General features: G+C 41.1%; 2 protein-coding genes and 1 pseudogene across 2 annotated transcripts; all 3 read right to left on the bottom strand.

Moving 5' to 3' along the window:
• Positions 1–7,395: 7,395 nt before the first annotated feature.
• LOC134318303 (cytosolic sulfotransferase 3-like) lies at positions 7,396–46,584 on the bottom strand. The gene is made up of 8 exons (XM_062999157.1): positions 46,507–46,584; positions 44,739–44,880; positions 33,796–33,924; positions 31,300–31,400; positions 29,034–29,160; positions 27,053–27,150; positions 8,591–8,765; positions 7,396–8,498 (listed from the first exon to the last, which is right to left on the bottom strand). Exons 2-8 carry the CDS (start codon positions 44,872–44,874, stop codon positions 8,386–8,388), a joined length of 879 nt encoding a protein of 292 aa, XP_062855227.1. The 5' UTR covers positions 44,875–44,880; positions 46,507–46,584; the 3' UTR covers positions 7,396–8,385.
• A 3,680-nt stretch (positions 46,585–50,264) lies between these two features.
• LOC134318022 (cytosolic sulfotransferase 3-like) lies at positions 50,265–67,387 on the bottom strand (annotated as a pseudogene).
• A 3,525-nt stretch (positions 67,388–70,912) lies between these two features.
• On the bottom strand, positions 70,913–91,632 carry LOC134318023 (cytosolic sulfotransferase 3-like). Its single transcript, XM_062998762.1, has 8 exons — positions 91,609–91,632; positions 83,871–84,009; positions 80,648–80,776; positions 77,882–77,982; positions 75,179–75,305; positions 74,993–75,090; positions 72,886–73,060; positions 70,913–71,331 (listed from the first exon to the last, which is right to left on the bottom strand). Exons 1-8 carry the CDS (start codon positions 91,630–91,632, stop codon positions 71,219–71,221), a joined length of 906 nt encoding a protein of 301 aa, XP_062854832.1. The 3' UTR covers positions 70,913–71,218.
• Positions 91,633–113,008: the final 21,376 nt, after the last annotated feature.

Below are 113,008 nucleotides of genomic sequence, written 5' to 3' on the forward strand. Positions count from 1 at the left end.
ACTTTTGTAATGTTGCCATTCCTTTTCACCACACTTAAAAGACATTTTAACACAGAGGATAGCAAGTGATTTAGTGTTTCAGCTTTTATTTTGTCTCATTCTTCCTGCAAACACGTCTTAAGATGTGCAAAAGTACAGGGTCGTCTCAAAATTCTCCACACATTCTCTATTGGGGACAGGTCAGGACTGCAGGCAGGCCAGTCCAGTACCTGTATCCTCTTCTTCCACAGCCATGCCTTTGTAATGTGTGCAGCATGCGTTTTTGCATCGTCTTGTTGAAAAAATGCATGGATGTCCCTGGAAAAGATGACGTCAGACCCCGGCTTTTGAACTTGTTGCTGATAACAGTCTGGATGGTCCTTTTCACATGTTTCCACTGTGTGATGGTCCATCCTAGATGCCTCCGAGCCCAGAGAAGTCGACGCCGCTTCTGGACATGGTTAACATAAGGCTTCTTTTTTGCACAGTAAAGATTTAAGTGGCATTTGTGCATGTAACTCTGTATTGTAGTGCTCGACAAAGGTTTGCCAAAGTAATCCCTCACCCATGTGGTTATATCAGCTATTGTTGAGTGGCGGTTCTTGATGCAGTGCCGTCTGAGGGATGGAAGATCACTGGCGTTCAGCTTAAGCTTTACGCACTGAAATTCCTCCCGATTCCTTAAATTGTTTAATATTATGCACTGTAGAGGGAGAAATATGCAAATCCCTTCCAATTTTCTTTAAGGTTCATTGTACAAGTAAATGTAAAGAACACTGCATTTTTATTTTATTAGCATTTTCCATACTGTCCCAACTTTTTTCTGATTTGGGGTTGTAACGTAATGAAATGGTTTATCCAGGCACTTAAATCTTTATGTAGGAATTTGAAATGGCCATTTTAACCATTTTGCTTTTTAAATACCCACATTATTTAACGTATCACACCATTCATGACATTACATTAGTATACAAAAAATAAGTCTTGTACAATTAACAATCATTTATTTAACAAATTTGTTATTGTAACAAATTTATGTACATTCCATATATCTTTCATTCCAAAGGTCCAAAATTCCAATGGTGGACAGTAAAATTATTACATTTGGAAGATGCAGATATTCATATTTAGAATAACATTACCCATTCATTAATGTGAGGGTGTCTGGCTCCACTGGGAAACACTGGGCGGAAAAAAGGAATACCTTGGACAGGGCAGCAATCCATTGCAGGGCTTTGATCACACCCCAGCTCTCCCAAGCAATGACCAATCATGTCTTTGTAGATGCACACCGACCAGTAGCACCACTGAAATTCGAAACCAGATCTCAGCATTGGTGGGCTAGCATATTAGACTTCTTCAATCTCCACTTCTGACTGAGCAGAGCAAGACTGACACACGCCCCCTCCAACACGTGTACAGTAGCCCACTGCATTTTTTCATCTGCACTGGGTGAGTTCATATGCGGATCAGCTTTGTGCATGGAGAGCCACACCCTGATCAGCATTATTCCTCTACCCTGTGCAGGCGCCATCAATCAGCCAGCAGAGGTCGTAATTGCATTAGTTATAAGGTCCCCTCCGGCTCCCACCCTATATGAACAACTGCCAATTTTTGTTCATATAGGCGCCCACCCCAACTGGATGGCAGAGCTGAGTTTCAAACCGCTTCACCACCTAAATTAAAATTAGGGTTGCCTTTAAGGATGGAAGGGAAGGAAATGATAGTTCCTGAGTAGACCTGAGTCTAGGGCCTGAGTAGGTTTTACATACATGACAATTTGATTCATTGATTCACTGATTCACCGATTCATTGATTGATTCATTCATTCATTCAATGTCTGTTTTACCTGTGCTCCGTCCTGACCAGGGTTGTGGTGGGTCTGATTTACCAGGCAAGAGGCAGAAAACACCCCAGACAGGTCACCAGTAGTAGCACCAGTTTTAGTAGCTCTACTTAGCCTGACTGCCTGTTTTTGGACTGTGGGAGGACACCGGAGCACCCGGAGGAAACCCACACATATAAAGGAAGAACATGCAAACTCCACACTAAAAGGACCCTGGCCATCCGGCTGGGGATCAACCCCAGGTCCTTCTTGCTGTAAGGCAACAGCTCTACCCACTGCGCCACCATGGAAGTGGAGCACCACCCCCACATATACCAGTAAAGGGTTCAATTACAAACCATTACAGCAAGATATGACGTATAATATATGAATGTTTATTGTGTTTATTAAAAATCTATATGATATTTTTTAAACAAACGGCACGTGACAATGCATATTGTCTTTGGCTGTTTGACGTTACTGCATATATGTTGAAACGTCGTTACTGCATCTGGATGTTTTTATAATGCACACAATACAGTTTAGCATGAGAGAATATATGAAACGTGCCAAATACAGATGCAGAATTGTGCTTTTAATAGTGTTTTAGGACAAAATTGGTTTGGACAGCAAGTGTAGCGTTGAATTGAACTGTAAGATCTGTCTGAAAATGTAGTAGGCTCTCTACATAGACAGCATTTTACGGCACCTTACACACACTCCTGTCTCAATTCTTAGATGCCCTAAAATGATGCCTACTGAGATGCCTTATTCTGAGCGATGTTCTGACTGAATAACCAGGAAACATCTAATGCGTCCTGATCTGCAAAGGCAAACACAGCATTCAGTGCAGCACAACTTTTCTTACAAAAAATGCCAGTGAGCGAAGTTGTTTTCAAATGTAAATAAATTCTCATAGATTTTGTTTATGCATTTTCTCCCCTTTTTCTCCCTTTTAGCTCGTCCAGTTGCCCGATTTTGTCATGCTTCTTCTCCACCAATGCCGATCCCCGCTCCGATTGAGGAGAACGAAGCGTGGGCATCATGCCGTATGCATCTTGTCACCTACACTTTGACGAGTGCAGTGCAGCTCAGCACTGTATACGGAGAGACACACCACCGCACCGTCAATCAGCCAGCAGAGGTCGTAATTGCATTAGTTATGAGAGAGACCCTATCCGGCTTAATCCCACCCCTATCTGAACAACAGGCCAATCATTGTGGCCGCTCAGCCAAGCCGGCATGAATACATCTCGATACGATGTATTCGAGAGCCCAGCTCTGGTTCCAGCGTGTGTTTTAGCTTGTCTGTTAGCTAATCTGTGTCCTAGTAGTGCATCTAAATAATCTGCCTTATAAGTTCAATGTTTTATTAGAATCCTCTCTAAGGCACTAGGCAGCAAGGCAGCTCACTAGGTTTTCGGACAGACCCATACATTTGATTAACTTATAGTATGGGTTCTTTGGTGTACAGAAATTATTGCAAACATACACTACTAACCAAAAATATGGAAACAAGCAGTGTTTGTTTGTTTGTTTATTAGGGTTTTAACGTCATGTTTTACACTTTGGTTACATTCATGTCAGGAACGGTAGTTACTCATTACACGAGTATAAACAAGATTAATCAGTTCTCAAGTTTATATCCAACACAGTCATGGACAGTTTAGTATCTCCAATTCACCTCACTTGCATGTCTTTGGACTGTGGAAGGAAACTGGAGCAGGACCGGACCGCCCCACCTGGGGATGGAACCCAGGACCTTCTTGCTGTGAGGCGACAGTGCTACCCACTTAGCCACCGTGCCACCCCCGAAGGCGTCTGTGTAGGAGATGGAACAATGGATAGTAGTGCATTAGTGCATGACTATAAAATATTTCTCTCTGTGAGACCTGAAGTTGGGAGTTTGCAGCAGCGGAGGAAAATACAACTGGGGAATTGAATAGGACTAGATTGTGTTTTCTAAAATGAACTACATTTCTTTCCACAGTGAAATGGGGCAATCTTGTAATGTAAGTCCTGGCATTTGTCCTATGAGGTCAAAGTTTTTTGCAGGAAGGGGGGGTGTAAAACAACCATAGCATTGCAATTCAAGATGAAATGGAATAAAGAAAGATGGATGGAATAAAGAAATGGATTGGTGGCTGTTGGAAAAGCAAACTTCCACGTTTCTACCAAAATCATGTGATGGTTTAACTGCTAGATTCAGAGCTTGTTTTGCTTTGAGTTTGTTTGAGTTTGATCATGTTTTACCATTTTACTGTGCTTGGTATTTAACCTGGGGCGGCACGGTGACTCAGTGGGTAGCACTGTCGCCTCACAGCAAGAAGGTCCTGGGTTCGATCCCCAGGTGGGGTGGTCCGGGTCCTTTCTGTGCGGAGTTTGCATGTTCTCCCTGTGTCTGCGTGGGTTTCCTCCGGGAGCTCCGGTTTCCTCCCACAGTCCAAAGACATGCAAGTGAGGTGAATTGGAAATACAAAATTGTCTATGACTGTGTTTGACATGGGTGGCATGGTGGCTCGGTGGGTAGCACTGTCGCCTTACAGCAAAAAGGTCCTGGGTTTGATCCCCAGGCGGGGTGGTTCAGGTCCTTTCTGTGTGGAGTTTGCATGTTCTCCCCGTGTCTGTGTGGGTTTTCTCCGGGAGCTCCGGTTTCCTCCCACAGTCCAAAAACATGCAGTCAGGTTAACTGGAGACACTGAATTGCCCTATAGGTGAATGGGTGTATTTGTGTACATGTGTGTCTTCCCTGCGATGGACTGGCGCCCCGTCCAGGATGTGACTGTGTGCCTTGCGACCCATTGAAAGGCTGGGATAGGCTCCAGCACACCCCAAATGACCGTAATTGGATAAGCGGTTAAGAAAGTGAGTGTGTTTGACATGGGTGGCATGGTGGCTCGGTGGGTAGCACTGTCGCCTCACAGCAAGAAGGTCCTGGGTTCGATCCCCACATGGGGTGGTTCAGGTCCTTTCTGTGTGGAGTTTGCATGTTCTCCCCATGTCTGTGTGGGTTTCCTCCTGTTTACTCCCACAGTCCAGTTAATAGTCACCTAAAATGTCAATCAAAATGCTTGATATTCATGCCATATGGACGACTGGCCTAAATCTGATTCCGTCTGTTTTATAAATGCCGCTCGTGGCATAATTCGACTTAAAATTTTATTTAAATTTAAAAAAAATAAACAACACAACACTGCTGCACTTGCTGTCCAGGAAAATATGTGCTCGGGCAATACATAGGAGTATTGTTAGTATAAAATAAATGTAAATACTGCTATTTTTCTTGTATGTAAATAGGAATATGCCATGTTCACAATAACCTGAAATGTATTTACTGTGAATGACAATCCTGCATATTGCAAGAGTCTGAGGACTGGCATTAAAGAAACACTTATTTTTTTACATATGTAAAAGAAATAAATAATTTTAGAAATAATTTTAGAAATATTGGACTACATGGTTTTACTAGTGGGGCTATTTCAAACAACAAGAGCACTAATAATAGAGGGATTTTATGAGGATATTTACTGATGGTAAACTATTTTGCCCTTCATTCATGCACCTTACACCTAAACATGTAAGCTTACTCTGGTAAAACTCCTCTAGAATATCAGTACTGTGAAAATTGTGTGAGTTTCCACACTTTGTTAAGTACGTTACTGTGTATCTAAATGTGTTTGTTCATTCTAATTCTATTATTTGTGCTGATAGAACGACGTGCCATTAAACCCATCGATCCCGCTCTAGTACTGGACTGCGTTCTTCCCCTCTATTGACGGCATTTTGTAGTGATTGTTAGAATTTCGATGCCCCAGTGCAGTAATCATATATTCATTGTCGGCATGCTTACGAGGCCTATTTGAGTCCGTCGTTTCTCATGATCAAACAGAAATGTTTCTTTTTCTCCTCTATGCTGATGTATTTTTGTGCTGAGATCTTGTTTTGATTAAAATTAAGAACAACCATATTTTGTCAGTTGTATTTTTTCCACAGACCATATACCCATCACTACTACAAACAGCTACAAAAATGTTTATTTATATGAAATGCTTTACTCACCGCTTATCCAGGGTCGCGGGGGTGCTGGGAGCCCATCCCAGCCTTTCAATGGGCGCAAGGCGCACAGTAACACCCTGGACGGGGCGCTAGTTCATCGCAGGGTAGATGCATATATACACATACACACATCCATTTACTTATAGGGCAATTCAGTGTCTCCAATTCACCTCACTTGCATGTTTTTGGACTGTGGGAGCTCCCGGAGGAAACCCATGCAGACATGGGGAGAACATGCAAACTCCACACAGAAAGGACCCGTACCACCCCACCTGGGGATCGAACTCAGGACCTTCTTGCTGTGAGGCGACAGCGCTACCCACTGAGTCACCGTGCCGCCCTTGAAATGCTTTATTAAAATATTATTATTAATTATATTATAATTATTAGTACTATTACTGTTGTTATTATTATAATTATTATCATTGTCATTATTAGTACTATTATTATTATTATTTGTTTTTTATTATCATTATTATTAGTATTATTAGTATTATTTTTGTTGGAATTATTGGTATTATCATTATTATTAGTATCAGTATTATTATTACTAATGTTATTGTTGTAAATTATTATTATTATTGTTAGAATTATTGGTATTATTATTGTAATAATGATAACAATTACAATAATTCTAATTATAATAACAATTATTATTATTTTACAATTTACAGAGTAGTTTTTAATCAGTCAGTATTATTATTATTATTACTATTGTTAAAATTATTGGTATTATTATTGTTTATTATTTCTATTATAATTATTGGTACTATTACTATTATTATTACGGTTATTATTAGTATTATTATCATTAGTATTAGTATTATTACTACTATTATAATTATTGTTATTATCATTATTATTAGTATAAGTTTTTATTTCTTATAGTTTTATGTTTTTATTTTTGTTAGAGTTTTTTGTATTATCATCGTTATTATTCTTAGTATCAGTATTATTTTTACTAATGTTATTGTTGTAAATTATTACTATTGTTAAAATTATTGGTAATATTATTATTGTAATAATAACAATTAAAATACTTATACTAATAATTATTATTTTACAGTTTTACAGAGTAGTTTTAAATCAATCAGTATTATTATTACTAATTATTAAAATTATTAAAATTATTATTATTGTTGTTATTTCTATTATAATTATTATTACTATTACTATTATTATTACTATTCATTATTAGTATTATTATTATTACTACTATTAAAATTGTTATCATAATTATTAGTATAGTTTTTATATTTTATTTTGTTAGAGTTATTAGTATTATCATTGTTATTATTATTAGTATCAGTATTATTATTACTAAAATTATTGTTGTAAATTATTAAAGCAATAAGCCACGAGAGGCAGTGCGTTACTGTGATTTTAGCACGGGGATGACGTTTTTGGCACGACGCGAAGCGGAGTGCCTAAAACTTCTTTCCCGTGCTAAAATCATAACAGTAATGCACGGTCTCGAGTGGCTTATTGCTTTTATAAAACGGCGGTCAACATAAAATACAATAAATACAACAATGTTCAATTTATAAATGTTTTTATTGTGTATAAACTTACAATAAAGCATTCTTCCGCGACGCCAGGTAGTTCGATTAACATTGTTGCTAGGCAACATGAGGGCGAAAATAACATTAAATTTTTATTTTCAGTGGCGTATTAATATGGAATGATGTGAGGTGGTCCTAGGTGTGAGTTTATCGGGGATTTTACAACGGCTTCGAACGCAGCTCAGCCAATTAGATTTTAGGACCGGAACTATCCGTTTTATAATATTATTGTTAGAATTATTGGTATTATTATTATTATTTTACAGTTTTACAAAGTGGTTTTAAATCAATCAGTATTATTATAAATACTATTATTGTTGTAAATTATTAGTATCATTGGTAGAATTATTGGTATTCATATTATTGTAATAATAACAATAATAATAATAATTATTTTCCAGTTTTACAGAGTATTTTTAAATCAATAAGAGTAGAAGTACAATGTAGCCTGCAGGCCTATCCTGCTAATTAAATCAATTAAATAAAATATGCTTTTAACATTGTGGCAACAGTTTAGAGAAGGCACAAGGTTCCAGCATGACAGTGCTTCTGCACAAACCGAGGTACAGTACAAGAAGACATGATTTCATGAGGTAGGGAACATGAGGACATCTAGTGGCCTGCACAGAGCCCTGACCTCAACCCCATTAAATACATCTGGGACAAATTGGAATGGAACGATTTTTAGCAAAGTGGCGAATCTTTATCCATCCTTGATTGTTAACAGCTAAGATTTTTTTTTGTCAATGCTCCTTTTATCCCCAATTATGACATAACACAATTTTGACTTATTATTTATTATTATTAGTTAGAGATTTATGAATGAAGTATGTTGATGTTAAAGCAATAATTCAGAGTTGGTTATGGTACATTTTACACTAAACAGCAAATATTAAAACAATAACAATTAAAAGTAATTCACATGTCATTCACCATTTTAATAGCTTTTGTTCAGAAGCAACTCTAGATCTGTGTTCGGAACTGTAAAGTTGTGTTCTTCATCTTCTGCTTATAGTCTTCATCAAACTGTTCATTCTGAGCCACAGTAAAGTGATTCCTCCAATCACCGACTTTACCTGGAATGTATCAGATTCAGCACACAGTTGATCAGGACTAAATTCGGATCATATTTTATAGCAGTTTTACACACCACTTGTTTTAATCTTACCTTTCCGAAGAAACTGAGAGACGCTGAAGTCTAGCGATGGATCGTCGCTTTGGTTTGTCATTGGATTTGCTTTCATGATATCAAAGTGAACGGATCTGATGATGTTCGCCTTCTCTTCCTTCGATTTTGACAAACCCAGAAAGGAGCAGAGGCGCTCGATCTCACGGCCTGTGTTCTAAAGGACGGTAATATATAGTGATACATGTTGACAGATCTTGCTGTCACTTGACTAACTGGTGATGAAGTCAATCTGGTGATAGTGTTTAATTGTCCAATACCAAAAACAAAAAGATTATCATCATCATCATACAGACAGACAGACAGATAGATAAATTGACAGACAGACAGAAAGTTAGGCAGATAGATAGATAGACAGATAGACATATAGTTGATAGATAGATAGATAGATAGATAGATAGATAGATAGATAGATAGATAGATAGATAGACAGACGGACAGACAGATTGGTGGACAGACAGACAGACGGGCAGACAAACAGACAGACAGACAGACTGATATATATATATAGATAGATAGATAGATAGATAGATAGATAGATAGATAGATAGATAGATAGAGAGATAGACAGACAGACAGACAGACAGACATATACGTATATATATATATATATATATACGGTATATATATATATATATATATATATATATATATATATATATATACAGTGTATCACAAAAGTGAGTACACCCCTCACATTTCTGCAGATATTGAAGTATATCTTTTCATGGGACAACACTGACAAAATGACACTTTGACACAATGAAAAGTAGTCTGTGTGCAGCTTATATAACAGTGTAAATTTATTCTTCCCTCAAAATAACTCAATATACAGCCATTAATGTCTAAACCACCGGCAACAAAAGTGAGTACACCCCTAAGAGACTACACCCCTAAATGTCCAAATTGAGCACTGCTTGTCATTTTCCCTCCAAAATGTCATGTGATTTGTTAGTGTTACTAGGTCTCAGGTGTGCATAGGGAGCAGGTGTGTTCAATTTAGTAGTACAGCTCTCACACTCTCTCATACTGGTCACTGAAAGTTCCAACATGGCACCTCATGGCAAAGAACTCTCTGAGGATCTTAAAAGACGAATTGTTGCGCTACATGAAGATGGCCAAGGCTACAAGAAGATGCCAACACCCTGAAACTGAGCTGCAGCACAGTGGCCAAGATCATCCAGCGTTTTAAAAGAGCAGGGTCCACTCAGAACAGACCTCGCGTTGGTCGTCCAAAGAAGCTGAGTGCACGTGCTCAGCGTCACATCCAACTGCTGTCTTTGAAAGAAAGGCGCAGGAGTGCTGTCAGCATTGCTGCAGAGATTGAAAAGGTGGGGGGTCAGCCTGTCAGTGCTCAGACCATACGCCGCACACTACATCAAATTGGTCTGCATGGCTGTCACCCCAGAAGGAAGCCTCTTCTGAAGTCTCTACACAAGAAAGCCCACAAACAGTTTGCTGAAGACATGTCAACAAAGGACATGGTTTACTGGAACCATGTCCTATGGTCTGATGAGACCAAGATTAATTTGTTTGGTTCAGATGGTCTCAAGCATGTGTGGCGGCAATCAGGTGAGGAGTACAAAGATAAGTGTGTCATGCCTACAGTCAAGCATGGTGGTGGGAATGCCATGGTCTGGGGCTGCATGAGTGCAGCAGGTGTTGGGGAGTTACATTTCATTGAGGGACACATGAACTCCAATATGTACTGTGAAATACTGAAGCAGAGCATGATCCCCTCCCTCCGGAAACTGGGTCACTGCCCAGCATGATAATGACCCCAAACACACCTCTAAGACGACCACTGCTTTATTGAAGAGGCTGAGGGTAAAGGTGATGGACTGGCCAAGCATGTCTCCAGACCTAAACCCAATAGAACATCTTTGGGGCATCCTCAAGCAGAAGGTGGAGGAGCGCAAAGTCTCGAATATCCGCCAGCTCCGTGATGTCGTCATGGAGGAGTGGAAAAGCATTCCAGTGGCAACCTGTGAAGCTCTGGTAAACTCCATGCCCAGGAGAGTTAAGGCAGTTCTGGGAAATAATGGTGGCCACACAAAATATTGACACTTCAGGAACTTTCACTAAGGGGTGTACTCACTTTTGTTGCCGGTGGTTTAGACATTAATGGCTGTATATTGAGTTATTTTAAGGGAAGAATAAATTTACACTGTTATATAAGCTGCACACAGACTACTTTTCATTGTGTCAAAATGTCATTTTGTCAGTGTTGTCCCATGAAAAGATATACTTAAATATCTGCAGAAATGTGAGGGGTGTACTCACTTTTGTGATACACTGTATATATATACAGTATATACAGTATATATACAGAGTATCACAAAAGTGAGTACACCCCTCACATTTCTGCAAATATTTCATTATATCTTTTCATGGGACAACACTATAGACATGAAACTTGGATATAACTTAGAGTAGTCAGTGTACAGCTTGTATAGCAGTGTAGATTTACTGTCTTCTGAAAATAACTCAACACACAGCCATTAATGTTTAAATAGCTGGCAACATAAGTGAGTACACCCCACAGTGAACATGTCCAAATTGTGCCCAAATGTGTCGTTGTCCCTCCCTGGTGTCATGTGTCAAGGTCCCAGGTGTAAATGGGGAGCAGGGCTGTTAAATTTGGTGTTTTGGGTACAATTCTCTCATACTGGCCACTGGATATTCAACATGGCACCTCATGGCAAAGAACTCTCCGAGGATGTGAGAAATAGAATTGTTGCTCTCCACAAAGATGGCCTGGGCTATAAGAAGATTGCTAACACCCTGAAACTGAGCTACAGCATGGTGGCCAAGGTCATACAGCGGTTTTCCAGGACAGGTTCCACTCGGAACAGGCTTCGCCAGGGTCGACCAAAATAGACACATGAGTGCTGCCAGCATTGCTGCAGAGGTTGAAGACGTGGGAGGTCAGCCTGTCAGTGCTCAGACCATACGCCGCACACTGCATCAACTCAGTCTGCATGGTCGTCATCCCAGAAGGAAGCTGACGCACAAGAAAGCCCGCAAACAGTTTGCTGAAGACAAGCAGTCCAAGAACATGGATTACTGGAATGCCCTGTGGTCTGACGAGACCAAGATGAACTTTTTTGGCTCAGATGGTGTCCAGCATGTGTGGCGGCGCCCTGGTGAGAAGTACCAAGACAACTGTATCTTGCCTACAGTCAAGCATGGTGGTGGTAGCATCATGGTCTTGGGCTGCATGAGTGTTGCTGGCACTGGGGAGCTGCAGTTCATTGAGGGAAACATGAATTCCAACATGTACTGTGACATTCTGAAACAGAGCATGATCCCCTCCCTTCGAAAACTGGGCCTCATGGCAGTTTTCCAACAGGATAACGACCCCAAACACAACCTCCAAGATGACAACTGCCTTGCTGAGGAAGCTGAAGGTAAAGGTGATGGACTAAACCCAATTGAGCACCTGTGGCGCATCCTCAAGTGGAAGGTGGAGGAGTTCAAGGTGTCTAACATCCACCAGCTCCGTGATGTCATCATGGAGGAGTGTAAGAGGATTCCAGTAGCAACCTGTGCAGCTCTGGTGAATTCCATGCCCAGGAGGGTTAAGGCAGTGCTGGATAATAATGGTGGTCACACAAAATATTGACACTTTGGGCACAATTTGGACATGTTCACTGTGGGGTGTACTCACTTATGTTGCCAGCTATTTAGACATTAATGGCTGTGTGTTGAGTTATTTTCAGAAGACAGTAAATCTACACTGCTATACAAGTTATACACTGACTACTCTAAGTTATATCCAAGTTTTATTACTATAGTGTTGTCCCATGAAAAGATATAATAAAATATTTGCAGAAATGTGAGGGGTGTACTCACTTTTGTGATACACTGTATATATACAGTATATATATATATATATATATATATATATATATATATATACTGTATAGATAGATAGATACATAGGGAGATAGATAGATAGATAGATAGATAGATAGATAGATAGATAGATAGATAGATAGATAGATAGATAGATAGATAGGACAGACAGACTGATATATATATATATATATATATATATATATATATATATATATATATATATATATATATATATATATATATATATAGATAGATAGATAGATAGATAGATAGATAGATAGATAGATAGATAGATAGATAGATAGATAGGACAGACAGACTGATATATATATAGATAGATAGATAGATAGATAGATAGATAGATAGATAGACTGATATATATATATATATATATATATATATATATATATATATATATAGATAGATAGATAGATAGATAGATAGATAGATAGATAGATAGATAGATAGATAGATAGATAGATAGATAGATAGATTACGAGAATACAGGCTGATGGTTTGCCTGCTGGGCATTTCTGCCTGACGCACCTCCACCGGTGCCTTTAGTGCAGGTGCCTTTGGACACCTCTCTGGGCATGACCGGGTCATCAGCTGGGGACCACCAGTCATGGATGTTTCGCTCTTTTAACCCCAGTACATCTCCTGGTGGTGGAGCGATGACAGTGATCTCTCACTGCCACCCCCTGCTGATGCCCTAGATGTTATTTGGCCCCCAACTTGTCTGCCTCCTCCTTAGCCACAGCCAAAAGCTGCCCTCAAAAGCTGCCCTTCTCTGCCTCCTCAGCCAATTCTTTAACTGCTTTTGCTCTGCTCCCGTGCATCCCATGTCGCGGAGCAGGCGAACAGTTGAAGACCCGACAAAGCCCCTACATCCCACCTCGACGGGGCACATAATGGCCTTCCAGCCAGCCTCCCTGCAGTCTTCAGCAAGGTCTGCATACTTGTAACGCTTCCGCTCGTTGGCAGCCTCCATACCCTCCTCCCACGGAACTGTGAGCTCTGCCAACAGGATGGTCTTTTGTGGCTCAGACCACATAATCAGGTCTGGCCGGAGTGATGTTTCTACAATCTCCCTGGGGAACTGGAGCTGCCTCCCCAGGTCGACCCTCATGGTCCACTCACCACCAGCTGTGAGGATTCTAGATGTTACCCGCTGGCGAGAGAGGTTGACGTTCTCTCCAGCCCTTGCAAACAGAATTGGATGTTTTCCTGGAGCAGCAGATCTGCTATTAGCCTTCTGTCTGCATGATTCTGCCACCTCTGCCAGCTTCCTCAACACCAGGTCATGTCTCCACCTATAGCGGCCTTTGGACAATGCAGTCTTGCAGCCTGACAGGATATGCTGGAGGGATGCGTTGCTGGTACTGCAGAGGGGACAGACCTCTTCTGTGCCGAACCACTGATGGAGGTTTCTGGGACAAGGAAGGGTGTCGTAGGTGGCCCTAATCAGGAAGCTGAGCCTGGCTTGGGGGATCTTCCACAGATCCGACCATGACAGAGACCTGTCTGTTATGCCTTCCCATGACAACCATCCCCCCTGCCGGCTCTGAGACACCGCTTTGATTTTAAGGCGCTCCTGCTCTGTTCTTGTCACTTCTGCCACCACCATAGCTCTCTGTTCTTCCCTGGATGCCTTTGACCAGAAGAGGGGGGTCTCGCTCCTTCCAAGTCCTGCTCGACCCTCCTGGACTCGGCCGACTATCTCGCGGTGTTTTAGCCTGCTGATAGCCTTATCAACCTCTTCCTGGGCTTTCCATTTCCTCCCTGTTTGTACCTGGGATCCAGCTGCTCTCACCAGTTGGTCCGTGGATTCCCTCAGCTCCAGCACCATCCGCGCCTTCTCCTGCTTATATCCCGCGTTCCTGCCAAACAGGCCTACCTCTGATAGGCATCTCGGCAGTCCCAGCCACTTTCTGATAAATGAATTGGCCAATCTATCCATCTTGTCTGCCACCGAGGAGGGGACTTCGCTTATCTTCAGAGGCCACATTACCCTTGGGTATAGTATGAACTGGTAGCTCCATACTTTATACTTTCCAGGGAGCTGGCTCTGATTGATCCTAGCCAGACCATCTGCGAGTTGCTTCCTCACTGCTTCCCCCATCTGACTGTCAGAGAGGTCTGCTGTGTAGGTACGACCCAAACTACGGACGGGCTGGCTTGAGAGCAATGGGATCTCTTCACTGCCTGCAAAAAAGATGGTATGGTCACTTCTGACCCCTTTCCTAAGGGACAGGCTGCGCGATTTGGCAGGTTTGATCTTCATCCTCGCCCACCCTAGAAGCTCGTCGATCCTCTTTAGCAGTCTCGATGTACATGCTGCTGTTTGAAGAATGGTGGTGATGTCATCCATATAGCTTCTCACTGGTGGTAGCTTTTGGCCTGATGGTAGCTTTATTCCTCCGACCATCTTCCTTGCCCCCATTAGGATGATCTCAAAGGCTACAACAAACAGGATGGGCGAGATTGAGCATCCCATGGCAATGCCTACTTCCAGCTGTTGCCAGCCTGTGGTGAGGTCCTGATGGGTGCAACACATCCTGAGGTCTTCGAAGTACTTGGCTACCAGGGCACGAATGCAGACAGGGATATAAAAGAAGTCCAAAGCATAATCGATTTGTTGGTGGGGAACAGACCCATACGCATTGGCAAGGTCTAGCCACACCACATGTAGGTCACCTTTCTCTCTTTTTGCTCTTTGGATCTGCTCCCATATGACTGCAGAGTGTTCCACGCACCCTGGGAAGCCTGGCACGCCTGCCTTCTGGCAGCTGGTGTCAATGTACCCATTGCTTGTAAGATAGGTAGTCAACCTCTTGGCCAAGATGGAGAAGAAGATCTTCCCTTCGACATTCAGGAGCGCGATACTCCTGAACTGGCTAATGGTGGTGGAGTTCGCCTCCTTTGGGATGAAAACTGACACCGCTCGTTGCCACTCTGAAGGGATGATTTGGTTCTTCCAGGCCACTCTCAAAAGGTTCCACAGATGTCTCTGGACCCCTGGGCAGTACTTGTACAGTTTGTAAGGTATCCCATTGGGGCCTGGGGCTGAGGCTGCTCTCGCTTTCCGGATGACTTCTGCTACCTCACTGAGTTTTGGGAGAGCCGCATTGAACAGAAAGAATGGGGGGGCTGGGCGAGGAACATAACCTGGTGAACCCAGAGGAGTTGACTTTGCTGGATCACTGTACTGCTCTTTGATGTAACTCTCTAGCTCCGGCTGCGTGATTTCCAACTTCCCGCTTCTCTTTGTCCTCCAGGAGCTGTCTCGCATGCTTGAAGGGATCTTTGTAGAAGCTGCTCCTCTCCTTCTCTTTCCGCCTTCTGCGTTTTCTGATGCGCTCTGCCCTCCGCAGGCTGGCAAGGTTCTTTTTCACCCCTTCCCACAGTGGCTTTAGGCCCTCCTTCTCCTCATGACTTGCCTTCCTCCACTGCTTTCGAAGCTGGTGCCGCCTCTTTACCAATTCCTCGATCTCTCTCTCCCTCCTTCCCTTCTGCTTTGGGCCCCTGCTCTGTTTTGCTGGCACTACTCCGAACCTGCCTCTGCACTCCTCGTACAGGATGTCTCCCATGCGGTTTAGCTTGGTTTCCACCTGGCCACGCAGAGCATGCTCTAATATGATGCTGAGTTCCTTGTCAAGCTGCTGCCAAAATGCCACCTCGTTTGCTTTAGGCCATTTGACTGGCTGCTTCCGCCCAGGTTCTTTCCTATCTGTCCTTTGGCCTGGCTCTTGACAGCTTGGGTTGGAAGATCTTCCAGGGGTGCTCTCCTCTGCGACACCCTCTATTGGATAAGTGTCCACCACGGGCCCTCCTATGTCCTCCGCCTGCCTTCCCTTGGCAACGTTGGAACCCTCAGCACTGTGGTTAGCGACCTGGCTTTGGGCTCCTCTTGTCTGACCTGCAGTTGCAGTGCAATGTAGATAGATAGATAGATAGATAGATAGATAGATAGATAGATAGATAGATAGATAGATAGATAGATAGATAGATAGATAGATAGATAGATAGATAGATAGATAGATAGATAGATAGATAGATAGATAGATAGATAGATAGATAGATAGATAGATAGATAGATAGATAGATAGATAGATAGATAGAACAGACAGACTGATATATATATATATATATATAGATAGATAGATAGATAGATAGATAGATAGATAGATAGATAGATAGATAGACAGATAGATAGATAGATAGAACAGACAGACTGATATATATATATATATATATATATATATATATAGATAGATAGATAGATAGATAGATAGATAGATAGATAGATAGATAGATAGATAGATAGATAGATAGATAGATAGGACAGACAGACTGATATATATATATATATAGATAGATAGATAGATAGATAGATAGATAGATAGGACAGACAGACTGATATACAGTATATATATATATATATACAGTGTATCACAAAAGTGAGTACACCCCTCACATTTCTGCAGATATTTAAGTATATCTTTTCATGGGACAACACTGACAAAATGACACTTTGACACAATGAAAAGTAGTCTGTGTGCAGCTTATATAACAGTGTAAATTTATTCTTCCCTCAAAATAACTCAATATACAGCCATTAATGTCTAAACCACCGGCAACAAAAGTGAGTACACCCCTAAGAGACTACACCTCTAAATGTCCAAATTGAGCACTGCTTGTCATTTTCCCTCCAAAATGTCATGTGACTCGTTAGTGTTACTAGGTCTCAGGTGTGCATAGGGAGCAGGTGTGTTCAATTTAGTAGTACAGCTCTCACACTCTCTCATACTGGTCACTGAAAGTTCCAACATGGCACCTCATGGCAAAGAACTCTCTGAGGATCCTAAAAGACGAACTGTTGCGCTACATGAAGATGGCCAAGGCTACAAGAAGATTGCCAACACCCTGAAACTGAGCTGCAGCACAGTGGCCAAGATCATCCAGCGTTTTTAAAGAGCAGGGTCCACTCAGAACAGACCTCGCGTTGGTCGTCCAAAGAAGCTGAGTGCACGTGCTCAGCGTCACATCCAACTGCTGTCTTTGAAAGATAGGCGCAGGAGTGCTGTCAGCATTGCTGCAGAGATTGAAAAGGTGGGGGGTCAGCCTGTCAGTGCTCAGACCATACGCCGCACACTACATCAAATTGGTCTGCATGGCTGTCACCCCAGAAGGAAGCCTCTTCTGAAGTCTCTACACAAGAAAGCCTGCAAACAGTTTGCTGAAGACATGTCAACAAAGGACATGGATTACTGGAACCATGTCCTATGGTCTGATGAGACCAAGATTAATTTGTTTGGTTCAGATGGTCTCAAGCATGTGTGGCGGCAATCAGGTGAGGAGTACAAAGATAAGTGTGTCATGCCTACAGTCAAGCATGGTGGTGGGAATGCCATGGTCTGGGGCTGCATGAGTGCAGCAGGTGTTGGGGAGTTACATTTCATTGAGGGACACATGAACTCCAATATGTACTGTGAAATACTGAAGCAGAGCATGATCCCCTCCCTCCGGAAACTGGGTCGCAGGGCAGTGTTCCAGCATGATAATGACCCCAAACACACCTCTAAGACGACCACTGCTTTATTGAAGAGGCTGAGGGTAAAGGTGATGGACTGGCCAAGCATGTCTCCAGACCTAAACCCAATAGAACATCTTTGGGGCATCCTCAAGCGGAAGGTGGAGGAGCGCAAAGTCTCGAATATCCGCCAGCTCCGTGATGTCGTCATGGAGGAGTGGAAAAGCATTTCAGTGGCAACCTGTGAAGCTCTGGTAAACTCCATGCCCAGGAGAGTTAAGGCAGTTCTGGGAAATAATGATGGCCACACAAAATATTGACACTTCAGGAACTTTCACTAAGGGGTGTACTCACTTTTGTTGCCGGTGGTTTAGACATTAATGGCTGTATATTGAGTTATTTTGAGGGAAGAATAAATTTACACTGTTATATAAGCTGCACACAGACTACTTTTCATTGTGTCAAAGTGTCATTTTGTCAGTGTTGTCCCATGAAAAGATATACTTAAATATCTGCAGAAATGTGAGGGGTGTACTCACTTTTGTGATACACTGTATATATATATATATATATATATATATATATATATAGTATATATATTAGGGCTGTCACACAATTACAATTTTTAATCGAGATTAATCGCGATTAAAGAACAAAATTAATCGAGATTATAATATATATGTATTCATCTCAATTAATCGCAAACTAATAATTAAGCAAAATTTGAACAGTTATTCACATTGTTATTGCAAGAACGTGTTTACCAATAAAACATTCATAAAATATGATAAAATTATTAAATCTAAATTCATTGTAGAAAGCACGTTATCCGACAAAAGTGAGGATCTTTTCCTGTTCATGACCCTGACACTGAAAACAGGTGCACCAACCATAATGTTTTGATCTAATATAAGGCATCAATAAAGCATCAAAACACAGATATGATTATTTCATAGATCTATTAAGAAAACCCTTTAATACTGTGTTTGTGCAGAAAGAATACTGGGAAATACTGTTCTAAATTACCATTTAAACACCTATAAATACCTGAAACAGTCAAGTTAGCAGACATTATCAATAAGTAATTGACTGTAGCTATATAAAAAAGTGTTAATTAAAACAGTCCATGTAAACGCTTAGTCCATATAAATATCAGATACGAATGTGTTTTTAGAAAACTACAAACATCACAAATATAAATCATGTTTATAACCATGTGATAAAATAAGCTAAATAAACTGTAGAGAAGAGAAGAACTGTAGAAGAGTTTCACTTCTTACCGGAGGGGAAAGAGGCGGAGCTACACGGTTTTGATGGACAGGTCTAGCAGCCAATGGAAATACTCGTTACAAAGCTTGCGTGATTTCATTCATCTTTTCATCAACACGTAAAAAAAGTGAAAACCGCTAAAAGTAGTTTATCATCAGACAGTTCATGTGCTTTACATCCTAATTCATCTGAAATACAGTTAATTACCACAGAGACAGACATGTATGTGGCACAAACAGCCAAATAAAAATAGTTAGATTAAAAATTTTAATCTTGATTAATTTTTTTAATCGCGATTAAAATTTTAACGCGTTAATCGCGTTAATTAACGCGATTAACGACAGCCCTAATATATATATATATATATATATATATACAGTGTATCACAAAAGTGAGTACACCACTCACATTTCTGCAAATATTTCATTATATCTTTTCATGGGACAACACTATAGACATGAAACTTGGATATAACTTAGAGTAGTCAGTGTACAACTTGTATAGCAGTGTAGATTTACTGTCTTCTGAAAATAACTCAACACACAGCCATTAATGTCTAAATGGCTGGCAACATAAGTGAGTACACCCCACAGTGAACATGTCCAAATTGTGCCCAAAGTGTCAATATTTTGTGTGACCACCATTATTATCCAGCACTGCCTTAACCCTCCTGGGCATGGAATTCACCAGAGCTGCACAGGTTGCTACTGGAATCCTCTTACACTCCTCCATGATGACATCACGGAGCTGGTGGATGTTAGACACCTTGAACTCCACCTTCCACTTGAGGATGCGCCACAGGTGCTCAATTGGGTTTAGTCCATCACCTTTACCTTCAGCTTCCTCAGCAAGGCAGTTGTCATCTTGGAGGTTGTGTTTGAGGTCGTTATCCTGTTGGAAAACTGCCATGAGGCCCAGTTTTCGAAGGGAGGGGATCATGCTCTGTTTCAGAATGTCACAGTACATGTTGGAATTCATGTTTCCCTCAATGAACTGCAGCTCCCCAGTGCCAGCAACACTCATGCAGCCCAAGACCATGATACTACCACCACCATGCTTGATTGTAGGCAAGATACAGTTGTCTTGGTACTTCTCACCAGGGCGCCGCCACACATGCTGGACACCATCTGAGCCAAACAAGTTTATCTTGGTCTCGTCAGACCACAGGGCATTCCAGTAATCCATGTTCTTGGACTGCTTGTCTTCAGGAAACTGTTTGCGGGCTTTCTTGTGCGTCAGCTTCCTTCTGGGATGACGACCATGCAGCCCGAGTTGATGCAGTGTGCGGCGTATGGTCTGAGCACTGACAGGCTGACCTCCCACGTCTTCAACCTCTGCAGCAATGCTGGCAGCACTCATGTGTCTATTTTTTAAAGCCAACCTCTGGATATGACGCCGAACACGTGGACTCAACTTCTTTGGTCGACCCTGGCGAAGCCTGTTCCGAGTGGAACCTGTCCTGGAAAACCGCTGTATGACCTTGGCCACCATGCTGTAGCTCAGTTTCAGGGTGTTAGCAATCTTCTTATAGCCCAGGCCATCTTTGTGGAGAGCAACAATTCTATTTCTCACATCCTCAGAGAGTTCTTTGCCATGAGGTGCCATGTTGAATATCCAGTGGCCAGTATGAGAGAATTGTACCCAAAACACCAAATTTAACAGCCCTGCTCCCCATTTACACCTGGGACCTTGACACATGACACCAGGGAGGGACAACGACACATTTGGGCACAATTTGGACATGTTCACTGTGGGGTGTACTCACTTATGTTGCCAGCTATTTAGACATTAATGGCTGTGTGTTGAGTTATTTTCAGAAGACAGTAAATCTACACTGCTATACAAGCTGTACACTGACTACTCTAAGTTATATCCAAGTTTCATGTCTATAGTGTTGTCCCATGAAAAGATATAATGAAATATTTGCAGAAATGTGAGGGGTGTACTCACTTTTGTGATACACTGTATATATATACTATAGATATATAGATAGATAGACAGACAGGTAGTGTTAGGAGTTCCTCTTGGGCTGTTGTTCCTTAGACTCCCTTTGTGAGCGGTTTGGCTACATCTGGTGGTGGCTGGAGGTACTTCATCTCCATTTTCCAGCCAATAGATCTCTCCCCTGCCTAATGAAGCACACCTGTTACCAATCTACTCCTCATCAGCCTACTGTTTTAAGCCCTTGGTTTCTTCCCAGTCACCACCAGATTGTCAGTTGCTGTTTGCTCTGTACTCTGCCTGGTTCCCTTTACTCCGGCTCTCTGTTCCTGAGTTCCAGCCTTCTCTGCCTGGTCCCTGGATCCCTGTCGGCTCTCTGTTCCTGAGTTCCAGCCTTCTCTGCCTGGTCCCTGGATCCCCGTCGGCTCTCTGTTCCTGAGTTCCAGCCTTCTCTGCCTGGTTCCTGGATCCCCGTCTGCTCTCTGTTCCTGTGTACCTGCCGTTCCTGCCTGGTTCCTGGATCCCCGTCTGCTCTCTGTTCCTGTGTACCTGCCGTTCCTGCCTGGTTCCTGGTTCTCCCATTCACTTGCCTCCTGCTGTTCCCGTCAGCCTCCTAGCCCCAAGCGCTGCCGCTGATTCCCTCGCTTTTCCCCGTTCCCTGGTTCTCTGGCTGGACTGTGGTTCTTAATAAACCATTTAAACCCTGCTTCTGTGTCTGTGGTTGTGTTCGCATCGTGGTTCCAAATCTAAACCTCTTAACAGTACAATCTGGTCATCACTATGGAACCCGCGAACCCTTCCACAGATGGGCAAGGGTCCATGGAGTCCCTGCTGTGCCACCAAGCCACTCAGCTGGATCAGCACGACCAATTGCTCAGGTCTCTCATCGAGAGCAACCGCCAGCTTGTGCAGCAATTAGGACAGGTCTCCCGGCAAGTTGCAGCCCTTACCTCCGCCCAACCTTTCTCGTCCCCGAACCCCAGCGCCGCGCCACATGTTCCTGTTTCCGAGTTCGGTTCCCCAGCCCCAGACTTACCACCCATCCGGAACCTTACCATGGCGAGTTGGAGAAATGCCGGGGTTTCCTGTACCAGTGCGGCCTGGTCTTTAGCCAACGACCCATCTCCTTCACCACCGACGCTAGCAAGATTGCCTATGTGATTGGACTCCTCAGGGGAAGAGCCCTAACTTGGGCCGAGGCCGCCCAGTCGTCTGTGGGTCCACATGTGGGGTCATATGAAGACTTCCTCTGCCGGTTTGAGGCAGTGTTCGATCACCCTAATCATGCCGGGGATGCGGCCAGTCGACTTTTGGGGCTACACCAGGGCTCCCGGTCTGTTGCTGATTACGCCGTGGAGTTCTGGACGCTTGCGGCTGATGCCGGCTGGAATGACGTCGCCCTCCGGGGAGCTTTCCGCCGTGGCCTAGAAGAGCGCCTTAAAGATGAGTTGGCAGCCCGGGATGAGCCTTCTAGACTTCAGGGTCTCATCGACCTTGTTATCCGTCTGGACGGCCGGCTCCGGGAGCGCCGCCGAGAGCGGTCGTCACGTCCAGCCCTGACCCAGAGGTCAGTTCTTCCCAGATCCTCTCTTCCTGTAACGCCTCTTCCGTTTCCAGCTTCCCCCACTGCTGAGGGCGCCGAACCCATGCAGCTTGGACGAGCCCGGCTGGCCCCAGAGGAACATCTGAGAAGATTGCGTTCGGGCGAATGCCTTTATTGTGGTCAAACCGGGCACCTCCTCGCTTCGTGCCCCATACGCCCAAAAGGGGGAGCTCGTCAGTAGGAGTGGGGACTCTGACGAGCTCAAGACCCACAACCCCAACTCTCCGTCCTCGCCTCCAGGTCCCAGCTACCCTATGCTTCCCCGGGAATTCTGTGTCCCTCCTTGCTCTCATCGATTCTGGGTCAGAAGACAATCTCATTGATGAGTGTCTTGCCACCCAGAAAGGGTGCGTCTTGGAGGCTCTCGACACCCCAGTAACCGCTTTTGCTTTGGATGGGCGCATGCTTGCTCTCATTACTCACCGCACGGCTGCGGTGACCCTCGTCCTTTCTGGCAATCATCGCGAGTCCCTCCGCTTCTCGGTAGTCAAGACCCCTAAGTCCCCTCTGGTTTTGGGTTTCCCATGGCTCTCCACCCATAATCCCCATCTTGATTGGCAGCAGGGAAAGATCACTGCTTGGAGCGATCTCTGCCACTCCAGGTGTTTACAGTCTGCGGTCCATCCTTCTAGCCCTCGTACCGACCCTACTCCTTCCACCGACTCTGCGGACCTCTCCCAAGTCCCCTCCGAGTATCATGATCTCCGGGAAGTATTTAGTAAGGACCTAGCTCGAGCTCTTCCTCCCCACCGGCCCTACGACTGTGCTATTAATCTCCTCCCCGGGGCCGCACTTCCCACCAGCCGTCTCTACCATCTGTCTCGTCCTGAGCGGGAAGCCATGGAGAATTATATCTCTGAGTGTCTGGAAACTGGTCTCATTCGTCCTTCCTCCTCTCCCCTCGGTGCAGGGTTCTTCTTTGTGGAAAAGAAGGATAAGTCCTTGAGGCCCTGCATAGACTACCGAGCGCTGAAACAGATCACAGTCAGGAACAAGTATCCACTTCCCCTCTCGTCTTCAGTGTTCGAGTCCTTGCAAGGTGCTTCCATCTTTAGCAAGCTTGACCTCCGCAATGCCTACCACCTGGTGCGTATCCGTGAAGGCGATGAGTGGAAGACGGCCTTCAACACTCCCCTCGGTCATTTCGAATATCAGGTGATGCCCTTTGGCCTGACCAACGCCCCCGCCGTCTTCCAGGCCCTGGCTAACGATGTCCTACGAGATTTCCTTTACCGTTTCGTTTTTGTTTACCTGGATGACATCCTGATCTTTTCCCGGTCTCCTGAGGAGCATGTTGTTCACGTCCGGCGGGTCCTTACCCGCCTATTGGAGAACCGACTATTTGTAAAGGCCGAGAAATGTGAGTTCATTACTCACACCATCGCCTTTCTCGGTTTCATCATCCAGCCCGGACAAATTAGGGCCGACTCTGAGAAGCTCCGAGCGGTGAAGGAGTGGCCGACCCCTTCCTGCTGTAAGGCATTACAGCGCTTCCTGGGGTTTGCTAACTTCTACAGGAGATTCATCCGCGACTACAGCAAGGTAGCGGCCCCCCTTACCAGTCTGACGTCCACCAAGGTCCCCTTCTCTTGGTCTCCAGAGGCTCAAGCCGCTTTCGACCGTCTTAAGGTGCTATTCACCTCGGCACCAGTCCTCTCCCAACCAGACCCCTCGAGGCAGTTCTTCGTGGAGGTGGATGCATCTTCTATTGGAGTCGGAGCGGTCCTCTCCCAACGCTCCAGCTCTGACAACCGGCTCCATCCCTGTGCCTTTTTCTCCCGACGGCTCACCCCCTCGGAAGCTAATTATGACGTAGGTAATCGAGAGCTCTTGGCTGTCAAAATGGCCCTCGAGGAGTGGAGGCACTGGCTGGAGGGCGCTAGACAACCATTTGTGGTATGGACAGATCACAAGAATCGTTCCTATGTCCAGACGGCTAAACGGCTGAATTCCCGCCAGGCCAGATGGGCCTTATTCTTCAGCCGATTCGACTTCACGCTGACGTACCGCCCAGGCACCCGTAACACCAAACCTGATGCGCTTTCGCGCCAGTTCATTCCCGAGGATTCCCCACCCTCCTCTGATTCCATCTTGCCCTCCAATTGTGTCCTAGCTGGAGTCACCTGGGAGATCCAGAAAGTGATACGAGACGCCCAAGAACAGGAACCTGACCCTGGGGATGGACCCCCCAACCGCCTGTTCGTCCCTACTGCTGTGAGGCCCGCTGTCCTCAGGTGGTCCCACAGTTCCAATTTTGCCGGTCACCCCGGAGCGAACCGCACCGAATCCCTCCTTAGACGTCATTTTTGGTGGCCATCCCTCGAGGCAGACACGAGGGAGTTTGTGGCTGCCTGCACCACCTGTACCCGTAATAAGGCCAACCACGCGCCTTCGGCTGGCCTGCTACAGCCCCTGTCCGTCCCTGGTCGTCCCTGGTCCCACATCGCCCTAGACTTCATCACCGGCCTTCCAGAATCTCAGGGGATGACTGTCATCCTTACGGTTGTGGACCGTTTTTCCAAGGCTGTACGGCTAATTGCTCTACCCAAGTTGCCCTCAGCCCTTGAGACGGCACAACTTTTATTCGACCAGGTCTTCAAGACCCACGGAATTCCCTTGGACATTGTCTCCGACCGCGGTCCCCAGTTTGTGTCTCGGGTCTGGCGTGCCTTTTGTAAGGCCTTGGGAGCTACCGTCAGCCTTTCGTCCGGGTTCCACCCCCAGTCCAACGGGCAAGCTGAAAGAGCAAATCAAGAGGTGGAGGCTGCCCTGCGCTGTATGACGGCCAAAGACACCTCCCTCTGGAGCGCTCACCTCGCCTGGGCGGAATACGCTCACAATACCCTCACCTACTCGGCTACTGGTCGATCCCCATTTGAGGCCTCCCTAGGATACCAACCACCACTGTTGTCTGAACTAGAGGTTGAGGTGGCAGTGCCCTCAGTCATCTGGCCTGGCGGGAGAGTTACGGCCCAGAGGAACGGTCCTGGGTTCCCCGCTCTGCCATTTTGGACCCCCACCTCATCCAGGAGTTCCACCGGGACAACCCTGACAAGCCGGGTAGGTCGCCTAGAGGCGCCCGTTAAAAGGTGGGGTACTGTTAGGAGTTCCTCTTGGGCTGTTGTTCCTTAGACTCCCTTTGTGAGCGGTTTGGCTACATCTGGTGGTGGCTGGAGGTACTTCATCTCCATTTTCCAGCCAATAGATCTCTCCCCTGCCTAATGAAGCACACCTGTTACCAATCTACTCCTCATCAGCCTACTGTTTTAAGCCCTTGGTTTCTTCCCAGTCACCACCAGATTGTCAGTTGCTGTTTGCTCTGTACTCTGCCTGGTTCCCTTTACTCCGGCTCTCTGTTCCTGAGTTCCAGCCTTCTCTGCCTGGTCCCTGGATCCCTGTCGGCTCTCTGTTTCTGAGTTCCAGCCTTCTCTGCCTGGTCCCTGGATCCCCGTCGGCTCTCTGTTCCTGAGTTCCAGCCTTCTCTGCCTGGTTCCTGGATCCCCGTCTGCTCTCTGTTCCTGTGTACCTGCCGTTCCTGCCTGGTTCCTGGATCCCCGTCTGCTCTCTGTTCCTGTGTACCTGCCGTTCCTGCCTGGTTCCTGGTTCTCCCATTCACTTGCCTCCTGCTGTTCCCGTCAGCCTCCTAGCCCCAAGCGCTGCCGCTGATTCCCTCGCTTTTCCCCGTTCCCTGGTTCTCTGGCTGGACTGTGGTTCTTAATAAACCATTTAAACCCTGCTTCTGTGTCTGTGGTTGTGTTCGCATCGTGGTTCCAAATCTAAACCTCTTAACAGGTAGATAGATAGATAGATAGATAGATAGATAGATAGATAGATAGATAGATAGATAGATAGATAGATAGATAGATAGATAGATCTAAGTCTACAAACTTTTAGCTTCATCATGTACATATAAGTTAATATATATCTTGGTTGTTGGTTGCAGGCTGTTTGAAGAGTGTGGTAAGGACTTTATATTAATGCCCATGCTATTTTATAACAGAATGTCCACCAAGGACAGGTGTCCACATACTTTTGGTCATATAATCTGATGTCAACCCCAGTTCCTGATCCAAAGTTAACTATGCTTCAGGTCTGGTTATAGTCCTGTTTTTGTTCCCAGAACTTGGTCCATCAATATTTTGGAGTCCTCTTGCTTAAATTAAATTACATTAGTTCCTTAACACGTCTTCAGTCTGGGTCTCTTATCAATAAGTAACTACTGAAGAGAATTACTCACCTCCACCAGATCCTCGTAGAACATGTAGTGGATTTTGGAGTTTGTCTGTTTCTTCTCCCACCATCCGCACACATGGTCATACCAGGATCCATACAGCACTGTCCATAAAACACAGTGAATAGTAGTGATGAAGTAGTAATGACACAATCTTTTGTGAAAGTAGCACATTTTATTAATAAATTAAGTCAGTGGTTCTCACTGTTCTACTGTGGTACTAGTACCACTGGTGGGACCTAAAGCTCTCCAAGGTGGTACTCCATATGACCTTGGAAAATGCCATGACTTAAAAACAAAGCATTTTTCTTAATAGCATGATGGTTTTGTTCATATTTAAACTTCTGTTTTGCCATTTTTGGCTATCAGAGGGGGCACACAGGCACAGATAATTAATGTGTCTCTTTCAATTGTCAGTTACCTGCAGGTTTTGAGCGTTAATTCGTTCTTGGTGGGAGTTTTTCTGTTCAGAACGGTTTCTACCTCTCAGACTTGCCAGCTCCTTTGTTGGCAAACTTGCTTTTCTCTGAAGCCGTGATACCGGGCAGCATGGTCCAGTTCATTTTATTTATATGGTCCAGTTCATTTTATATCCCTGATTGCAGTCAAGATGGGTACATTGCTGCTCACGCCTCCTCCGACCCGTGTGCAGCCCTTAGCGGAACCCTTTTTAACCCATGCACTCTGCACAGGCTCCTCTATATCTGCTAATCAGGGTCCTTACTAGGGATGCATCGATACCATTTTTTCCCAACCGAGTACGAGTACAAGTACATGTATTTTTGTACTCGCCGATACCGATACCTATTTAGAATGATGCAATCTGGAGCATTATGGAATAGTGTAGTTTTTAGTGTAAAATAGTGCAGTGGAACAGTTGCTTGGGTTGCCATCACTAATTGTAAAAAAAAAAAAAACACCGCACAGACATAATTGAGAAAGCTTCTGACAAGCTAACGTTAACATTCATTAATAAACGCACGTAATTAACGTTGTGCACATCATACATGCGATGCGATTCTGCTGATTGAAATATTTACTTTAAAAGGATAATACAGTCCGATCCCATCTGAGCCGATTCTATCAGCACATAGTAAACGACTCTGAGTCAGCTCCCGCTTTGTGGTAATAACCAGTATAATTAAGCCTGAGCTTTATAATGTAAGCGAGTCACACAAAATGTTCTGTAGTAGTTGGTGTTTATTTACAACCGCATCATTCATTATAACAGTAAACACGGAGAGATGACTGAGAAAAGAAGCTTAAAATGAGTCGACTCCTGAATCACTTGTATCGACACTGTGAACAGAGTATTAAAGACACACACATGTCTTATAACAGCGGTCGCTGCTTTTGTAACCGGTTATCTTCGCTGTTAGCTCTATTTTGAAGGTTTTTCTTTTTTTTTCAAACGGAACTAAATAACATTAAACGTGCGTGTGAGCGTGGTCAGTGAGAATAATTCAATCTGTCTCCCGTGGGTGAAAAATGAATTGCTTTAGTTTTAGAAGTAAAAAAATCTTGCAATGTCACGCGCCCCGGGTCAGGCACTCGCGCCCCACAGGTTGAAAATCCCTGCGTTAACGCAGCAACGTGCACTAGGCACAAGGTATCGCATGTTTAGTATCGGAGCCTCGTTTGCGAGTGCGAGTACGAGTTAATGAGCGCGGTATCGGGCTAATACCCGATACTAGGATCGGTACTCATGCATCTCTAGTCCTTACACAGCAATTGAAGACCCCACCCACATAGTCTGGTCACCCCACCCACATAGTCTGGTCATCCCGCCCTGCAGACACTGCCATTTATGCCCGATAGATGCTGCCCAGCCGACCGGTGGCAACGCCGAGTTTCAAACCGAGGAGTTCAGAATTTAGGTGCTGGTGTGCTAGCGGTATATCCAAATACTTTTGTTCATATAGTGTATTAATTGTTAGTATACTAAGTATTTGTAGTATTTGTTAACATTTCTCAATCACAGACTCACTCTTTCCTTCTTTAAATCGTTCTAAATAACTGCTCCAGTCTCCAGGCTCAGGTTGCAACTTCTCCATTTGGTCAAAGTGGAAGAAGGAAACAACGTTGTCTTTAGCATTGCGAGCAACATAAACAATCTGTAGACAAAAACAAGACAGTGAAGAAGGTTAGTTACATACAACCATTTACAAATACAGTGTATCACAAAAGTGAGTACACCCCTCACATTTCTGCAAATATTTTATTATATCTTTTCATGGGACAACACTATAGAACTAAAACTTGGATATAACTTAGAGTAGTCAGTGTACAACTTGTATAGCAGTGTAGATTTACTGTCTTCTGAAAATAACTCAACACACAGCCATTAATGTCTAAATGGCTGGCAACATAAGTGAGTACACCCCACAGTGAACATGTCCAAATTGTGCCCAAAGTGTCAATATTTTGTGTGACCACCATTATTATCCAGCACTGCCTTAACCCTCTTGGGCATGGAATTCACCAGAGCTGCACAGGTTGCTACTGGAATCCTCTTCCACTCCTCTATGATGACATCACGGAGCTGGTGGATGTTAGACACCTTGAACTCCTCCACCTTCCACTTGAGGATGCGCCACAGGTGCTCAATTGGGTTTAGTCCATCACCTTTACCTTCAGCTTCCTCAGCAAGGCAGTTGTCATCTTGGAGGTTGTGTTTGGGGTCGTTATCCTGTTGGAAAACTGCCATGAGGCCAGTTTTCGAAGGGAGGGGATCATGTTCTGTTTCAGAATGTCACAGTACATGTTGGAATTCATGTTTCCCTCAATGAACTGCAGCTCCCCAGTGCCAGCAACACTCATGCAGCCCAAGACCATGATGCTACCACCACCATGCTTGACTGTAGGCAATATACAGTTGTCTTGGTACTTCTCACCAGGGCGCCGTTACACATGCTGGACACCATCTGAGCCAAACAAGTTTATCTTGGTCTCGTCAGACCACAGGGCATTCCAGTAATCCATGTTCTTGGACTACTTGTCTTCAGCAAACTGTTTGCTGGCTTTCTTGTGCGTCAGCTTCCTTCTGGGATGACGACCATGCAGACCGAGTTGATGCAGTGTGCGGCGTATGGTCTGAGCACTGACAGGCTGACCTCCCACGTCTTCAACCTCTGCAGCAATGCTGGCAGCACTCATGTGTCTATTTTTTAAAGCCAACCTCTGGATATGACGCCGAACACGTGGACTCAACTTCTTTGGTCGACCCTGGCGAAGCCTGTTCCGAGTGGAACCTGTCCTGGAAAACCGCTGTATGACCTTGGCCACCATGCTGTAGCTCAGTTTCAGGGTGTTAGCAATCTTCTTATAGCCCAGGCCATCTTTGTGGAAAGCAACAATTCTATTTCTCACATCCTCAGAGAGTTCTTTGCCATGAGGTGCCATGTTGAATATCCAGTGGCCAGTATGAGAGAATTGTACCCAAAACACCAAATTTAACAGCCCTGCTCCCCATTTACACCTGGGACCTTGACACATGACACCAGGGAGGGACAACGACACATTTGGGCACAATTTGGACATGTTCACTGTGGGGTGTACTCACTTATGTTGCCAGCTATTTAGACATTAATGGCTGTGTGTTGAGTTATTTTCAGAAGACAGTAAATCTACACTGCTATACAAGCTGTACACTGACTACTCTAAGTTATATCCAAGTTTCATGTCTATAGTGTTGTCCCATGAAAAGATATAATGAAATATTTGCAGAAATGTGAGGGGTGTACTCACTTTTGTGATACACTGTATGTATTTATTTATGTATGCTATGTGGCCAAAGGTATGCTATTCCGAACCTACAACAGCCACCATTCTTTCAGAAGATTTAAGAAAGTTGCTTTGTGAGAATCTGACCACATTTAGTCAAAATAATATTTATATTCGGGCAAGAAGGCTTGGCTTACAAATGACGTTCCAATAGATTTTGCCCTACCACAGCTAAAACACCTGCTCCTTGCAATCCACAATTGTTATCGCAATTGTTAGCAAGTTATCACCTTTTATTTCCTTTTTTTCTAAGCTACCCCCAGTAGTCATAGTTGATATAAAAATTGTTAGCTAAACTTTAATAATTTAATCACTTCAACTGGGTAAAAATAAGTGCAAAAATTTAAAAAATTGTCTTCATTATTTTCTAAAGAAACAATAAGTGCACATGTATACTAAGAAGATTTCAGGATTTTAATAATAATTATATTTTAGTTCAGTCTGATAGGAAGTCTCAGCAGATACTGTACCCTGCAGTTCTGTTCCCAGAAGGACTTGGGTATAAACTGAACCGGCAAATGAGTTTTGATGATGCGAGGAAAAGTTTGCAACGAATCTGTTTTCTCTGTTCCTGTGTAAATAAAACAGTAAATACAACAAATTTGACACACCTTGACATAATCAGAACAGAAAATATGTATAAAGTTATTATGCAAAACCTTACACTGACTTCTAATACATGAATAAAGAGAAGATGCAATGTAATATAAATAGAAATACACCTAATTACACAATGGAATTACAATTTATGGAACTTCTCAGCTAAGTATATAACATAGTCATGTGTGGAAATACAGTGTACAACATAACAGGTATAACAGGTGATGGGAGGTTATATACAGTATATTCATTGCAGACAGTATGAACCCAAGACATTTCATGTTTTGTCTGGTCAGCTGCATTTCATTTATTAATAAACATCCATTCCTGCATTTCAGGTCTGCAACACATTCCAAAAAAAGTTGGGACAGTAAAGCCTTTACCACTTTGTAATGTTGCTATTCCTTTTCACCACACTTAAAAGACGTTTTGGCACTGATGATACCAAGTAATTTAATGTTTCAGCTTTTATTTTGTCTCATTCTTCCTGCAAACACGTCTTAAGATGTACAACAGTTTTTTCCGTTTCAAAATTCTCCACACATTCTCTATTAAGGACAGGTCAGTACCCGTACCCTCTTCTTCCACACCCATGCCTTTGTAATGTGTGCAGCATGTGGTTTTGCATTGTCTTGTTGAAAAATGCATGGACATCCCTGGAGAAGATGACGTCTTGAGGGCAGCACATGTTGCTCTAAGATCTCAATGTACTTTTGTCATACCATGACAGACCCTGGCTTTTGGACTTCTAGCTGATTACAGTCTGGATGATCCTTTTCATCTTTGGTCCGGAGCACATGGCGTCCATTTTCCCCAAAAAATAGCTGGAATGCTGATTCGTTTCCACTGTGTGATGGTCAGTCTTAGATGCCTTAGAGCACAGAGAAGTCAACGCCGCTTCTGGACATGGTTAACATAAGGCTTCATTTTTGCACAGTAAAGTTTTAAGTGGCATTTGTGTATGTAACTCTGTATTGTAGTGCTTGACAAAGGTTTGCCAAAATAATCCCTCACCCATGTGGTTATATCAGCTATTGTTGTGTGGAGGTTCTTGATGCAGTGTCGTCTAAGGAATCAAAGATCACAGGCGTTCAGCTTAAGCTGCACCCTTGGCCTTTACACACTGAAATTTCCTTGAATGGTTTAATGATATTATGCACTGTAGAGGGAGAAATATGCAAATCCCTTCCAATATTTCTTTGAGGTTCATGTAAACATTTCAATCATTTTCTCACACATTTGTTGACAAACTGTCATGGGCGGATCTACTGGGGTGGCATAGGGTGGCAAATGCCACCCTAAAAGAAAGCCTTGCCACCCCTGCTGCCACCCGAGTTGGCAGCAACAAATTAAAAGAAAAGTTATTGCCAATTTGCAACGCTGCCACTCTGACACAGTCAAAAACTGTTTGCTTTCCCTCTCCCACATCTGCCACTCATCACCTGTGTCTTACCTTAATGCCTTTCCTTTGATAATGCCCCACCTACAGTAGTGTTACCATACTTCTATCTCCTATTAATGAGATCACATTGTATGGTCACTTATTCCTAATATGAACTGTTTCACATGAAACCTTAAATGCAAGACATTGATTGCATGAGATTAAGTTTGTCTGTATGAGTTTGTAAATGGCAGCCCGTGCCCTTTTGTAGTGTGTACATACTATTTCTCATCAAACTGTGATAACTGTGATTACATTCAGTATAAATACGTCTGCCATATGTTGCCACCCCTCAAAAATACCTGCCGCCCTCTCGCCACCCCATAAATATTTTTCTATATCTATTTTTCTAGATCCGCCCCTGCAAACTGGAGATCCTCTGATCATCTTTGCTTATGAAAGACTCAGCCTTTCCTGGATGCTGCTTTTGTTCCAAACCATGATTACAATCACCTGTTGACATCACCTGTTTGGAATCACATCATTATTTAGTTTTTTCACCTCATTACTAGCCCTAAATTGCCCCGGTCACAACTTTTTTTGGAATGTGTTGCAGGCCTGAAATGCAGGAATGAAGGTATATTAACTAATGAAATGAAGCAGATAAAACATGAAATATTTTCGGTTCAGACTGTCTGCAATCAAATAAAAGTCAAAGTAAATGTAAGAAACTCTGCATTTTTATTTTATTTGCATTTTCCATACTGTCCCAACTTTTTCTGATTTGGGGTTGTACAAATGTAAGTCAATATCTCTAAAAATGTTTTTTAACTAGTTCTCATATCATAATTTAATGTCTTGTTTTGTTTCATTATCTGAAATAATTTTGCGTAGAAAAAAATATACAATAACAGGACCATTCAGAAAGGGTGCAATTACTTATATATAACACTGTAAAAATATAAAGGTCACTTTATTTTCAGACCTGAAGGTTCGGGTGGGCAGCTGAACTCCAAAAATGGCACTCTGTCAGAAACAGGGATGGACTTTTCACGCTCTGGACATGTCTCCCGGAAACAAATCAGATCAAGAATGTAGCTGACCCAAGTGGTACCTTAATAAAATAAAAAAAATGAGGATAATAAACCAGGCATTTGTTTTCACTATCAGCTTTACCCTAATCAGTGTTGTAATAAAGTCCTGGACTGCCTAGAAGCACTCCAGCAATACACCTAGCAATACACTCTCACATATTCACTCACACACTCTTCTCTGGGGGCAATCAACCCTGTACCCATATTTGATTATTAAACTCAGGCCCTCAAAATCCATGTTGTTGTGAAGCACCCTCTCTACCAGCTGCATCATCATGTGACCCTCTTTTTAAATCTTACTGAAGCACAAAGGCTTTTTTTTTAATACTTAGCAAGTGTTTGGGTGTTTGGGTGGCCCAGTAGTGCAGCCCAGGCCCAGTAAGAACCTTGGAACCTTGGTTTGATCCTTATATTCTTCCCTAGGGTTCCTTCTAGTAGGAGGAACCCCCCCCCCCCCCCCCATTCAATTGAACAAGTGAATTTGAATAAGTATGTGATATGGTTGCTTAGTGGTTAAGGTACTGGACTAGTAACCAGAAGATTGCAGGTTCAAGCCCCACCACTGATAAGTTGCTACTGCAGGGCCCCTGAGCAAAGCCCTTAATCTTGAAGTGTAAGTTGCTTTGGATAGAAGTGTCTAGGGATGTCCCGATCATCGGGGCCGATCAAGGCATTTTTTAATTGATCGGAATCGGCTTTATTAAACCCGATCTTAATCCCGATCTTTTGTTTTACGTCAGCATGTTTAATTGATCGGAATCGGCTTTATTAAACCCGATCTTAATCCCGATCTTTTGTTTTACGTCAGCATGTCCGCATGTGTCAGCATGTGTGGAAATAGTTTAAACTGGAAGGTAAAACAAGTCCAACAGTGAAGTGTAACGTCTGCACTGCGAGCGTTTCACGAGGCGGTGGGAGCAGAGCTGCGTTCATTACTGTAGAATTTTACTGTTTATATGGTGTGTGAGTCAAGGATCACACCGGTTTACGAAACAACGTAGTGATGCATGTAGTTTAATAAAGAAATAAATACACGGTATATTCACATATTGTCGGGAGCAGAACACTTTATTAACTTCTGTTACAGTACCGAACACCGGACAGCTGAGTCAAGCACGCTGTTTCATGTTCTATGGAAGGCCTAAAGGGTCAAAACACACTCACTTCGTGTACAAACGTCCATCAAACCACTGTCACAATACAAGCACTTTAAGAACTGGCTTTCCTTCATAACAAAAGAGCCTTTCCATTTCAGGTTTTACTGTAATGCTTTCAAGTAACTTATTTTCTTATATTGAAGTTAAGCTACGAGGCTGAACTTTATATTTTACCGACATAAATCAACTAAATGAAGACGTGAACATAATTTTTTTGGCTGATTCTCATCGTGATATTGTCAATGTAAAAATGTGATTCAAATATAATTAAAATATTTACTTTGTAAAATATTTTTTCAATTCATTCTTTCAGGCTGCATTTCCACTGTAAGGAAAATCTATTTTTATTCAGAAGCATACTGGTGGCGTAATTCATGTCGGGCCAGACAAATAACGAATCCATTATACAGAACTGGTCCCTCTTTGTAAGAAAAAGTTGATTTTAGGCTGGCCCAAGTTCATTTTATACCTAAAATCTATAGCCAACATGGCACACTCAGCAATAGTGCACATGAAAATTGATTCAAAGGGGCAATTTCAGAAGCATACTGGTGGCATAATTCAAGTCGGGCCAGACAAATAACAAATCCATTATACAGAACTGGTCCCTCTTTGTAAGAAAAAGTTGATTTTAGGCTGGCCCAAGTTCATTTTATACCTAAAATCTATAGCCAACATGGCACACTCAGCAATAGTGCACATGAAAATTGATTCAAATGGGCAATTTCAGAAGCATACTGGTGGCATAATTCAAGTCGGGCCAGACAAATAACAAATCCATTATACAGAACTGGTCCCTCTCTGTAAGAAAAAGTTGAGTTTAGACTGGCCCAAGTTCATTTTATACCTAAAATCTATAGCCAACATGGCACACTCAGCAATAGTGCACATGAAAATTGATTCAAAGGGGCAATTTCAGAAGCATACTGGTGGCATAATTCAAGTCGGGCCAGACAAATAACAAATTCATAATACAGAACTGGTCCCTCTCTGTAAGAAAAAGTTGATTTTAGACTGGCCCAAGTTCATTTTATACCTAAAATCTAAAGCCAACATGGCACACTCAGCAATGGTGCACATGAAAATTGATTCAATGGGGCAATTTCAGAAGCATACTGGTGGCATAATTCATGTCGGGTCGGACAAATAACAAATTCATAATACAGAACTGGTCCCTCTCTGTAAGAAAAAGTTGATTTTAGACTGGCCCAAGTTCATTTTATACCTAAAATCTAAAGCCAACATGGCACACTCAGCAATGGTGCACATGAAAATTGATTCAATGGGGCAATTTCAGAAGCATACTGGTGGCATAATTCATGTCGGGTCGGACAAATAACAAATCCATTATACAGAACTGGTCCCTCTCTGTAAGAAAAAGTTGATTTTAGACTGGCCCAAGTTCATTTTATACCTAAAATCTATAGCCAAAATGGCACACTCAGCAATGGTGCACATGAAAATTGATTCAAAGGGGCAATTTCAGAAGCATACTGGTGGCATAATTCAAGTCAAACCAGACAAATAACAAATCCATCATACAGAACTGGTCCCTCTCTGTAAGAAAAAGTTGATTTTAGACTGGCCCAGGTTTATTCTATACCTAAAATCTAACTGCCAACATGGCACACTCAGCAATGGTGCACATGAAAATTGATTAAAAGGGGAAATTTCAGAAGCATACTGGTGGCATAATTCAAGTCGGGCCAGACAAATAACAAATCCATTATACAGAACTGGTCCCTCTCTGTAAGAAAAAGTTTATTTTAGGCTGGCCCAAGTTCATTTTATACCTAAAATCTATAGCCAACATGGCACACTCAGCAATAGTGCACATGAAAATTGATTCAATGGGGCAATTTCAGAAGCATACTGGTGGCATAATTCATGTCGGGCCGGACAAATAACAAATCCATTATACAGAACTGGTCCCTCTCTGTAAGAAAAAGTTGATTTTAGACTGGCCCAAGTTCATTTTATACCTAAAATCTATAGCCAAAATGGCACACTCAGCAATGGTGCACATGAAAATTGATTCAAAGGGGCAATTTCAGAAGCATACTGGTGGCATAATTCAAGTCGGGCCAGACAAATAACAAATCCATTATACAGAACTGGTCCCTCTCTGTAAGAAAAAGTTGATTTTAGACTGGCCCAAGTTCATTTTATACCTAAAATCTATAGCCAACATGGCACACTCAGCAATGGTGCACATGAAAATTGATTCAAAGGGGCAATTTCAGAAGCATACTGGTGGCATAATTCAAGTCGGGCCAGACAAATAACAAATCCATCATACAGAACTGGTCCCTCTCTGTAAGAAAAAGTTGATTTTAGACTGGCCCAGGTTTATTCTATACCTAAAATCTAACTGCCAACATGGCACACTCAGCAATGGTGCACATGAAAATTGATTCAAAGGGGCAATTTCAGAGGCATACTGGTGGCATAATTCAAGTCGGGCAAGACAAATAACAAATCCATCATACAGAACTGGTCCCATTCTGTAAGAAAAAGTTGATTTTAGACTGGCCCAAGTTTATTCTATACCTAAAATCTAACTGCCAACATGGCACACTCAGCAATGGTGCACATGAAAATTGATTAAAAGGGGAAATTTCAGAAGCATACTGGTGGCATAATTCAAGTCGGGTCAGACAAATAACAAATCCATCATACAGAACTGGTCCCTCTTTGTAAGAAAAAGTTCATTTTAGACTGGCCCAGGATCATTTTCTAACTAAAATCGAACTGGCAACATGGCACACTTAGCAATGGTGCACATGTAAATTTATTTAAAGAGAAAACAAATTAGACAACCAAGTTAACCAAAAAGAAGAATTCTCTCCCTGTAAGCAATTTTTTAAATTTTATTACTTGAGAGAACATGGCAATCATATTAAGAAGTTGCAATCTTTGCCACTGTCTCCTGGGGGCCCTTCACTGTATACAGCCTACTTGTTCATGTGACGAACGCAAGTCGCATATGCGTTAAACAGCTTTTAATGAGCAGAACCACGAACAAATATGGACTAGTGAACACTGACTAGCAGTAATTTAAAAATAGGCACAAATGTAGACCACAACAATAACCAGTACAAACAAACACAAACGGAAACCACCACAGTAAGTAGCAAAAGAAAAAACAGGATAGAGGAGTAGGCCTATTTGGACACACAGGTAAAGTGAAGAGCGCAAACAACGGGGCGTGGCAGCACACAGCACACGGTGACATACTGGCAGAAGAAAGCAAAAATATAAAGTCTTGTGCACTTTTAGACATGTTGCCAGTAAGTTACTGTAGTTCAAATTTACAGTACCATAACTGTATTTTACTTTTTCAGTAACTTGATCTTACTGTAATTGCATTTTACAGTAACATCACAGTTAAAACTTAGGTTAACTGTACAGTACTGTAATTATTTGTTAAATTCTTATTATTTAATTCAAATTTTAGAAACTGTAAATTATACTTATTTTAATTATATCTTACACAATACTACTATTTAATCCACACAGACACAATTGTTGCAAGATATCAAATAGTTAATTTAAAGCACTGCAAATGCTTAAAGCACTTCAACAAAAATGCGCAAAAATACAGAATTTCCTTAAAAATATTCTTACTTTAATCCATGCAACTTTCAAAATGCATTTAAAACACATTTAAAATAACACAATGTTCATTACTTAACATGTACAAAATTCATGTTAATTCATACATTTCAAATAATGTCAGCACAAATTTGTATTTTAAACAGTACTGTAGAATTTATAGAACAGAATATATTGTTCAATGTCATATATTGACATTGTTCAGACACTATATATTTTTTGTAAGTAAAATTACTAGCATAGTATTACTATTAAATGATTGTACTGATTTTCAGTGAATGAAACTTGTTTATGTTTTATGTATTACAGTGGGGTCAAAAAGTATTTAGTCAGCCACTGATTGTGCAAGTTCTCCTACTTAGAAAGATGAGAGAGGTCTGTAATTTTCATCATAGGTACACTTCAACTATGAGACACAAAATGAGAAAAAAAAATCCAGGAAATCACATTGTAGGATTTTTAAAGAATTTATTTGTAAATTATGGTGGAAAATAAGTATTTGGTCAATAACAAAAGTTCAACTCAATACTTTGTAACATAACCTTTGTTGGCAATGACAGAGGTCAAACGTTTCCTGTAAGTCTTCACCAGGTTTGCACACACTGTAGCTGGTATTTTGGCCCATTCCTCCATGCAGATCTCCTCTAGAGCAGTGATGTTTTGGGGCTGTCGCTGGGCAACACGGACTCCACAAATTTTCTATGGGGTTGAGGTCTGGAGACTGGCTAGGCCACTCCAGGACCTTGAAATGCTTTTTACGGAGCCACTCCTTCGTTGCCCGAGCAGTGTGTTTGGGATCATTGTCATGCTGGAAGACCCAGCCATGTTCCATCTTCAATGCTCTCACTGATGGAAGGAGGTTTTGGCTTAAAATCTCACGATACACGGATCAGTCGCCCTGTCCCCTTTGCAGAAAAACAGCCCCAAAGCATGATGTTTCCACCCCCATGCTTCACAGTAGGTATGGTGTTCTTGGGTTCTTCTTCTTCCTCCAAATACGACGAGTTGAGTTTTTACCAAAAAAGTTCCATTTTGGTTTCATCTGACCATACGATATTCTCCCAATCCTCTTCTGGATCATCCATATGCTCTCTGGCAAACTTTAGATGGGCCTGGACATGTACTGGCTTAAGCAGGGGGACACGCCTGGCACTGCAGGATTTGAGTCCCTCTCGGCGTAGTGCGTTACTGATGGTAGCCTTTGTTACTTTGGTCCCAGCTCTCTGCAGGTCATTCATCAGGTCCCTCCGTGTAGTTCTGGGATTTTTGCTCACCGTTCTCATGATAATTTTGACCCCACGGGATGAGATCTTGACCCCAAGGGAGATTATCAACGGTCTTGTATGTCTTCCATTTTTTTACAATTGCTCCCACAGTTGATTTATTCACACCAACCTGCTTGCCTATTGTAGATTCACTCTTCCCAGCCTGGTGCAGGTCTACAATTTTCTTCCTGGTGTCCTTCGACAGCTCTTTGGTCTTGGCCATGGTTGAGTTTGGAGTCTGACTGTTTGAGGCTGTGGACAGGTGTCTTTTATACAGATAACGAGGTCAAACAGGTGCCATTAATACAGGTAACGAGTGGAGGACAGAAGAGCTTCTTAAAGAAGAAGTTACAGGTCTGTGAGAGCCAGAAATCTTGCTTGTTTGTTATTGACCAAATACTTATTTTCCACCATAATTTACAAATAAATTCTTTAAAAATCCTACAATGTGATAACCTGGATCTTTTTTTCTCATTTTGTCTCTCATAGTTGAAGTGTACCTATGACGAAAATTACAGACCTCTCTCATCTTTCTAAGTAGGAGAACTTGCACAATCAGTGGCTGACTAAATACTTTTTGACCCCACTGTATGTATAGTGATGTTCTTATATGTTAATTTCAAGCATGTCTATGGTTTAAGTTTAAGTCTATTAAGTCTCTTACATTAGTTCAGAACTGTTCAAGTCAGGTCACAAAGGTCACAGGTTGTCATGACAACTATGGTTGGTAACACCCCTTTGAGTAAGATGAAGGAGATCTCACCTCCTTTCAGGGGGGCCTCCAGAGTGTGTTTTAATCTTTTTTAACTAAATATACAGTATATACACATAAAAATATATAATTTATTTTCATTTTCATTCTTTTTTTTTAACTTCCATTCACGACTTACAGTAACTTAATATATATATTTAAAAAAATCTCAAATCGGGAGATGTTACCCTAATGTTTGGTTCAGTCCATGTGTATAGGGTCATCAACAGATGAACTCTTTTAGGACTCTTCCACATGCTGGCCTGAAGCATCACATCTTTAATTTCTTCTATTTATATTTATAATAATAAACCTGTAATAACCGTGTCCAAAACATAAACCAGTCGAACCATACGTACCATGGATCGAAAAGAGAAAAAAAGGTGAGTTATGCCTCTTTGTACAGTATTGACAGTTAATACTTTTATTTACGGGTTTTTTTACCAACAGTGTATATTTTAGAATTAGAAATTTAAAAATGATTGCTGATAAACAGTTAAAGTATACTGTTGTCTTGCTGTACCCTAAATATTCTTATTCAGTAGTTATATATATATATGTAGACCGATATACAAAACATAATCTAAGCTAACAAATTATGCAAAACATTTACATTACAAAAATTGTACCTCTGTAATTTTACTGTGATTTTAAACTTTTTTTCCCTTCACTGTGTAGCACCTGTGACCTTTGTGACCTGACTTGAACAGTTCTGAACTAATGTAAGAGACTTAATAGACTTAAACTTAAACCATAGACATGCTTGAAATTAACATATAAGAACATCACTATACATGTTAAGTAATGTACATTGTGTTTTTTTAAATATGTTTTAAATGCATTTTGAAAGTTGCATGGATTAAAGTAAGAATATTTTTAAGGAAATTCTGTGCTTTAAGCATTTGCAGTGCTTTAAATTAACAATTTGATATCTTGCAACAATTGTGTCTGTGTGGATTAAATAGTAGTATTGTGTAAGATATAATTAAAATAAGTATAATTTACAGTTTCTAAAATTTGAATTAAATAATAAGAATTTAACAAATAATTACAGTACTGTACAGTTAACCTACGTTTTTACTGTGATGTTACTGTAAAATGCAATTACAGTAAGATCAAGTTACTGAAAAAGTAAAATACAGTTATGGTACTGTAAATTTGAACTACAGTAACTTACTGGCAACATGTCTAAAAGTGCACAAGACTTTATATTTTTGCTTTCTTCTGCCAGTATGTCACCGTGTGCTGTGTGCTGCCACGCCCCGTTGTTTGCGCTCTTCACTTTACCTGTGTTTCCAAATAGGCCTACTCCTCTATCCTGTTTTTTCTTTTGCTACTTACTGTGGTGGTTTCCGTTTGTGTTTGTTTGTACTGGTTATTGTTGTGGTCTACATTTGTGCCTATTTTTAAATTACTGCTAGTCAGTGTTCACTAGTCCATGTTTGTTCGTGGTTCTGCTCATTAAAAGCTGTTTAACGCATATGCGACTTGCGTTCGTCACATGAACAAGTAGGCTGTATACAGTGAAGGGCCCCCAGGAGACAGTGGCAAAGATTGCAACTTCTTAATATGATTGCCATGTTCTCTCAAGTAATACAATTTAAAAAATTGCTTACAGGGAGAGAATTCTTCTTTTTGGTTAACTTGGTTGTCTAATTTGTTTTCTCTTTGAATAAATTTACATGTGCACCATTGCTGAGTGTGCCATGTTGGCAGTTAGATTTTAGGTATAGAATAAACTTGGGCCAGTCTAAAATCAACTTTTTCTTACAGAGAGGGACCAGTTCTGTATAATGGATTTGTTATTTGTCTGGCCTGACTTGAATTATGCCACCAGTATGCTTCTGAAATTGCCCCTTTGAATCAATTTTCAAGTGCACCATTGCTGAGTGTGCCATGTTGGCAGTTAGATTTTAGGTATAGAATGAACTTGGGCCAGTCTAAAAACAACTTTTTCTTACAGAGAGGGACCAGTTCTGTATAATGGATTTGTTATTTGTCTGGCCTGACTTGAATTATGCCACCAGTATGCTTCTGAAATTGCCCCTTTGAATCAATTTTCATGTGCACTATTGCTGAGTGTGCCATGTTGGCTATAGATTTTAGGTATAAAATGAACTTGGGCCAGTCTAAAATCGACTTTTTCTTACAGAGAGGGACCAGTTCTGTATAATGGATTTGTTATTTGTCTGGCCTGACTTGAATTATGCCACCAGTATGCTTCTGAAATTGCCCCTTTGAATCAATTTTCAAGTGCACCATTGCTGAGTGTGCCATGTTGGCAGTTAGATTTTAGGTATAGAATGAACTTGGGCCAGTCTAAAATCAACTTTTTCTTACAGAGAGGGACCAGTTCTGTATAATGGATTTGTTATTTGTCTGGCCCGACTTGAATTATGCCACCAGTATGCTTCTGAAATTGCCCCTTTGAATCAATTGTCATGTGCACCATTGCTGAGTGTGCCATGTTGGCAGTTAGATTTTAGGTATAGAATGAACTTGGGCCAGTCTAAAATAAACTTTTTCTTACAGAGAGGGACCAGTTCTGTATAATGGATTTGTTATTTGTCTTGCCCGACTTGAATTATGCCACCAGTATGCTTCTGAAATTGCCCCTTTGAATCAATTTTCATGTGCACTATTGCTGAGTGTGCCATGTTGGCTATAGATTTTAGGTATAAAATGAACTTTGGCCAGTCTAAAATCAACTTTTACTTACAGAGAGGGACCAGTTTTGTATAATGGATTTGTTATTTTTCTGGCCCGACTTGAATTATGCCACCAGTATGCTTCTGAAATTGCCCCTTTGAATCAATTTTCATGTGCACCATTGCTGAGTGTGCCATTTTGGCTATAGATTTTAGGTATAAAATGAACTTGGGCCAGTCTAAAATCAACTTTTTCTTACGAGAGGGACCAGTTCTGTATAATGGATTTGTTATTTGTCTGGCCCGACTTGAATTATGCCACCAGTATGCTTCTGAAATTGCCCCTTTGAATCAATTTTCATGTGCACATTGCTGAGTGTGCCATGTTGGCAGTTAGATTTTAGGTATAAAATGAACTTGGGCCAGTCTAAAATCAACTTTTTCTTACAGAGAGGGACCAGTTCTGTATAATGGATTTGTTATTTGTCTGGCCCGACATGAATTATGCCACCAGTATGCTTCTGAATAACAATAGATTTTCCTTACAGTGAAAATGCAGCCTGAAAGAATGAATTGAAAAAATATTTTACAAAGTAAATATTTTCATTATATTTGAATCACATTTTTACATTGACAATATCACGATGAGAATCAGCCAAAAAAATTATGTTCACGTCTTCATTTAGTTGATTTATGTCGGTAAAATATAAAGTGTGCAGCAAATATCCATGGCGAACGCTCCCTTTGTGAATAAGGAACCAACTTCAGTCGCTAAATAAGAAGCTGCGAATAAGTAACCAAACGAATCGGAAGCCGCGAATAAGTAACTAACTTCAGCCTCGTAGTTAAGCTGCTACACAGATTTCTGTTCATTTTTAGTGCATCACTGCATTAAACAGATTTTTTTTCTTCGAATGTAAAGTTTAAAGTAAAACTGTAATTATCTCACTTATTTTGATTGATTTTGTAAAAATACAAAAACATTAAGCAATAGCTTGGATGCAGCATTTTTCCCTACAGCACTGCAGAGCTATTTAGTTGTTAAACATATACATTGCATTAATGTGAATAACTGTAATGTACTTGAAGTGTGCACTGTGTGAACAGTATTATCCAGTTCTTATCTAGACAATATCTACAAAATACAAGTATCGGTTTGAGACTCGGTATCGGATCGGGATCAAAATTAATAATCGGGATCGGTATCGGGAACAAAAAAACGTGATCGGGACATCCCTAGAAGTGTCGGCTAAATGCTCTGAGATAAACTGGTGACCAGTCCAGGATGCATTCCTGCTTTGCTTTCAGTGCTTCTTGGTGCCAACAGACCCACCATGACCCTGATCAATTGAAAACTAATAAATAAAGGATCAACTAAGATCTACTTGTGCAAAATACCTGCTTTGGGGTACGTAGCGATAAGAATGTCATCTGGTCTTGCTTTGAAGTTCTGAACCTCCTCCCAGTTGTTGGTAAAATAATGTGTCATATACACGCCGTGGAATTCGAAGAGCTTGGGGCGAGGCAGATCCATTTGAAACTGAAAAGAAAAATTCTGGATTATTATTATGGAGTTTTAAACTACAACCCCAAATCAGAAAAAGTTGGGACAGTATGAAAAATGCAAATAAAATAGATATGCAGTGTTCCTTACATTTACTTTTATTTGATTGCAGACAGTTTGAACCTGAGATATTTCATGTTTTATCTGCTCAACTTCATTTCATTTGTTAATAAACATCCATTCCTGCATTTCAGGACTGCAACATATTCCAAAAAAAGTCGGGACGGTGGCAATTTAGGGCTGGTAATGAGGTGAAAAACTAAACAATGATGTGATTCCAAACAGGTGATGTCAACAGGTGATTGTAATCATGGTTCGGTACAAAAGCAGCATCCAGGACAGACTGAGTCTTTGATGAGCAAAGATGATCAGAGAATCTTCAGTTTGTCAACAAATGTGTGAGAAAATTATTTAAATGTTTAAAAACAATGTACCTCAAAGAAAGATTGGAAGGGATTTGCATATTTCTCCCTCTACAGTGCATAATATCATTACACAATTCAAGGAATCAAAAGGAATTTCAGTGCCAATGGCGCAAGTGCTCTGGACCAAAGACGAAAAGGACCGTCCAGACTGTTATCAGCAACAAGTCCAAAAGCCAGGGTCTGTCATGGTATGGAGCTGTGTCAGTGCCCTTGGCAAAGCTAATTTCCACTTCTGTGATGGCAGCATTAATGCAGAAAAGTACATTGAGATCTTAGAGCAACATGTGCTGCCTTCAAGACGTCATCTTTACCAGGGACGTTCATGCATTTTACAACAAGACAATGCAAAACCACATGCTGCACACATTACAAAGGCATGGGTGCAGAAGAAGAGGGTACGGGTACTGGACTGGCCTGCCTGCAGTCCTGACCTGTCCCCAATAGAGAATGTGTGGAGAATTGTGAAATGAAAAATGCGACAACAACGACCCCGTACTGTTGTACATCTTAAGACGTGTTTGCAGGAAGAATGGGACAAAATAAAAGCTGAAACACTAAATCACTTGGTCTCCTCTGTGCCAAAATGTCTTTTAAGTGTGGTGAAAAGGAATAGCAACATTACACAGTGGTAGTAAATGCTTTACTGAAATGTGTTGCAGGCCTGAAATGCAGGAATGGATGTTTATTAATAAATGAAATGAAGTCGAGCAGATAAAACATGAAATACATTCATCCTGTCTGCAATCAAATACATGTCAAAGTAAATGTAAGAAACTCTGTGTTTTTTTATTATTTGCATTTTCCATGCTGTCTCAACTTTATCTGATTTGGGGTTGTACATGGATTTGAAATGGATTGTTCAACAAGCTAATTCGTAAGTTTCCACAAATGTTTGGACATATAATTTATTAACTGAAGCGTCATAATTCGTTTCGTTCTGACTATGAACAGCTAATCCAAACACCAACAGCTAAGTTTGTTTAGATAACTGATCTCAGCTAAAGAACATAGATGTACTGCCAGCAAAAAGGTTCCCAAACTAAAGGATCAGTAATAATCGGGACTTTTAACAGTAAACTTTATTTCAAAAAGATAGGTAGCTACCCTAACGTATGCACATCTGTAACATGCATGTGCTGCCATATCAATAATCATGTATTTAAATGGTCCGACTCACCCTTTAAAAGTATTAGATGGCAATCCCTCTTGCTGCTGTTTGCTCAACGTTCAGACTTCATGTGTTTGCTTTTTATCTCCACCCTCTCGTAATAGTACTTATGCTGACAGTCCTCGGTCAGAGTGCAAAGGTAGTCATGCACATTCCATCATACATTCCATGTACAGTGTATCACAAAAGTGAGTACACCCCTCACATTTCTGCAAATATTTTATTATATCTTTTCATGGGACAACACTATAGAAATAAAACTTGGATATAACTTAGAGTAGTCAGTGTACAACTTGTATAGCAGTGTAGATATTCTGTCTTCTGAAAATAACTCAACACACAGCCATTAATGTCTAAATAGCTGGCAACATAAGTGAGTACACCCCACAGTGAACATGTCCAAATTGTGCCCAAAGTGTCAATATTTTGTGTGACCACCATTATTATCCAGCACTGCCTTAACCCTCCTGGGCATGGAATTCACAGGTTGCTACTGGAATCCTCTTCCACTCCTCCATGTTGACATCACGGAGCTGGTGGATGTTAGACACCTTGAACTCCTCCACCTTCCACTTGAGGATGCGCCACAGGTGCTCAATTGGGTTTAGTCCATCACCTTTACCTTCAGCTTCCTCAGCAAGGCAGTTGTCATCTTGGAGGTTGTGTTTGGGGTCGTTATCCTGTTGGAAAACTGCCATGAGGCCCAGTTTTCGAAGGGAGGGGATCATGCTCTGTTTCAGAATGTCACAGTACATGTTGGAATTCATGTTTCCCTCAATGAACTGCAGCTCCCCAGTGCCAGCAACACTCATGCAGCCCAAGACCATGATGCTACCACCACCATGCTTGACTGTAGGCAAGATACAGTTGTCTTGGTACTTCTCACCAGGGCGCCGCCACACATGCTGGACACCATCTGAGCCAAACAAGTTTATCTTGGTCTCGTCAGACCACAGGGCATTCCAGTAATCCATGTTCTTGGACTGCTTGTTTTCAGCAAACTGTTTGCGGGCTTTCTTGTGCGTCAGCTTCCTTCTGGGATGACGACCATGCAGACCGAGTTGATGCAGTGTGCGGCGTATGGTCTGAGCACTGACAGGCTGACCTCCCACGTCTTCAACCTCTGCAGCAATGCTGGCAGCACTCATGTGTCTATTTTTTAAAGCCAACCTCTGGATATGACGCCGAACACGTGGACTCAACTTCTTTGGTCGACCCTGGCGAAGCCTGTTCCGAGTGGAACCTGTCCTGGAAAACCGCTGTATGACCTTGGCCACCATGCTGTAGCTCAGTTTCAGGGTGTTAGCAATCTTCTTATAGCCCAGGCCATCTTTGTGGAGAGCAACAATTCTATTTCTCACATCCTCAGAGAGTTCTTTGCCATGAGGTGCCATGTTGAATATCCAGTGGCCAGTATGAGAGAATTGTACCCAAAACACCAAATTTAACAGCCCTGCTCCCCATTTACAACTGGGACCTTGACACATGACACCAGGGAGGGACAACGACACATTTGGGCACAATTTGGACATGTTCACTGTGGGGTGTACTCACTTATGTTGCCAGCTATTTAGACATTAATGGCTGTGTGTTGAGTTATTTTCAGAAGACAGTAAATCTACACTGCTATACAAGCTGTACACTGACTACTCTAAGTTATATCCTCTAAGTTTATATACTCCAAGTTTCATGTCTATAGTGTTGTCCCATGAAAAGATATAATGAAATATTTGCAGAAATGTGAGGGGTGTACTCACTTTTGTGATACACTGTATCTACTTTCTTTTAACTCCTTCTCATTTCCGTTTGGTAGTATTTTTGTAAAATAAGACAAAATATTCAGTGTTTTTGTGAACACTTTTGCAGAGTAAAAATTTGCAGAACACATTACTATTTTCAACACTGGACTTGTTACCTTCAAGTACCATAAACTTTATGGGTTAATTGGTTTAGAGTGGAAGAACACTGGCAGAAAGAGACATTTTCTTCTAAGGGGCATATTGTGTGTTAACTGTGCCTAGTAACACATAGTAGATATTAAGACAAACCATAAAACCACCTCCTTGTTTCTACACTCACTGTCCATTTGATCAGTTCCACTTACCATATAAAAGCACTTTGTAGTTCTACAATTACTGACTGTAGTCCATCTGTTTCTCTGCATGCTTTGTTAGCCCCCTTTCATGCTGTTCTTCAATGGTCAGGACACCCACAGAGCAGGTATTATTTGGGTGGTGGATCATTCTCAGCACTGCAGTGACACTGACATGGTGGTGGTGTGTTAGTGTGTGTTGTGCTGGTATGAGCGGATAAGACACAGCAGCGCTGATGGAGTTTTTAAACACCACACTGCCACTGCTGGACTGCCAATAGTCCACCAACCAAAAATATCCAGCCAACAGCACCCTGTGGGCAGCATCCTGTGACCACTGATGAAGGTCTAGAAGATGACCAACTCAAACAGCAGCAATAGATGAGCGGTCGTCTCTGATTTTACATCTACAAGGTGGACCAACTAGGTAGGAGTGTCTAATAGAGTGGACAGTGAGTGGACACAGTATTTAAAAACTCCAGCAGCGCTGCTGTGTCTGATCCACTCATACCAGCACAACACGCACTAACACACCACCACCATGTCAGTGTCACTGCAGTGCTGAGAATGATCCACCACCCAAATAATACCTCCTCTGTAGTGGTCCTGATCATTGAAGACCAGAGTGAAAGCAGTCTACAAAAAGTGTGTGGATAAACAGATATATATATATTATATATATATATACAGGGTGTCAAAAGTCTCAGGACACTCTTTTATTTCAGAAACGAAAGGGAAAATGACATATATGAATACCCCAGCAAGTAATGGGTGAGGGGGCCTATCTTTAAGGCTATGTCCGGAACATGGCCGCCATCTTGAAAGCCGCCATATTGGATCAAGGGCAAGTTTTTCCAATGGGAAGGTGGTCATGTAGCATATCAAAGAAGACCAGAATATTCTCAGAAATCGATTGCCGCAATCAGATTTGCAATATCTCTTGTTGCAACAACAACCAGGAACGTTCCCTGTGCAAATCTGATTGCGGCAATCGATTTCTGTATATATATATATATATATATATACTGACTACAGTCAGTAATTGTAGAACTACAAAGTGCTTCTATATGGTAAGTGGAGCTGGTAAAATGGACAGTGAGTGTAGAAACAAGGAGGTTATGGCTGAAAACTGTATAGTTATAATAAAAAGATTTTAACTTGTATTATATCAAAAGTCTTATGACTGGTGACCTGTCCGGGGTGTATCCTGCCTCTCGCCCAGTGATCTGACCCACCGCTAGTCCATGATTATTTCAGAAAGACACTGCCAGGCCTCATTTTGTTCGCTCTACAACAGTGTGGCTGCATAGACAAATGAATGCGCATGCTTGACTGGCCTGCCTGCGGTCCAGATCTGTCTCATATTGAAAATAGACTGTTGTGCAGTCTCATTATTAGGAATGCTGATGAAACACAGGGGTAAACATGAGACTGTCCTAATGTTCTTTGAGTGTGTTGCATCAAAGCATCAAATATATATAACATGACCGAGTTAGTTTTATTAAAAAATTTAATAGCCTGCTGTGATAGTAATATGCACATTAAAATGCAATACCACTAAAGGAATATGAAAACATTATAACCATAAATTGCATAAAACAGTCTCAATTTATCATATTTACTAGATAATATGCAGTTTACATGTAAACAGAACTGACCCTGACAAAACTGTGAATTACAATTCTTCTGTTTGCAAGTTTTCATCAAACTGCTCATTCTGAGCCACAGTGAAGTGATTCTTCCAGTGCCCAACTTTACCTAAATAAACAAATGTGAAAAGACACACACACAAAAACTATTTGTAGACAATAGAAACCTATTTTAATTACAAATGTATAATGTTACACTCCAGGAAATAGGCTACTGAATGCTAGTGCAGGCATTCACAATTCAGAATACAATACTATATAAAAAAATACCACCACCAGAGACTAGAACTAACGAGCATGTTGAGCTAATGCTAATAACAAACCCCAAAGTGACAGCTAAGTGATAATGCTAATATGTAAACAAAGTGTACACTACACTGATCAGCCATAACATTAAAACCACCTCCTCGTTTCTACACTCGCTGTCCATTTCATCAGCTCCACTTACCATATAGAAGCACTTTGTAGTTCTACAATTACTGACTGTAGTCCATCTATTTCTCTACGTACTTTTTTTTAGCCTGCTTTCACCCTACTTTGTTCTTCAATGGTCAGTGGTGTGTTAGTGTGTGTTGAGCTGGTATGAGTGGATAAGACACAGAAGCTGATGGAGTTTTTAAATACCGTGTCCACTCACTGTCCACTCTATTAGACACTCCTACCTTGTTGGTCCACCTTGTAGATGTAAAGTCAGAAACGATCGCTCATCTATTGCTGCTTTTTGAGTTGGTTATCTTCTAGACTTTCATCTGTGGTCACAGGACGCTGCCGACAGGGCGCTGTTGGCTGGGTATTTTTGGTTGGTGGACTATTCTCAGTCCAGTGTCTTATCCACTCATACCAGCACAACACACTATCAATACTAACACACCACCACCATGTTAGTGTCACTGCAGTACTGAGAATGACCCACCACCCAAATAATACCTGCTATGTAGTGGTCCTGGGAGAGTCCTGACCATTGAAGAACAGCATGAAAGGGGGCTAACAAAGCATGCAGAGAAACAGATGGACTACAGTCAGTAATTGTAGAACTACAAAGTGCTTCTATATGGTGAGTGGAGCTGATAAAATGGACAGTGAGTGTAGAAGCAAGGAGGTGGTTTTAATGTTATGGCAAGAAAGAGGCGTGCAAGAGCCCAATGCGATTATGTGCAGAGCTGGTTTTTATCATTAGGGATAATTAGGTATGGCACAATTGATGGCTGAGCATGTTAGACAGTTACTGGGACATTTTACTTAAATTATAGTACTTGTAAAGTTGGTATGGCTATCAGTTCATGAATGGCTGATTCCAATTGTATAGATTGGTAGTTTTCACATGAACTTTAATGTAAAATTAGTAGTATTTTTTGTGCTTTGTGTATAATAGAAGCTGTTTTACTACAGTTGTGTTCTTTGGTAAAGGCAAGCACAAGCAGAGCATTAAAGCAGAGCATTAAAAACAAGTAATGGTTACTTAGTCACAAGCTGATACAATACTGTACACAGTAAACTGCTGTTTCCAGCCTGTCCACATGACATTTGGAATCATTTCTTTCTTAATTTAAATTATTTTAGCAAAACAATGTGTCAAGAGCCATGATGTAAACCATAAATTATGTGAGAAGACTAAAGGCTAATGCTAACCACTCTCATTTTACAGTTTTTCTCAATCGCTAAAACACTAAATCCCATTCTTGGAACACAACTGTCAACTGCCAAAACTTGTCTATTGAATGACTCACTCATTTCACAAAACCTTAAACCATTTTCTCTTAGTTTGACACAGTTTCACGTCTGATTCAACCTTTTTGCAAAACTCTAAACACATTCTCACTGACTAACACACATTTCTCATTGTAGCGCACTTTGATGCAAAATGGCACACACAGGCCACAAAAGTTAAACACAACAAACACACTATTGTCATTGTTAACACACTACAGGGAAAAACTGTGCACACATGTGTCATATCAGTAAAAAGGGTTCAAATGATTGGGTGAACAGAATAAAAGTTATTTCAGATGCATGTGGCATTTCTGAGCTGTATTGTGACTAGCAATAAAGGGCAACAATAGAAGAAGAAGAGAAGGGCGTGTCAGAGGTGGTGGACGAGGAGGAAGATGCACATTTATACAACAACATGAGGTCTGTCATGATGTGTCACATTTAAACTAAAACCCCGGAGAATGTTTACATTTGAACAAAGCTGGATTTATTCTTACAAAGAGGTGGAGAAGAGGTCCCAACATAGCTGATCAACATGCAGTTATAGAAATGCCTGATCATCGTGGTGGCAATGTGACCATGTAGCCTAGCAGTTAAGGTACTGGACTAGTAAAACCACTGCAAGGTTGCCACTGTTGGACCTTTGAGCATGACCCGTAACCCTCAGTTGCTTAGACTGTATACTGTAAGTTGTCTGGATAAAAGTGTCTGCATGTTGCTGAACATGTAAAATGTATGTGCGGAGATTAAACACAACAAACGCACTATTGTCATCGTTAACACACTACAGGTAAAAACTGTGCACACGTGTCATATCAGTAAAAAGGGTTCAAATGATTAGGTAAACAGAATAAAAGTCATTTCAGATGCATGTGGCATTTCTGAGCTGTATTGTGACTAGCAATAAAGGGCAACAATAGAAGAAGAAGAGAAGGGCGTGTCAGAGGTGGTGGACTCTGCATGAATTTTTTTTGCATTGTCTAGGTAGGGAGAATATTGCCTGTGATGTATATGAAGTCCTGTGGCCTGAGATACCCTAAGATATGATCCTGAGGCAGAAAAAATTATTGACTTTGCAAACTGTAAAGTTAATCATTGCAAACTTTGCAAACTGTAAAGTTTATTATAAATAAATATCTTGCAGTTTATATACTGTATTTCTTTGTTTGTTATCTAGTATTTAAATATGTAAACACTTCAGTAAATATGTTTTTATGTCAACAAAAAACATTTCAGAATTCTTGAATAAAGATATTTGGTTTTGCTATTATAAAAGCACAGTGTTTTGTAATGTTTTATGTAGTGTGTAATAACTGCTGTGTAGTGTTCATGCATTGGCTGGATTTGTGTGTATTTTGACGGCAGTGTTTGGTTTTGAGTAAAGATAAAATAGTTTTGAGTTGATGGTTTGATTTTGCAAGACAAGTCAGAGGTTTTGTGAAAGTAGCTTACACATTTTGGGTTTTGTGTTTACTGTTTTGAGAAAAGGAGAGGAGGTTTCGGGAAAGGTGTTTTAGCAACTCAGAAAAACTGTAATAACACCTTTATGTTTATCTTGATGCATGCTCAATAATCCAGGTACACATATCCACAAAGTTGAATCAGTTCATCTGGACACAAATTTGTTGTAGAGATACGTTTCGTCACTCATCCAAGTGACTTCTTCAGTCTGAGCTGGTGGTGAATAACCCCAACCTTATATGCAGACAATTTGCATAACGACCGATCCCCGACCACTGCATAACAATGGAACTGGTGATCAGGTCCATACGCAAGTCATAATGACCATTAATTACCATGGCCATGTGTGCCTTTCGCACATGATTGGGGTATAGCTCCTATTACGGCGTTGTAAGATGGTGAGAGATGTACTCTCAGGCCCCCTCCCCGGTTCAGGGATGGTCGTTTACCAGCTCAGACTGAAGAAGACAACAAACTTGTGTCCAGATGAACTGATTCAACTTTGTGGAAACCTCTATGTTTACCACTGAGCAAAAGGCTTACCTTCAGAGACTGAAGGCTAATGCTAACCACTTTAATTTTAATGTGTAACCTGTAACTATCTGTCCTGTCATGAAAGTAGTTTTTGTGTAAAACATGATGTTAAAATACTAATAAATAAATAAATAACTATCCACCGTGACCTTTGTGCCAAACTGTAGTATGTGTAGTGCACAGTGCATCAGTTACAAGTACAAGTGTGATGGTTTTAAAACCATTGATAGACTTTGTTTGAAAAATGTAAGTCTGTAAGTACTAAAGCATGAGAAATATATTTCTATAATCTATAGCCTTGAGTATCTGAAGAAAATACCATAACCCCATAATAAAAAGGTGTGATAAGTTAAAAAGCTTATCGAGATTTATGGCATATTAACCTTTGCGCATAAAATGTGAGACCTCGAAATCCATGAAGTGGATAGTGGAGTGATTGGTTATCTTGCTCTGCTTCATGGTATCAAAGTGAACATTTTTGGTAATTTTTGCCCTCTCTTCTGTTGGTATAGACAAACCAAGGAAGGAGCACAAACGCTCCACTTCACGCCCAGTGTCCTAGACAAACAAAGTAGAAATGTTCAAAGATCAGACCATGAACCCACACCAATGTGATTAATAGTACAATTGCAATTAATAGTTATTTTGTGAAATTATTCTCTTTTTGGGGTTTACCAACAGCCCTCTTTCATGCTGTTCTTCAATGGTTTGGACTCTCCCAGGACCACTACAGATTGGGTATTATTTGGGTGGTGGATCATTCTCAGCACTGCAGTGACACTGACATGGTGGTGGTGTGTTAGTGTGTGTTGTGCTGGTATGAGTGGATCAGACACAGCAGCGCTGCTGGAGTTTTTAAACACCTCACTGTCACTGCTGGACTGAGAAAAGTCCACCAACCAAAAATATCCAGCTAACATCGCCCCATGGGCAGCGTCCTGAGACCACTAATGAAGGTCTAGAAGATGACCAACTCAAACAGCAGCAATAGATGAGCGATCGTCTCTGACTTTACATCTACAAGGTGGACCAACTAGGTAGGAGTGTCTAATAGAGTGGACAGTGAGTGGACACGGTATTTAAAAACTCCAGCAGCGCTGCTGTGTTGGTCCTGTGGGGGTCCTGACCATTGAAGAACAGGGTGAAAGCAGGCTAAAACAGTATGCAGAGAAATAGATGGACTACAGTAAGTAATTGTAGAACTACAAAGTGCTTTGAACATTTCCAAGTCTAAAGCTCGAAATGTTCATGTGGTGGGCTGATGCATTAGACTGCTGTACCAACCCAGCATTAAAGTATTTAAGTATGACAAACCCTAAAAGTTAGGACATTTGTTAATTTTCTTAAATTTTTAAGAAGTAGAAAGTGATGCTTGCAACACACTCAGAACAGGTTGAATTGGTAGCAAATGAGGGTGATATGATTGGGTAGACAAGAAGCATCCACCAAAGCAAAGATTCAGACTTAACAAGCAAAGATGGGTCATGGCTTATTACTTTTATGATTATTTAAAATATAAAAAAATATTATTTATTTTTCAAATTACATCATCTACTGTACATAATATTGTGGAAAGATTCAGCGAATGTGGAGGAACCTATGTGGGGGACAAAACCAGAAACCACTGTTAAATGTGCTTGCCCATTAAGCTTTCAGGCGGCTTTGTATGAGAAACCATCATGCTATTGGTGTAAATACAGCCACATACATAGGCTTGGGAGTACTCTGGAAAAGTCATCAATTCTATGCAGAAATGCTGAAGAGCTCTCTGGGCTTGAGCTAAACTCCCGATGGACCGAAAAACAGTAAAAGCGTGTGGTCAGCATGTTTTAGGAAAAAACAGACATCAAGTTATTCATGACTGTTATCAACAAAGATCCAAAAGCAAACATTCATCATGGTATGCAGGTACATCAGTGCCCATGACATGGATGACTTGCACATATGTGAAAACACCACTGATGCAGAGGAATATTTTGGGATTTACAGGGACACATGCCGCCATCAAGACGACGTCTTCTCACGCATTATTTCAGCAAGACAACATCAGGCCTCATTCTGCTGCTACAGATGTGACTTTATAGATACAGAGTGTGTGTTCTTGACTGGCCCATCTGCAGTCAAGATCTGTCTCATATTGTTTTGTGCATTATGAAGAGGAGAATCAGACTGCTGAGCAGCTGAAGTCTTTTATCAAGCAAGAATGGGTGAAAATTCCACTTGCAAAACTGCAACAATTAGTGTCCTCAATCCCTAATTAATAGAAAAGGTGATGTAACACTGGTAAAACATTTAAAAAAATTTAAATGTATTGCAGGCATCAAATCCTAAATTTGTTTATATTTACAAATTACAATAGTTGGTTGGTAAATACAAACAATTTAAATAAGTAAATAAAAAAATAAAGACATATTAAGTCAGTAATTGTAGAACTACAAAGTGCTCCTATATGGTAAGTAAAGCTGATAAAATGGACAGTGAGTGTAGAAACAAGGAGGTGGTTTTAATGTTATCTCCTTACCTCCACCATATCCTCAAAGAACATGTAGTGAAGATTTTAGTATGTCTGTTTCTTCTTCCAGTATCCACACACATGGTCATACCATGGTCCAAACACAACTGTAAGGTCAAATGGATGGTATTACATTGCTGGTATTTAAAATAATATATAGAGTTTTATATTTAAAGTACTTATAGCTCTTCCTGACCTTTTCCATCCATAAACCTCTGTAGAAAAGTGTTCCAGTCTCCTGGATGAGGTTGTATTCCGTTCATACAGTCAAAATGAAAGTAGGAAACAGCATTGTCTTTGGCATTGCGAGCGACATAGACAACCTAGGAAAAAAATGTAATCTATTAATGCCATGTCTATGGTTTTAGCCCTAGCAGTTGTCATCCAACATTCAGTCAGTTATCTCCTACACGGAGAGGGTTTTACAGATTATCAGAGTGAAAACAGGGTCCCACAAAGGTATTTTGGGGATGGGGTTATTTTATTTATTTATTTTTTTTAATGCATTTTCTCCCCTTTTTCTTCCTTTTTAGCACGTCCAACTGCCCCATTGCATCATACTTCCTCTGCACCAATGCCGATCTCTGCTCTAATTGAGGAGAACGAAGCTAACCCATGCCCCCTCCGACACGTTGCCAGCATGCCGTATGCATCTTATCACCTACACTTTGACGAGTGCAGTGCAGCTTAGCTGCACGTACGGAGGGACACACCCTAAGAGCACCCTTTTTTTTCATCTCTGTGCAGGCGCCATCAATCAGCCAGCAGAGGTCGTAATTGCACCAGTCATGAGAGAGCGAGACCCCATCTGGCTTAGTCCCGCCCATATGAACAACAGGCCAATCGTTGTTCATGTGGCCGCTCAGCCTCAGCCGACAGGCAGAGCTGAGATTTGATACGATGTATTCGAGATCCCAGCTCTGGTTTCAGAGTGTCTTTTTACTGCTGCGCCACCTGAGCGGCTAGCACCGAGATTTTTAACTCCTCGGTTTGAAACTCGGTGTTGTCACCGGTCGACTGAGTGCCATCTAGCGGGCATAATTGTCAGTGCCTGCAGCAGCTATATATATATACACCACACCTGCTATAGAAATAAATGGCACATACTTTACCTTGCAGTTCTGTTCCCAGAAGGACTTGGGGACCAAATGAACAGGTAGATGAGTTTTGATGAGCCTTTGGAGTAGTGGGCATATTATCGGCTAGTTCAACCCCTGTTAAAAAATCTACATTGTTACCCTGTCTTGCTGGTAATTAATCCATTTTTCATTACAAATTGTACAAAAGTAATCATGCACACTGACCTGTAGGTATTTCAGGAATGACCGCCTCAAGGAACGGAACTTTCATATAGATTGGCAATGAGGTTTCACGTTCAGGTGCTGTTTTGCCAAAGTAGAGCAGATCCAAGATATAGGACACCCATGTGGTTCCTATCAAAGAAGAGTATGAAAAAAAAGATTGTATTTATTGTTATCTAGTAAAAAACATCTATATTTTGTTTGATATTTAGTGGTCGAACAATGCCAGTGTTTCTCAGCTACTCTAAGCACCTTCATCGCTTTATACTGGCGGTTTTATTAGAATGTACACATGTACAGTACAATGAAACTCTTTTTCCACATATCCCAGCTTGTTTGGAAGCTGGAGTCAGAGTGGAGGGTCAGCCATTGTACGGCACCCTTGGAGCCCAAAAGTAGCCTGATGGCAGAGCTGGTCTTCATGAGCTTGTTGGATATCCAGTGCCAAAACAATGGGCATTAATATAAAGCTGCATACAAACACCTCCCCGTCCCAAATCATCTTGTGGTTCACTATTGAGGGTAGCTTTATACAAGATTCTGGAGTGTGTCTGTGGGAATTTGGTCATATTCAGTCATGCACTCAGTATTCCACTAATGTAGGCACCTCAACCAGACTTACTGTTGGAGTTACTGTTGCAGCAGCAATGAGCCAGAAATGGCCAACTGTGTCTGTTGAGCACCTGACCAGGCCAGTAGCACCACAGATACCTAGTTTGAATACACTGATCAGCCATAACATTAAAACCACCTCCTTATTTCTACACTCACTGTCCATTTTATCAGCTCCACTTACCATATAGAAGCACTTTGTAGTTCTACAATTACTGACTGTAGTCCATCTGTTTCTCTACATACCTTTTTAGCCTGCTTTCACCCTGTTCTTCAATGTTCAGGACCCCCACAGGACCACCACAGAGCAGGTATTATTTAGGTGGTGGATCATTCTCAGCACTGCAGTGACACTGACATGGTGGTGGTGTGTTAGTGTGTGTTGTGCTGGTATGAGTGGATCAGACACAGCAGCGCTGCTGGAGTTTTTAAACACCTCACTGTCACTGCTGGACTGAGAAAAGTCCACCAACCAAAAATATCCAGCTAACATCGCCCCATGGGCAGCGTCCTGAGACCACTAATGAAGGTCTAGAAGATGACCAACTCAAACAGCAGCAATAGATGAGCGATCGTCTCTGACTTTACATCTACAAGGTGGACCAACTAGGTAGGAGTGTCTAATAGAGTGGACAGTGAGTGGACACGGTATTTAAAAACTCCAGCAGCGCTGCTGTGTTGGTCCTGTGGGGGTCCTGACCATTGAAGAACAGGGTGAAAGCAGGCTAAAACAGTATGCAGAGAAATAGATGGACTACAGTAAGTAATTGTAGAACTACAAAGTGCTTTGAACATTTCCAAGTCTAAAGCTCGAAATGTTCATGTGGTGGGCTGATGCATTAGACTGCTGTACCAACCCAGCATTAAAGTATTTAAGTATGACAAACCCTAAAAGTTAGGACATTTGTTAATTTTCTTAAATTTTTAAGAAGTAGAAAGTGATGCTTGCAACACACTCAGAACAGGTTGAATTGGTAGCAAATGAGGGTGATATGATTGGGTAGACAAGAAGCATCCACCAAAGCAAAGATTCAGACTTAACAAGCAAAGATGGGTCATGGCTTATTACTTTTATGATTATTTAAAATATAAAAAAATATTATTTATTTTTCAAATTACATCATCTACTGTACATAATATTGTGGAAAGATTCAGCGAATGTGGAGGAACCTATGTGGGGGACAAAACCAGAAACCACTGTTAAATGTGCTTGCCCATTAAGCTTTCAGGCGGCTTTGTATGAGAAACCATCATGCTATTGGTGTAAATACAGCCACATACATAGGCTTGGGAGTACTCTGGAAAAGTCATCAATTCTATGCAGAAATGCTGAAGAGCTCTCTGGGCTTGAGCTAAACTCCCGATGGACCGAAAAACAGTAAAAGCGTGTGGTCAGCATGTTTTAGGAAAAAACAGACATCAAGTTATTCATGACTGTTATCAACAAAGATCCAAAAGCAAACATTCATCATGGTATGCAGGTACATCAGTGCCCATGACATGGATGACTTGCACATATGTGAAAACACCACTGATGCAGAGGAATATTTTGGGATTTACAGGGACACATGCCGCCATCAAGACGACGTCTTCTCACGCATTATTTCAGCAAGACAACATCAGGCCTCATTCTGCTGCTACAGATGTGACTTTATAGATACAGAGTGTGTGTTCTTGACTGGCCCATCTGCAGTCAAGATCTGTCTCATATTGTTTTGTGCATTATGAAGAGGAGAATCAGACTGCTGAGCAGCTGAAGTCTTTTATCAAGCAAGAATGGGTGAAAATTCCACTTGCAAAACTGCAACAATTAGTGTCCTCAATCCCTAATTAATAGAAAAGGTGATGTAACACTGGTAAAACATTTAAAAAAATTTAAATGTATTGCAGGCATCAAATCCTAAATTTGTTTATATTTACAAATTACAATAGTTGGTTGGTAAATACAAACAATTTAAATAAGTAAATAAAAAAATAAAGACATATTAAGTCAGTAATTGTAGAACTACAAAGTGCTCCTATATGGTAAGTAAAGCTGATAAAATGGACAGTGAGTGTAGAAACAAGGAGGTGGTTTTAATGTTATCTCCTTACCTCCACCATATCCTCAAAGAACATGTAGTGAAGATTTTAGTATGTCTGTTTCTTCTTCCAGTATCCACACACATGGTCATACCATGGTCCAAACACAACTGTAAGGTCAAATGGATGGTATTACATTGCTGGTATTTAAAATAATATATAGAGTTTTATATTTAAAGTACTTATAGCTCTTCCTGACCTTTTCCATCCATAAACCTCTGTAGAAAAGTGTTCCAGTCTCCTGGATGAGGTTGTATTCCGTTCATACAGTCAAAATGAAAGTAGGAAACAGCATTGTCTTTGGCATTGCGAGCGACATAGACAACCTAGGAAAAAAATGTAATCTATTAATGCCATGTCTATGGTTTTAGCCCTAGCAGTTGTCATCCAACATTCAGTCAGTTATCTCCTACACGGAGAGGGTTTTACAGATTATCAGAGTGAAAACAGGGTCCCACAAAGGTATTTTGGGGATGGGGTTATTTTATTTATTTATTTTTTTTAATGCATTTTCTCCCCTTTTTCTTCCTTTTTAGCACGTCCAACTGCCCCATTGCATCATACTTCCTCTGCACCAATGCCGATCTCTGCTCTAATTGAGGAGAACGAAGCTAACCCATGCCCCCTCCGACACGTTGCCAGCATGCCGTATGCATCTTATCACCTACACTTTGACGAGTGCAGTGCAGCTTAGCTGCACGTACGGAGGGACACACCCTAAGAGCACCCTTTTTTTTCATCTCTGTGCAGGCGCCATCAATCAGCCAGCAGAGGTCGTAATTGCACCAGTCATGAGAGAGCGAGACCCCATCTGGCTTAGTCCCGCCCATATGAACAACAGGCCAATCGTTGTTCATGTGGCCGCTCAGCCTCAGCCGACAGGCAGAGCTGAGATTTGATACGATGTATTCGAGATCCCAGCTCTGGTTTCAGAGTGTCTTTTTACTGCTGCGCCACCTGAGCGGCTAGCACCGAGATTTTTAACTCCTCGGTTTGAAACTCGGTGTTGTCACCGGTCGACTGAGTGCCATCTAGCGGGCATAATTGTCAGTGCCTGCAGCAGCTATATATATATACACCACACCTGCTATAGAAATAAATGGCACATACTTTACCTTGCAGTTCTGTTCCCAGAAGGACTTGGGGACCAAATGAACAGGTAGATGAGTTTTGATGAGCCTTTGGAGTAGTGGGCATATTATCGGCTAGTTCAACCCCTGTTAAAAAATCTACATTGTTACCCTGTCTTGCTGGTAATTAATCCATTTTTCATTACAAATTGTACAAAAGTAATCATGCACACTGACCTGTAGGTATTTCAGGAATGACCGCCTCAAGGAACGGAACTTTCATATAGATTGGCAATGAGGTTTCACGTTCAGGTGCTGTTTTGCCAAAGTAGAGCAGATCCAAGATATAGGACACCCATGTGGTTCCTATCAAAGAAGAGTATGAAAAAAAAGATTGTATTTATTGTTATCTAGTAAAAAACATCTATATTTTGTTTGATATTTAGTGGTCGAACAATGCCAGTGTTTCTCAGCTACTCTAAGCACCTTCATCGCTTTATACTGGCGGTTTTATTAGAATGTACACATGTACAGTACAATGAAACTCTTTTTCCACATATCCCAGCTTGTTTGGAAGCTGGAGTCAGAGTGGAGGGTCAGCCATTGTACGGCACCCTTGGAGCCCAAAAGTAGCCTGATGGCAGAGCTGGTCTTCATGAGCTTGTTGGATATCCAGTGCCAAAACAATGGGCATTAATATAAAGCTGCATACAAACACCTCCCCGTCCCAAATCATCTTGTGGTTCACTATTGAGGGTAGCTTTATACAAGATTCTGGAGTGTGTCTGTGGGAATTTGGTCATATTCAGTCATGCACTCAGTATTCCACTAATGTAGGCACCTCAACCAGACTTACTGTTGGAGTTACTGTTGCAGCAGCAATGAGCCAGAAATGGCCAACTGTGTCTGTTGAGCACCTGACCAGGCCAGTAGCACCACAGATACCTAGTTTGAATACACTGATCAGCCATAACATTAAAACCACCTCCTTATTTCTACACTCACTGTCCATTTTATCAGCTCCACTTACCATATAGAAGCACTTTGTAGTTCTACAATTACTGACTGTAGTCCATCTGTTTCTCTACATACCTTTTTAGCCTGCTTTCACCCTGTTCTTCAATGTTCAGGACCCCCACAGGACCACCACAGAGCAGGTATTATTTAGGTGGTGGATCATTCTCAGCACTGCAGTGACACTGACATGGTGGTGGTGTGTTAGTGTGTGTTGTGCTGGTATGAGTAGATCAGACACAGCAGCGCTGCTGGAAATTTTAAATACCGTGTCCACTCACTGTCCACTCTATTAGACACTCCTACCTAGTTGGTCCACCTTGTAGATGTAAAGTCTGAGACGATCCCTCATCTATTGCTGCTGTTGGTCATCTTCTAGACCTTCATCAGTGGTCACAGGACGCTGCCCATGGGGCACTGTTTGTAAGGGGTGGTCTTGGGTCTAGGCAGACTCCAGCCGTTAGGGGTCAACAGCGAGCCGGCAATCAGGCCTAATGCCCAGCACCTGTGCACAGGTCTATAAAGAGACAGAGAAGCAGCCAGAACTTGCTGGTTCTTTGTCTCATGCGAGCAAACACACTCAGCCGGTAATCTTGGTAGAGGATTGAAAGTTTTCACTCTCTCACCTCATTTCTCTCTAGTCTCAAGTTGTTCTCTCTCTCTAGTAAAAGAAAAGAAAAGAAAGAAAAGAAAAAAAAGAAAGGAGAAAAGAAAAAGAATAGAAAAAGAAAAGAAAAGAAAAAGAAAAGAAAAAGAAAAGATATATATATATATATATATATATATATATATATATATATATATATATATATATATATATATATTAGTTAGTGAATATTAAAATATTAGTTCAGTCATTCTCTCTGGTAATTTATTATTATAGTTCTATATTTTCTGTTGGGAAAGCCTTGTTTTATTTACCCCTTTTTCTCATAACTCTTGAGGTGGCCATTGTTCCCCTGGCAGTCCTTTGTTCTTCATTTTTTCCGCTCAAACTTTTCCCCAAAATAGGTGGTGTTTGTATTTTCTTTTGCACCTGTTCAAGCACATTAATTTTGAACCCACCTGAGTTGACACACTTGCTCAGTGTTCTGACGACCTGGGTTCAAATCCCACTCAGAGAATCTTTTGTTTGCTAGTTAAATTGCCTATTTCACAGATTACTAAGCACTTGGGTCCAATTCCCAATTGATCTGGTAGCTCACCTAGTTAAAGACACCTGCGTGGTACGCAGGGGTTTGGTGTTCAGACCCACCACTGGGTGAGTGCCATTACACTGTTGGCTGGAATTTTTTGTTGGTGGACTATTCTCAGTCCAGCAGTGACAACCAAATTCTTTCTTTACATATCCCAGCTTGTTTGGAAGCTGGGGTCAGAGCGCAGGGTCAGCCACTGCACAGCGCCCCTAGAGCAGAGAGGGTTAAGGGCCTTGCTCAAGGGCCCAACAGTGGCTACATGGTTGAACTCTCTTGAAAGTTTGAACTCTCAACCTTTTAATTGATAGCCCAAAGCTCTACCCACTAAGCTACCACCATCTCTACAGATTTGTGCAGAACCCATATAAAAGTTCTATATCCAATAAATGTAGCAAGGAGAAACTTTCACACTACAGGATCACACATCTGGAGTAGCACATCTTAACTATATGGTAAGCAAAGTAATAAACAATGAAAACAATACAATTATAGTTTGATAATTTGCCAGACAGCAGTCTTGGTTAAAAATGCCTTTAAAATGTTCATATTATGCCGCTCAGGTGGCGCAGCGGTAAAAACACACAGTGGAACCAGAGCTGGGATCTCGAATAAATTGTATCGAGTCTCAGCTCTTCCTGCCAGCTGGGCTGAGTGGCCACATGAACAACAATTGGCCTGTTGTTCAGATAGGGGTGGAATATAAAAAAAAGCCGGATAGGGACTCTCTCATAACTAATGCAATTACCACCTCTGCTGGCTGATTGACAGCGCCTGTGTAGCAGATGTGAAAATAAATTAGATTTATGTTGCTCATATTTAACTTAAAATCCTCGTTTAACTCATTATATGTTGCTGTAGTGAATAAGCCTTATTTTTATGTACATTTTGTTTGTTAATTTCATAATTACATTTTCATTTACATCATTTAGCAGACGCTTTTATCCAAAGCAACTTACACAATGACCTGAACACGATGAGCAATTGAGGGTTAAGGGCCTTGCTCAGGGACCCAACAGTGGCAACTTGGTGGTGGCGGGGCTTGAACCGGCAACCTTCTGCTTACTAGCCCAGTACCTTAACCACTGAACTATCACTGGCCACTATAATGTGCTTTGTATTTTAGCCGATTTATGTAAAGAGCTTTTATTTTGAATTTTACGCCCGTTGTGGCGAGTTATATTGGTGTTGAGCGATTCACTGTCCTCAGTTCGCGCTGGAAGCGCTAGAGGAAGGTATGTGTTTATAGTGCTCTGTATAAAAAAGTTTGTTAAAGTTGTTTAAAATGTGTTTTTCATGTATTAATCGCTTGGTTATTATGTTTAATGTAATTTTTGAGTAAGATGGCCTATATGTTACATGTATTTCGTATATGAGAGATTTATTGTATGCAGCAATTTTCCATCAGTGAATGAATTGCCGCCAGTTGGGTTGTAATGGCGCCTTTTCTTTTTTTCCTCACACAGTGTGCTGTGCATGTGAGGGAATTCATTGTATGCTGTTAATTCCATACATAGTGCTGATCCGCATTGCACTCGTCAAGGTGTAGGTGACAAGACGCATACGGCATGCTGCCCACGTGTCGGAGATGGCGTGAGTTAGCTTCGTTCTCCTCAATAATAGCGGAGATCGGCATTGGTGGAGAGAAAGAATGATGCAATCGGGCAATTGGACGTGAGAAAAATGCATAAACAAATGTTCAGATTATGAGAACACTTCAGTGGAACAGCAGTCTAATGCGCTAGCCCACCATTGCTGAGATCTAGAGGACTCAAGTTTGGATTCCAGGGGGTGTTACTGACAAGACCGGTCGTCCAAACAGGCACTGTTGGCTGTGCCTGAGGGAGGAGAGACGAATAGGTTTCATTGACTTGATACACCTGCACTTATGGCGGGGTTTTTGTGTAACTCTGTGTGACATGCAACTGTAAGAGTGCCAGAAGTGGTGTGTAATATTCATGGGCCAGTGTAGGGGTGGTACAAATGGCAAGAGAATTGCATTATTATTAAAAACATACCAAAAAAAAGTTCAGATTACCTGCTTTAGGATAAGTGGCAATAAGAATGTCATCTGGTTTTGCCTGGAAGTTCTGAACATTTTCCCAGTTGTCAGTGAAGTAGCTGCTCATAGAGATGCCTTCAAATTCAAACAGTTCTGGTCGGTCCACTGATGTCTTCTGCAAGATTTGAAGATGGTTAATATAAAGAAGCTGGCGCTAGCTGATGCTAACATAACTTGTGTTTTGTGCCATTAAAAAGGAGTCATTGGGTTCATTGACTTTTTTAAATTGTTTTGGGGCACTCAGGTGGCGCAGCGGTAAACCACGCTAGCACACAAGCTGGCATATCAAATTTGTGAGCTTAAATCTCAGCTCTACACGGACAATGATTGGCGCCAAATGATTAGCCAAAGCGTTGTTCTACATTAGTTCTACATTTTCATTCTTGCATTCCGCCCCATTACAATAACAATAAACACTAAAAATGACCGTGTCTGAACTGCTGGATGGCCTGACACACTCTCACAACATCTAAGCGGTATCGCAGCTGTAAAACATGCGAGCACACCAGAGCTGGGATTTCAAATACATCATATTGACTCTCAGCTCTGCCATCCGGCTGGGCTGGGCACCTGCATGAACAGCGATTGGCTGTTGTTCACATGGTAGGACAAGCCGGATAAGGACTCCTCATAACTGAGCGAATTACGACCTCTGCTGGCTGGTTGATGGCGTCTGCACAGAGTCGAGGATGAACGTGTTTAGGGTGTGGCTCTCCATACACAAAGCTGATCAGCATATGAACTTGCCTCGTGCAGGTGAAAAGATGCAGTCGGATACTGCGCACAGGTCGGAGTCTTGCTCTCCTCAATCCGGGTTGGGTTCAGCTCCAGAAGAGAGGAAGCATAATGCAATTGGGTATAAACTGGACGCTACCCACTGAGCCACCGTGCCGCCCCAGTAAACATATAAAAGAACAAACCCCTAAGAGGCTTTCTAGAAAAAGTAGTATTTGTTCCAATCTGCATGTATAATTAAAATCCAAAGACTGTTGTGCAAGTATCTTTTTGACATAAACTGTACATTATTTCAGGTTGAGTAGATGATAAATTAACACTTGGTTAGTTAATAACATTCTCGCATGGTTTGCAAAACTTACAGATGTGTGCAATCCATTAATTCCTGCATTTACATTTGCAGAATTTAGCAGATGCTTTTATCCAATGCAACTTACTATTATCACTGAATACAAAGCATTGAGGCTCTTGCTCAGGGGTCCAACAGTGGCAACTTGGTGATGCTGGAGCTTAAATTGGCATTCTTAAGATTACTAGTTCTGATACTACCACTACAATGAGCCACACTGGAGTCATGTTAGTTTTTTGTTTATTTTTTATAGTTTTTTATACACCACAGATTTCTCCCTTACAGACTTGCCAGCTCCTCTGTTGGCAAACCTGCTATTTCTCTGAAGCTGTGACACCGGGCTGCTTAGTCCGGTCTGGTTTTCCGAAAGTGTGCGATGTCTTCATACTTCATACTGGTAACCACTGAGCTACCACTGCCCTTGCACTGTGACTGTTCATCAACTGTTTATCAACAATAGCAGCAATATCAGAAAAAAATGTTGACTTACCGAAGAAAATTCCAGTCCTTCCATGATGAAATGTGTTTCTTTTTAAAAGCATCCCCTCTCCTTTCCCTTTTCACCTACAGTATTTGCACTCTTCGCTGATTTGTTCTCGTTTTCTATCACCATTACTAATACAGATACTGATATTGTGTCCTTTAACAGCATCAATCAGCGTAAAGCTGTGTGTACTTGGAATCCTCTCAGTTCTGAATGAACGTTATAACCTCACAAGTCCAAAGTACAACAAATCTGACATGTATGTCCTGCACCACATACTGTTTAGCTTAGCTGTTTGCTTATACATTTTTTCAATGCATTTTTTCTATTCCTTTTGTTTTCAACCTTATTAGTTGGGCGGCACGGTGGCTCAGTGGGTAGCACTGTCGCACACTGTCACAGCAAGAAGGTCCTGGGTTCGGTCCCCAGATGGGGCGGTCCGGGTCCTTTCTCTGTGGAGTTTGCATGTTGTCGTGTGAGTTTCCCCCGGGTGCTCTGGTTTCCTCCCACAGTCCAAAGACATGCAAGTGAGGTGAATTGGAGACACTGAATTGTCCATGACTGTGTTTGATGTAACCTAAATCTTGTGTAATGAGTAACTACCGTTTCTGTCATGAATGTAACCAAAGTGTAAAACATAATGTTAAAATCTTAATAAAGTAACAAACAAACTTTATTAGTTTTCTAGTACTTTTGCTACCACTAGATGGCAGACAAAAGTGTCCACTAATGGGGACAATCGGTCTAAGTTTAGCAGGTCAAGGAATAAGGCATAACAAAGCCAAAATGTAATGTCCTCATATGTGACCGCAGGGTCTCAAGAGGTTAAATGCAAATAAAATAGAACAAAACAGTGATTTATAAACAGCACAAATATGTTTAATGTTTACTGACTTTTGTAAATATACTCTAATTCCTAATTTGATTAATACAATACATTCCAAAAAAGTTGGGACAGGGGTGTGGGGTGGTGGTGGGTGCGTTAGTGCCAGTGGCGTGGGTCACTTACACATTTGTAAATGCACCATTAAAGCTAAGGGGAACATGTACACCTTGGAGCAACATGTACTTATCGAGGGTGTCCCTGCTTGTTTCAGTGAAGCCATGTGTTTCAATGACGAGGCTTCATAGTAAGAGAGTGCAGATGCTAGACTGGCTTGTCTGCAGTCTATGATGTAGTTATTTAGCTTATTCTTTAAAGGATATGGATAAAAAGCCATATTTGCTTTATGTAGGCTTTATGACCATGCACCTCTACAACCCACACTTCAAATCTCCTCCACATTTTTAATTGTATTTATTTTATTAGAACAACTGGCTTTTGTAAACGCCACTGCATCAAGAACCTTCTTTCATCAATAGCTGATGAAAACATAAACACATTAGCAAGGGATTATTTTGGCAAACCTTCTGCTAAGCACTACAAGTTACATGAACAAATGTCACTTAAAACTTTAGTGTGCAAAAGCAAAGCCTTGTATTAACCATGTCCTGAATCACTTTCAAGTTCTCTGGGCTCAGAGGCATCTGGGATGGACCAACACACAGACCATTTGTCAGACGAACCAGTTATTCAGATCTCTCTTAGAAGAAATAGACACTGTGTGCTTCGAACCAAAGATGAAAATAATCCAGACTGTTATTAGTCCAGAAGCCAGGTTCTGTCATGGTATGAGTTGTGTCACTGCTATTGGCAAAGATATTTTTCAATAACGTCCATGCATATATCAACAAGACCATGCAAAACCACATGTTGCACACATGGCTGCGGAGGAAAAGGGTACAGGTACTGGACTGGCCTGCCTGCAGTCCTGACCTGTCCCTAATAGAGAATGTGTGGAGAATTCTGAAACAAAAAATGCGACAACGACGACCCCGTACTGTTGCACATATTAAGACGTGTTTGCAGGAAGAATGGGACAAAATAAAAACTGAAACACTAAATCACTTGGTATCCTCGGTGCCAAAACCTTTTTTAAGTGTGGTGAAAAGGAATGGCAACATTACAAAGTGGTAAATGCTTTACTGTCCCAAATTTTTTTTTTCGAATAAGTTGCAGACCTGAAATGTAGGAATGGATGTTTATTAATAAATGAAATGAAGTTGACCAGACAAAACATAAAATATCTTGGGTTCATCCTGTCTGCAATCAAATAAAAGTCAAAGTAAATTTAAGAAACTCTGTGTTTTTATTATTATTTGCAAATTCCATACTGTCCCAGCATTTTCTGATTCGGGGGTGTATTTGCAACTATCTCAGTTTTTGTTAGTGTTGTTCTATATTGGTTCTACATTTTCATTCTTGCATTCCGCCCCATTACAGTTATAAATAATAAACACTTTAAAAGATTGTGTCTGAACTGCTGGACGGCCCGACACACTTTTACATGAGTGTTCAACATCTAAATCGACTGCTTAAAGAAACCCCAAGTCATTGCAATGCATATTTTGTTGGTTTAGAACAGGGGTGTCAAACTCATTTTCAACGAGGGCCACATCTGCATTAGGGCCGATTGTAACGTATCCTGCTGTGATTGTGGTCTGCCTTTTAAGTCTTGGACAATTTGTTGTTTTTCTTGGAGGCTAAATTCTGTGTTTGGTGTCAAATTACCAAAATTATACTGTATATTTATAATGTACATCTACATTTATATTGTACTCCTTTACCACAGACACGGCCTCATACAACAAGAGATGTACCGCTTTTCCTTCTTGAAGCACAAACTTGTATTCACTTTCCCATCTGTCATTAAATTACCTCCTTCTGCTTCAATTTTCTCTTCTTGTACATGATGGGATTATTTGTAAATATTTCTTCCAGGTGCTCCGGTTTCCTCCCACAGTCCAAAGACATGCAAGTGAGGTGAATTGGAGATACTAAATTGTCCATGACTGTGTTTGATATAACCTTGTGAACTGATGAATCTTGTGTAATGAGTAACTACTGTTCCTGTCATGAATGTAACCAAAGTGTAAAACATGACATTAAAATCCTAATAAACAAACAAAACAAAAGTGTGGGGTGGATTGTCAGGAGTCGGGCTCGGCCCCTTAGTTCCAGTGAAAGGAACTCTTAATGCTTCAGCATACCAAGAGATTTTGGACAATTTCATGCTCCCAACTTGGGAACAGTTTGGGGATGGCCCCTTCCTGTTCCAATATGACTGCACACCAGTGCACAAAGAAAGGTCCATAAAGACATGGATGAGTGAGTTTAGTGTGGAAGAACTTGACTGGCCTGCATCTCAACCCAATAGAACACCTTTGGGATGAATTAGAGAGGAGACTGTGAGCCAGGCCTTCTCGTCCAACATCAGTGTCTGACCTCACAAATGCGCTTCTGGAAGAAAGGTCAAAAATTCCCATAAACACACTCCTAAACCTTGTGGAAAGCAGACTGCGTGTGAAGGCAGACGAGCGTATACTTCTGGCAATATAGTGTACCTCAGTGGGTATTAATATATAACAGATAAACTTTTCATACACGTTTCAAACTTTTCATTGAAGTTGTAAGACTCAGTTTCATCACTCTTGTTTTTTTATTTTTTATTAATTAATTAATTTTTCTCTTATTTTTAATGTTGCAGCTTGCTTACCTCTAAAACGTGTTTCTAAAATGCCCCTGGTGTAATATTTCATACATACTTCATAGCTTTTTCAGTGAGGTAGCTGTTAAGATTCCTTTTCGACGACTCTTCCATGCAGATCACATTTGTAAAGGCAGTTGAACACAGTTTTACGTTACAAAAAAAAGAACATTTTTACCTAAAATACAGTTTCCCAGTCTTTCTATTTTTGTTTACATATGTGATATTTCAAACAATTGAAATGAAACAAAATTAACCAACAAATCATAACACCCTAAATCTCAGTTCTGAACTGTACTGTAGCGTTCTTCATCCTCTGCTTGTAGTGTTCATCGAATTGATCATTTTGAGCCACAGTGAAGTGATTCTTCCAGTCTCCGACTTTACCTGAAAAACAAATTTAATAGGAAAAAATTAGAAAAGTGACTAAATTCAATTAAATTGTTAATTAATTTTTTATTTTTCTATTTATTTCTGTATTTTTCTCCCTTTTTCTGCCAATTAAAAAGAAAGCATAGCCAATTAGTCTTCCACAGCTGGGTACCCTGATCCCACCACAGGCATATTTGCCTGGGACATTCTCCCTCTGACTCGTCCTCAGTCCACTAATACCTTCTTAATCACCCATTTGCACATGTAACCAGTCTTGCACATGGAGAGTATTGTGCTGATCTCAGCGTTCCTCCAATTCTGTACAGGTGCTTCGGGCTAGTAACCAGGGTCCTTACACAGCATTGAAGACCCCACCCCCTGTTTTAGTCCTATCCCACCCAACAGACTAGTGGGCAATTTAGTCTGCTGCAGGCACTGCCAATTGGAGCCAGCCGACTGGTAGCAGAACTGAAATTCAAACTCAGAAAGATCAGCCATAACATTAAAACCACCGCCTTGTTTCTAAACTCACTGTCCATTTTATCAGCTCCACTTATCATATAGGAGCACTTTATAGTTCTACAATTACTGACTGTAGTCCATCTGTTTCTCTACATACTTTGTTAGCCCCCTTTCATGCTGTTCTTTAATGGTCAGGACTCTCCCAGGACCACTACAGAGCAGGTATTATTTGGGTGGTGGATCATTCTCAGTGACACTGACATGGTGGTGGTGTGTTAGTGTGTGTTGTGCTGGTATGAGTTGTAGTGGATCAGACACAGCAGCGCTGATGGAGTTTTTAAATACCATGTCCAGTCACTGTCCACTCTATAAGACACTCCTACCTGGTTGGTTCACCTTGTAGATGTAAAGTCAGAGACGATCGCTCATCTATTGCTGCTGTTTGAGTTGGTCATCTCCTAGACCTTTATCAGTGGTCACAGGATGCTGCCCACAGGATGCTTTTGGATGGAGATTTTTGGTTGGTGGACTATTCCCAGTCCAGCAGGGACAGTGAGATGTTTAAAAACTCCATCATACCATCACAAGTCCACCAACCAAAATATATCTAGCCAACAGTGCCCTGTGGGCAGCGTCCTGTGACCACTGATGAAGGTCTAGAAGATGACCAACTCAAACTGCAGCAATAGATGAGCGATCGTCTCTGACTTTACATCTACAAGGTGGACCAACTAGGTAGGAGTGTCTAATAGAGTGGACAGTGAGTGGACACGGTATTTAAAAACTCCAGCAGCGCTGCTATGTCTGATCCACTTATGCCAGCACAACACACACTAACACACCACCACCATGTCAGTGTTACTGCAGTGCTGAGAATGATCCACCACCTAAATAATACCTGCTCTGCGGTGGTTTTGGGAGAGTCCTGACCATAGAAGAACAGGGTGAAAGCAGGCTAAAAAGGTATGTAGAGAAATAGATGGACTACAGTCAGTAATTGTAGAACTACAAAGTGCTTCTATATGGTAAGTGTAGCTGATAAAATGGACAGTGTGTGTATAAACCTCACTTGTTAGTTGCACAGGCTGTGGAAATGTGTGACTTTACCTTTGCGCATGAATGGTGAAACATTGAAGTCCATGACCGGAATTGTTGAGTAGTTGGTCATCTTGTTTTGCTTCATGGCATCAAAATGACTGTTTTTTGTAACTTGTTCCCTCTCTTCCTTTGGTGTAGATAAACCAAGGAAGGAGCACAGATGCTCAACCTCACGCCCTGTGTCCTAGACATGAGGAAAGAAACACTTAAAGACCAAATTCTGGACTCACACTTATCAGCAGCAACCAAAAGCTGTGCATTCAACTGAACCTGAAATAGAACATTTGTGATAAATATTATTTTAGGGTACACCATGAGGCCAAAATGTTTGGACACCTCACCATGTCCTTGAAGGACATTTTTTGAATGACTATTTAATATAATGGTTTCATAGGTGTTAGTGGTGTGACGGTTAAGGATAAGAACAAGATGCTGTTCCAGACCTTCTTTAAGCTTTTAACCCCTCTTATTTTTGGGACTACAACAGTACCACTCCACTGTAAAGGCTGTCCACAATATTTTGAAGTGTGTCTTCAATCTGTCCCAAAGGCTGAAAGCTCTATGCAAGGCACAAGAACTTTATGCACAGGGGGCACAGCCAGGCTAAAATAGGACAGGGCGTTCTCCAAACTTCACTCACTCACTCACTTTCTTAACCGTTTATCCAGTTAGGGTCGCGAGGGGGTGCTGGAGCCTATCCCAGCTTTTCAATGGGCGCAAGGCACACAGTAACACCCTGGAAGGGGCACCAGTTCATCGCAGGGCAGACACACACACACACACCCATTCACATATAGGGCAATTCAGTGTCTCCAATTAACCTGACTGTATGTTTTTGGACTGTGGGAGGGAACACCCGGAGGAAACCCACGCAAACATAGGGAGAACATGCAAACTCCACACAGAAAGCCACGGAGCCACCCGTGCTCCAAACTTTTTCTATCATTTATTTTAAGTAATTGGTTTTATATACTGAGTGTGGCTGAAACACCTCATTAATTAAAATAGATTCCATATACACTATGTGACCAAAAGTATGTGGACACCTGACCATATAACACCCACTTATCTGAGAGGGCTTCTCACAAGCAAGGACGGATTAAGGATAGTCTGGGCCCCTGGGCAAAGAGTTGATCAAGGGCCCTCTAATGGTATGCCCTGCTCTTCTCTAGGGCCCCCTGGTAGGGGCTCTCATAACCAGGGCCCTCTAAAAATATGCCCCCCTCTTTCCTAGTCGAAGTCAGAGCAGTGCCACAACGCCTCATCCATTTTCATAAGGGGCCCAAAAGCATGGCTAGGGCCCCCAAAAGCATGGCTAGGGGCCCCAAAAGCATGGCTAGGGCCCCCAAGAGGCCCTGGGGTCAAAGTCCCTAATAGTCAGAGGATCCTTAAAATGGAGGGCCCTCGGAAATAAAAATATATTGTATCATAAATGTTGATAGGCATCGCAAAATGTTTTGGGCCAGGGCCCCCCCCTTCCTCATGGGCCCCTGGGCGCTGGCCCCACTGGCCCGGTCAGTAATCCAGCCATGCTCACAAGACTTTAAATTTATGCCCATTCAGTCAAAAATGTGTATGTATAGGCACTGATGTCAGTCAAGAAGGTCTCAATTGATGATGGACCAGGAAAGGGCCTTCCCTAAACTGTACAATGAATTCTTTCTTCGCATATGCCAGATTGTTTGGAAGCTGGGGTCAGAGGATTTGAACCACCAATCTTCCGGTTGATAGCCCAAAGCTCTACCCACAAGGCTACCACTACCCACTAGGCTGTAGAAGGTGTCCCAATACTTTTGTCCACTTGTATACTTAAACTACATTTACCTTTTCAGCATTTAGCAGATGCTTTTATTCAAAGCGACTTACAGTACTGTGACAGTATACAATCTTAGCAATTGAGGGTTAAGGACCTTGCTCAAGGGCCCAACAGTGGCAACCTGGTAGTGGTGAGGCTTGAACCAGCAACTTTCTAATTACTGGACCAGTACCTTAACCACTAGGCTTCAACTGTCCTGTTAACTTAAACTATCCAAGCTATCCCTGTTAACTTAAATCTCTGCAGTTTTAGTATTTTTTAATAAAGAAAGAATGTTATTGGTGAGCAAACTTGTCTTACCTCTACCATATCTTCAAAGAACATGTAGTGAAGGTTCGAGTATGTCTGTTTTTTCTCCCAGTAACCATTAACATGGTCATACCACGGTCCAAACACCTCTAAAAAGTGAAATATCACATGTTTTACATGACATCACAAACAAACACTCTGTCAATGGTCATATTTCATATAGTAACTCTTACTGACTCTTTCCATCCATGAAGTTCTGTAAGTAAGTGTTCCAGTCTCCCGGATCAGGTTGTCCCCTGTTCATGCGCTCAAAGTGGAAGTAAGACACAGCATTGTCCTTGGCGTTGCGAGCTACATAGACAACCTAGAGTGTGATACACATGATAACTTTAAAAAGGTGGAACAAAACTGAAAGAACTAAATGTGCAATTTGTTTAATGTTACTAAATTACTTGAGGTAATGTTGTACCTCATTTTTGAACTAGTGATACTGAAAAACAGAAAGCACTTTACTTTGTTAGAGAGCTTAGAGAGACTGTTAAATGGATGTGTTGCATATCATGTTTATACCCCTCCAAATATACTTCCAGCCCTGATTTTACAGGACCCTGGCCTTTTCATGTAACGTTATGCCTGAGCGTTTTAGTGTTGGTCTTGGGCTGCTTCTGTCTGGTCAGTTTATCAGTATGGGGTCAACTGTGAGAGTTACGCCAATTATACACCAAAACATTGTGTGATTTTAATATCATTTAACTTTTTATAAGAGCAAGACGGACAAGTGTTGGGTAAATCATAAATATTTAATTAATTTACTATTTTCCTTGCATAACATAATTTAAGTAGTATATACACCGATCAGCTATAACATTAAAACCACCTTCTTGTTTCTACACTCACTGTCCATTTTATCAGCTCCACTTACCATTTAGAAGCACTTTGTAGTTCTACAATTACTGACTGTAGTCCATCTGTTTCTCTGCATGCTTTGTTAGCCCTCTTTCATGCTGTTCTTTAATAGTCAGGACCCCCACAGGACCACCAGAGAGTAGGTATTATTTGGGTGGTTAGTCATTCTCAGCACTGCAGTGACACTGACATGGTGATGGTGTGTTAGTGTGTGTTGTGCTGGTATGAGTGGATCAGACACAGGAGTGCTGCTGGAGTTTTTAAATACAGTGTCCACTTACTGTCCACTCTATTAGACAAGCCTACCTAGTTGGTTCACCTTGTAGATGTAAAGTCAGAGACGACCGCTCATCTATTGCTGCTGTTTGAGTTGGTCATCATCAGTGGTCACAGGACGCTGCCCACAGGGCGCTGTTGGCTGGATGTTTTTGGTTGGTGGACTATTTTCAATCCAGCAGTGACAGTGAGGACAACACACACTAACACACCACCACCATGTCAGTGTCACTGCAGTGCTGAGAATGACCCACCACCTAAATAATACCTACTCTGTGGGGGTCCTGACTATTAAAGAACAGCATGAAAGGGGGCTAACAAAGCATGCAGAGAAACAGATGGACTACAGTCAGTAATTGTAGAACTACAAAGTGCTTCTAAATGGTAAGTGGAGCTGATAAAATGGACAGTGAGTGTAGAAACAAGACGGTGCATGGTTTTAATGTTATGGCTGATCAGTGTAAATATACACTTTAAATTCACACATTCACACATTTTCTACTTTGTACTTACAAATATGAACAAAAGTACGTTTTTATGTACAAGGATAAACAAAAACGTATTAAAAACTACTTGATAGGGGGAAAAGTTTTCAAACGCCACAAGTGAATAACATTAGGACCTTCTAGCAAAGCTATTCCTGGAAGTTACAGTTTCCAGACAACTTTTTGGCAGCACTATGGTTTAACTTTGACCCATTTCTCTTGGCAAATTGCCATCAATTCTCCACAGTTACAAAAGCCCCTTTATAAATTGCAGGCACAGTCCATATCACTGTTAAAGAAAGTAATTACATGCAGATTATAATGTTCTATTATGTTCTGTTGTTTTGTGTCTTTCATGTTTCTTTCAATGCCATGTAACAAAGTACCATACCACTTATGGAGAAACAGCCCTGTATCCACGCTTGCAAATGATTAAGTATTAAATATTAACTAGCTGCACTGTTTTTTTTTGTTATGTATTGCTTAATAATCATGTTTTTAGGAACCTTCTTCATATCAAACCAACAGCAGTTTGAACCAGCACACTTACTACCACTGAAACTGGATTTGTAAAATAATTCCGTAAATGGTTTAACTCCAGTTTTAAGATGCCAGAGTTTATGCCGAGTCTGCGTGACCTGTGGTTATAGTGAGATAAGACCTTCCTAAAGAACATATTGTAAGAGAAGATAATGGGTACTTTTTACCTAGTAGGAACACTCACTCACTCTTACTCACGCACTTTCTTAACCACTTATCCAATTAGGATGGGTAGGTGCTGGAGCCTATGCCAGCTTTTCAATGGGCGCAAGGCACACAGTAACACCCTGGACGGGGCGCCAGTCCATTGCAGGGCAGACACACACACACACACACACACACACATTCACCTATAGGCCAATTCAGTATCTCCAATTAACCTGACTGCATGTGTTTGGACTGTGGGAGGAAACCGGAGCTCCCGGAGGAAACCCATGTGGACACGGGGAGAACATGCAAACTCCGCACAGAAAGGACCCGGACCTTCATGCTACCCACCGAGCCACCATGTCGTCCCTAGTAGGAACAATCCCTTATTATTTTTAATTAGTAATTAAGAATGTTAATAAACTGTGCAAAAGTTTCAATTAATACACACTAGAATTTGATTTCATTCACAAATATTTAAATTTTTGTCAATTCCTTAACAGTATATTCAAATTTAAGGACTATTATGTTAAAAAAAATTGAGTAATGAAATAACCATAGCATTAATTATACATGTATACTGTACCCTGCAGTTCTGTTCCCAGAAGGACTTGGGCACCAACTGAACAGGTAGATGAGTTTTAATGAGCCGTGGTCTAGTGGTCAAATTATTTGCTAGATCAACACCTAGCAAATAAAAACAAAAACAAACACGTGTTCGCATAATTATCAACAGTCTGTGCTTACACTGATCAGCCATAACATTAAAACCACTTCCTTGTTTCTGCACTCACTGTCCATTTTATCAGCTCCACTTACCATATAGAAGCACTTTGTAGTTTTACAATAACTGACTGTAGTCCATCTATTTCTCTGCATGCTTTCTTAGCCCCCTTTCATGCTGTTCTTTAATGGTCAGGACTCTCCCAAAACCACCACAGAGCAGGTATTATTTAGGTGGTGGATCATTCTAAGCAATGCAGTGACAATGACATGGTAGTGGTGTGTTAGTGTGTGTTGTGCTGTTGTGCTGCAGCAGTGACATTGAGGTGTTTAAAAACTCCATCAGCATTGCTGTGTCTTATCCACTCATACCAGCACAACACACACTAACACACCACCACCATGTCACTGTCACTGCAGTGTTAAGAATGATTCACCACCTAAATAATACCTGCTCTGTGGTGGTCCTGTGGGGGTCCTGACCATTGAAGAACAGGGTAAAAGCAGGCTAAAACAGTATGTAGAGAAATAGATAGACTACAGTCAGTAATTGTAGAACTACAAAGTGCTCCTACATGGTAAGTGGAGTTGATAAAATGGAGTGTAGAAACAAGGAGGTGGTTTTAATGTTATGGCTGATCAGTGTATATATACATATTTACAAAGATGTTTAATATTCAACATACTCAAATTGAAAAACTAAAATATAAAATTTGAAAAATTATGTCTTGCAAACAGAGCACTTATCTAGTCTGAGGCCAAAAGGGCAGGAGCACCACCCAGGTTTTATCTGTGCATGTGCCTGCTACGTGGTTGTGTAAAGCTTTAAACATGTATGAATGCAAAACATATTGTATGACTGCAGATATAGAAATGCATTTCATATTTATTTTTAAATAAACAATTTAAATGACTATCTTAAAACTTCTATCAACCCCATTTTAATAACATACAATTATAGTATACAGTGTATCACAAAAGTGAGTACACCCCTCACATTTCTGCAAATATTTCATTATATCTTTTCATGGGACAACACTATAGACATGAAACTTGGATATAACTTAGAGTAGTCAGTGTACAGCTTGTATAGCAGTGTAGATTTACTGTCTTCTGAAAATAACTCAACACACAGCCATTAATGTCTAAATAGCTGGCAACATAAGTGAGTACACCCCACAGTGAACATGTCCAAATTGTGCCCAAATGTGTCGTTGTCCCTCCCTGGTGTCATGTGTCAAGGTCCCAGGTGTAAATGGGGAGCAGGGCTGTTAAATTTGGTGTTTTGGGTACAATTCTCTCATACTGGCCACTGAATATTCAACATGGCTCCTCATGGCAAAGAACTCTCTGAGGATGTGAGAAATAGAATTGTTGCTCTCCACAAAGATGGCCTGGGCTATAAGAAGATTGCTAACACCCTGAAACTGAGCTGCAGCATGGTGGCCAAGGTCATACAGCGGTTTTCCAGGACAGGTTCCACTCGGAACAGGCTTCGCCAGGGTCGACCAAAGAAGTTGAGTCCACGTGTTCGGCGTCATATCCAGAGGTTGGCTTTAAAAAATAGACACATGAGTGCTGCCAGCATTGCTGCAGAGGTTGAAGACGTGGGAGGTCAGCCTGTCAGTGCTCAGACCATACGCCGCACACTGCATCAACTCGGTCTGCATGGTCGTCATCCCAGAAGGAAGCTGACGCACAAGAAAGCCCGCAAACAGTTTGCTGAAGACAAGCAGTCCAAGAACATGGATTACTGGAATGCCCTGTGGTCTGACGAGACCAAGATAAACTTGTTTGGCTCAGATGGTGTCCAGCATGTGTGGCGGCGCCCTGGTGAGAAGTACCAAGACAACTGTATCTTGCCTACAGTCAAGCATGGTGGTGGTAGCATCATGGTCTTGGGCTGCATGAGTGTTGCTGGCACTGGGGAGCTGCAGTTCATTGAGGGAAACATGAATTCCAACATGTACTGTGACATTCTGAAACAGAGCATGATCCCCTCCCTTCAAAAACTGGGCCTCATGGCAGTTTTCCAACAGGATAACGACCCCAAACACAACCTCCAAGATGACAACTGCCTTGCTGAGGAAGCTGAAGGTAAAGGTGATGGACTAAACCCAATTGAGCACCTGTGGCGCATCCTCAAGTGGAAGGTGGAGGAGTTCAAGGTGTCTAACATCCACCAGCTCCGTGATGTCATCATGGAGGAGTGGAAGAGGATTCCAGTAGCAACCTGTGCAGCTCTGGTGAATTCCATGCCCAGGAGGGTTAAGGCAGTGCTGGATAATAATGGTGGTCACACAAAATATTGACACTTTGGGCACAATTTGGACATGTTCACTGTGGGGTGTACTCACTTATGTTGCCAGCTATTTAGACATTAATGGCTGTGTGTTGAGTTATTTTCAGAAGACAGTAAATCTACACTCCTATACAAGCTGTACACTGACTACTCTAAGTTATATCCAAGTTTCATGTCTATAGTGTTGTCCCATGAAAAGATATAATGAAATATTTGCAGAAATGTGAGGGGTGTACTCACTTTTGTGATACACTGTACCTATGATAAAATAAATGTTAATCATTAATAATACTGTATCAATGTTTTGGAATGAGAACTGTCACCAACCTGCTGGAAACCCAGGAAAACACATCTCAAGAAATGGCACTCTCATGTAAATGGGCAATGAGGTCTGACGTTCTGGTGCTCTATTACCAAAGTAGAGCAGGTCAAGGATATAAGATGCCCAGGTGGTCCCTGTTAGAAAGAAAGAGTAAAATTTTAGAATTAGAATATGAATATAAATTGAATATCGAAAACATACACCAATCAAGTGAATAACACTGATTATCTCTTCATCATGGCACCTGTTAGTAGGTGGGATATATTAGGCAGCAAGTGAACATTTTATCCTCAAAGTTGACATGTTAGAAGCAGGAAAAAATGGGCTGCAGTGTGATCTGCAGTGCTCAGTATCTATCAAAAGTGGTCCAAGGAAGGAAGACAGGGTCATGGGCGGCCAAGGCTCATTGATGCTCGTATGGTCCGATCCACCATCCAACAGCTACTGTAGCTCAAATAGCTAAAGATGTTAATGCTGGTTCTGATAGAAAGGTGTCAGAATACACAGTGCATCACAGTTTGTTGTGTATGGTGCTGCAAAGGAGGACCAACACAATATTAGGAAGGTGGTCATATTGTTATGTCTGATTGGTGTATATAAGCTTATTGTTTATATCAGATTAATTCACATTATGTACCATTGACCCATATACAGGACAGTAGTATACAGTAGTACCTCGGTACTTGACTGCTTCACTACTACTACTAGTAGTAGTCAGTCTCGCTGTTGTTTTTATTAAGTGCAGATCTTTGGTAGAATCAGCTGTCAACATGAACTTTTTTCTCTGCTTTTAATGCATTTTATGCAAATACTGTATTAGTAAGCATGGGTTCTAAGAAGGTCAGTGAAAACATCCAATCAAAAAGGAAATTGTTGAGAACCACAACAGAGCTGAAAACAGAAATAATAGTGAAGTATGAAAGAAAAGTAGCACTACTCTCTAAGAATGTGGAACCAATTATTCCTTACGTAATAAATCTGCTGGGCACTTAGCCTGCTCCGGACTCCGGACGGCAAACATCCTGGAACGAATTAAGGTCAAGTGCTGAACTACTACTAAATAAGTACTTCTTTAACATTTTGTGGCCCAAAACATTGAGGTGCAGCCTACAAGACTGACTTTTGGCCACTGTTTCAGCCCATTGTGGGATAGCAGTTAAAAAAGTTGAGAACCACTGCTTTACACAGTTTGGAAAGTTGATTCTAGAAAACTGGGTATCTGTACTGTCTACTGTAAAAGACAGTTTGAAGAAAGCAACTGTTTTAATATTATTACAAACCCCACATCAGAAAAAGTTGGGACAGTATGAAAAATGCAAATTTAGTAAATATGCAGTGTTCCTTACATTTACTTTAACTTTTATTTGATTGCAGACATTTTGAACCCAAGATATCAACTTCATTTCATTTGATAATATACCTCCATTCCTGCATTTTAGGCCTGCAACTTAGGGCTAGTATTGAGGTAAAAAAAAAGATGATGTCAACAGGTGATTGTAATCATGGTTGGGTACAAAAGCAGCATTCAGAGTCTTTGATGAGCAAAGATGATCAGAGGATCTCCAGTTTGTCAACAAATGTGTGAGAAAATGATTGAAATGTTTAAATACAATGTATCTCAAAGAAAGATTAGAAGGGATTTGCATATTTCTCCCTCTACAGTGCATAATATCATTAAACCATTCAAGGAATCGGATGGAATTTCAGTGCGTAAAAGCCAAGGGTGCAAGCTTAAGATGAACGCCCGTGATCTTCGATCCCTCAGATGGCACTGCATCAAGACATGGGTGAGGGATTACTTTGGCAAACCTTTGTCAAGCTCTACAATACAGAGTTACATGCACAAATGCCACTTTAAACTTTACTGTGCAAAAAAGAAGCCTTGTGTTAACCATATCCAGAAGCGGGATCGACTTCTCTGGGTTTGTAGGAATCTAGGATGGACCATCACACAGTGGAATTGTGTATTGTGGTCAGATGAATCAGCATTCCAGGTCTTTTTTGGAAAAAATGGACGCCATGTGCTCCGGAACAAAGATAAAAAGGACCATCCAGACTGTTATCAGCAAGTCCAAAAGTCAGGCTCTGTCATGGTATGGAGCTGTGTCAGTGCCCTTGGCAAAGGTCATTTACACTTCTGTGATGGCAGCATTAATACATTGAGATCTTAGAGCAACATATGCTGCCTTCAAGACGTCATCTTTACCAGGGACGTCCATGCATTTTTTAACAAGACGATGCAAAACCACACGCTGCACACATTACAAAGGCATGGCTGTGGAAGAAGAGGGTACGGGTACTGGACTGGCCTGCCTGCAGTCCTGACCTGTCTCCAATAGAGAATGTGTGGAGAATTTTGAAACAAAAAATGAGACAACGACGACCCCGTACTGTTGCACATCTTAAAACGTGTTTGCAGGAAGAATGGGACAAAATAAAAGCTGAAACACTAAATCACTTGGTCTCCTCGGTGCCAAAACGTCTTTTAAGTGTGGTGAAAAGGAATAGCAGCATTACAAAGTGGTAAATGCTTTACTGTTCCAACTTTTTTTGGAATGTGTTGCAGGTCTGAAATGCAGGAATGGATGTTTATTAATAAATGAAATGAAGTTGACAAGACAAAACATGAAATATCTCAGGTTCATACAAAGTAAATGTAAGAGATATATTAAAATATATAAGAAGGAAATATTCATTTGATATTTTAGTCCATGTTGACACTGTATGGCCAAATGTTGGATATGTTGAAGGCCACAGACTTTTAATATTCTTTTCCAGCTGTATGGGGCCTCTGAGCACAAAGTCCATCAAGATGGTGTAATCCACATACCTTTGGCCATATTTAATATAAAACTGCAGTCGCACGGCTTAGGTCAGGTCACCACTCTAAACTTTATGAAACTGTGAGTCAGCCAAATGAAAAGTTCACCACCTCTTTCACTCAGCTCTCAATTGCTGAGTTGCAGAAGTCAGTCATTGTCACTGAATGTAAATGAATTAACAAAAAACAACATCCCTTGCTGATTCTTGGCAGCAGGGACTGGCAACCTGACCCAGATTACTGATAAAATGTTAAAACTGTTTCACAAGCCATAATGCTTAACCTGCTTGTCTTTTAGCAAGCCAATGACCCAAAGCACACTACAAAAACAACACAGAGGTGGTTTACAAATACAAAAAAGGTTAAAAAAAATCTGGTCAAATAACCTTTATTAAAACACAGATTACCTGCTTTTGGGTAAGTAGCAATGAGGATGTCATCTGGTCTTGCCTGGAAGTTTTGAACATTTTCCCAGTTGTCTGTGAAGGGTGGGATCATTGTGATGCCCTCAAAATCAAATATCTCTGGTCGAGCCATGTGTTGCAACTGTAGTAATAAATATTGCTGTTAGTAAGGGCAAACAAATGTAATGGAAACCATTAAATACAATACAATTCCCTAGAAAGACCGTTTGGCCAGTATGGTTCTTGCAAGTAGGCATTCTGCATTGGGAAAACAGTAAATAAATGATAAATAGGCTAAGTGAAAAAGTGTGTATTAGTGACTACTTTTCTTAGACTCCTGTGCACTGTTATGTTTGTCCTTCACAAGCTCTAGATCTATCAGCCATAACATTAAAACCACCTCCTTGTTTCTACACTCACTGTCCATTTTATCAGCTGTAGTCCATCTGTTTCTCTGCATGCTTTGTTAGCCCCCTTTCATGCTGTTCTTCAATGGCCAGGACTCTCCCAGGACCACTACAGAGCAGGTATTATTTGGGTGATGGATCATTCTCAGCACTGCAGTAACACTGATATGGTGGTGGTGTGTTAGTGTGTGTTGTGCTGGTATGAGTGGATCAGACACAGCAGCGCTGCTGGAGTTTTTAAACACCTCACTGTCACTGCTGGACTGAGAAAAGTCCACCAATCAAAAATATCCAGCCAACAGCGCCCCGTGGGCAACGTCCTGTGACCACTTATGAAGGTCTAGAAGATGACCAACTCAAACAGCAGCAATAGATGTGCGATCGTCTCTGACTTTACATCTACAAGGTGGACCAACTAGGTAGGAGTGTCTAATAGAGTGGACAGTGAGTGGACATGGTATTTAAAAAACTGAGTGTCTGATCCACTCATACCAGCACAACACACACTAACACACCATCACCATGGCAGTGCAGTGCTGGGAATCATCCACTACCTAAACAAAACCTGCTCTGTGGTGGTCCTGTGGGGGTCCTGACCATTGAAGAACAAGGTGAAAGCAGGTTAAAAAGGTATGTAGAGAAACAGATGGACTTGAACTACAAAGTGCTCCTATATGGTAAGTGGAGCTGATAACATGGACAGTGAGTGTAGAAACAAGGAGGTGGTTTTAATGTTATGGCTGATCGGTGTATATCACATGAAATATGTATATATATCAGCAACTCAAACTACCAAACAGTCCATGGGTACATTGAGGAGCATTTAAGTGTTTATACTGCTTCAAAACAGAAACTTCACACAGGGCTTAAGCACTCAAACACTTAAGGGCATCAAATGCAGAATGGAATATGATATTTCTGTGTTTGTATCAATGGACCGTTGACAGACAGTTTGGATACCAATCTAACATGCATTCATCTAGTGCTTACTTATGTTGAGTGTTTTCCTCTTTAGCTTGTTTCATGTGTTGTTTTCATTTTATTCTGTGATTGTTTTCTATGCTGACTGTATATTTCAGGCGTTATTGGCTGGGGGGGGGGGGGGGGGGGGGGTGAACTAATAGGCTGTTTATAAAGTTTGATAGGATGTTTTAGTCTTAATGGGAAATTATATGGTTTGTTGTGTGGTGTAGTGGAATTCCAACAGCCTGTACATAGCACTGACCGCAACCCCACTGAAAACCTTTGGGATGAATTGTTAACATAATACTGCAATAATCTTTGTCATCAACTGTTATGACCACACGCTACAGCATGTGACATCTGACATAACAGGTTTATGATATACACCACATGGCCATGTATGTGAGCACCACTTCTATTTGTTTGGTTCAAGTGTTTCAGCCACACCCAGTGAAAACCAAGTAAATGTGGGGCTGAGTTCCACTGAACACTTTTGGGATGAATTATATCATCGATTGCAAGCCAAGCCTTCTCCAACATTGTCTGCGTTAACCTCACATTGTGAAACGTAACCTCATTGTTACAGCTGCAATATGGAGGGAGGGGCAATTACATAATACACTTATTGTAAGGTTTTATGCATTACCCAAATCTTGAGCCATTACATTATTGGTGTATGTGCAATGCAGAATACTGAACTTGATATTAGTGGCTTGTCTGAGTTATATAACAAATTACTAAGCACAATGAGAGGACAAAGAAGCCCTGTGCAAAAGCAAAAAACATGCAACAAGCTTCTAAACTTGTTTAAATCTGGGATGTGTCCACCAACTTCTATTAGGAACAAAAAAAAAAAAAAAAAAAAACTACAAACTAACCTACTGTGGGTGCTCGAGTGGTGCAGTCGTAAATTACGCCAGCCCACTACTGCTGGGATCCAGGATTCAAATCCCCCAGCGGATGCTATCGGCTGGTCAGACGTCTACATACAAACACGATTGGCTATGTCTGAGGAAGGAATGGCTGAGACACGGTTTTGGATTGGCGTCCTGACCAGGGTGTGTTACCGCTTTGCACCCAATTGTTCCGGGGAAGCCAGACCCTGACCATGATAAAACTGTGGTACTTAATTAGTGTCCACTGCGCACTAATACAAAACTACATCCCAACTGTGAAGTATGGTGGAGGAAACATGTGGCTTTGGCTGCTGTTTCTAGACTTGGACTAATGAATTTAAGGTGGTATTAAAATGTATAGAAAAGTATGTATATGGTGCAACTAAACTACAAACTAACCTACTGTGGGTGCTCAGGCTGTGCAGTGGTAAATTACACTAGCCTATTACTGCTGGGATCCAGGATTCTAAACCCCTAGCAGGTACTATCAGCTGGTCAGACGTCAACATACAGACTTGATTGGCTATGTCTGAGGAAGGAATGGCTGAGATACGGTATTGGATTGGCGTGGTTCCGGGGAAGCCAGACCCTGACCATGATAAAACGGTGGTACTTAATTACTGTCCACTGCACACTAATGCATGGTGGAGGAAATGTTGTGGGTTTAGGCTGCTGTCTCTGGACCTGGACTAATGAATTTAAGGTGGTATTAAAAATGTATAGAAAAGGGTCAGGGTAGCATATAGCGACAATGAACATTTATACATTAATAGTGGGGAATTATTACACTTAAAACACTTGTACAAAACCAAACATGGTTCTTCATTGGCATCACCATTAAGAACCTTGGCTGGCACCTTTATTTTAGAGTGTAATGGTGCACTGTCAACTAAATCCTAATTGATGTTGGGCAATGATGCAACAAAACAACAACCTAAAGTACACAAGTAAATAAACAAGTATAAGTAATGAAAAGAAATGCTTTAAAAAGGACTGGGTTCTACATGCAAAAAATCTCAGGCAGGCCCAAAGTTCCTCCCCACTGTTGTGTAAGTCTGCTTAACAGCTGCAGGAAATGTCATTGTTGCTAAATGAGGTACTAGCCATTATTACATAATAGGGTTTACATCCTCCACTTCAACACGAACTGTAATGATTCGTCCATGAATAATTAAACATTAACCAATTATTTCGCAGTCAAGGCAGAATGTGTTGGTCTATTATTATGATATTGCTAAGAATTAGACCATATTTTATGTGTAACTGCTTACAAAATTCAGGAATCCAAGTCATTCCCAAAGGCTGCCGTATACACTATACGGCCAAAGAAATGAGGACTTTCTGGACATCCCATTTCAAAACCATGGGTATTATTGGGTTGACCCTCCTCCTTACAGCCTAATCATTCAAGCGAGCATTAGTAAGGTTAGGCACTAATGTTGGCCAAAAATACCTGGCTTGCCATTGACTTTCCAGTTCATCCCAATTAGCCAAAGAAATGTGAAGATCTGCCCATGAACTTTCTGGACATACAGTGTATCACAAAAGTGAGTACACCCCTCACATTTCTGCAAATATTTTATTATATCTTTTCATGGGACAACACTATAGAAATAAAACTTGGATATAACTTAGAGTAGTCAGTGAACAACTTGTATAGCAGTGTAGATTTACTGTCTTCTGAAAATAACTCAACACACAGCCATTAATGTCTAAATGGCTGGCAACATAAGTGAGTACACCCCACAGTGAACATGTCCAAATTGTGCCCAAAGTGTCAATATTTTGTGTGACCACCATTATTATCCAGCACTGCCTTAACCCTCCTGGGCATGGAATTCACCAGAGCTGCACAGGTTGCTACTGGAATCCTCTTCCACTCCTCCATGATGACATCACGGAGCTGGTGGATGTTAGACACCTTGAACTCCTCCACCTTCCACTTGAGGATGCGCCACAGGTGCTCAATTGGGTTTAGTCCATCACCTTTACCTTCAGCTTCCTCAGCAAGGCAGTTGTCATCTTGGAGGTTGTGTTTGGGGTCGTTATCCTGTTGGAAAACTGCCATGAGGCCCAGTTTTCGAAGGGAGGGGATCATGCTCTGTTTCAGAATGTCACAGTACATGTTGGAATTCATGTTTCCCTCAATGAACCGCAGCTCCCCAGTGCCAGCAACACTCATGCAGCCCAAGACCATGATGCTACCACCACCATGCTTGACTGTAGGCAAGATACAGTTGTCTTGGTACTTCTCACCAGGGCGCCGCCACACATGCTGGACACCATCTGAGCCAAACAAGTTTATCTTGGTCTCGTCAGACCACAGGGCATTCCAGTAATCCATGTTCTTGGACTGCTTGTCTTCAGCAAACTGTTTGCGGGCTTTCTTGTGTGTCAGCTTCCTTCTGGGATGACGACCATGCAGACCGAGTTGATGCAGTGTGCGGCGTATGGTCTGAGCACTGACAGGCTGACCTCCCACGTCTTCAACCTCGGCAGCACTCATGTATCTATTTTTTAAAGCCAACCTCTGGATATGACGCCGAACACGTGGACTCAACTTCTTTGGTCGACCCTGGCGAAGCCTGTTCCGAGTGGAACCTGTCCTGGAAAACCGCTGTATGACCTTGGCCACCATGCTGTAGCTCAGTTTCAGGGTGTTAGCAATCTTCTTATAGCCCAGGCCATCTTTGTGGAGAGCAACAATTCTATTTCTCACATCCTCAGAGAGTTCTTTGCCATGAGGTGCCATGTTGAATATCCAGTGGCCAGTATGAGAGAATTGTACCCAAAACACCAAATTTAACAGCCCTGCTCCCCATTTACACCTGGGACCTTGACACATGACACCAGGGAGGGACAACGACACATTTGGGCACAATTTGGACATGTTCACTGTGGGGTGTACTCACTTATGTTGCCAGCTATTTAGACATTAATGGCTGTGTGTTGAGTTATTTTCAGAAGACAGTAAATCTACACTGCTATACAAGCTGTACACTGACTACTCTAAGTTATATCCAAGTTTCATGTCTATAGTGTTGTCCCATGAAAAGATATAATGAAATATTTGCAGAAATGTGAGGGGTGTACTCACTTTTGTGATACACTGTACCATTTAAAATCCATGGGTATTATTATAATGTTGACTCTCCCCCGATGGTCTAATCATTTAAAAGGGCATTAGTAAGATTAGGAACTAATGTTGGTCAAATAGGCCTGGCTTGTCATTGATGTTCTAATTTATCCTAATTGGCTAAACATTTGTGAAGACCTGCCCATAAACTTTCAGGACATTTCATTTCAAAACCATGGGTATTATTATAATGTTGACTCTCCCACCCACGGTCTAATCATTTAAAAGAGCATTAGTAAGGATAGGCACTAATGTTGGCCAAAAAGACCTGGCTTGTAATCGACTTTCCAGTTCATCCCAATTGCCCAAAAGTATGTGAAAACCTGCCCATGAACTTTCTGGACATCCCATTTCAAAACCTTGGGTATTATTATAATGTTGACTCTCCCCCCGTTGGTGTAATCATTTAAAAGAGCATTAGTAAGGTTAGGAACTAATGTTGCCTAAATAGGCCTGGCTTGTCATTGACGTTCTAATTCATCCTAATTGGCCAAACATTTGTGAAGATCTGCCCATGAACTTTCTGGACATCCCATTCAAAACCATGGGTATTTTATATATTATAATGTTGACTCTCCTCCCGATGGTCTAATAATTCAAACAAGCATTAGTAAAGGTTTGGCACTAATGTTGGCCAAAAACGTTCTGGACATCCCATTTCAAAACCATGGGTATTACTATAATGTTGACTCTCCCCACGATGGTGTAATCATTTAAAAAAGCATTAGTAGGGTTAGGGACTAATGTTGGCCAAATAGGCCTGGCTTGCAGTCGGCTTTTCAATTCATCCCAATTGGCCAAAAGTATGTGAAGATCTGACCATGAACTTTTTAAACATACCATTTAAAAACCATGGGTATTATTATAATGTTGACTCTCCCCCTGATGGTCTAATCATTTAAAAGGACATTAGTAAGATTAGGAACTAATGTTGGCCAAATAGGCCTGGCTTGTCATTGATGTTCTAATTTATCCTAATTGGTCAAACATTTGTGAAGACCTGCCCATGAACGTTCTGGACGTCCCATTTCAAAACCATGGGTATTATTGGGTTGACCCTACTCCTTACGACCTAATCATTCAAACGAGCATTAGTAAGGTTAGGCACTAATATTGGCCAAAAAGACCTGGCTTGCCATCGGCTTTCCAATTAATCCCAATTGGCCAAAGAATGTGAAGACTTGTCCATGAAGTTTTTGGACATTCTATTTCAAAACCATGGGAATTATTGGGTTGACTCTTTCAAACAAGCATTAGTACGGTTTAGCACTAATGTTGGCCAAAAAGACCTGGCTTGCCATTGACTTTCCAATTCATCCCATAGCAGTTCAACAAACCTAATGTCACCTCATTGCCCACTAGTGTCCTTATGAGTTTTAGTTCATGCACTAGGGCAAAAAACATGCTGAAACAGTAATGGGCCTGCCCCACACTGTTACCACAAAGCTGAAATCATAAAATTTACTTTTTACACCTTCGAGCAATGGGTGTGGCTAAAAAAGCCTGAACTCAGTGATAAGAAAGTAGTGTCAACATGGCCATATAAGTGAGGTCAAGGTGAACAATATGTCAAACCCAGTGGTTTTACATGTACACCGATCAGCCATAACATTAAAACCACCTCCTTGTTTCTACACTCACTGTCCATTTCATCATTTTGTAGTTCTACAATTATTTGTTTCTATGCATGCTTTTTTAGCCTGCTTTCACCCTGTTCTTTAATGGTCAGGAGCTCCACAGGACCACCACAGAGCAGGCATTATTTAGGTGGTGGATCATTCTCTGCACTGCATGACAATCACATGGTGGTGGGGTGTTAGTGTGTGTTGTGCTGGTATGAGTGGATCAGACACAGCAGCGCTGCTGGAGTCCACACTCCTACCTAGTTGGTCCACCTTGTAGAAGTCAGAGACGATCACTCATCTATTGCTGCTGTTTGAGTTGGTCATCTTCTAGACCTTCATCAGTGGTCACAGGACACTGCTCACAAGGTGCTGTTGGCTGGATATTTTGGTTGGTGGACTATTCTCAGTCCAGCAGGGACAGTGAGGTGTTTAAAAAACCATCATACCAGCACAACACACACTAACACACCACCAGCATGTCAGTGTCACTGCAGTGCTGAGAATGATCCACCACCCAAATAATACCTGCTCTGTAGTGGTCCTGGGGAGAGTCCTGACTATTGAAGAACAGCATGAAAGGGGGTTAACAAAGCATGCAGAGAAACAGATGGATTACAGTCAGTAATTTTTTTTTTACTGTTTTAATGTTCTGACTGATCAGTGTACATGTGGTCAATCAGTTTATTAAAAACAAATCTCACACAGATGACTTACCGCTTCAAAATCAATCCCTTCCATGCTGATAGTTATAGAGCAGTCTCTTGATATCTCTCGTGCAGGCTTTTCCTCAAAGTAGAACTCTCTCTGAAACCCACTCTCTCTCAACACTGGTGTGTGTAAAAGCACTTTGCTCTTTGTTTCATTGAAGAAAGTATTAGAAAGTACCGCCCACTCTGACAAACTCACAAATCCAAACAAACCTAATCACACACCCATGCACAGTCATCATGATGCTGGTCTTTAAATTGTCTGATCTCATTTCCAGAGCTTAGATTACAGGTGCAAAGATTATTTTCATAGTTATATGTATATGAGTTTAAATTTGCAAAGCTTTGAAATGCATATGCAAGAGTAATGGCATGGAGGAATCCCAAACAAAAAAAGTACCAACTTTTATTCCCCGGCAGCATGTTTAATGTATCCTGGGGGTTGTGGAATTTCTGGCGTGTTTATTTTCTCTTTGGGTTTCATGCTTCATGCAAGACCACTTCCATTTTAAAGCCTTGTTTTTCTCTTTCCTGCCCCATTCTTGGCAGATTCATTTTGACCAACACTTCACTGAGCTGATTTAATATGAAGCAATTCTATTCGGATATAAAATAATACTATGCGTGAGAAAAAACTTGTTCGACTGAACTAGTTGCATGAGAATGACAAGCAGTTACACAGGAATGTGCGTGACAAGGCCTGTGGATAAGGAGAAAGTAAAAATGTGTTTCCTTTTATTCTCACGCAAAGCGGAAAGGCGAGAGGAGAAATCTATACCACGCTGGAGCTGTTTATTTTACAACCCCAAATCAGAAAAAGTTGGGACAGCATGGATAATGCAATTAATAATAAAAAAACCACATAGTTTCTTACATTGACTTTGACTTTTATTTGATTCAACACATTCCAAAAAAGTTGACACAGTAAAGCATTTACCACTTTGTAATGTTGCCATTCCTTTTCACAACACTTAAAAGACATTTTGGCATTGAGGATACCAAGTGATTTAGTGTCTCATTCAGGACCAACAGATTTTGTATCTGTTGGTCCTGGATTTTGTAAAGTTGCTTTGAGACAATGTATATTGTAAAAAGTGCTATATAAATAAAGTTGACTTGACTTGACTTGACTTCCTGCAAACACGTCTTAAGATGTGCAACAGTACGGGGTCGTTTAAAAATTCTCCACACATTCTCTGTTGGGGACAGGTCAGGACTGCAGGCAGGCCAGTCCAGTACCCGTACTCTCTTCTTCCACAGACGTGCCTTTGTAATGTGTGCAGCATGTGGTTTTGCATTGACTTGTTGAAAAATGCATGAATGTCCCTGGATGACGTCTTGAAGGCAGCACATGTTGCACATTAATGCTGCCATCACAAAAGTGACACAGCCCCATACCATGACAGACCCTGGCTTTTGGACTTGTTGCTGATAACAGTCTGGATGGTTCTTTTTGTCTTTGGTCCGGAGTGTGTGATGGTCCATCCTAGATGCCTCAGAGCCCAGAGAAGTCGACGCCGCTTCTGGACATGGTTAACCTAAGGTTTCTTTTTGGCACAGTAAAGTTTTAAGTGGTAACTCTGTATTGTAGTGCTTGACAAAGGTTTGCCAAAATAATCCCTCACCCATGTGGTTATATCAGCTATTGTTGAGTGGTGGCTCTTGATGCAGTGCCATCGGAGGGATTGAAGATCACAGGCGTTCAGCTTAAGCTTGCACCCTTGGCCTTTACGCACTGAAATTCCTTCTGATTCCTTGAATGGTTTAATTATATTATGCACTGTAGAGGGAGAAATATGCAAATCCCTTCCAATCTTTCTTTAAGGTACATTGTTTTTAAACATTTCAATCATTTTCTCATGCATTTGTTGACAAACTGGAGATCCTCTGATCATCTTTGCCATCATCATCAAAGACTCAGCCTTTCCTGGATGCTGTTTTTATACCTAACCATGATTACAATCACCTGTTGACATTACCTGTTTGGAATCACATAATTATTTAGTTTTTTCACCTCATTACTAGCCCTAAGTTGCCCCTGTCCCAATATTTTGGAATGTGTTGCAGGTCTGAAATGCTGTAATGGAGGTTTATTAACAAATGAAATGAAGTTCAGAAGACAAAACATGAAATATCTAACATCAAATATCAAATATCTATCAAATAAAAGTCAAAGTAAATGTACAGAACACTGCATTTTTATTTTATTTGCATTTTCCATGCTGTCCCAACTTTTTCTGATTTGGGGTTGTATTATATTTACATTTTTGGCATTTAGCAGTCGCTTTTATCCAAATCAACTTACAGTACTGTGACAGTATATTGTCTAAGCAATTGAGGGTTAAGAGCTTTGCTCAAGGGTCCAACAGTGGCAACCTGGCAGTGGTGGGGCTTAAACCAGCGACCTTTTGATTAGTAGTCCAGTATCTTAACCGCTAGGCTACAACTGTCCTTGCTATTACTATTAGCATTCATCAATTCATTGTTTGTTTTACCACTGCTTTATCCTACTAAGGGTTACAGTGGGTGTGATGCACTTGGTGAAAGGCAGGAAACACCCTGCACAGGGCAAACACACACACACACACACACACACACACACACACACACAATACTAATAACCAGGGGGGACATTATTATCTCCACTTAACCAAAATGCATGTCTTTGGACTGTGGGAGGAAACTGTAGCCCCGTGAGAAAACCCACCCAGACATGGGGAGAAAATGTAAACTGCATACAGAAAGAACCCAGACTGCTCCACCTGGGAATCGAATCCAAGACCCACTGAGCCACACCCAACTGTAGCAGATATTACTTTCTCTATAACCTAACACAGATTAAATCAGCAGTTTCAAATCTCATACCAGTCTAAAACAAACATTTAGTCTTAACCTCTGCATTTAGATAAACCTCTGCCCTACCAGTACACTTCATAAGCATAGTGAAACTATATTCTACAACCTTTCAGTCATACAGGCAACACACTCCAAAAAGTTGTGTTAGAGGCAAAATATAGTGAAAAGTTTATAGAATATTCAACTTATAGTGTTCAGTGAATTGGTAACAGGTGAGAATATAATGATTGGGTATAAAAGTAGTTTCCACCATCGGATCAGTTTGTTACAAGCAATGATGGGATGTAGTTTGCAGCTTTGTGCCAAACATTGAGAAACAAAACAGAGAGAATTGTCAATCTTTTTCTTAATGCAAGACTGCAAATGATTTTTACCATCTACTGTTCATAATATTGTAAAAAGATTCTGGGAATCTGAAGAGATTTTTTTCACTTTTAGTTTTCAGAGAAAATCTTTTATTAGTTAAAAAAGATTCAAAATATTTGCCGATCAGGTGGCGCAGCGGTAAAGTACGCTAGCGCACCAGACTCGGGGTTTCAAATACATCGTATCGAATCTCAGCTCTGCCTTTCCGACTGGGCTGGGCGGCAGCATGAACAACGATTGGCTGTTGTTCAGGGTTAGAGGGTGAAAAAATCGGATCATAGGTCCTCATAACTGGTGCAACTGCGGCCCCTGCTGGCTGACCGATGGCGCTTGCACAGGGCTGAGGAATAATGCTGATGGGGGGGTGGCCCTCCGTACACAGTGTCCGTCAAGTGTATGAACTCGACTCGTGAAAAATGCAGTCTGTACTGACTGTACGTGCCGGAGGGAACGTATGTCGGTTGAGAGGCATCCTCAGTCAGCGGTGAAGGGTCGAATCAGTATAGAGGATGCATTCAGGGTAATTGGACACGACTAGATTAGGGGAGAAAAATTGGGGTAAAAAGTAGGGAAAAATAGAAAAAAAAAAAAAAAAGATTCAAAATATTTAACAAATCACAGATTGTTTTTTAATGCATTTGACAAAACGTCCCAACCTTTCTGGAAATGAGGTTTGTTTGAGATTTATTATGGTTTTTTTTAATATACAGAAATATGGCAAGTAAAAAAGCATTTAGATTTACGTTATTAATTTGGTGCTGTAGAAAGTTCTAGGGTGTGTGTCAATAGAAAAGGGTCTAGTTTAAAATAACATGGAACAGTGGTCTCCCTCCCAGGTTATGAAGACCCCTAAAATGTCACCATACATAAAATATCCCTTGACAGGTCAGATGTAGGGCAGTTGTAGCCTTGCGGTCAAGGTCTAGTACTGAACTAGTAATTGAAAGGTTGCTGGTTCAAGCCCCACCACTGCCAGGTTGCCACTGTTGAGCCCTTGAGCAATGCCCTTAACCTTTGAATTTCTTAGATAATATTATGTCACAGTACTGTAAGTCGCTTTGGATAAAGGTGACCTTTAAACCCATAAAAATGTCTTCCAGCAGAACTTAATTGCTTAAAAGCTGGAACCCACGCCAACGCCAACAATTAAATTACATTATTAAACTTCTACAGCACCAAATAAGTAATTTCAGTTGCTTTTTTCACCAATGACATAAAATTTTTTAATATTTTTGGACAAAGAAAATGTTTAAACGATTCAGACCCAGAGGAAAATAGCTGCAGAGGTAATTGAAATCCCAAGACTGACATATTATACATCTTATGTCCAAGAGTTGTGAACTTCTGACTTCAGCTGTGAGTGTGTGCCAAACCTGAGCAGAATACCCTGATGCTTATTCCACTAACACTGGTTTGGTTTGGTGGTTTTACTGTAGAGTGCAAACCTAAAGTGTCATGTTTATTTTTCATACTTAAATTTTCCAGGAGTTTCAGATGGAATTTCCATAACATTAAAACCACCTCCTTGTTTCTACACTCACTGTCCATTTTATCAGCGCCACTTACCATAAAGAAGCACTTTGTAGTTCTACAATTAGTGACTGTAGTTCATCCATTTCTTTACATACCTGTTTAGCCTGCTTTTACCCTGTTCTTCAATGGTCAGGACCCCCACAGGACCACCACAGAGCAGGTATTATTTAGGTGGTGGATCATTCTCAGCACTGCAGTGACAATGACATGGTGGTGGTGTGTTAGTGTGTGTTGTGCTGGTATGAGTGGATCAGACACAGCAGTGCTGCTGGAGTTTTTAAATACTGTGTCCACTCACTGTCCACTTTATTAGACACTCCTACCTAGTTGTTCCACCTTGTAGATGTAAAGTCAGAGACGATCGCTCATCTGTTGCTGCTGTTTGAGTTGGTGATCTTCTAGACCTTCATCAGTGGTCACAGGATGCTGCTTATGGCTGGATATTTTTGGTTGGTGGACTATTCTGAGTCCAGCAGTGAGAGTGTTTAAAAACTCCATCAGCGCTGCACAACACACACTAACACACCACCACCATGTCAGTGTCAATGCAGTGATGAGAATGACCCACCACCCAAATAATACCTAAAATGGACAGTGCGTGTAGAAACAAGGCGGTGGTTTTAATGTTATGGCTGATCGGTGTATACTCATATTCATATTACGTGCCCTTTAGAAAAGCTAGTTCATATCAGTATGATTTTGTAATAATATTATTTTGGTAATTTTATCTTTTGGTGATTTATTTAAAATGTCTTTTATTGTAATTTAGCTTCCAAGCAAGATTTATATGCATTTATAGGAAATGCAATTTTAATATAATATTGGAAAATTACTCAGCATGATTTAACAGACAATGAATAAATGAATCATGTATTAGTTGCTCTGTATGTTAAGGCACCTGCTTGGGTGGCGAAGCGATAAAAATTATGCTAGCCCACTACCGCTGGGATCCAGGGTTTAAATCCCCAGTGGTGCTATTAGTCAGTTGGGCATCCACATGATTGGCTGTGTCTGCGGAAGGGGATGGACAGGGCCTCACGATAGCTTGACGTACAATGTCTGTTAATGTATTGCATCCTGCTGTTCCGGAAAAGACCCTGACCAGAGTAAAGCAGTGATAAAAAAAATGTTGAGAGAGTCTATTATTTAAACAGTAGATCGGGCATTTAGGGGCATTCAAGCTTAAAATAACACAAAGGTTGCCAAATTTCTGACAGTGTGTTGCACTGTTTACAGAGACACACTGCAACTTTACAATGATCCAGATGTAGGATGATGTAATGTGAGTGTACCATAAACATTCAGCACAACGACAACAATAAAGTTTTGAGGGTAGCATTGGTCTATTTACTTTAGTCCCTGTGTGTGTTTGGATGTGGGTGGGTGTAGGGTGCAAGCTGTTTATCCAATAAGCAAAAAAACTAAGACAACAACCCTAAAATATTTATTAATTAATTCATTGTCTGTTTTACCATTTTTTTGTCCTATTTAGGGTTGCAGTGTATAACTCCAAAAAATTTCATTTACTTAGAAATGCATGAAAGGTTTGGGGCGCTTGAGGGGCACAGCAGTAAAGTTTACTAGCCCACTACTGCTGGTATCTGGGGGTCCAGGGTTTGAATCTCAGCTGTGCTATTGGCCGGTTGGGCATCTACATGGACATGATTTACTAATGTCCAGGAAGGGGGGGAAGCTGTCAGTTGAAACAGCTTAGCCACTGGGAGACACACTTGTCAGTGTGCCCTCAGTGCTGGAGAGAAATAGGAGCTTTGGTGTAAACATCCGGTGTAAACACGGTGCCAAGTCTGGCATACGAAACAGATCCGCCTGTGGCATGGGAGCAGCTGAAAGAAAAGTTTGTTTGTTTATTAGGACTTTAATGTCATGTTTTACACTTTGATTACATTCATGACAGGAACGGTAGTTACTCATTACACAAGGTTCATCAGTTCACAAGGTTATATCGAACACAATCATGGACAATTTAGTATCTTCAATTCACCTCACTTGCATGTCTTTGGACTGTGGGAGGAAACCGGAGCACCCGGAGGGAACCCACGCGGACACGGGGAGAACATGCAAACTCCACACAGAAAGGACCCGGACCGTCCCACCTGGGGATCAAACCCAGGACCTTCTTGCTGTGAGATGACAGTGCTACCCACTTAACCACCGTGCCACCCTTGGCCAAGAGGAGCAGGCCAAAACTGAACCGCAATTATTAAGAAGCGAAATGTATCTTAGTATCAATTTCTCAAACCTGTTATAGCTAACTATAACAAATGTTAATGCTAATACAAATGCTAATGTATACGAATACGAATCCTTTATTGTCATTGCACATTGTACTTGTACACTTGCACAACGAAATTGGAATACAACCCCCCCCCCCCACCTCCCACCTCCCACCTTTATATTTGAATATAAAGGTACTATATTCAAATATAAATATAAAAATATAAAACAGCACTCAAACAAAACAGAAGCAGAACCGAAGCTATTGCACATGTCCTATTCAAATTAAATTAGAAGTTGCACATGTCCCATTAAAGTGAAATGAAGTGAAATTGCACAATACCCATTGAATGACGCATGTTGTGTCACATGTTTGTGTTTAACAGAGCTATGCCCTGTTGTAAAAACGGTCTCTTAGTCTATTAGTCCTTGTTTTGATTTGCCTGTACCGTCTACCAGAGGGCAGCAGTTCGAACATTCGGTACCCTGGGGGTGTACTGTCTTTTTTAAATTTGTGTGCCCTCCTGAGACAGCGGGTGCTGTAGAGCTCCTTTAGTGATGGGAGAGGGTGCAGCTGGAGAACCACACAGAGATGCAATACGTCAGCACACTCTCCACGGAGCAGCGGTAGAAAGCAGTCAGCAGTTCTTTCCTCAGCTTGAGCCTCCTGAGGATCCTCAGAAAGTGGAGGCACTGCTGGGCCCTCTTCACTACCACCGAGGTGTTAGAACTCCATTGGAGGTCTGCGTCCATATGCACCCCCAGAAACTTGAAGCTGGGTACCCTCTCCACACACTCCACATTAATCCAGATTGGTTGCAGATCAGACTTCCTCCTCCTGAAGTCTACAATCAGTTCTTTGGTCTTGGAGGTGTTGATGATCAAGTTGTTATCTGCACACCACTGCACACCATGTTTGTGAAGACTAAACACTCCATCTATACATTTGATTTAATATAAATATCTGTTTGATAATAAAACATTAATTTGTTCATACGTTCAAGTACAATGTAAAACGACAAATTTGAAGTGCAATTATGTACAAATCTGTGAGTACATCCTCAGAAAGTAGAAATCATTTATGTATGTAGGGTTGGGCGGTATGACGATATTACCGTATACCGCGGTATTTAAAAATGGTGACGGTATTTAAAAATGGTGACGGTATTTTTTAAATGTGAAGCGCCAAATTTCTGCTTCAGGTTTACCTTGAAAACTGAGACTTTAGGACATGCGCGCATCCACAGTGAGGGAGGGGTGGGAGGGGTAGGCGGTTGGAGCTCGCTGATTGGCTGTGGGGTGCTCACTGGTGATAACACAGAGAGACGAGTGAAGAGCCACACTGGCTAGCGTTAGCTGTGAGCTGGGGTTTGGTTAAACCGGCTTGGTGAGTTTGTGTTAAACTGCTTTGTTAGAGCCATTATTCTGAATTAGCAGATATATGGATCAAGACGAGATGGAAGGAAGTAGCGAATCAGGAAGTGAAGCGGGAGGATTAGTAAATGACGGGCGTTATGAAGAGTGGGACTATGTACGAAAGAAAAAGAAAAGGAAAAAGGGAAAATCTGATAGTGAGGATTATGAATTGGAATCAGTGGGAAGGAATAGCTTTAGAGATGAATATAAAATATTTATTAAAATGCTAGAAGGAGGCTCTTTTGAGGGGTGGAACCCAATACTACTAACTAGGCTCTTAAATAAGAAAATTGGAGAGATAAAAAGTGCTAAGACACTGAGAAATGGATCATTATTAGTCATTTGTAAAGATAAAGAACAGCAAGAAAAAGCAGTTAAAATAAATACAATAAATGGAAAGAAGGTACAATGCTCTATGACATACAATAACAAAAGAGTTAGAGAAGTTATCACAGTAATCCCAGTGATGGTAGAAGCTGATAGTTTGAAAGAAGCTATTAAAAATACTAAAGTGAATGAGGTTAGAAGATTAAAGACAAAAAGAAATGGAGAAATATGTGATAGTCTTTTTATTGTATTAACATTTGATGAGGTAAAACTACCAGACAAGATACAGTGTATCACAAAAGTGAGTACACCCCTCACATTTCTGCAGATATTTAAGTATATCTTTTCATGGGACAACACTGACAAAATGACTTTTTGACACAATGAAAAGTAGTCTGTGTGCAGCTTATATAACAGTGTAAATTTATTCTTCCCTCAAAATAACTCAATATACAGCCATTAATGTCTAAACCACCGGCAACAAAAGTGAGTACACCCCTAAGAGACTACACCCCTAAATGTCCAAATTGAGCACTGCTTATCATTTTCCCTCCAAAATGTAATGTGATTTGTTAGTGTTACTAGGTCTCAGGTGTGCATAGGGAGCAGGTGTGTTCAATTTAGTAGTACAGCTCTCACACTCTCTCATACTGGTCACTGAAAGTTCCAACATGGCACCTCATGGCAAAGAACTCTCTGAGGATCTTAAAAGACGAATTGTTGCGCTACATGAAGATGGCCAAGGCTACAAGAAGATTGCCAACACCCTGAAACTGAGCTGCAGCACAGTGGCCAAGATTATCCAGCGTTTTAAAAGAGCAGGGTCCACTCAGAACAGACCTCGCGTTGGTCGTCCAAAGAAGCTGAGTGCACGTGCTCAGCGTCACATCCAACTGCTGTCTTTGAAAGACAGGCGCAGGAGTGCTGTCAGCATTGCTGCAGAGTTTGAAAAGGTGGGGGGTCAGCCTGTCAGTGCTCAGACCATACGCCGCACACTACATCAAATTGGTCTGCATGGCTGTCACCCCAGAAGGAAGCCTCTTCTGAAGTCTCTACACAAGAAAGCCCGCAAACAGTTTGCTGAAGACATGTCAACAAAGGACATGGATTACTGGAACCATGTCCTATGGTCTGATGAGACCAAGATTAATTTGTTTGGTTCAGATGGTCTCAAGCATGTGTGGCGGCAATCAGGTGAGGAGTACAAAGATAAGTGTGTCATGCCTACAGTCAAGCATGGTGGTGGGAATGCCATGGTCTGGGGCTGCATGAGTGCAGCAGGTGTTGGGGAGTTACATTTCATTGAGGGACACATGAACTCCAATATGTACTGTGAAATACTGAAGCAGAGCATGATCCCCTCCCTCCGGAAACTGGGTCACAGGGCAGTGTTCCAGCATGATAATGACCCCAAACACACCTCTAAGATGACCACTGCTTTATTGAAGAGGCTGAGGGTAAAGGTGATGGACTGGCCAAGCATGTCTCCAGACCTAAACCCAATAGAACATCTTTGGGGCATCCTCAAGCGGAAGGTGGAGGAGCGCGAAGTCTCGAATATCCGCCAGCTCCGTGATGTCGTCATGGAGGAGTGGAAAAGCATTCCAGTGGCAACCTGTGAAGCTCTGGTAAACTCCATGCCCAGGAGAGTTAAGGCAGTTCTGGGAAATAATGGTGGCCACACAAAATATTGACACTTCAGGAACTTTCACTAAGGGGTGTACTCACTTTTGTTGCCGGTGGTTTAGACATTAATGGCTGTATATTGAGTTATTTTGAGGGAAGAATAAATTTACACTGTTATATTAGCTGCACACAGACTACTTTTCATTGTGTCAAAGTGTCATTTTGTCAGTGTTGTCCCATGAAAAGATATACTTAAATATCTGCAGAAATGTGAGGGGTGTACTCACTTTTGTGATACACTGTATATATAGGATATATGTGTTATGAGGTAAAGCAGTACATCCCACCTCCGCTTCGGTGCTATAAATGTCAAAGATTTGGACATGTAGCGGCTGTATGCAGAGGTAAATTAAGGTGCAGTAAGTGTGGGGAAGAACATGAGTACAAACAATGTAAAGCAGACAATAAACTTAAATGTTGTAATTGTGGAGGAGAACACAGTGCAGCATATCGTGGATGTGAGATCAGTAAAAGAGCAGATGAGGTACAAAAAGTTAAGGTAATGCCAGGCATAAGTTACTCAGAAGCTGTGAAGAAAACCCCAAGGATTATGCCAGTAAAAATGCAAAGTGAAATAGAAAACAAAGATGATAATAAATGTGAAGGTTGCAATAAATTAAATGAAGAGACACTGAAAGTCAATAAACAGGATTTTGTACTTTTCATAGCAGATGTCATTAATTGTTCAGCACAGACACAAAGTTGAACCGAAAGGATTAAAATAATAGTGAAGTCAGCTGAAAAATATTTAGATATAAAAGGGATGATATGGGAGGCTGTTAGAGACAATTTAAATGAAGATACACCACTACAACAGTCATGCTCTGCACCCAAATAATGGTATTAATTATACTGCAGTGGAATGCAAGACGTTTAATCGCTAATGGTCAGGAGTTTAAAAAGTACATCGATGATATGCAAGAGAAACCTAATGTAATATGTATTCAGGAAACATGGTTGAAACCAGAGCTAGATTTTCTAATAAAGGGATACACTGCAGTTAGGAAAGACAGAGATAATGGTAGAGGAGGAGGAGTAGCAACTTTCATACAAAATAAGATAAGTTATACAATTTCTCATATAAATACAGACCATGAAGCCATAGTAGTTAAGATATGGACTCACACAGGTACTGTAGGTATTGCTAATTATTATAATCCATGTGGGAAAATAAATGAGAGTATTTTAGAAGAGGTGGTGGGACCTTTAAAGGGTAATATAATATGGTGTGGGGATTTTAATTCACACAGTTCTTTATGGGGAAGCAACAACACAGATACAAATGGATTAGTTATTGAAGAGTTCATTGATAATCATCAGTTAGTGTGCATTAATGATGAAAGAGAGACAAGATACAACAGCATTAATAACACTGAAGCAGCTCTTGACATAACATTCGTATCTAGGACAATGGCAGGTGTAAGTACATGGAAGGTGATCAAACACACTACAATAGGCAGTGACCATTACCCAGTAGAGACAAGAATAGGCACCGAGGTATATTGTGAAAAAAATAAAAACATTCCTAAATGGAAATGGGAAAATGCAAATTGGGAAGGATTTCAAGTATTAAGTGCAGTAAAATGCATAAAACTCGGAATGAAAGATGAAATAAATATAGATACATTTAATAAAGAACTAGGAAATGAAATAATAAAGGCAGCTAATGAAACAATACCTAAAAGCAAGGGATTAAAGAGAAATAAAATGGTACCATGGTGGAATGATGAATGTCGTATAGCAATAAAAAATTGAAACAAAGCATTTAAATGGCTTAAAAAATGGCACTCAAGTAGCTTTAATTAAATATAAAAGGGCTCAGGCAATTGTGAGAAAAGTAATAAGAACACAAAAACGAATTTATTGGAGGGAATACTGTAATAGTATTGGAAGGACAGTACAGTTATCAGAAGTGTGGAGCATGATTAAAAGAATGAGAGGAATAAGAGGGAATTATGAACTACCAGTGTTAATTGATGGGGTTAAAACTGCAAAGACCAGCTCTGAAAAGGCTGAACTTTTAGCAAGAACATTTAAGAGAATACATAAAACAGAGAATCTTACAGAAGAGGCTAGGTTAAACAGAAGTATAATGTTAAGAAAACACCCAACAGTATTAAGGAAAAAGGACAAGTCAGATTAACTACAAGATTTGCCTTTCAACATGTTTGAGCTTAAAAGAGCAATAAAATCGGCTAAACAAACTACCCCCGGAAAAGATGGAGTAAGCTACAAAATGTTAGCAAACATGACTGATAGTACGTTCAGTAACTAACTTTTTCACCAGTTGCCATGGTGATGGTGGACGCTGGCGCATTTGGCTGCCGCTACCGTTACCGTATTTTACCGTATTTTATTGTATTTTTATCGTTTTTCGTTTTCATCTTTTTACACACCTTGTGGATCTATTTCTTTTATGTTACTTTTGATACTTTTATTTGTGCTTTTGATACTTTTTGTTCTTTCTACTGTACATCGCGTCTGCGGCCGGTGGTGAACGGTGGGTGAGTTTTCCTGCGATCGGCACGATGTTGAACTATTCCGTTGACCAGCTGAGGAAGTTCAACAACTGCACTACTCCATCGTGTATTTCAGTCATCAAACAGCTTGGACTCCTTCGCCGGCCTCGTTATATTCACAGGGGCTCCCGGAGAAAGCTTGTTTATCTTCGAAACGGTAACGCTATTCCATCCTTCTGGTCAGCCGTGCGCACTGTCGCTCCGCAAACACGTCATCAGAGCGCTGCTGCCTTGCACACCAGTAGCGGTGTAGTCTCCATGACAACGCTGTCCACGGAGTGGGATAGGAAACGCGGAGTGGACTTAGCAAATCTCCGTTCTCTTCCTCGTTCCTCACAGCCAACTACACAACAATACCACTTGAAAATGGCATTGCTTAATGTTCGTTCACTCAACACAAAAAGTACTGTACTCAGTGAATTTATATCTGACAGTGAACTAGACTTTTTCTGTCTCACTGAAACTTGGCATAAACCCTTGGATTATTTTACGTTAAATCAGACCACGCCAATGGGATACTTGTATATTGATGAACCTCGTATGGAAGGGCGAGGTGGTGGTGTTGCTGCAGTCTATAGGGATGATATTAAAATAACCACTTTGTCTTTTCCTGCTGCTCTTTCTTTTGAACACCTGGCTTTCAAGTTGTCAGGGCCTACTCCTCTGGTCACTGCTGTAGTTTATCGTCCGCCAAAGCCAAACGCTTCCTTTCTCTCTGACTTTTCAGATTTTTTAACCCAGCTTAGTGCCCTCTCATCCTCTGTACTGCTTATGGGTGATTTTAACATCCATATTGATGACAACAACTGTAAATTTGCCAGGGAATTTTTGGAATTGTTACAGTGTTTTAATTTCACACAACATATACATTTTCCAACTCATAAAAAAGGTCATACTCTTGACCTTGTCTGCTCTACTGGTGTCCTAGTTCATCAGCCGTCCAGCCATGACCTTACTGTCTCTGATCATTTGACAATCATCATGGACATTGAGGTCACTAGGCCCATCACTAGAGCTAAACGTAAAATATCCTTCAGGAATCTTCAATATATCTCTCCCTCTGCTTTCTCAGATTCTCTTGTTAAAAAGATGTCTGTCTGTCCTGTACTGTCTAGTAATTCATCTGACCTTGTCGATTACTATAATGACATACTCGCCTCATGTCTTGATGAGCTGGCTCCTTTGAGAACCAAATTTGTTTCATTTAGTCATTCTGCACCATGGTACACAATTGAGCTTCACCAAATGAAATCCCGTAAACGCCAGCTTGAAAGACTTTATAAGAAAACCGGTCTAACAGTACATTATCAGATTTATTCTGATTATCTTCAACATTACAAAGACGCTCTTACGGCAGCCCGATCCACTTACTATTCCGAACTCATACATGCTGGATCAACAAATCCTAAGACTCTCTTTTCCACAATAAATAAACTTCTCAAACCAGTTGACAATACTACCAATTCCTTTACAGTTGACAAGTGTAACTCTTACCTCTCATTTTTTCAAACAAAAGTTGAGAATATCCACAATTTTCTGACAGTTTCCCCTGTCATCTTTGTTTCTCCGCCTATCTCATCTCAATTTATTACCCAGCCTCTGTCTCAGTTCTCACCTGTGTCTCATTTGGACCTATCTGAGATCTTAACAGGGATGCGAAGCTCCACTTGTGTTTTGGATCCTGCTCCATCAAAACTTGTTAAGGGTTGTTTTCCAGTTATCTCATCACTTATCACAGAGATAATCAATTCCTCTCTTAGTTCTGGCTCAGTCCCTCAATCACTCAAATTGGCTGCTGTTACTCCCATACTTAAAAAACCTGGACTTGACTCTAACATTATGAGTAACTTTCGGCCCATTTCCAATCTTCCATTTCTGTCGAAAATACTGGAACGTGTTGTTGCCTCACAGCTCAAAGATCACCTAAATTCCAATAATCTATTTGAATCATTTCAGTCTGGTTTCCGCCCCCAGCACAGCACTGAGTCAGCCCTCCTCAAAGTCACAAATGACCTTCTTCTTTCCTCAGACTCTGGACAAATTAATATTCTTGTCCTCCTTGATCTTACTGCAGCTTTTGACACCATTAATCACTCCATTCTTCTGTCCCGCCTTGAATCCTCTGTCAACATCACTGGTACTGCCCTTTTGTGGTTAAGGTCATATCTCGTAAACAGACAACAGTTTGTTAATATCAACAATTGTAGTTCTGCCATTGCTCCACTGTCCCAAGGCGTTCCCCAAGGCTCAGTGTTAGGTCCCCTTTTGTTTATTCTTTATATGCTCCCCCTTGGTGACATCATACGTCGGCATGGTTTACATTTCCACTGCTATGCTGATGATATTCAGCTTTACATCTCCTCCAAATCCATTAATACTGAACTTCACTCCACTCTGACAAATTGCATCACTGAAATGAAATTGTGGATGAAAGCTAATTTCCTCAAATTAAACTGTGAAAAATCAGATATGATCATCGTAGGTCCTACAACCCTGGCAAAAACCACAAAAAATTTTCAAATTACCATTGATAATGACACTTTGTCTCCGTCTTCTAACATCCGAAATCTTGGTGTAATTTTTGATAGCAACCTCTCTTTTGACCGCCATGTAAATCACATCACCAAAACTGCTTTCTTTCATCTAAAAAACATAGCACGTCTACGTCCATCACTCTCCTTTTCTGCCGCCGAAACCTTGATTCATGCTTTTATTACATCCAGAATTGATTATTGCAATAGCATCCTTTATGGTACATCTAACAAAATCCTAAAAAAACTTCAGTATATCCAGAATTCAGCTGCTCGCCTCCTTACTCATACTCGCTCCCGTGATCATATTACACCTGTTCTACAAAAACTTCATTGGCTTCCCGTTGCTCAACGCATTCAATTCAAAATTCTTCTATTCACTCACAAAGCTCTCCATAATCAGGCCCCATCCTACCTCACCGACCTGCTCCATCAGCACATTCCCTCCCGTAGCCTTCGCTCTTCTGAGGCTAACCTACTGTCCATACCCTCTAGGACCAAGCACCGGACCTGGGGTGACAGGGCCTTTTCCATAGCTGCTCCATCTTTATGGAATGCTCTCCCCAAACACCTACGAGATTGTCCTGACCTGTCCAAATTCAAGTCACTTCTCAAAACTCATCTATTCAATATGGCATTTAACTTGTAACAACACGAAATAAATGCTTTTATTTTTGCTATTCTTTTTAATAGTTTTTATACTTAGATCACGACAGAAATGTGAAGTCCTAGATCCTAAAACTTGTAAAGTTTTCAGTTTCCTGATTGCATGTAAATCTGTCCTGTTTCTGTCTAATTTTAAGAAATTGTTCTATATTTGTTGTTCTCTCTCATAATTTAGCTAATTTTTAATGAACTGTCTTATGCTGCTCTCTTTGTTTTTATCTTAATTATTCTTGATGTTGATGTACTATTTTGATTTTGTACTATGATTTGTATGGTGTATGTACGTATTTGTTTTGATTATTTGTCTTATGTAAAGCGTCTTTGAGTATCTTGAAAAGCGCTATATAAATAAAATGTATTATTATTATTATTACGTTAAGCGTAGTACTAAAACTATTCAACAAGATCTGGGATGCTGGTCAATTACCTACAGAATGGAAACATGCAATAATAGTACCCATACTGAAACCAGGAAAGGATCCATTTGACCCTACTAGTTATAGACCTATAGCATTAACATCACAGCTAGGAAAAGTCATGGAACGAATGGTAACAGAAAGGTTAACCTATACTTTAGAAAGTAAAAATCTCTTATCACCACACCAAAGTGGATTTCGAAGGGGACGAAGTACTATGGACTCTATATTATGCTTAGAATCAGATATTAGGAAAGCACAGAATAACAGGGAAGCACTGATAGCTGTATTTTTCGATATAGAGAAGGCATATGGCATGCTCTGGAAAGAAGGGTTACTAATTAAATTAGAATTGATGGGCATTGGTGGCAGGACTTACAACTGGGTTAAAAACTTTTTATTTAATAGAAAAATTCAAGTAAGAGTAGGTACAAAATATTCAAGAGTACCTCAGGTAAAAGGACAGGCAGGAGACGGAGGGAGGAAATTATAATAACACGTCTAAGAATAGGGCACTCAGGTCTAAATCACACACTAAAGATAATCAATAAACATAGTACAGGAAATTGCATACACTGTACACAGGAAGAAACTGTAGAACATGTATGCTACATTGTAAAAAATATGAACAAGAAAGAAATAACCTTTTGCAATCTTTGGAAATGGCTCAACAACACAGTTTAACACTAGCTGGATTATTAGGGAAAACACCAAGTAATATAAATCATTTAATTATCAAGTTTTTAAAAGAAATAGAAATATATAATAGAATCTATTTTTTTTTTTTTTTTTTAATGCTGCCAACTAAGGTGCCTTATTTCAAAGCGATAAACTGACGAGGGAGCGTTTAATACTTCCTTAGCGGTGAAGGCAATTCACTGCGGCACAACTTTTCTTACAACCCCAAATCAGAAAAAGTTGGGACAGCATGGAAAATGCGAGTTTCTTACATTTACTTCTACTTTAATTTGATTGCAGACAGGCTGAACCTAAGATATTTCATGTTTTATCTGCTCAACTTCATTTCATTTATTAATAAACATCCATTCCTGCATTTTAGGTCTGCAACACATTTAAAAAAAAGTTGGGACAGTAAAGCATTTACCACTTTGTAATGTTGCCATTCCTCTTCACCACACTTAAAAGACATTTTGTTTCAGCTTTTATTTTGTGTCATTCTTCCTGCAAACACGTCTTAAGATGTGCAACTGTACGGGGTCGCCGTTGCATTTTTCGTTTCAAAATTGGGGACAGGTCAGGACTGCAGGCAGGCCAGTCCAGTACCTGTACCCTCTTCTTCCGCAGTCATTCCTGCAACATGTGGTCTTTCATTGTCTTGTTGAAAAATACATGGAGGTCCCTGGAAAAGATGACGTCTTGAAAGCAGCATATGTTGCTCTAAGATCTCAATGTACTTTTCTGCATTAATGCTGCCATCACAGAAGTGTAAATGACCTTTGCCAAGAGCACTGACACAGTCCCATACCATGACAGACCCTGGCTTTTGGACTTGTTGCTGATAACAGTCTGGATGGTCCTTTTCGTTTCTGGTCCAGAGCACACAGCGTCCATTTTTTCCAAAAATGATGATTCATCTGACCACAATACACGTTTCCACTGTGATGGTCCATCCTAGATGCCTCAGAGCCTAGAGAAGTCGAAGCCGCTTCTGGACATGGTTAACATAAGGCTTCTTTTTTGCACAGTAAAGGTTTAAGTGGTATTTGTGCATGTAACTCTGTATTGTATTGACTGTATTGACAAAGGTTTCCCAAAGTAATCCCTCACCCATGTGGTTATATCAGCTATTGTTGAGTGGTGGCTCTTGATGCAGTGCCGTCTGAGGGATCGAAGATCACGGGCGTTCAGCTTCAGTCTGCGCTCTTGGCTTTTACGCACTGAAATTTCTCCCAATTCCTTGAATTGTTTAATGATATTATGCACTGTAGAGGGAGAAACATGCAAATCCCTTCCAATCTTTCTTTGAGATTCATTGTTTTTAAACATTTCAATTATTTTCTCACACATTTGTTAACAAACTGGAGATCCTCTGATCATCTTTGCTCATCAAAGACTCAGCCTTTCCTGGATGCTGCTTTTGTACCAAACCATGATTACAATCCCCTGTTGACATCACCTGTTTGGAATCAAATCATTATTTAGTTTTTTCACCTCATTACTAGCCTTAAATATCTCGTATTACACAGTCCAGTTCGTGGCGGTAAATGCATCTTTACGTTGGTATGCCAATCGCCATTAAATAAGAAGAAGAAGAAGAAGTTAGCTGTGAGCTAACAAGCAGAAACTGAAAAACGACTCGTCTTTTAATTTTTCAAAATCAAAATTTTTTATCAGTTCAACCGGAAATGAAAACAAGCGCGTGCATGCGCGGACATGTACTTATTTACTAAATATATCTTCAGTGTAAATCGAGTACAAGTGTTGAGAAAAAGGAGCAAACAGTAACAATAACGTTACGCCCAATCCGCTGTTCTGACTCTTGTCTGCCATAGATTTTCCTGCCTATGTAAGAACTATTTTTTCCTAAATAAAAGCGCTATATTAAGAAAAAAGAACGTCTCACCTGTCGTGTAATGTGAATTATAAAATATATTGTCTGGCCCTTTAAGAAAGTTAAGCGCACTATAGGGCGTAGGGAGCGAGTGTGTAGGGAATAGATCGGATTTGTACCGTTTCCGTGCTCGTGTTTTGCACTGAGCTTGTGTGACATGTAAAGTAGCGTTCTCGTTAACCACTCAAATGTTTGGACTTTGAATTATTTTAACATTATTTTACATCACCGTCATCGCAACATGAACATTTACATTCATATTTTTTTGTTACGGTATAGAACTTAATTCTGGATTACAGGCATAACTAATCGTACACGTTCATACACTTTTAAGAAATATCTGTAACTATAAACTAAGCGGTTAACTTTTGAAATCGCGGTATTTTCCTGAAGACGGTATGACGGTATGAAAATCGGCAATATCGCCCAACCCTATATGTCATACCTGTCAAGTTTTGGATTTAAAAATAAGGGAAATTTTCCGCCGCGCACTTCGAGCCGTCCCACCAGCCCAACCGAGGTTCAGTATCCCTTACATTTTAAGACAGGTTTACAAGAAATCTAAAATAACCACCTGTGAACCACTTACAAACTGCAATTAGATGATCAGAATCTGATAGGCCTACCTTTGTTGACACTGAAATGCTGTGGACATTCCTACATATGTAATTCTTATAATACAGCCTAAATGAAAACACAGTTACAAACCTTACAGAATGCATAACTCTGCCCCATCCTGCTCCTCTTTAGAAAGGTAAATTCGATGTCCCATTTCTCTAGATATTTACATGCAGTCTTTACTTTTTTGGCAGGAATGCCCTCTCTCTCCTTTCATCCATCCATCTCTCCCTGTTCCAGGTTTGTTCCCGCTGTCCGCACTAACCTCGTGAGAACTGCCACTTGCAGCAGCCTGGGTGGCAGTTCTCACGAGGTTAGTGACATTTCAGTTTGGAGAGGCACAGGAATGTTTTTTAAAATTATAATTAGTGATGGGAATTCCGGCTCTTTTTAGAGAGCCGGTTCTTTTGGCTCGGCTCACTGAAAAGAGCCGGCTCTTTCGGCTCCCAAGTGGCTCCTTAGATTTTTTTGTTCCTTAAATTAATTTATTACCAAATTACATGTAAAATTAATTACTAATGTAAAAACATTGTATCAAATGTTTATTATTTAAATTGTTTTATTTATATACTCAACATGGAAGAGTGCTACAACAATAAATTATAAAATACAAAAACAAAGACCCATCTCAATTAAACAAAAAGGTCTGATTGTGTATATTATTTGTACATTTGCATCTAGAGTAAAAGAACACATCAACAAAGCATCACTCAACAAAGTATAAATGAAAATGTGCAAAAAAAACAAAAACAAAAAGAAGCAGCATCCAGGTATTTGTAAGTCTTTAGCGAAGATCCTGTTTCTCCTTCTGTTTTCATCTGCCCTGTTTTTTTGAAAAGATTCTCTTTGAGGGGACAGATGTTGCTACATTACACAGTCTATGTGCCATCACATGTATAAGATGTGGGTAGACTGAATACACCAGTTCAGTGGGTCTGTAAAAGGGGCTCCTCGTGTCCAAACTTTACTGTTTCCTCTCACTCATGTTCCTCACCTTTCCAGCGTGTAATGTCTGCGTATGTAAAGCGCAATGTCAAACTTCATCAAGTTCTCTCTCTCTCTCTCTCTCTCTCTCTCTCTCTCTCTCCTGTTCGTGTGCACACCGCTACGCATCTTGACCAATCATGTGCGGCTTTAACAGAAAAAAACCCCGGGGAAAAAAAAACGAATCGGCTCCCGATCAGGAGCCGTATCCCATCGTTCACTTTAAAGAGCCGACTCTTAGAGCCGGATCGTTCGCGACCGACCCATCACTAATTATAATATAATACGGGAAATTTACGGGAAAATACTAATACGGGAGGACAGCGGGAAAGAGGGGTAAAATACGGTAGTTTCCCGGCCAAAACGGGAGACTTGACAGGTATGCTATATGTATGCTTTTGGGTGAGGGTTTATTAAATGTTTGTAAATTGTAAAGAATAACTGGGCCTTGATAAACGTTCAAGTCTGGTTTCTTATGAAAAAAAGCTTGAACTGCCATTATTTTTTCTTTAACTTATTCCTTGTCTTGTTTTGGGGCGTCATTTTAAGATTTGGTGTTATAGCTCCATCTATCTACTTAAATCAATACTTACATAAAGCTACAACTAAAACCACCTCCTTGTTTCTACACTCACTATCAATTTTATCAGCTCCACTTACCATATAAAATCACTTAGTTGTA

The sequence above is a fragment of the Trichomycterus rosablanca genome, chromosome 7 (genome assembly GCF_030014385.1).
Source record: "Trichomycterus rosablanca isolate fTriRos1 chromosome 7, fTriRos1.hap1, whole genome shotgun sequence".
NCBI classification, from domain to species: Eukaryota; Metazoa; Chordata; class Actinopteri; order Siluriformes; family Trichomycteridae; genus Trichomycterus; species Trichomycterus rosablanca.

Coding starts and splice junctions, on each gene's coding strand:
- LOC134318303 (XM_062999157.1), bottom strand. CDS start 44,874: ATGGATCTGCCTCGCCCCAAGCTCTTCGAATTCCACGGCGTGTATATG. Junction 33,925..44,738: donor CGCTACGTACCCCAAAGCAG/GTATTTTGCACA, acceptor TATTTTATTAAG/GTACCACTTGGGTCAGCTAC. Junction 8,499..8,590: donor CTCTCAGTTTCTTCGGAAAG/GTAAGATTAAAA, acceptor GATACATTCCAG/GTAAAGTCGGTGATTGGAGG.
- LOC134318023 (XM_062998762.1), bottom strand. CDS start 91,632: ATGGAAGGGATTGATTTTGAAGCG. Junction 75,091..75,178: donor GAACTTCATGGATGGAAAGA/GTCAGTAAGAGT, acceptor TTCACTTTTTAG/AGGTGTTTGGACCGTGGTAT. Junction 71,332..72,885: donor TTCACCATTCATGCGCAAAG/GTAAAGTCACAC, acceptor TTTGTTTTTCAG/GTAAAGTCGGAGACTGGAAG.